Source organism: Staurois parvus, unplaced genomic scaffold, assembly GCF_062004578.1.
Source record: "Staurois parvus isolate SC_StPar_1 unplaced genomic scaffold, SC_StPar_1.0 ptg000403l, whole genome shotgun sequence".
Classification (NCBI taxonomy): Eukaryota; Metazoa; Chordata; class Amphibia; order Anura; family Ranidae; genus Staurois; species Staurois parvus.
The window spans coordinates 5,526,666-5,670,844 of NW_028318199.1; the positions used below are offsets into that span (position 1 = coordinate 5,526,666).

General features: G+C 42.1%; 1 protein-coding gene across 1 annotated transcript; it reads right to left on the minus strand.

Annotated features, from left to right (window-relative positions):
• Positions 1–9,918: 9,918 nt before the first annotated feature.
• On the minus strand, positions 9,919–121,461 carry VDAC1 (voltage dependent anion channel 1). Its single transcript, XM_089686645.1, has 9 exons — positions 121,322–121,461; positions 75,896–75,965; positions 74,505–74,554; positions 68,689–68,841; positions 68,533–68,585; positions 44,345–44,572; positions 30,988–31,138; positions 23,878–23,935; positions 9,919–11,037 (listed from the first exon to the last, which is right to left on the minus strand). The coding sequence occupies exons 2-9, from the start codon at positions 75,960–75,962 to the stop codon at positions 10,946–10,948; spliced, it is 852 nt and encodes a 283-aa protein (XP_089542771.1). The 5' UTR covers positions 75,963–75,965; positions 121,322–121,461; the 3' UTR covers positions 9,919–10,945.
• Positions 121,462–144,179: the final 22,718 nt, after the last annotated feature.

Consider the following 144,179-nt stretch of genomic DNA (forward strand, 5'->3'; position numbering starts at 1 on the left):
GAGTTTACTAAATATTTTTTTTTTTAGAGCCGAAAGTAAAAAATTTTTTTTTTCAAAATGTTTGGTCTTTTTTTATTTATAGCGTGAAAAATAAAAAGCACACAGGTGATCAAATACCACCAAAAGAAAGCTCTATTTGTGTGAAAAAAAGGACATATATTTTGTTTAGGTACAACATTGCATGACTGTGCAATTACCAGTTGAAATAGTGCAGAGCTGTATAGCAAAAAGAGGCCTGGTCAGGAAGGGGGGGGGGTAAATCCCAGGAGGGCAAGTGGTTAAAGTCATTACAAACCGACAGTATTTTTATTTTAACCATTTGCCGCCCGGCCAATGGCCGTTTGGCGGCGGCAAAAGTGCTTCTGCATTCCGGGTGCACGCCATTTGGCGTGCTCCCGCACATGCTCAGTTCACGCAACTGCAGAGCGGCGCAGCAGCGCGATCTGTCACCGGCCGTGTACCTCGGACACGGCCGATGACAGATCCGAGTACCGGCTCCCGTTGCTGGTACCATGTGACCTGCTGTGACCAATCACAGCAGGTCACATGACAGTTGTATACAATGGATGGCTTCATTCATGCCATCCATTGTATACTAGTGCCTAGCTGTGAATGGTCACAGCAGGTCACATGCACATGTCATGTGATTAGCTGTGACCCAATCACAGCTAAGCACAAAAAAAAAAAAAATGAATAAATCGATTTCATTCTGGTAAATGCTTGCTTATAGCAAAGTAATTCTTTGCTATAAGCAAATTGTGTAAAAAAAAAAATAAAAATACTGATCACTTCCCCAAAGTAGTACAATGTTACTATGGTAACATTGTACTACTTTGGTCATAGTAAAATATGAAAAAAAAATCTTAAAAAAAATAAAAAAAATGTAATAAAAAATTAAAAATAAAAAAAATTAAAAAAATATATATATATATTTTTTTCATACTGTCACCAGTCAGTGTCCCTGTTCACCGCCATGCCAGTTATATGATGATGCTGTACTGCACTGGTGACAGTATGTAAAAAAAAAAAATTGTGAAAATAATTTTTTAAATTTTTTTCATTTTCCGAAAAATTATGACAAAAAAAATACAACTTCAAAAAACTCGCCATTCCTCTTATGAAGTACGTCGGACTGTCTACTCTGCAAAAAGGGGTAATTTGGGGATATCTGTACTATTCTGACATTCTTGGACCTCAAGAAATTAGATTGGCCGTCAGTACTTCAGGATTGATCAATATTCAGATCTATACCATAGTTTGTGAACTCTATAACTTTCCTACAAACTAAAAAATACATCCTAATTTGGGTTATTTTCACCAAAGACATGTAGTAGAATACATCTCGGCCTAAATTTATGAAGAACAATTATTTATTTGTAAACTTTTATAACAGAAACAAAGAAAAACGTGTTTTTTTTCAAAATTTTTGGTCTTTTTTTGTTAATTTAGCAAAAAATAAAAACCCCAGCGGTGATTAAATACCACCAAAAGAAATCTCTAGTTGTGTGAAGAAAATGATAAAATTTTAGTTTGGGTACAATGTTGTATGACCGCGCAATTGTCATTCAAAGTGTGAGAGCGCTGAAACGTGAAAACTGGCCTGGGCAGGAAGGTGTAAAATTGCACGGTATTGAAATGGTTAAATTTGTTGCATCAAATACAAAGCAATTGATTTTCGAGCACTTGGTGCACAGGTCTTACTTAGAGCCAAAAGTGTTTGCATATGCTTCATGAATTTGGCACAATACCTTAAGAGGGATAAATGCCAGAAAAGTGTTGCAGCAGCTTTATTGTATTCCCCCATTGTCTCCCACAGGGCTGAATGAAGACCTGAGCTCCCTGTAGGTCCATTGTCAAATCATGATTAGAATCTTTATTTTTACTAGAAATCGATATATATCATCACAATTATGACAAATCACCGCTTGAACTATCTTGCTTTGCATGTAATGAGTCTATCTCATATAGTAGTTTCACCTTTTAATTTGCAGTACTGAAATAAATTAACTTTTGAACGATATTCTAATTTTTCGAGTTTCACCTGTATCTATATCTAGAAATCTATTTATAACTATTTTCACTTTATTAGATTATCATCTTTTTTATATTTAAATATTCATACATATATAGTTGTATTTTGTTACTTCAATCAGCATTTTAAATACATTTTTATTTGTTTTTATTATTATTACTATTAGTCTTTTGCATCTATTTACTATATATAGGTTTAGATAAAGTAATTCATTACAAATTCACACTAATAATTTTCTTTTCCTCACCCCCTCACCATCTATGTTAGGTTTACGTTCGTTTGTTTTCGGATATTCCTATATAAAGTTTAGTGTCTTTTTAATTTATTCAATTTTGTACTATAACTACTGCTGTGCCATGTAGTTCCACAGCCACTAATCCCTGATCCAGTGGCTGCTATGTATTAGTACCTGCTCTGCATGTAGGATTAGGCTTGAGAAAGGGGCGGTACTCCCTGAAACGCTTTGCCACACCCCAATACTCTTAAGCACGTGACATCATCTCCCTCTGTGCTGGATTGTCCGCCACTTTCCTGCATCGCTCTGCACAGCTGCTTTGTTTAGACTTACAGATAAATAACATTGCTTTTCTTTTGTCTGCTTCCCTTACAAAGCTCTGCAGCAGTAGACCAGCTTTCATTCAGAGACCGAGAAGAGACAGCACTTCTGAGCTGCTTGGCAGTGCTTTATTTCTCTAGCACTGTGAGCATGTTTTCTTTTTACCATTTTTAATAAATCTACACTTAATCCATGGCACCCTCTCTTTTTGTTTCCTTTTCATAAATGTTGGCCATGAGGATTTCCCCAAGATCCTGAAACTGAGGTGCTGCAGCCATGGACAGTGTTATTACTTGACATATGGACCTTTTAAGGACTTGTTGCATATTAGGAGTTCAATTGCCTCCATTTACGCCTTATTGATTGTCACCTGTCCAAAAGTTAACATTAAATCTGGAAATGGATCTTTCAACAAGATAACAATCTGAAGCCTGTCACGGATCCACAGTCACCGCCACCAACATGCGACAATCGCACGACCGCGACTAACAGTAATACGTCACGCCCACAGCGTCAGACCCCAGACCTTCTCACCAAACTCGTGACCAAAGGACCGGCCGATCTAAAACCATGGTGTGATGCGCGTAACAAGGCCCCACCCAGCTGCACCCTGCACAGCGATTGTCCAGCTAATGGGCTACAATCGGTGCCTGCAGCCTGAATGCGCTTGTAATTACGCCACTAACCCTTCACACTGCCACCACCGTCTTGAAATGTACAGAGAAGACGGACTCTGTCAGAAATACACTATAATGTATGAAAAGTCATCTGTCCAATATGGTCAATTGGGCAGGGAGTAAACAAACACAGTAGCGTCTCTTCAAAAGGCAGGAATTCGTGAATTGCAGGTAAGCGCTTAAAAACAGTTTAACACTTTCAGAAAGAAAGATTTATTACTAAAAGAGTCAAACAGGTGCAATAAAATATTTACAAAGAGATGTCACAAAAATATATATATATGTATATAAAGACACAGCAAAGAGATAATTAGGAAGGAAATTACAGGGTTAAAGTTACTTGCCCTTAGCCTGGGTTTGCAGATCCAAGTTGCAGAGCAGGACAATTCTTTATCTCCTCCTTAGATGTTAGCTGGGAGATCTGTGTAAAACTCTAACTTGTCTCTTCTTAAAAGTCCCTCTCAAAGGGAGGGGGTCTCTGACTAGACGTTTTGGGAGTGGTCAGTGGGAAACTCTGAATTAAACTACAGCTTCATACCCCATGATATGAAACATACAGTTGACCTGAGGAATGTTGAATTCTCTTTCAAGTCCGGGAAAGAAGCTATCTTATCTTGGTTACGATGGGGGAGAAAGTTACACTTCAGCAAACTGCTGCACCAAATAGGGCTGACCCACCCCATCTGTCAGGAGATAACGTTTGCCTCCAGGACTGGAGGGGGGTAGGGAATGTGGGCTGAGGAATTTCCACTAAAAGCAAAGGAAAAGGGGAGCTCTGCTTCCAACTCTGATAAGCAAGTTTGCTACACCTCCCCCTTATGTGGTTGCCAGGGAGGGAGCTACAAGTTCCCTCCTGACGCAACCGACCTCTGTCCAGAGGTTCCTCTTGGGAAGTCCTGGTACCGCTGTACTGCGGGAGAACCGAATATCGTTTGAATAGGAAGCTGTCCTCCCCAGCAACACTGCTGGGCCGATCAAGTGAATGGTCACGGGTGGGTACCAGTCGGCTGTGGCTATCCGAATCCCGAGCCAACTGCCGGGGTGCCCACCTGTTCACAAAACACTTCGGCTCAGGGGTGTCATTTGCTAACATATTAATATGTAGCTTCTTGTCGAGGTAGAGAAGAAGATTTCCCTCTCCTACCTTCTTCCTCAGGCTTAGGACTACATCTGGCCTGAAGGTAGTAGCGCCTGTGGGCACCGGAACCGGATAGGCGAATTCTGGACCTCGCCTCCCAGTGGTGTCCACAGGTACCTTCATCCGAGATGGACAGTCCTTGTTACCTGCTAGCATTCAGGACACCAGTTCCCCTAGTTTCTTGTCTGCTAGGTCAGCCACAGGTCCAGCTGAGCCATGATCATCGCATCCAGGCGTCTTACCGTAGCCAGCTGTACCCGCGACTGACGTAACCTGCTTTTTGGCCTGGGGAGCAGACCAGGCCTCAACTGCCTCAGTCTCCCCACGCCCAGACCTCTGGGGGTCTCTTCTTACTGATGGGTTCCTAAACTGAACCACGGACATGCCCCTCTGACAGTTACCCTTCTCCACTGTCAGACTGGGCACGGGCGGTTGGTTCCAGACTAGTGACAGGGGCCCAAGTTGCTCTTCCCAGACAGGGCCAAACACCGCAAGGCCCCTAAGGTGGACAACTGCACCCAGTTCCACTCCGCATTGCAGGCCATTCCTGACCGCTGGAGAGGCGGTCGGTGCATTCTCAACCCCAACTAGCTTTCCCGTGAATTCAGGCAAGACACATGGGGTAGTGAAGGCTGGCTCGTCTTAAGCTGGCTGAGTTAGAGATGGTGGCCCATGCTCCTTGCTCAGGTCCATGATGGCAAAACAGTGGGAACTGTCTGGATGCTCCTCGTCCTCATGGCTCCTGGGCATGGGGTGGGCCACAACCACAGGACTGGCATTCAGTTTTCCAAGGTTCTCAGAAAGCCTGGTCATCGTATCCTGCTTGAGGGCCGCGACCACCAGAAATGCCCAGGCTCTAGCTGACCCCTGGATTCCTGACAGTGCCATTCCCTTTGTCTCTATGGCCCAGTCCTCCGGCACCTTCTGAATCTAGACACCATCTATCAGAGGCCTGGCCAGCAGCTCCAGAACCCGAGTGCCAAGAAAGGGTGATTGGCCCTGGGCCCTGCAGCCCTTCCTCTGTAACCCAAGCATCAACCCCCCTTCCACTCGTAATCCAGGCATGCTGCCTCTGCCTATGACATCTGTCTGTCTGCCTGTGGATACACCTTGACCAGTGAGAAAAACTGACAGGTTTTCAGACTTCCACCCCCTGGGGGGAGGCCATTCTTCCTGTCAGTCTTTTGTTTACCCGTCCCAGCATGGGGGCTCAGCCCTGGACACAAGCTAAAATCTCCATATGAAGGACTTTCCAGAGCTGCCATCCCTGCGGGACTACAAATCTCAGTTAGCTTACCTCTGAAGGTCCTTTGGGACTCACTTTTCAGGGCTGCCTGAAGTGTGGAACTACAAGTCCCAGCCAGCTGTGGTGTGCCTTTCTTAGCAGGACAACTCACAGCTAGCGAACTTCTGAAGTTCCTTTGGGAATCACTTTTCAGTGCGGCCTGAGGCGTGGAACTACAAGTCCCAGCCGGCTGCCTAGTCCGATGCAAGGCCAGCGGCTGGGCACTTATCAAGGCACAATCTTTTGAGCCTGGGCATGGGACAGGCCTATCCAGACTATCCCTTTGCTCAGCCCCCAGATATTGTACCTCTGCCCCCGTCACAGCACTGTGGGTGACCCCCAACAGTGAATCATTTGTCTCATCATGAATATCACAATCATTGTTAGCATTACCCACATTGCCGTCAACAATACAAACATTATCAATGACATTACTATCAATGTTACTGACATTATTAATGACATTACTGACTTTACTTTCAATGTTACTGACATTAGTAATATCACCCTCAGTGTCACCACAACGATCATCGACAGTCACTTTCATAATATCAATGACACATGAGTTCAATACCTCCCCAGGCAAGGGGATTTCTTCTTGTTCTCCAGCTAATGGAGAATCCTGTAGCCCCACACCATTCCCAGCCCCCTCCCTCTGTCCATCCACCGGTGGCCCAGACATTACCCCAATATCTGTCCCCAGTACCTTAGCTTGTCCAGAGAGTTCCAGGGGGCCCTTCCGGGTATTCTCGGCAGGGGCATAATACGGAACAAGAGTGCCTAGGTCAGCACCCAACAAAACAGGTGTGGGCAGTTCATTCGAGACCCCCACCTCTCTCATCCCCCTCCCCGCACCCCAATCTAGGAATACCTTCGCACAGGGTATGCGTGAACGGGTCCCCCCAACTCCTGTGAGGGTAAGGAACTTTCGTGGGATGAGGTTCTGTGGCTCAATCAGCTCTGGCTGGATCAGGTGACTTCTGCCCCGGTGTCCCGGAAACCAGTTTAAGACCGGTTGCCCACGGTAATGGGCTGCAAGTTGGCGGGTGTTACCCGCATCTTCCTGCGAACGAACAGCACAGAAAGAGAGTTGCTGGCCGGCTGGCCAGATGATGTCATCTGCTTCTGCTCAGGACACTGCGTCCTGAGATGTCCGGCTTTCCCACAGGTGAAACATCTGCGGGTGTCAGGCAGGAATGGCTTGGCTCCAAGCGCTGCAAGGGTAGGCGGAGGTGGAGCTTGACTCACCAAAGTAGGAGAGGTTGCTAGGGACGATTTCCCCCCTTTCCAGCTGTTTGGAGGAGCCTTGCGAGGGTCAGGCACTCGCGTGTGGATGAAGGTATCTGCCAGGTCTGCTGCCGCTTTAGTAGATGCTGGCTCCCTCTCCAAGACGAACTGTCTTACGTCTGCTGGGCAGATGTGCAAGAGTTGATCTCGTATCATGAGATCCTCCAAAGCTTCATAGGAATTAGCTTTCAGTCCCTTAGTCCACTGTCGGAATGTGGTGCGTAAGTGACTTGCCACATCCGTGTAAGAGTCCCCAGGTCCCTTCTGCATGGACCTGAACCAGTACACTTCCGGGGTCATCTGGTACTTCCGGATAATGGCATCTTTTAAAAGTTCATCATCATCTTGCCCCTCTGGCAATTCGACAAATGCGTCCAGGGCCTTGCCTCGTAGCCCTGGTGTCAGGTACTGAACCCATTGAGCTTGGGGCACATGCTACTGACGGCACGTTTTTTCAAAGGACAGTAAGTACGTGTCAATGTCACTGTCCTTTTCCATCACTGGAAACTTGGCTGCGCCCACGGAAAGAGTGGCGTCCCTGTAATCTAGGGACCCGAGGTTCTGACCTGGTCACTGCTGGAGCCTTGCCATCTCCATCTCGTGCCGACGATCAGCTTCCCTCTGCACCGCCTCCCTCTCAGCTTGGCGCTCCGCAGTTTCTCTGTCAGCCGCTGCTCGGCGTTCCTCTCTCTCCGCCTGGCGGTCAAGGAACTGCAAGTATGCCATAGGATCCGTCTCCATAACGTGTTTCAGGGCTTCCTGCATCTGAGGAGGGTATCTGCTGGTTACCGGCACCACGGTGCTAGCGCATTCAAGCGGTGGTGTGACGTTAACCTTTGGTGATCCTACAGTGTCAGTCTCTGTATGCCCATCCTGTGAGGCCGTCTCTGAGCCACTGGCAATGTGGGTAACGGGAACCCCTCCATGTTCAAGTTCCCCCGAGTTCTGATTTGCTCGGATATCATACTCCACTAGATCACTAATCAAATCTTCACGAGTTTTGCGAACGACGTCCAATCCTCGTGAGGCACATTCAACTTTCCAATCACCTTTGCTCATTTTCTCGTAATCTGCTTCACCAGGCATAATTGCAAGCAAAGATGGCAGAGAAAAGTAGGAAAAGAAGGAGCTGTTGCTATGTGTCTCTCTATACACATATATATATATATAAAATAAAATATGCACCTCTGGTTTCTAAGGACTGTTTCCACAAAGGTTACAATCCCTCAGTGCAGAGCCAATTTTTAACACTGCACTGAAGCTCTTAATGCAATTATATATACGCTGCCAACAATATGTCACGGATACACATTCGCCGCAACCAACACGCGACAATCACACGACCGCGACTAACAGTAATACGTCACGCCCACAGCGTCAGACCCAAGACCTTCTCACCAAACTCATGACCGAAGGACCGGCTGATCTAAAACCATGGTGTGACGCACGTAACAAGGCCCCACCCAGCTGCACCCTGCACAGCGATTGTCCAGCTAATTGACTACAATCGGTGCCTGCAGCCTGAATGCGCTTGTTACTGGGTCAGGTTAATTACGCCACTAACCCTTCACACTGCCACCACCGTCTTGAAATGTACAGAGAAGACGGACTCTGTCAGAAATACACTATAATGATTGAAAAGTCACCTGTCCAATATGGTCAATTGGGCAGGGAGTAAACAAACACAGTAGCGTCTCTTCAAAAGGCAGGAATTCGTGAATTGCAGGTAAGCGCTTAAAAACAGTTTAACACTTTCAGAAAGAAAGATTTATTACTAAAAGAGTCAAACAGGTGCAATAAAATATTTACAAAGAGATGTCACAAAAAAATATATATATATGTATATAAAGACACAGCAAAGAGATAATTAGGAAGGAAATTACAGGGTTAAGTTACTTGCCCTTAGCCTGGGTTTGCAGATCCAAGTTGCAGAGCAGGACGATTCTTTATCTCCTCCTTAGATGTTAGCTGGGAGATCTGTGTAAAACTCTAACTTGTCTCTTCTTAAAAGTCCCTCTCAAAGGGAGGGGGTCTCTGACTAGACGTTTTGGGAGTGGGCAGTGGGAAACTCTGAATTAAACTACAGCTTCATACCCCATGATATGAAACACACAGTTGACCTGAGGAATGTTGATTTCTCTTTCAAGTCCAGGAGAGAAGCTATCTTATCTTGATTACGATGGGGGAGAAAGTTACACTTTGGCAAACTGCTGCACCAACTAGGGATGCTTAACCTGGGCTGACCCACCCCATCTGTCAGGAGATAACGTTTGCCTCTCAGGACTGGAGGGGGGTAGGGAATGAGAGCTGAGGAATTTCCACTAAAAGCAAAGGAAAAGGGGAGCTCTGCTTCCAACTCTGATGAGCAAGTTTGCTACAAAGCCTACTAGCCAGTTCATCATAGAATGGCTCAACAAGTGGTGGGTTGTGGACTGGCCTAGTCAAAACCATAAATTTAATCCCACTGAAATGGTTGGTGTGTGTGTGCGTTTGTTTTGAAATGGCCAAGTAAAAGCGTCTTGCAATTAAATACAATTTACAGGAGGAGGAGGTAGCTTTCAGAGACTGGTGAGCAGTTATGCAATATTCTGATAAAGGTAATTCTGCCATAAGGGTATAGTTAACTTTTCCACAGTACACCATTACCTCTATTGACCGTAATGCATATTTCCCTTTCTCTATAGGCACTGATTGAATCAAAATCTAACTTTGCCTTTCAAATATGTTTTAAAATTCAACAATTCCCATGGAGAGTATATACTTTTTCACGATTGTGACAGCATAAATGTAAAAAAAATTAACTTTTACAGTTTACACATTTTCCGTATGCACAATAACTGCTACATTTTCATTGCTGTAACACAAATATTTTCATGAAACATATTTTGCTCACTCAGATATATTATTCCTTTAATTGTGAAATAAAATATACAACATTTAGCATTATATTTTTTCTTAGTTTTTATTTCAGTGGATGTTGCATACAGCATATCGGGGAGTCTAGTTTCACAAAATGGAAGACACCACATGGACCGCTCAAACTGCTAAAAATAAAAAAAATTAACACATGTATAATTGTGCAGAAAATAAAACACAGTTTTGGTGAAAATGTTTACAGGTAACATTAATATGAGGACTTAAGAAACATCTCTTCCCTTTCATAAGGCTCTGTCAAGCATTCCTGTAGTGTGTCAGGGAAGAAAAAAACAATGTGTAAAGTAAAAAAACAACACAATCTGCCTCGCGCTTAAGTGTCTGGCGAAAGAACTGGTCTTGACAAGCATAGCAACCAATAACATTATCTATTTCTTATGCTACAAGTAAATCATTAACGGGAGAATGTTAAAAGGTAGCTACGTGCAATTAGAACACTTCTTCCTTCAGACACCTGTTAATTGCGAGATGTCAACTGCCTCAACATGTTTGATCTATAGACAACATTTGTAATGTCAAACAGGTGTCAGATAAGACTATAACAAATACAAAAATACTGGATTTTTGTGTCTGTGTGCATTCAACAGTTATGAATGTTTATGGTAAGAAGTACTTCAAAACAATTAAATCCCTTTTGTATATTTAGGATGCTTGACAAAGCTATGGTGAGCAATAATGCCCATATCTGGAAAGAATCTAACAATCTAAAAATATCCATATACTTGTGTTTCTCAATATAATATTAGATAGAACTACTCTGTTAAAAAAAGTTGATACCTTTCTGTCTAGTAAGCACTGTATAAATGAGCAGCTATTAAATATTCCAAACTTATCCTGGAATAGACATGTCTCTTTTTTTTCAATATTCCAACAGTTTAACTTTAAAGCTTGGTTCTTTGTTTCTATAGAAACACTTGTCATTGATACAGAAGGTTGTTTGCATCCTGGACACAAAACATAACAAAGGGATACTAGATTCTTAGGATATCTATGCTGCAGAACATCTGGACAATGAGCTTGTGTGGAGTGAGATGGTTTATGCTTCAAATTCCAGTCCAAGGCCCAGTTTGTGACCTCCTGCATTGATGTTCTTGCCATCCAGCAAAGTAGATAAAGTTAATTTGATACCTGAAAAACAAATAACCCATTTATCAATAATGTCATATACAGTATTCATCTGCGTTGTCTCAATAATATACATGTTTTATATTTATTTCAATTATGTTACTCATTCTTAATATTCACATTATTCAAGGCTTGTTAAGCTTTACAAATGGTATAGTTTTATTTTTTTAGTTTAGCTATCAATTTTTTTTTATATAATTTGACAGAGTAGGGCTTAGAGCCTTTGTCAGACTTTTACTTTTATTTAGGAGTTGTTGTGCATTTATAATTTCCAAGAATTCTATATCAAAATATAACAAAATTATAACTTTTTTGCTTTATTCAAAGTACTATACCTTCTAAAAACATTTAAAAGGATCAAGCAGGGCCCTGCTTATTAATTTAGATCCGTGTGTTGTTTTTAGTCTATAACTGTTCACACATCCTACACATGCAACTGATAAATATTCCACAATATTGAACACAACATTACCAGCCCTGAAAGTTCACCATAATTGGCAACACATTTTTTTAAAGTCTTAAAAGTTCTTAGAAAGCGACATGCTTACTCTGTCCACAACAATGGTCCAGCACTGCAAGAGTTCCTTCAATTGTGCAAGATATTTTAAATTGTTAAAGTAGAACTGTCAGTCATCGGCTCTCTGCTCTGCACCTCCAGCAATCACTAAACCACGGGGCTGGGAAGGGGGCGGGATCAGCTGATTCAGGCTCTCAGTGGCGCACTGGGAGGCTGAACCAGCTGTCGGTAACAAATGTGGGTGGATCCGGACAATAAACTCGGGATCTCTCCAGACCTTGGACTGCCTGAGTGATGCCAGCCAACAGTGTGATTGACTTGATTGACTTCAGCACTGACCCTTTGACCCAGACAATGCAATCAGAGGGTCAGTGTCAAGATAAATCACAGTAGGGAAAGCCACATACTATTTTTCCCAATGGATGAAGTGCACATGAATTGGGTTATGTGAAATCTGTTATTCTAGTTTTGACTATTCTAAAAGGATGTTTCTGCAGTGAATACACAATCTGACCATGTTTTTTTTTTTTTTTACAAAGGCTGTGTGTACTGGAGAGTAGAGCAAACATCATCTTTGTCTTCAGTTGTTCCAGGCAGCGTAAAGGGTATCTACACTAATAAAAAAATATATATATTGCAGCTTACCAGTTCTTAGATTAGGTGCTTGCATTATTTTTCTTTTTGATGCCTTTGCTTATCCCCATTACATGGGAGATAAGTAGTTTACAGAAAAAAATGTTTCTTTCTTTCAGTTCAGCTGACAGGAAGTGCAAGGACACTGCATTTCTGACAAAATCAACAGGCATTTTTTGTACTTGCTGAAAATGAATGCAGCTTCCACCTCTGAGGACTGGTAATCTGGAATATATTACATTTTTGTTCTTGGGTTTAGTTATTCTTTAACTCATTGCCGCCACCCTTACACATATATGCAGAGTCACTGAGGTGTGCCTTCTTCCATGGTGCCACAATTATGTGCTGGAAACTGGAATGTGCTGTGTGTTTGTGCTGGAAACATGCTCCATAGTGCCAGTGGCACAGAGACCAAGATATCACTGTCAGTTCATGGTCTGCTAAGGATCAGGAGCAGGGCACTGCTAATAACACATCTTACATCGTGTGGATTAGATCTCTCAATATCACTACAATCAGCACTCTCTCTCTCCCTCAGTGGAATCTCAAGGTTAATAGTTTCAGATCTCAAACTATACAAACCCTCGATTGACCAGTAACCAGACAATATTTCAATCAGCATACATATACTAAAAAACATAAAATAAAATCCTCTGTATAAAACTTATGATACACTTAGAATATATAGCACCATGGGATGACTGATCTCCAAATCAGTTCAATAATGCTGAAAGCTCTTGTGAGGAGCAAACTTGTATTGATGGGTATCTTTTTGTGTAAACAGCAGTATTGCACTGTCACTCATAGGTTATTCTTTGGGGGAATACAGCAAACAATGTCTCTGTCAGTTCACATACCCAGGGAAGTATAGTCCACTGCTGCTTTGCTTTACTCACAGAGTTCAGACTCTTTCCATTCCTTCCTTCCTCCATGTCAGCAATAGATCTCTACACACTCCACACTTCCACTGCTCTGCTGTGATTAGCAGTGTTAACCCCTTCTTCTCCACAAATTGTTGTAATGAAGCAGATTTGCACTATAGGCTTATCAGAACAGGTAGGAAAGCACTAGGAGTTTTGAAGGAAGAAATGGAAAGATTCTGAACTCTGCTTGCCTCTGCTTTCAGAATATATATATATGTAATTTTCTACCACAAAATGCTGATTTAACATGTGAAAAATTTCAAAATTGCCTCAGACAGCTAGTGGTTAAAGAAGTTTGGGCATAGTAAAAAAACAAACATTCATACTTACGTCCCTGCTGCAGCTTCATCTCTACCCCCCCTTTCCCAGTTCTAAGCCTGAACTGAGAACTGAGCAATCACATGACCGTTGACCACTCAGTTCTTGGTCTTCACTGACCAAAGAGCAAGATATTTTAAATTGTTAAAGAAGAACTGTCGGTCATTGGTTCTCTGTTCTTCAGTGCTCACTGGAGCGCTGGGCTGTGGAGGGGCAAAAGAAACTGGCTGAGGCTCTCAGCGGCACGGTCAGGCATCTGGGCGGAGCCAGACATTATTGTCGGGGTGCTTTCAGAGCCTGGACTGACTCTGTGATGGCAGCCGATAGCAGGCTTTAACCCTTTGTTGCCTCATGCTGAATCACAAGAGTGCAAAGTAAGTGCACACCTGTGATCCAGGAGAGAAGTATAGTGAAAAAAGCTTTGCTCATACTTCTCTTTTAAGCATGTTATTCATATAGCCCCTTGTCCAAAACTATTAATTTGCAAATGGCAGATTATGTTCAGTGTTGTACCAAGCTATAACCTTTCAGTTCCAAGTTATTTGTAATAAAAGTAAAATGTTCTTTTCCGACTACCTATCTACATACTCATTGACACTAGCCATACACAATCCAATTTTTGGTCTGAAAATTATAAGGCAATGTATGATACTGTTGAAAAAAAGGCTAATATAAAAAGGGTTTGCAAATAAATTAAATGCTCCTGCATTTGTTACATATTTTCCAGCAAGCAAATAAATAAATGTGCAAGTTTACATAAGCAACATTTTGTTTTTCCCCACAAAAAAAAAATAATCCTGTCAGCACTTGTGCCATAATAGAAGATCATTAAAGTGTATCCCTAGACAGGACTTTATTTTTCAGTTTTGGATAGAGTCGGGAAGGATTAGACCATCTGTCAAGTTTTTATTGCTGTGTGTCCTTGCTGGGAAGATTTGATCATTTGTACTGTTGACCATTGTCACTGTAAAGGTGAGGTGAAATCCAAAAAATTAGAGTAAGAAGTCAGGGGAAATCTTCTAATAGGGAAATTCTGAGGAATTACCCTCATTTTGGGAGATTTCCTTCTAACTTCCTATTGTATTTTTGGGACAGGAAGTAAGGGGAAATGTCCCCAATGATACACACACTGCAAAAAATAAACAAACTGGGGTTTTAACTCTATGGCTACCCTATTCTATGGCTATACATATGCTTTAAGGTTGTCCTCAGCAGGTACTGTTTATTGGGTAGTTTTAAAACCGGCCCCAATTGCTAATCTTCCCCAGTGAAATAAGTGGAATAGACAGTGTCCAATTCCTCTAAAGGCAGCAGTATAACCTACTTCTTTCTGATTTACATCTGATTCTGTGTTATTCAATGAACCTTAACCACTTGCCGCCCAGCCACCGCATTAAAACGGTTGCAGGGCGGCGCAGCTGGGCAAAACCACGTTTTAAAACGTAGTTTTGCAAAACAGGTAGGGGGCGCGCGCGAGGCGCCCGCCCGCCCTACCTGTCCCGCGGGTGTCAGCAGCGGGTGTCAGCCGCCGGGTCATGGCCGGTGATTACCGGCCGTTTCCCCAGGATTAGCGGTGATCGCTGACAGAGAGCAGGGCTGCATTGTTTACACACAGCCCTGCTCTGTGTCAGTTCTCTGACAGCTCGTGACAAGCTTAAGAGGGAGAGAAGAGTTTCTCTCCCTCGATCAGCCTGCCCCCGCCCAGCACACACCCCCGCCCCCTAATAAAACACTCCCCTCACACAGTAAACCCTAAAAATGTTAACCCCTTCCTCCCCAGTGCCATTAGTACAGTGTCAGTGTTTTGTTTTTTTTACTAATCACTGTATTGGTGTCACTGGGGATGTCAGTGACCCCAAGTCAGTTCCCCCCAGTGTCAAAATGTCTGCCGCAGTCCCGCCATAAGTCGCTGATCGCCGTCATATGTCGCTGATCGCCACCATTATTAGTATAAATAAAAATTAAAAATCCTAGTACCTTTCCCGCCATTTGGAAATGCTATAACTTTCATGTAAACCATTTAATTTACACGTATTGGAATTTTTTTTAGCAAAGACGTCGCAGAATGCATTTTGGATGAAATTTGTGACAAAATTTGATTTTTTAATTTTTTTTACTGGACATGTTTTATAGCAAAAAGTCCAAAATATTGTTTTTTTTTCTCAAAATTGTCAGCCTTTTTTTTATAGCGCAAAAAATTAAAAATGCACAAGCGATCAAATACCACCAAAAGAAAGCTCAATTTGTGGGGAAAAAAAGGATGTAAATTTAATTTGGGTGCAGTGTTGCATGACCGCGCAATTGTCAGTTAAAGTAACGCAGCGCTGTAACACAAACCTCTTCTGTAACAGTTTCCTGACCACCCTACAGCAGAAATACTGCTACAGGGTGGCATGGGTACGCAAAATCACCTATATATACATATATATATATATATATACATATATATATATATATATATACGTGATTCACGCTCCCGTGGTTTTCACACCCCTCCCAGATAGCGTCAGATTGCCCGTCAGTACACCAGTCATCACATTTAACCCCTTGATTGCCAGGAGCACGCTTATGTACAATAAACCTCCATTGCTAGTATAGTGTCTGAACGGGTCAATATCTTTGATCAGGTCAGCACTATACCAGCGTTCACATTAGTATAGCGTCCCCAAAAACGCAGCGTTAGCGGGATCAGCCCCGGCACCTGCCAACACCTGCGTTTAGCCCCTACGCTTACCCCCCCTTCTCCCCCAGCAAGTGCAGTGTCAGTTAGGTCACTGTCACTTGATACATTGCACACAAAACTGCAGTGTTCGCAGAATCAAGCCTGATCTCTGTTAGCACTTGCCGGTAAATTTTGATGACTCATATGCAGCAGAGTGCCAGTACTAGTGCCGCTCTACCTTTTGGTGAACTGTCGAGTACCAGCGGTCTAGTACATCCTGGTCTTTCACATACCTCCTTGATTTTTGGAGCTGTTTTTCACGGAATATCTGTATGCGTTGATTGTGGATCAAAGCAGTTTATATGCAGAACAATTTATTGCCGCCAACCCACATTCAAACCTTGCCAGACCATTCGCATGGAAACTCATTATGGTTTTCAAATTTACATTTTTTTTGGGCCTAACCCACAACATGGGCATTACTAAAAGAAATGAATTGCGGTTGTATTGGTCCGCAGACCCCACTCATCATATGCCGTGTTCTCTGCTGCCATGGCCAGGTATAGATATGAGAGTATAATGTGTTTTATGCATTTCAGCGACAATACACTCTGTCATCCTCGGGGTAACCCTGAATTTGACCGGCTCCACAAAATTCAGCCCCTCGCAAATCACTTTAACCTAAAATTTGCAGATGTCTATACTCCCCAGCAAAACATCTACGTTGATGAGTCCCTTAATAATTTTTCTGGCCACCTTGCATTCAAACAATTTCTCCCCTGCAAGCGTGCCAGATATGGGGTCAAGATGTAGAAGACCTGTGAGAGGACAACAGGCTATACTTATAAGTTTCGGATTTACGAGGGAAAAGATAGTCACGTGGAGCCCGCCCGGATGCCCAGACTACATGGGGAGCAGTGGCAAGATAGTTTGGGACTTTGTGTCATCATTTCTCCATATGGGGTACCACTTATACGTGGACAATTTTTATTCAAGGGTGCCACTATTTAGACATTTATTCAATCCTGGAACTGGCACTTGTGGCAAAGTGTGACCTAATGTGTGCCCACTATTAGAAGTGGGTGGATGCAGGACGGTATATTCTAATGGTGGGCATACCACACACTTTTTCTGGCAGAGATTTCTTCTCATTTTTTCATTCAGTCCACTGGCTGCATACAAAAAAAAAAAAAAGAACATAGCAAATATAACCAACAAGGACCAGCGATGTACTGGTACATCACTGGATTTGAATGGTTATACCAGGATGATGCCTACAGCTGCAGGCATCATCCTGGTGTAGTTTTTTTCAGCCGGTGATTGGCTTTCATATAAAAGCAATCCTAGTGGCTAATTAGCTGCAAGATTGCTTTTACAAGCAGTGGGAGATGATGTCCCCCCTCCCCCGCTGCCTTCCACGGCCTTCTCGGGCAGTCCTGTGCCATCAGGGGAACCTGAGAATGCAGCCGGTGTTTCTGCCAGCAGACCATAGAGCTGATTGGAGACCAGAATGGTGCCAATCATCTCTATAGTCTAAGAATTCGGAAGCTACAAGCATTTCGCAGGATATAAACAGCGCCATTTGTAAATTGGGAAAGCATCTGATCACACCGATTTTTGGTTTGATTAGATAATGTAAGGGCAGAGGAGATATCTAGAGTCTGATAGACCCCAGATTTCTCAAAAAAGAATATATGACAATGCCCATTGAAGTTATAGGGGTTATTTGCATTCCCTGTTATAGCATTAAAAGTGATAAAAAAAAAAATGAAAGGTACAATGTAAAAATAACTAAAAAAAAATCAAAATAACTAAAAAAAAATAAAAAATAAAAAATTGCCCCTCCCATGCGTGCACAAGCCTTGACCCTGTGCCGTTATGTAAACAGTGGTTGCACCATGCATGTGAGGTATCGCCGTGAACGTCAGATCAAGGGCAGTAATTCGAACACTAGACCTCCTCTGTAAATCTAAAATGGTGGCTTTTAAAGTGCTGGCTATGGATATTAAAAATGTTTGCAGTTTGTCGCCATTGAACAGGGCATGCGAAGTTTTAAAGCATGTCATGTTTGGTATCTATTTACTCGGCATAGCATTATGTTTTATATTTTACCAAACAATTGGCCAATATATTGTGTTTTTGTGCATTAAAAGTAAAAAAAGTGTATTTTTTTTTTTAAATTGCTTTTGAAAAATCGCTGCGTGAGTACTATGTGCCATAAAAAATTGTAGTACCCACCATTTTATTCACTAGGGTGTCTGCTTTAAAAAAATATATGTTTGGGGGTTTAAATTAATTTCCTAGCAAAAAATACTGATTTTTTTCATGTGAACAAAAAGGCTTGGTCTTCAGGTGGTTAGAAGAGTGAATGATGTGTGGCATAAACTTCTAATGCTGGGCATAAAACACCCCCACCCTCCAAAATGACCCCTTTTTGGAAAGTAGTCACCCCAAACTATTTGCTGAGAGGAATGTTGAATCAATAGAAGAATTTATTTTTTTACCACAAGTTTTTGAAAAATGACAAAAATAAATATATTTTTTTTTTTTACACAAAATTGTCACTTAAATGATTTACTGCTCACACATGCCATGGTTATATGTGGAATTACTCCCCAAAATACATTTTGCTACTTCTCCCGAGTATGGGGGTACCACATGTGAGAGACTTTTTGGCGGTCTAGCCAAGTACAGGACCCCAAAATCCAATAAGCACCTTCAGGCTTTTAAAGGGCTTTATTTCCTCATTACACTTCCAGACTACCTATCACCGTTTCGGAGGCCATGAAATGCCAGGATAGCATCTAACCCCCCAAAATTACCCCTTTTTGGAAAGTAGACACCCCAATTTGATAAAAAGCACGGTAAGTATTTTGCAGATCTCATTTGTTGCCACAAGTTTTTGGCAAATGAAGAAAAAAAACAAAAACATATTTTTTCTATTTTTTTTATATTTCAAAACCTTGTGAGAAAAAATGAGATCTGCAAAATACTCACCATGCCTCTTTTAAATTCCTTGGGGAGTCTACTTTCCAGAAAGGGGTCATTTGGGGGGGGGGGGGTTTGGGGCTATCCTGGCATGTCAGGGCCTTCGAAACTGTGATACGTGAGAGGAAGTGTAATGAGGAAGTTATGCACTTTCAGGCTTTCAAAGTGGTCATTGGATTTCAGGCTCCTGTATGTGGCTAGGCTCCCAAAAAGTCTCACACATGTGGTATCCTCATACTCAGTAGAAGTAGCAGAATGTATTTTGGGGTGTAATTCCACATATACCCATGGCTTGTGCGAGAAATAAATCATTTAAATAACAATTTTGTGTAAAAAAAACAAAAAACGTTTTTGTCATTTTCCAGAAACTTGTGGAAAAAAAATAAGTCTTCCATGGACTCAATATGCCTCTCAGCAGATAGCTTAGGGTGTCTAATTTCCGAAAAGGGGTCATTTGAGGGTGTTTGTACTATTCTGGTATTTTAGCACCTCAAGAAATGTGATGGGCAGTCAGAAAGAAAAAGCTATGTAAATTCCATTATCTATACCATAGTTTGTAGACACTATAACTTTCACAAAAAGCAATCAATATACACTTATTGGGATTTTTTTAACCAAAAACATGTAGCAGAATACATTTTGGCCTAAATTTATGACGAAATTTTAGTTTTTTTAGATATTTTTTATGACCAAAATGAGAAAATATTGTTTTTTTCAAAAAAAAATGTTTTTCTTCAAAACTTTTTCTGGTTATAGAGCCAAAAATAAAAAGTGCACAGGTGATCAAATACCACCAAAAGAATGCTCTATTTGTGTTAAAAAAAGGACATAAATTTCATTTATGTACCGTATTGCATGACCTCGCAATTGTCCGTTAAACTAGCGCAGCGCTGTATAGCAAAAAAATGTCATAAATTGCAGTATCTATACCGTAGTTTGTAGACGCTATAACTTTCACACAAAGCAATCAATATACACTTATTGGGATTTTTTTTTACCAAAAACATGTAGCAGAATACATTTTGGCCTAAATTTATAACTAACTTTGAGTTTACTATATATTTTTTATAGCTGAAAGTAAAAAATATTGTTTTTCTTCAAATATTTGGTATTTTTTTGTTTATAGCGTGAAAAATAAAAAGCGCACAGGTGATTAAATACCACTGAAAGAAAGCTCTATTTGTGTGAAAAAAAGGACGTAAATTTCGTTTAGGTGCAGCATTGCATGACCGCACAATTATCAGTTGAATTAGTGCAGCGCCGAGTAGCAAAAAGAGGCCTGGTCATTAAGGGGGGTAAATCCTCAGGAGCTCAAGTGGTTAAAGAAAGTTATTTTCCTATACTTGCAGGAAATGTGCTTATATGCTGTGGCTGCATTAATTTTCTTTTTTCAGGTTAAATACTGGGAAGCTGCAATATATTCAGATTTTGTTTGATGTTTAGATATGCCTTATCGTAAACAATCAAAGAAGGCTAATGCCCCGTACACACGATGAGAATATCGGACGATCAGCCGTTTTTTTCGTCTGACTTCGAAAGTGAAGAGGTTACTAAAGATACAAAAATTCTCCTATGAAAGAAAAGAATTTCGAAAGTGATGTCATGTATTGCGCTGTATTTGTATTGTATTTTCAGACAACTACTATACTGATTAAACGAAAATCATACGATCTGGTATTGTATGAGAAAAATGTTTGCGCCTGTCCCTTCGGATATTGTCGTACGAATTGTCGTGATCGGCTCTCAAAAGCTGTGTACTAACGATTGGTCCTCGTACGAACATTTTCGTACGATTTTCTTATAGTGTGTACGAGGCATTATATTGCTCTTCCTTCCAATCCTTTTGTCTGAGAGTAGTTGGATTGCACATGCATATTAGATCAGCCTCTGAGGTGTATAGGCAGTTTAAAGATGAATTCCAGGTATGGATGAAAGTGGAGATCACTGGAGTAGCAGTGTCTGCTTCAGTGATTTCCAGCTTCCAGGGGCATTTGTAAGGTATGTAATATACATAGTTACATAGTCTAAGCTGGAACAATTTAACAATGTATAAAATATCCAAGTGTGGAATTCTAATTTAGCCACAATTCTGCTCTAGTCAGGAATGGCTACCTGCCTGATATGTACATTGGCCAAGCATATACAGTGCTTAGCATAAATAAGTACACCCCAACAGACTTGTCAGAAAACCTTTACTTTCCTTTCAGAATCAACATTTTCTATGGGACACTATACTTCAACATACTTCCACAAATGCAGGCCATTGATTGCAAACAAGATTTGTTAATTTGCACACACAAAAAGGATTTTTCCTAACAAATTCATTCAAGACCATGTTGCAAAAATGAATACACCCCAATGACAGTCTTAGGAGCTGTCAGGGCTCCTGGTAAGACCAGAGATGCATGAACTGACACAGGGAAACGCAGGCTCAAGTATGGTGTAACAATATAATTTATTAAGGGTTATACACAAATATAATGCACAATATAACAAAACCAAACCTCCAACTGATAACGGAATGTACACAGATAAGAGCAGTCAGGGCTGGCGAGGTGGAGTGGTCAGGCGGGCCGGGTCAGGAATCATCGGGCAGAAAAGACACAAAGAAGTAGGCAGAGCGTAGTCAGACTGGCCGGGTCAGGAACAATCAGGCAGACAAGGTACCAAAGGAGCAGGCTGGAGAGTGGTCAGGAATAGCCGAGGTCAGGACAGGCGGAGTTCATTCAGGGTCAGGATCAAGCAGAATCAGGTACAGGGGCTCATGGGAAACATACACCAAGGCACTGACTGCAGGTCTGGCCATTCCTTAAATACACTTCCTGCAATCAGCCGCAGGTGATGGCTGACTGCAGGAGTGAGCTTCTGGTTGCTGAGAGCACCCGCTGGCCAGCCCTGGTACTGCAGCCCACAAGGCAGGTGAGTCCCACCACCATTGGCAAGTCCATTCCTGACAGGAGCAAAGCTAAATTTTAGACAATAAACAAGAATTCAATTACAGGTGAGTCTAATTATTCATTAAACAGGTGTCCAGCAGAGAGTTGATTATAAAAGGGCATTACTTAACAAAGAAAACCCCTCCCATTTCATGTTGTCAGCAATGGCACCACATGGAAGAGAAATGTCACAAGGCCTGAGAAAGAAAATAATTTCTTTACACAAAAAAGGTGAAGGCTACAAGAAGACCAGCAAAGCTTTACTTATCAGTCAGAATACTATAGCAAAAATTATACAAAAATCTAACAAAGATGGAACTACAACCATCTCACAGAGACGTCCAGGCCGTCCACGGAAGTTAACAGCTTGACAGGAGTGTATTCTGATGAGAAGGGTTGAAAAAAAATCGCCGTGCAAGTTCACTGCAATTAGCTAAATAAGTAAATAGCCAAACTGGGGTGATTGTTTCCCCTGATACAATACGGCATATACTGCAGAAGAATGGCATGCATGGATGTCGTCCACGAAGGAAGTGTCTCTTAAAGCACATGCACAAAAAAATCCGCCTAGAATTTGCCAGGGCCCATGGTGAAAAAGAAGACGACTACTGGGATTCTATACTCTGGATTGATGTGACCAAGATAAATGTTTTTGGAACTGATTATTTCAAAACTGTATGGCGTCACACAGATGAGTACAAAGAAAAAATGCATGGTGCCTACAGTGAAACATGGTGGTAGCATTGTCCTTCTGTGGGACTGCATGAGTGCTGCTGGTGTCAGGAAGCAGCATTTCATGATAGTATCATGAATTCACAGATGTATTGCCCTATATTAAAAGAGAAGATACTACCATCACTCCGTACCCTTGGTTGTCATGCACTTTTCCAACATGATAATGATCCAAAACACACATCTAAGGCCACTGTTGCATTTCTAAAGAAGAACAGGGTGAAAGTGATTCAGTGGCCAAGTATGTCTCCTGATCTGAACCCAATAGAACATCTATGGGGAATTCTGAGGAGACAAGTTGAGCATCACTCTCCATCCAGCATTCAGGCTCTAAAAGAGGTCATTCTTGAAGAATGGAAAAAGATTGATGTTTCAATATGTCACCAACTTGTTCATTCCATGCCTAGAAGACTTGGAGTGCTGTCCTTACAAGTCATGGAGGTCTTACAAAATACAAGATGGAATAGTTTTTGCTATGGGGTGTATTCATTTTTGCATCAACTAATTTGAGTAAAACTGAAGATTTTGTAATCTAAGTTATATTATTAAACTTACTTTCATGTAATGAACTAAACAAATGTTCTATAGAACTAAGTTTTGTCAAAATGTTGGAAATTGTTCTTGTGTTCATTGAGCTATTGATTAAAATCTTACTTTTCAAAAGGGGTGTACTCATTTATGCTAAGCACTGAACTTACGCTCAAAAGGGACTCAGGTCTTGTTAGCAGTTACAAATACTGTATCTGGTTTAATAAAAAGTATTACACATACATAAATAATGTAAGTATGTGCATAAGGTAAACAATATAGACTCCACTGTAAAATAAAAGGGTATACGCCGTCATTGTTCAGTTCTAAAAACACATGTCAAATCTGCTTTTTTTTTTTTTTAAGAATGCACAGAATTGCTAATGCTCCTTTCCTTATGGCACAAGGATACACAATTTCTCTTATTAAATACTGTATGTCAGAAGCCAAACCGCCATTTGCCAAGTATGGGCAATTATCATTGCTCATATGGTTGACATGAGGATAGATGATACGTTCTAAAGTATAGTTTGCATAGTTTCATTTGACATGAAAAATAAACCAGAATATGAAAGCACAGATTTAGCCAATTAAAAAACTCCTTACCTGGCTTTAGTGTTTGAGTATAACCTAATCCAATCAGACTTGAATTATTAACTTTAGCCTGCAAAAATAAAGTTATGCTCATGAAAAATACCATAACACAGTAAACTGAAAGATCAACAGGCATACAGAGACAGAAAATACAACAAAAAAATTGTGAATAATGGATACCAATATCAGTACACAAAAGCCCAGTTGTCCAAAGCCTTCTGTTCCCACAGGATTTATCAAAAAGGCTATCAATGCAATCCATATATTACAACTGGCAACATTAGAAGAGCTTAATTGGCAGAACTGCTAAACTGAACATATTCAGTTCACAGCCTATCCTTGTCTTTCCGTTAAAGGAGTAAAAAAAATGTCTACAACACACACATAAACATACACATTTGTTTAAGACACCTGTGTTTAGAAGCATGTCGATGGAGGTGGAGGAGGGAGGAGCCTGGGCATGGCGCTGACCGTGGGATCGAGGTGAGATCTCACGGAACCCAGCTCCTCCAGTGTCCCGCCAGCAGCACGGCGATCAAGGTCGGCAGAGAGGACTCACCTGCCGTGGCTCCGGATCTGCTTGGTCCGTCTCCCGCTGACCTCGGTGAAGGGGGGATGCAGTCGAGTGAGCAGATCCAGGGGAGTGAGAGAAGGCGGTGAGGTGTGTCAGAGAGAAAGAGAGAGAAGCCACACTGCCGCGGTCCTCTCTATCTCCCTCACCCCCCTAAAGTGAAAGTTATCCCCTGGGCGATCCCCAAAATTACAAGGAATGTGAGGACTATATACATATGCATCCTCCTTGTGGACAAAGATCTAGATGCCACACCCCCCCCCCCCCCCCCCTTTGAAGTGAAGGAAGAACAACGTAGGTGAGTGAAAGTGGCTGAAGATCACTTTTGAAATATCTGAAATGATTTTATTAGTGACTATGTGATGGAAGCAAATGTTTGATGGACTGGATCATGGGGGTTGCATTTAGGGGGTCATCTGGGAGACTAATGAGGGACTTGGACTCAAGTGTTTAAAGGTGATACAAGGGAGAGAAGTTTTTGAAAAGGTCCTGAGTTCCTGTGGGGAGAAAGAGGGAGAAGGAGGAGAGGAGGATATGGAGGTGGAGAGGAGGTGAAAGAGAGGAGAAGAAGGAAAAATATACAGTTGGAGAAGTGGATATCTGGATATTGAAGTATCTAAAATATCAGATATATATTAAAAATGAAAAACAAACAACAAAAGGAGGTGGGTCAAAGGCCCTGCAATCAAGTTCAATTAAAAAATACATTCCCGGGCAGGAAAAACGGACTCCTGAGAGGCAAAATGGAACAAATGAAAAGTGTTTGCTGGAAAACAGTATTGGAGAAAGTTCCAGATTGTCCTTGGGACTACCTAATATTAGCCAAAATTTGGAGGAAGCAGATACTCAGAAACAGGTCCGCAGGAGAACTTGGAAGAGCAGGACGCACATTTGCCAACTAAATCAGAAATTGCAGGAATGTTTAAAGGTTTGGAAAAATCTATAAAACAGGAAATGGCGAAGTTACAAAAAGAACTGGGGCAAGTATTATCTAGAGTAGAGGAGACGGAGGAAAAAATAGATAAACACGCCCAAGTGATTCAGTCCATAGGCAAACAAATGGTGGAAATGAAAAAAGAACACAGAAACCTGCTTTATAAATTTAAAGATCAGGAAAATAAGCGCAGAAGAAATAACCCAAGGATAAGAGGTCTCCTAGAGATCTCTCAAGGAGAAGACTTGAGGGAAATAACAGAGAAAATGTTAGATAGAATAATGCAAAGAACTGTAGCGGAACTGTATAAGATAGATGGGGTGTATAGAATTGGGAGATTTCAACAAGACGGTAGAAAAGGTAACACGAGAGATGTGATAGTCCAACTTCATCATTACTGTGATAAAGAAGAGATCTGGAAGAGGATGAAAAGAAGAACAATTATAAAATATTGTGAATTAAATATACAGTAGTTTGCGGACCTTGCTGCAGAGACATTGTTAAGGAAAAGAACTTTGAAACCATTAGTAGAACAAATGAGGAAGCAGAACGTTCGATACAGCTGGGGGTCCCCAGCATGTTTAATCGGTTGGAGAAATGGGCGTTCTGCCAAATTAAGGTTTCCTGATGAACTGAGGGACTTTTGTGAGAGGCTAGAGTTGCAATATATAGATATTCCTGGATGGGGTGAGGAGGAGGAAGAAATTGGGAATATAGAAAGTGAGAGGTGGCAGGGGGTCTGGAAGAGAACTTGAAATCAGAGGGGGGTGTGGGGAGGAGAGGGTGCCAGGAGAGGTTTTTTTCTCCCTTGGGTGTTTTTTTTTTCTTTCCCCTCCCCGTGGCCCTCCTCTTCTCTACTCTTTTTCCCTAGGAAGAGGTTGTCTGCTTTTCTTTTCTTCTTTTCTTCTCTTTATGTTTGGAGAGAGGGTTTTTGTTTTCCCTCTCTCCCCTCTTCTTTTAAATATTCCTCCTTTTGGTTAAACTGACGAGACGCTGGGGGGAGAGCAAATGGGTTGAGGTGGGCATGTTCAAGAGCTTCACCCTAAAGTGGAATCAAGGGTGGGACTTAGACCACAAATGATTCATAGACTAATTATTTGCCTAAAAAGGGAGGGGGGTTGGGAGGGAGTGTGGGAGGAGGGAGGGTGGATGGGCAGAGGATATGGGGGAAGGGAAGGTAGTTTTAGACCCCTCAAAATGGTAAGAAATATATCCATCTGGAAAAAACCTAGAAAAAGAAAGAGAAGATACGGGGAAGAGGGAGATGGGAGGAGAAGAAAGGAAGAATGGAAGAGATTAATTTTATGACCTATAATGCTAAAGGTTTAAATAGCTTCGGGAAGAAATTTAGGATTTTTAAGGAAATTCAGCACAGATTCTCTTCAGTGATTTTTTTTTTTTTTACAGGAGATACATCTAGAACAAGAAGCAAACATGAAACTAAATTCCAGATATTATCCAATATAGTACTATGCAGATTCCCCAATTAAATGAGCCAAAGGAGTGGCAATAGGTTTTGCGAAAAATATCAGGTTTATTTTGGAAGACAGTGTGGTAGACTTGGAAGGGAGATACTTGTTCCTGAAGGGGAAATTGCAGGATTGGGAGTGTACTCTAGCAAATATCTATTGCCCAAATAAAAAACCGGAGGAGTTCCTAAAGAATACACTGAGGAAACTAATGGATTTCAAGAAAGGTAGTTTAATTTTGGCGGGAGATTTTAATCTTTGTATGGTTCCTCATATAGATACGTCTCGTGTGCAGAGGGATGAGAATAGGTCTCTTAGATTGTTAAAGAAAATGTTATATCAATGTCAATTCGTGGATATATGGAGAATTAAGCATATGAAGGACAGAGACTATACATTTTATTCTCATGCACATGAGACATACTCAAGATTGGATTATATATTGTTGGACCATCGACTTGAGTCTCTGGTTCAAGTAAAAATTGAGGAGATATCAATATCGGATCATGCTCCGGTCACAATGAAATTACTATAGAAATGAGTTGAATAGGAGGAAATTGTGGAGGTTAAACGAGACACTCCTACAGGATTAAGAGACGGACCAAAAGATTAAAAAAGAGATAGAGCAATTTTTTAAGGAAAATTATTCTGAGGAGGTTTCTGTGGCAACGGTTTGGGAGACTCATAAAGCCTATATCAGAGGTATCCTGATAGTGATTGGAGAAAAAAAGAAGAGAGAAAGGAGAGAAAAAAAAAAAATAAGCTTCTGAAGGAGCTCTGGGAGTTAGAGCAGAAACATAACAATAGAGTAACAAAAGATTTTATGCAGAGGGTTATGAATAAAAGACAGGAATTAAATAATTTTCTGGAAGAAGATAAAAGAAGAGTGTTTAATAAAATGGTATGTGAGAGATATAGATGGGGAGATAGACCAGGAAAGTATTTAATGAGGGCTCAGAGGGAAAGAGAAATCCAGAAACTATATAGAGAAAATAAGGGACAACAAAAGGTGAATTAGTGTATTCAACTAAAGATATAGCTAAAGTGTTTAAAGAATATTATAATAAGCTATATAACATTATTCCCCATAGTAAAGAAGATGCAGGAAAAATAGAAAAAAGACGGATATATTTAATAGAAGCGGGATTACTGAAATTAGAAGAGGAAGAATTAAAATCTTTGGAATTAACAATAACGCAGGAAGAAATACACTTAAAAAGTGCTTTATCAGGGAAAAGTCTTGGACCTGATGGGTACACTGTAAGATATTATAAAAAATATAAGGAATTATTAGCACCCAAACTGAGGATATACATGAATGCATTGGGAGGTGAGATGGAAATGAGGAGGGAATCTTTACAAGCCTATGTAGTTCTTATACATAAGGAAGGTAAGGATGACACTCAATGTGCAAGCTATAGACTGATCTCCTTGTCGAACACAGATACCAAAACTATATGCAAAAGTTCTGGCAAATAGGTTAAAAGACTTGATGCCGGAATGGATACATATGGATCAGGTAGGATTCGTCCCAGGAAGAGAGGGTAGAGACAATGGATTAAGATCTTTGTTTCTCATACAAAAAAGTAGGAGAGAGAAAATCCCGGCAGTGGTCCTCTCGATAGATGCAGAAAAGGCATTTGATAGAGTGGACTGGGGTTATATTTTAGATACGCTGGAAATATTGGGGATGGGACCCAGAATAAGAGAATGGATAAGGAAATTATATAGTAAACCCTCTGCAGCAGTTATGGTTAATGGGGAATTGTCGGAGGACTTTGGAATGCGGAATAGAACTAGACAGCGTTGTCCTTTGTCTCCATTGTTGTACGTTCTATCTTTGGAATCTTTGTTGGCTACAATAAGGAATAACATAGAACAACATATCATCTGCATAAGTTTCCACCTGTCCTATCCTGATCCCTTTTATATCTATGTGGGAAACCCAAGGATAACATTACCAAACTTAATGAAATCATTGAAGGAATATGGAGAGATGTCAAACTTAAAAATTAATCCAACTAAAACGGAGATCTTAAATATAAATCTTTCAAAACAGAGAGAAAAATATATTACAGGAGGAATTTCCCTTTGTATGGAGAGAAAAAGAATCACAATATTTATGTATAAAATTAACTGTATCTTTAAAGAATTTATATAGATCAAATTATATCCCATTATTAAATGAGATTAAGGATGAACTACGAAAACTAGGTGGGGGAACTCAGTCATGGATAGGTCGTATAAATCTGATAAAAATGGTAATTGTTCCAAAAATTCTATATAGATTTCAAATGATACCAATTAAAATACCAGAAGCATATTTTAGAATAATTAAAAAAATGTTAAGATTTATTTGGAGGAAAAAAAAACCTAGAATAAGCTACAAAATCTTAATTAGGAATAAAGAGAAAGGAGGACTGGGAGTTCCAGACTTAAAAAGGTACTATAACTCGGTAATACTGATAAGAATTTTTGCTTGGACACATAATTCACACGGGAAAAGTTGGGTAAAAATAGAAAACACACTAAGTAACACAAACCTTAGTAGAATTGTATGGTTACCCTCCAATTCCAAGGATTAGCAGAGAGCACAAGTTTTTTCAGACGGAATGTGTTAAGAGTATGGGATGTTTTACATAAACAAAAAGGGTGGGAATATAATTCACTTTTAATGCCTTTATGGTCAACAGATTATTTTCCTCCGGGTAAAGAAAGTGTTGCTGGGAAGTGGATAAAGATGGAAGATGTACAGTTGAGAGATGTAATGGTGGGGGAGGAAGTAGGTTCACTTAAGGATTTGGAAAAAAAGATGGAAATATTTACGAGAATTGATAAGTGGCGTTATTTTCAGTTGAAACACTTTATAGGGAAGCTTCCAAGGCCATTGAGAACAAGAGAGGATTGGAACCCTTTTGAACACTTGTTAGACACAAGGGGAGATGGAAAACACGGTACAAAAGAAATATATAAGATTCTCACTAGAATAATCACAGATACAAGTCCACCATTTATAGAGAAGTGGGAAAAGGATATAGGATTAACGATAGATTTAGAAAAGCAAAAGAAAATATATAGTTTAATACACGAAAATGTAAATATGAAGGAGGTAGAGATGAATTATACATTTTTGGCAAGATGGTATATCACACAGAGTGTAGCACACAGATTGAATGGAGATAACTCACCTTTATGTTGGAGGGGATGTGGGAATAGAGGTACAATGTATCACATTTGGTGGGAGTGTCCAAAAATTCAAGAGTATTGGGGGAAAATAGTAGATATGATTCAGAAAATAACGGAGGTTGATATTTTAAAAGACCCAGAGACTTGCCTATTCCATGGTACTAAGCTATCGGTTAAGAAATATAAAAAATATGGTTTATTGTATTATTTTAATGCAGTGAAGGGATTGATTCCCAAGTTTTGGAAGAAACAGGAAGTACCAAAAATAAAGGATTGGATAAATAGGATGGACCAGATATATGGATTAGAAGAACTTTACCATTTGAGTGAAGATAAGATGGAGAGTGTTTTCGTGCCAAGTGGAAAAGGTTGGAGAATTTTAAGGAGTCAGAATTAATCCTAGAGTATATGGGAAGGTAATAGAGAAATAATGTGGATATGTTTCTGAAGTGGGATCTCCAGAGGGAGTGGGAAAGAGGCAGAGTGGAGGTCTTGGGGGGATAGAGGGAGGGAGGGGGGGGGGTAAGTGGGTGGGTTGGTTGGTGCTGGGTGGGGGGAGGGAAAATGTTTAGGATTTTTTTGGTTAAATAATCATATATTATGACAATCAAATCTATGGTAGTTTCATGTGTTTAGTTGTGTATGGTTTGTTTGTATAAATTTGAAAATTTTATAAAATATTTAAATAAAAAAAAAAAGAAGCATGTCGATGGAAAAAAAGAGGCAGCAATAAGTGTATGACTTCCAATGTCTAAGGTTATTTTCCGTAGGCTGTGCTGTCTTTCTTATTAAATTCCTGATAAAAAGGAAAGCAAATAAAATAATGGATATGTCTTTTATGTGGGGACATTTTACATAGACCTACAGCAATATAGTTTTACATTCACTCAAAGCATCAGGCTGTTGACAGTGTTTTGTGCATTATACTAACTGCAAGAGAATATACAACTATGCATACTTACAGAAAAAGAAGCATCTGAATCAATCTGATATTTGGCCGCAATTCCAAAGCGGGTGTTGCTGTTTCCTGCTGTCCAAGCTAGGTTTATTGCAGTCTCCAGCTTATCGTTCACTTTCTGGTATACTGAGCCACCAAATTCTGTCCCGTCATTTCTGTTGGTGGCATGTCATACATCAGTAAAGCATAAAAACAGCAATACACTCTGTTTTACAGGCAGAAAAACTGGATTTTTGCATTCACCATAAAATCTTTTTATTAGAGTTTATTGGGAGACACATGATTCAAAGACAAATGGGTTGTAATGCTGCCTACAGGAGGATTTGGACACTGGTGAACAAAAAAAGGTGAGCAGCCTGGTAACACCCCTCCCATTCCAAGCATGCCTCAATTTTGTAACAAAGCAGTACTGAGAGCAAGACCATAAACATAGAAAAGTATGGGGATTCAATAAATTCCAAGTAAAGGATATTATGGCAAGTACAAAAATCCAGTTTTCTTCTTCCTTCATTGAGGGGCACAGAATTCAAAAAACAATTGGGATGTCCAAAAGCAGTCCAACTGAGGGGTGGGCTATACAGCAAACAAAACACTAAACAGACTAAGTAACAAGAAATTGGGAACTGCCTGCAGCTCAAAATGCTGCCGGAAGCACCTTAAGACAGAAGCCAGCTTCAGATGAGGCCTGAATATGAACCTACGTAAACTTAAAGAATGTGATAAGAGGACCAGGTGGTGGCCTTCTAAATATGGGAAACATTTACTTGATGCCCAAGAAAAACTCTCTAGTTAGTAGTGTGTGCTTTGACCGGTAAGGATTTAACCAGTGCCGTGGCAAGGCTATCTAGCGCCCAGGGCGAAGATACCAAACTTTACCCCCCCCCCATGAAATATGAGCATTATGTGTCAGTAAAATCCCCCCCCCCCAAAAAAAAACCAAGCACTACTCTGCACACTGAATCCCTAAACATATATTCCCTTTGAAAGCCAAAATTCTCCCTAAATTAAAACTCTCCCACCTGCCTCCCACACATATCCCCCCCCCCAAAAAAAATTGCCCTTCCTAACACAAAGCCCCTCCTTCCCGAGGTCATTGATGGAATTCCTAGAAATAGAGGTTGAGGTAACAGGGAAGCCTTTTAAACTTGTTGCCCATGGGAATATATTTTGCAGTGTGTTCACATACAGTCTTTTTGAAGAATTCCCATTTCTGTGTTGTGTTTATTAATGCCAATATTCCCTCCCAGTCTAAGTCTTGGAGAGCAGCTCTCAGATTCAGCTCTCTTGAAATTGAGCGTTTTTATTTTTCCCGTATGTGCTTGCTGTTTACAGCTAACAATAAATGAAATCATGTTAAGGTCACTGCTACCCAGATGTTCTTTTATATGGACATTAGTAATAAGCTCTGCATGGTTTGAGATTACCAAGTCCAGCAGAGCATCATTCCTAGTAGGGGCCTCTATGAACTGTACCATAAAACTGTCCTGTAGTAGGTTTAAAAAATGTTGCCCTTTAACTGTTCCTGCAGTACAATTACTCCAGTCAATTTCCAGGTAGTTAAAATCCCCATTATTATCACTGTCCCAGCCCTTTCGATCTATGCAAGTAGCTGAGTTTCCACCTCCTCATTAACACTGGGAGGCTGATAAACTCCAATGATTACCTTTGTAGTATGCACCCCCATGTGCAGTTCCACCCATAATACTTCAGCCTCATCACGCTCTCCATCAACTAGGTCCTCTTTCACACTCGCTCTGAGATCACTTCTCACATAGAGACAATTAAATTACATCTTCCATGAGTGATGGTAGACCTTGTGAAAAGTGGACATCCTACCTTTTAACACTGTAGGAATCACTGATGCAGATTGGCCCCATCCCTTAAGACCTGGTTTCAACAGTCCTGCTGTTAAACCCAGCACCGATGGAGCAAAATAGTATACTTGTCCTTGGAATCGAAGATCCTGTCAATATGGAAGAGCCTATGGAGTACAGTCAGGTCCATAAATATTGGAACATCGACACAATTCTAACATTTTTGGCTCTATACACCACCACAATGGATTTGCAATAAAACGAACAAGATGTGCTTTAACTGCAGACTGTCAGCTTTAATTTGAGGGTATTTACATCCAAATCAGGTGAACGGTGTAGGAATTACAACAGTTTGCATATGTGCCTCCCACTTGTTAAGGGACCAAAAGTAATGGGACAGAATAATCATCATAAATCAAACTTTCACTTTTTAATACTTGGTTGCAAATCCTTTGCAGTCAATTACAGCCTGAAGTCTGGAACGCATAGACATCACCAGACGCTGGGTCTCATCCCTGGTGATGCTCTGCCAGGCCTCTACTGCAACTGTCTTCAGTTCCTGCTTGTTCTTGGGGCATTTTCCCTTCAGTTTTGTCTTCAGCAAGTGAAATGCATGTTCAATCAGATTCAGGTCAGGTGATTGACTTGGCCATTGCATAACATTCCACTTCTTTCCCTTAAAAAACTCTTTGGTTGCTTTTGCAGTATGCTTTGGGTCATTGTCCATCTGCACTGTGAAGCGGCGTCCAATGAATTCTGAAGCATTTGGCTGAATATGAGCAGATAATATTGCCCGAAACACTTCAGAATTCATTCTGCTACTTTTGTCAGCAGTCACATCATCAATGAAATACAAGAGAACCAGTTCCATTGGCAGCCATACATGAACACACCATGACACTACCACCACCATGCTTCACTGATGAGGTGGTATGCTTAGGATCATGAGTGGTTCCTTTTCTTTTCCATACTCTTCTCTTCCCATCACTCTGGTACAAGTTGATCTTGGTCTCATCTGTCCATAGGATGTTGTTCCAGAACTGTGAAGGCTTTTTTAGATGTCGTTTGGCAAACTCTAATCTGGCCTTCCTGGTTTTGAGGCTCACCAATGGTTTACATCTTGTGGTGAACCCTCTGTATTCACTCTGGTGAAGTCTTCTCTTGATTGTTGACTTTGACACACATACACCTACCTCCTGGAGAGTGTTCTTGATCTGGCCAACTGTTGTGAAGGGTGTTTTCTTCACCAGGGAAAGAATTCTTTGGTCATCCACCACAGTTGTTTTCCGTGGTCTTCTGGGTCTTTTGGTGTTGCTGAGCTCACCGATGCGTTCCTTCTTTTTAAGAATGTTCCAATCAGTTGTTTTGGCCACGCCTAATGTTTTTGCTATCTTTCTGATGGGTTTGTTTTGTTTTTTCAGCCTAATGATGGCTTACTTCACTGATAGTGACAGCTCTTTGGATCTCATCTTGAGAGCTGACAGCAACAGATTCCAAATGCAAATAGCACACTGAAATGAACCTTTTATCTGCTCATTGTATTTGGGTTAATGAGGGAATAACACACACCTGGCCATGGAACAGCTGAGAAGCCAATTGTCCCATTACTTTTGGTCCCTTAACAAGTGGGAGGCACATATGCAAACTGTTGTAATTCCTACACCGTTCACCTGATTTGGATGTAAATACCCTCAAATTAAAGCTGACGGTCTGCAGTTAAAGCACATCTTGTTCGTTTTATTTCAAATCCATTGTGGTGGTTTATAGAGCCAAAAATGTTAGAATTGTGTCGATGTCCCAATATTTATGGACCTGACTGTATCTGCTAGGAATCGGATTAGGTTGGAGCACCACATCTGCCTGCACCAGTCCAGAGCTATGAGTAGCACCGGAATGCCCTCCATCTTGTTCATGTGGAGAAGAAAAGAAAAGACCTTTGGGGGAGGAAGAGAGTTGATCAGGATGTACTGATACCAGGGAGTCACTAGAGAGTCCACTGCTTTCATTATAGGATTTCTGCTCCTGGAGATAAGCCTATTAAACTTGTTATTGAACTGGTAGTAGAGAAGGTTCACATCCAGCATCCCTCATCGATGACACAGATCCTGGAACAAGCTTCCCATGACAGAATTATTTCTCCTTCTTTAGCCCTGAACCATAAATGTTAATCAGGGGATGGCATCCCTCTGGTGTCCATGTCCCCTGTATTTTCCAAGTCCTCCAGAACTCCACCACAGCCTGTCAGGCTGACCTTCATTGTGAAGATCTACCCAGAGGTTGGAAAAAAGGATTTCCCTTACTCCAGAGTTGGACTGCTTAGCTACCAACTGTGTAAATGGAACTGCCTTTAAAAAGGCCATTATCGGCACAATGTCCCTCATGCAGAAATGAAGAGTTGGTCAACTCTTGGATTGTCTGAGTCTGAGAGAGGAGAGTTCAAAGCTTTTCCTACAAAAGAAAATCAATGACTTGAGCAGTGCCTACGAACAGACCTAGATACGCTAAGCAATGAATCAGCCTAAATGTAAACTTCTGAGGGTTTAGGATCCAACTGAACCTTTTCAATGTCTGAACTGTCCTTGCCACATTGCCAGTCAGGGCTTGTGTACACCATTCTCTCAACAAAAGATCAAATCTACCAAAAGTCTCCCTGATTGAGGGAGGCTATGACAGACCTGCTGGATTCCATGTAGAATTTTGGTTGGCATGATGACAATCGGGGCCTTAAGATGCAAGCTGGGACTGATGCCCCTTTTAGTATGGGAACTCTCTCCTAAAAGGTAAGAAATAAACTCCCTAAGACCTTTCTGGCCATAGGATCTTGAGAAATAACCCGTTGATCCAGATGACCTGCAAAGGCAGCATGGAGGTCTGCTAATCTGTGTGACACAAGAAGGTCAAAGGACAATGGCCAGGGGAAGGAGCAGAGGCCCAAACTCTAGCTTATAGCCTGGAAACCACCTCCTATATGCAGACATCCAGGATGTTGTGTAGCCAAGTGTTTGCAAAGGCTTAAACCCCCCACTATGGAATGTGGGGACATCCCTTCATGTCAAAGAGGAAGTCTGCTGGTTTGTGGGATTTAAAGGCTTGGGGTTTGCAGCTGAACTGGGTTTCTGGCTTGGGTCTAGCTTTAGAGGTTGAAGGCTGGAGTAATAAATGGGGGAGGGTAGAGGGGTTTAGTCTTTTTAAGCTTGAAGTCTAGACATAAGAACTTCCTAGGTGAGAACTCTCCTTCTCAGTAACATTCTTGATAAAGATGTCTAAGGTTGCTCTAAATAACTGCTGGCACTCAAGGGGCATGTGCAGCAAATCTGCTCTGCAGCCCAGCCCAACACTTAAACCAAAGAGTTCACCTCATGTTCACAGATATGAAATTCATATGGGAAATAAGCTGGGAGATATACACTTACCCATCTTTGCAGTAGTTCAGGGATGCCAACATGAGCTCTAAGCAGGAAAGCTGGATCCCTTCTCATGAGTTTTGTTCATTCCACTAATATATGATATACCAGCAACATAGCCATGGCAGATTGTATTGCAAAGCCTGGCAGGTTCTGTAAAGTATCTTCAAACATTTATCTACAGGAGATTGTTAGTGCTTTATTAAGATGGGACAATGGTGGGAATGGTGAATGTATGTGAAAAGTTTTATAAGTGCTACGGCCTCCAAGCGATCCTAGACAGGTAGCTGCACTAGAGGAAGCTAGGGGCTGCCTTTCAATTTTTAAATTGGGATGCACCACATCAATAAGAGACAAAATGTCTGGGAATCCTTAGGGATATCATCATACAGCAAGAATTTGAGACTCTTCACCAGGTACAGGTTCTGCAGAGGAAGGTGCTGATGTATGCTTATAGCCTCTGCAGACAGAGTCAGCAATAAAAGCTGCAGCTTGACCCATGAAATCCTACATAACTGTAGTGAAATCTTCCCAGATTGAAACAAATAATGGACAAAACCTGAAGGAGCAAAAGGAAGACTCAGACCTGGTTCACACCAATGCAGTTTGCGTTTGTGCAGTGCGTTTTGCATTTCTGCAGACGTGTTTTTGACACTTTTTTTTCTTGGCCAACTTGTTGCTCGACAGATGCAAAAAAAAATTCAAAATGCATAAAAACCGCACTAAAATCGGTTTTCTGCATAGTCTCCATTGAAGGCTCCATTGAACCGAAAAGGCAACGTTTTGCGGTTAAAAAAGACCCTGACCCTTCATAAAAAATGCAGCAGATCAAAAACGCATAGATGTAAACATGTCCCAAAGGAAACCATGTTAAATGGACTATAGTACATTTCTGAAAAAAGTACTAAGAAACGCACTGGTGTGAACTAGGCCTCAGAGCACTCTAGGCCATCCTGGAAATTTTGGTGGATCCTGAGCCAGAGGGACCTGCTACACTGGGACTGCAACCCGTAAGCTTAGGATCCAACATGTGGCACTACAAAGCAGGGATGTCTTAGCTCAGAATACATAGTAAAACCTTGGGTACTCACAAACTGACTGCCGGAAGCAGGAGATGTTAAAAAGGCTGCACAGGACAGAGTCAATGCAGGTGACAACAAAGACAAATCTAAGTGAAACCAACTGTCTCTTGTGATTAGGAGCAGAGGTGGGAAGGCAGGGGTTATACCAAGATGATCACTGTTTCTTTGCTGGTGAGTGTCATAAACCTCTTTGGTTCAGAGCACTTAGGCTGGCCATATATTATACAATTTGTTTGTACAATCTTCCTTTAGATTTACCAAAACCATATAATATGACCTAAGTACTTTCTACTTGTATGAAATCAGGCAGACCTTTGTGATCAGTTGTGTCCACAGACGTCCTCCGTGTGTCCATAGCTGAAAGTAAATCTAAAGGATATTGAATAAAAAAATTGTTTAGCCTCTTCCCGACTAAGCTATAGCCGAAACATGGCTACAGCGCAGCTTCTCCAGTTCTAGGACAACGTCTTTGGACACAGCTGATCACAGCTCACGGTAAAGGGCCAATTACAACGGTTCTTTACCATGTGATCAGCGGTGTCCAATCACAGCTTGTCACATGTAAACACACTTGCCGGTTATTGGTATTCCTATCCTCACATGCTGTCTCTGTGTGAGGAGAGGAGAGCAGATAACTGGCCAGTCTGACAGGGCATAATGAGTACATTGTTTACACTGATAATCTGGGCACTGATCATCAGTGCCCTGATTATCAGTGCAGCCTCATCAGCGCCCATGAGTGCAGCCTCATCAGCGCCCATGAGTGCAGCCTCATCAGCGCCCATGACTGCAGCCTCATCAGCGCACACGAGTTCAGCCTCATCAGCGCACACGAGTTCAGCCTCATTAGCGCACATCAGTGAAGAATGAAAACTACTTACAATACTGAAGGTGACTGGTGTAGCTCACCACCTTTACATTGTAAATGTGCACAATCTTTCTAGAATATGTGCACCCCAATGAGTAAAACAGGATGGCAACAGGGGGATAGAAGGAGGTTTACAGGAGAAGACTAACATTGTTAAGGAGAGTGTGCACAAGAAACACACACTGGGGAGGCATTGAGACAGAGAGGTGATGCATAAGATATGAGAATGCATAGTTGAGTGTTGACAGGAGGATTGCTGGAAGGGGGGGAATGAGAAAAACAGAAAGTAACATGGTACTATGCTTACTATGGGTGTAAAGCTGAATGGGTTCAAGAACTCTTCAGTGATCTTTTCATTTTATACAATACATGATATTAAAAGGATAGCTCCGTGTACTAAAGAGGCATTCTCACTGCTGGCATGGATACTGGGAAGGTGTGTGCTAGGGGCACGATATACAGGAAAGACTAACAAATGTGCTTGGGGTGGGATGTTATTGGGCTGGAGGTACAGTTGCAAGAAAAAGTATGTGAACCCCTTGGGATTACGTGGAGTTTTGCATGAATTGGGCATAAAATGTGCTCTGAATGTCATCTAAGTCACAACAATAGAAGAACACAGTCTGCTGAACATAATACTACACAAACATTAGATGTTGCCATGGTTTAATTGCACATAACATGTACACATTCACCGTGCAGGGAGGAAAAAGTATGTGAATCTTTGGACTTACAGTGGGGATCGAAAGTTTGGGCACCCCAGCTAAAAATTTGTATTAATGTGCATAAAGAAGCCAAGGAAAGATGGAAAAATCTCCAAAAGGCATCAAATTACAGATTAGACATTCTTATAATATGTCAACAAAAGTTAGATTTTATTTCCATCATTTACACTTTCAAAATAACAGAAAACAACAAAAATGGCATCTGCAAAAGTTTGGGCACCCTGCAGAATTTATAGCATGCACTGCCCCCTTTGCAAAGCTGAGACCTGCCAGTGTCATGGATTGTTCTCAATCATCGTCTGGGAAGACCAGGTGATGTCAATCTCAAAGGTTTTAAATGCCCAGACTCATCTGACCTTGCCCCAACAATCAGCACCATGGGTTCTTCTAAGCAGTTGTCTAGAAAACTGAAACTGAAAATAGTTGACGCTCACAAAGCTGGAGAAGGCTATAAGAAGATAGCAAAGCGTTTTCAGATGTCAATATCCTCTGTTCGGAATGTAATTAAGAAATGGCAGTCATCAGGAACAGTGGAAGTTAAAGCAAGATCTGGAAGACCAAGAAAAATATCAGACAGAACAGCTCGCAGGCTTGTGAGAAAAACAATTTAAAACACACGTTTGACTGCACGATCCCTCCAGAAAGATCTGGCAGACACTGGAGTTGTGGTACACTATTCCACTATAAAGAGATACTTGTACAAATATGGTCTTCATGGAAGAGTCATCAGAAGAAAACCTCTTCTACGTCCTCACCACAAAAATCATCGTTTGAACTTTGCAAATGAACATATAGACAAGCCTGATGCATTTTGGAAACAAGTTCTGTGGACCGATGAGGTTAAAATTGAACTTTTTGGCCGGAATGAGCAAAGGTACATTTGGAGAAGAAGGGGCACAGAATTGAATGAAAAGAACCTCTGTCCAACTGTTAAGCATGGGGTTGGATCAATCATGCTTTGGGGTTGTGTTGCAGCCAGTGGCACAGGGAACATCTCACAAGTAGAAGGAAAAATGGATTCAATAAAATTTCAGCAAATTTTGGATGGTAACTTGATGCCATCTGTGAAAAAGGTGGAGTTAAAGAGAGGGTGGCTTCTACAAATGGATAATGATCCTAAACACACCTCAAAATCCATGGGGGATTACATCAAGAGGCGTAAACTGAAGGTTTTGCCATGGCCTTCACAATCTCCTGACCTCAACATAATTGAAAATCTATGGATAGACCTTAAAAGAGCAGTGCGTGACAGACAGCCCAGAAATCTCAAAGAACTGGAAGACTTTTGTAAGGAAGAATGGGCAAAGATATCTCAAACAAGAATTGAAAGACTCTTGGCTGGCTACAAAAAGCGTTTACAAGCTGTGATACTTGCCAAAGGGGGCAGTACAAGATATTAACTCTGCAGGGTGCCCAAACTTTTGCAGACGCCATTTTTTTGTTTTCTGTTATTTTGAAAGTGTAAATGATGGAAATAAAATCTAACGTTTGTTGACATATTATAAGAATGTCTAATCTGTAATTTGATGCCTTTTGGAGATTTTTCCATCTTTCCTTGGCTTCTTTATGCACATTAATACAAATTTTTAGCTGGGGTGCCCAAACTTTCGATCCCCACTGTAACTGGTTGACCCTCCTTTGGCAGCAATAACCTCAACCAAACGTTTCCTGCAGTTGCAGATCAGACCTGCACAACGATCTGGAGTAATTTTGGACCACTCCTCTTCACAAAACTGTTTCAGTGTAGCAATATTCTTGGGATGTCTGGTGTGAACCGCTCTCTTAAAGTCATGCCACAGCATTTCAATCGTGTTGAGGTCAGGACTCTGACTGGGCCACTCCAGAAGGTGTATTCTGTGCTGTTGCAGCCACTGTTTTGTTGAATTACTTGTATGCTTTGGGTCATTGTCCTGTTGCATCACTCATCCTCTGCGGAGCTTCAGTTGGCGGACAGATGGTCGTACGGTTTCCTGCAAAATGTCTTGATAAACTCTGGAATTCATTTTCCCATCAATGACAACAATCCGTCCAGGCCCTGAGGCAGCAAAGCAGCCCCAAACAATGATGCTCCCTCCGCCATGTTTTACAGTGGGGATGAGGTTTTGATGTTGGTGTGCTGTGCCTTTTTTTCTCCACACATAGTGTTGTGTGTTCTTCCCAAACAACTCAATCTTGGTTTCATCTGTCCACAGTATATTTTGCCAGTAGTGCTGTGGAACATCCAGGCTCTCTTTTGTAAACTTCAAACATGCTGCAATATTCTTTTTGGACAGCAATGGCTTCCTCCGTGGTGTCCTCCCATGTACGCCATTCTTGTTTAATGTTTTCCTTATTGTAGATGTGTTAACAAAAATGTTAGCATGTGTCAGAGATTTCTGTAGGTCTTTAGCTGACACTCTGGGATTCTTCTTTACCTCATGCAGCATTCTGCGCTGTGCTCTTGCAGTCATTTTTACAGGACGACCACGCCTAGGGAGAGTAGCAACAGTGCTAAACTTTCTCCATTTGTAGACAGTCTGTCTTACCGTGGACACATGAACATCAAGGCTTTTGGAGATACTTTTGTAACCCTTTCCAGCTTCATGCAAGTCAACAATTCTTGATCGTAGGTCTTCTGAGAGCTCTTTTCTGTGAGGCATGGTTCACATCAGGCAGTGCTTCTTGAAACCAGTAAACCCAAAACAGGTGTGTGTTTTTTAAGGGCAGGACAGCTGTCAGCAACACATCCAATATCATCACACTGATTGGAGTCAAGGTTGGCTCACTCCTGGCTCCAATTAGCTCTGGGAGAAGTCATTAAGCTAGGGCCTCACATACTTTTTCCTCCCTGCACTGTGAATGTTTACATGTTATGTGCAATTAAACCATGGCAACATCTAATGTTTGTGTAGTATTATGTTCAGCAGACTGTGTTCTTCTATTGTTGTGACTTAGATGACGTTCAGAGCACATTTTATGCCCAATTCATGCAAAACTCCACGTAATCCCAAGGGGTTCACATACTTTTTCTTGCAACTGTAGGTTCTCCATGTGAAAGAAAAAGCGGCACTTACATTAATACTAAAAAGGATAGAAAAGCATTCAAAAAACACTTTCTTCCTGAAGCTTAGCCTTAATGGACAGATGCTCATAGAGGATGGTCAAAGACCTTACATATTCTGGTCAATTTCAGCAACCTAACTCAGACTTACAGTGAGAGAATGCTCTCTCCTGAAGCTGTTACAGGGAAATGATGATGAATTAAAAATGTATTTGAATTTAATTTCAGATTGTGGATAGTAGCAGCATGGCTCCATTCAGATAAATTTTTTATTTTTTTTTTTTTAAGTCCGCAAACGTGCAACTATATCGAAAAAACCCGTAAGTGTCCGCAAAAAAGTGCAAGTGCAAAACACCACACGAAAAACGTGCACTTAGGGGTGTGCTGTGTCCTACCCCTAAAGGGGCTTGGACCGCTGTCCCTGATCCCCCGGGGCACGAAGCTCCTGACGGGGACTAGGTTCCCACTTGGTCCTCCTGACCAAAAGGCCGGGTGGACCACCGTTCCCTATGCCAAGCCGAAGCCGGACATTCAGTACTAGGCAAGGGGACTCTCCCGAAGAAGAGTCCTCTAGGGATCAGGGGAGGAAGGAACCGTATGGCCACACATCCTCCCCCTAGACTTCAGGGTAGGCCCGAGGACCCACACCCTCCATCCGTGAAAACACACACATAAGGCAAAGAAAAAGTGACAAACGTGGGAGTGCATAATAAATAAAGTAAAAGATAAAGTAAAAAAAAATAATAAAAATGGTACCGTGCCGAAATGTGCACAGACCAGGCCCTGAGGCCTGTAGCAAAAATTGCCCTGGACTTAGCCAAAAGGCCTGGTCCTAAGGGCGCTGTGCAAAAAGAGGTGTAAAAACAGTGGCCATGTGTCATCTTCACACCGTGGGGTCCCACACCCAAGTGTTACTAGCGACACCCCTGAGCGCGTCTCCTCAGGGGGCACTGAGTTTGCGGACTTTTTGCCTCCCCAGCCTCCGGCCAGACCAAGGTAGCATGTTCAGATCAGGAGGTACTGGGTCTTTCCGGTCTCCCCAGAGGAATTACTCCCAAGGCCCCAGAACGAATCATGGCGCTCCCTGGTTTCTGTCCCTCCGGTACTAGCCTTCCGGACCCCCATCATACCAGTGAGGGTACTATACAACAACCATCCCCGTAAACTAGAATGGTCGGGAGCACCCCCACTGGACACTGATAAGAACAGATACTACACTTGATCTTAGCCAAAAGGCCGCGGCTCCATTCAGATAAATAGGTCACATGAAGTGGGTGGTATTTCCTGCTGAGCGTGACAACTAATACAGTTTTTGCATTTGAACACCCAGATTCACTGCCTTGGCAGCTTATGGTTGAGCAGCTAGAGGCCAGTAAAAACACAGGAAACCTACACTTCTGGAACTGCTGATCCCCTGGCTCTAAATGGTTCCACCCTATGACCTCACACCATCCCTTTCTCCTCGAGTGACCCAAGAGATTGATAGTTCCAAATGTGTTGGTTTTACAGTGGGCTTTGGAGGACCAGTTCAAGAAATTGGAGTGGTGTTTGGCTTCTCAGACAATGGGAAAGGAATTTACGTGTTTTTTTACAGGTAACATCACTTAAAAAAATGAAAGAGGCTAATGCTTTTATCTACTTCCCACAAGCTAATCTTGGGCATCATTTGTTAAAGTATCCAAGAACAAAAACTGTATCAAACAATCTGTACTGCCCACAGCAATTAACTCGATTTTCCCATTGATTCCCCCATGCTGCATAGGCAAAGTCAGTTTAATGTGGTATCATGGCCTGTGTGTCATTTTTTGTTAAAGACAGTTTCACAGATAAGGCTGCTAAAAAGGTCAAAATAGAACTCTTCTTAAAGTAGAAAACATCCCACTTTTAGCCCTTTTATGGATCACAGGTCATTGAAACGTAGATGACCAAGCCAAATGCAATAGTCAACTTGACAATATCTTTAGGAATAAATTTGTCTACCTGCATAATGTTTGCATTATTTTTGAGGACACATAAGGGTTTGTTTTAGTATACTGTTTTATTAAATTCCATTCCTATATATTTTTTCATTATAACTTGCAAATGGAAACTTTTTTTTTAAATACATTTTATATTTTTTCTTAAAACTTTTTAAATTAGTTATTTTTTTACTGACTGTATTTTGAATTTTGACTGTATTATTATTTTTTTAACTGTATTTTGTTTTTTGAAATCTGCAACTTGCCAAATGGTCATCATGACCAGGAATCAACCAGCATGGTTCCTAATCACTGAAGTGGGCCAGTGAAGACCAGTTTTGTCAACAGAAGCACAGAACCTAAAGCCCACACAGTTTTAACAGAATAGAACACTGAATAATCAAAAATTGCGGTACTGAAGCAAAAATGTAGCAAACATTAACAATGTCCATTTTTTTTTCTTTACTTACACATTAGTGTGCAATTGGAATTCATCAGTTTTGTATCCGACAGCAAAGTTGCTCTGGGAAACTCTTGACTTGGTTGATTCGAAAGTCATCTGGTAGCCCGCTAACCAACCTTCATAGCCAAATACTACTGCGCCTCGTACTGATGGACCAGCGATGTCAAAATCCATATCACAGCCTACATTAATGTGTTCTCGTTTGTATGCACCCTTAATCTTCGCATTCTTCTTTCTAAATGTTCCAAAGAAGATATTACAAATAATGTCAATTAATGTATAGTACATAGAACAAATTTAAGAATATCATATATATATTTTTTTTCTCAAGCCATCTAGGAAGTACAACACATTAAAGAAAATTGTTTAACTTACATAACTTCATGTGACCTGCATGCTGAAAAACAATGTGCATAGTATTTTTAAAGTACTGTCTATAATTCTAAATAAAAGGTGGCCTAGTTTGAAGCTTGTTAGTGGGAATACTATGAAAAACCTTAATTTTTCACTGACCCACATTTCTAAATTTCACTTTTGTATTGAGCCCTAATAGTGGTCATATCAGGATTTAAAAAAAAAATCTATCTTCTGTTTACAGAGATGTCCTACTTCAGGTGACCATGGATGGATAGTGCCTATTGACTTTCCAGCGCTAGGGTCCTCTCAGGATTCAGAAGAGAGTCTGCATGCAATTACATCAGTGCAAGAGGACTGGTTGACTATTCCCAGGCACCCAAAAACAGTGCCGGCAAGGGACAGGGAGGAGGGAGGCACGTATAAAATGCTCCACAGGAAACATGATCTTGAGATGAACACATTGAAGGTAATTAAAGTGGAGTTCTGGCAACCAGCCCCAACCCCCCTCCCCCCGCCAAAAAAAAATAAAAGTCAGCAGCTACAAATACTGTGGCTGCTGACTGTTATTATTAGGGCACCTGCCTGTCCAGGGATCCAGCGTGGTCCTCACCCCGAGACGATTCTTCAATCGGCTGTTGGGTGCTGGCGGCGACATCTTGACTAAGGGAAACCAGCAGTGAAGCCTTACGGCTTCACAGCAAGTTTCCTACTGCACATGCGCATAGCGCGCTGTGGTTTGTGAAAAGGCTGTAGTCCTCTGGTACCTGTGAAGTGTCAACTGTCAAAACCAGCTACCCGCTCCCACCTCCCTAACCCGAAAGGTGCCAAATGTGGCAGCGGGGGGGGGGGGAGAAGGCAGATATGTGAAGCTTCCATTTTTGGTTGGAACTCTACTTTAATGCTGGTAAATTCAGTCTGTAGAAGAATGTTTTCATTTCCTAAGCCTAGGTTTACACATACGTTTAAAAAATTGGTCAGTTTTGCAGTGCAATTCAGGAATGCGGTTCTGTTTGAATAGCATAGCATTTTCAATGTGAATTTACAGCTGAAATTTGAATCTGCCTTTTGCAATGGTTTTTGAATAGCTCTCTCTCGTCCTATGCATTAGAATTGCAATGCTACGGGAAGACTCATCTCCAATTATCACTATACTCTAGGGGATGCAAATTCCCAACGCACCACACCAAATTCACATATGACCCTCTTTAACAACTGTGTCAAAATGCCATGCGGATGGATCACATATATGAGAACCACCTCCTAAGGAACACGTCATCTCTCCTGTCATGCGAATCACTGACTTTGAAAAAGCATCACAAATTAGATATGTGTGAACCAGGGCTAAACGCTTAACAGGAAAAAAGGCAAGCTGGTTTAAAATGGATTACTCTGGTTTGGGTAGATTCTGGTCAGTTTGCTCTCAAGCCCCTGGGATAATGCTGATGAATTCTCGCTATCCTAACACTCCAGCTGATCGCTCCTTATCACCACTACTATGTCATCTACCCTCTACTGGGGAAGCATAGACTAAGGTTCACACCTATGCATTTTTTAGTGCTTTTTGCGTTTTGAAGAAACTCACTACAGTCCATTTAACATGGTTTCCTATGGAACACATTCATATCTATACATTTTTAGCTGCTGCATTTTTGGAAAGGGTCATGGACTCCCCCCCCAGCAGATTGCAACAGGCAATGGAGGATCAGTTTTTTTTTCGATCAGCTAGCAGGCTGATTGGAAAAAGCGGAATGGATTCCCACATCCACAAAAGCCAGGTTGATGGAGGAATTCTCCCCACTGTATTATTGTATTCTGACAGCAGGTTTAAGAGTCATTACATCTGGAACATGAACGACCATAGATGGAATGAAATTGGTCTGGTCCCTGTTGAACAGGCCAAATTTCAGTCTATGGCCAGCTTAATTGACTGACTGAGATAAAAAAATCAATTAAGGTCTGTCACAAAAAGGTAGGGAGTACTCCAGGGGAAGAGGACTACAGAACTTGCTTAAAGCATAATGTCACCCTAAAAGGGAGGTTCCACTTTATGCCCTTCTTTGTCTCCTCTTCTGCTTTTGACACTTTGGAAGGGTACCTGGTTTTGAAAGGTACCCACCCCCACTTACAGTCAGACCGCCGCAGTGATTCCCCCAGAAGTTCTCCCCACCCCCTATTGTCGCTGTCCGCAACCTTCTGAGACACGTTATAGGTCCCAGAAGACTGCGGGACCATTCACAAAGTTTATCGCGGCTCACGCATGGGCAGTAAACCCAGTTGTGGAGTCAGAAGAATCACAGCGGCTTCCCACAGTAAACAACCCAGGTAGGGTGTGAGTGCTAAATGCTGGTGTGGCAGTGGAAGCGGGTCTATAAGCCAATCACAGTCAATCATAGTCCAGCCCCCACTCTCCATGCCATCCTTTAGTATCTGCGTCCTCCCCGACATTATACAAACATTGTTTCCTCTGTAGCTGCCTGTGACAAGCGCAGCTGTAGGGAGACAAAGGAGTCACTTCTGTTCTTCTCCCTGGACTTTTCACATTACTCAGGATACTGCAACTACAGCCCCCCCCCCCCTCCTATTCCCAGGTCCAGTAGGCAGGGCTATGTGTAGCTGTAATTTAGCTCTGCCTACAGGACCAGGGAATAAAAGAAGGGGGAGAAGAGCCGGAACTGGAGCACCCAGAGTAATATGAAGAGTCCAGAGAGAAGGAGGTCACAGGTAAGCAGTGCAGAGGTGAGACAGAGGGTCACTTACTACTGCACTCTGTGTTACTATTGACTCTGTATTAAGTGACTCAGAGCTCAGAAGGGGCTCATAGGTCAATAGTAAGTGAGGCAGAGTTCAGATGTCAGTAGTAAATGAATCAGAGTTCAGGAGTCAGTAGTAATTAACAGAGTTCAGATGTGAGTAGTGTGGCAGAGTTCAGGGGTCAGTAGTACGTGAGGCAGCTCAGATGTCAATAGTAAGTGAGGAAGAGTTCAAGAGTCTGTAGTAAGTGAGGAAGAGCTCAGGGGTCTGTAGTAAGTGAGGAAGAGCTCAGGGGTCTGTAGTAAGTCAGGCAGAGCTCAGGGGTCTGTAGTAAGTCAGGCAGAGCTCAGGGGTCTGTAGTAAGTCAGGCAGAGCTCAGGGGTCTGTAGTAAGTCAGGCAGAGCTCAGGGGTCTGTAGTAAGTCAGGCAGAGCTCAGGGGTCTGTAGTAAGTCAGGCAGAGCTCAGGGGTCTGTAGTAAGTCAGGCCAAATTCAGGGGTCTGTAGTAAGTGAGGCAGAGCTCAGGGGTCTGTAGTAAGTGAGGCAGAGCTCAGGGGTCTGTAGTAAGTGAGGCAGAGCTCAGGGGTCTGTAGTAAGTGAGGCAGAGCTCAGGGGTCTGTAGTAAGTGAGGCAGAGCTCAGGGGTCTGTAGTAAGTGAGGCAGAGTTCAGAGGTCAGTAGTAAATGAGGCAAAAATCAGGGGTCTGTAGGAAGTGAACGAGAGTTCAGGAGCCAGTAGTAAGTGAACCAGAGTTCAGGAGTCAGTAGTAAGTGAGGCAGACTTCAGGAATCAGTAGTAAGTGAGGTAGAGTTCAGGGGTCAGTAGTAAGTGAGGTAGAGTTCAGGGGTCTATAGTAAGTGAGGCAGAGTTCAGGGGTCAGTAGTAAGTGAACCAGATTTCAGCGGTCAGTAGTAAGTGAGGCAGAGTTCAGAGGTCAGTATTAGGTGAGGCAGAGTTCAAGGGTCAGTAGAAAGTGAACCAGAATTCAGGAGTCAGTAGTGAGGCAGAGTTCAGATTTCAATAGTGAGGCAGAGTTCAGGAGTCAGTAGTGAGGCAGAGTTCAGGGGTCAGTAGTGAGGCAGAGTTCAGGGGTCAGTAGTGAGGCAGAGTTCAGGGGTCAGTAGTGAGGCAGAGTTCAGGGGTCAGTAGTGAGGCAGAGTTCAGGGGTCAGTAGTGAGGCAGAGTTCAGGGGTCAGTAGTGAGGCAGAGTTCAGGGGTCAGTAATGAGGCAAAGTTCAGGGGTCAGTAGTGAGGAAGAGTTCAGGGGTCAGTAGTGAGGCAGAGTTCATGGGACAGTATTAAGTGAGGCAGAGTTCAGGGGACACTATTAAGTGAGGCAGAGTTCAGGGGACACTATTAAGTGAGGCAGAGTTCAGGGGTCAGTAGTACGTGAGGCAGAGTTCAGGGGTCAGTAGTGAGGCAGAGTTCAGGGGTCAGTAGTGAGGCAGAGTTCAGGGGTCAGTAGTGAGGCAGAGTTCAGGGGTCAGTAGTGAGGCAGAGTTCAGGGGTCAGTAGTGAGGCAGAGTTCAGGGGTCAGTAATGAGGCAGAGTTCAGGGGTCAGTAGTGAGGCAGAGTTCAGGGGTCAGTAGTGAGGCAGAGTTCAGGGGTCAGTAGTGAGGCAGAGTTCAGGGGTCAGTAGTGAGGCAGAGTTCATGGGACACTATTAAGTGAGGCAGAGTTCAGGGGACACTATTAAGTGAGTCAGAGTTCAGGGGACACTATTAAGTGAGGCAGAGTTCAGGGGTCAGTAGTACGTGAGGCAGAGTTCAGGGGTCAGTAGTAAGTGAGGCAGAGTTCAGGGGTCTATAGTAAGTGAGGCAGAATTCAGGGGTCTATAGTAAGTGAGGTAAAGTTCAGAGGTCAGTGGTAAATGAGACAGAATTCAGGGGTTTGTAGTAAGTGAGGTAAGAGTTCAGGGGTCTATAGTAAGTGAGGCAGAATTCAGGGGTCTATAGTAAGTGAGACAGAGTTCAGGGGTCAGTAGAAAGTGAACCAGAATTCAGGAGTCAGTAGTGAGGCAGAGTTCAGATGTCAATAGTGAGGCAGAGTTCAGGAGTCAGTAGTGAGGCAGAGTTCAGATGTCAGTAGTGAGACAGAGTTCAGGGGTCAGTAGTGAGGCAGAGTTCAGGGAAAGTAGTAAGTGAGGCAGAGTTTAGGGGTCAGTAGTGAGGCAGAGTTCAGGGGTCAGTAATGAGGCAGAGTTCAGGGGTCAGTAGTGAGGCAGAGTTCAGGGGTCAGTAGTGAGGCAGAGTTCAGGGGTCAGTAGTGAGGCAGAGTTCAGGGAAAGTAGTAAGTGAGGCAGAGTTCAGGGAAAGTAGTAAGTGAGGCAGAGTTTAGGGGTCAGTAGTAAGTGAGGCAGAGTTTAGGGGTCAGTAGTAAGTGAGGCAGAGTTCGTGGGTCTGTAGTAAGTGAGGCAGAGTTCACGGGTCAGTATTAAATGAAGCGGAGTTCAACAGTCAGTAGTAATTAACAGAGAGTTCAGAGGTCAATAATAATAAATGGTTAGCTTGGCTTTCAGACTAATTCAGTGCAGTTTTCCCACACCATGGGTGCAGCGCAGTGTACCTGTGGTTTTCATGTGGCTTGGATGCACCGATTATATTTTAGTGCAAATGCACCCTACTGGGGGGAGAGAAGACCAAAAGCATATTTTCTGGGTTCAGGAAGGCTTTTGTTTTAATTAACCGCACCCCTTTAAGCCCCTCCCACTGTAAACACAGTCTATTGCATGAGGGTGTGTACCCCAAAGCCCACCGTTCACTAGGGCTTTGGGGTGCACACCCTCATGCAATAGACGGCGCCATGAATCCTGTGTCTGTTAGGCCAAAAAGATTTGCCTGTTCCTACAAACACTGCACAGCGTTTGTAGAAAAAGGCAAATCTTTTTGGCCTAACACACACAGGATGTTTGCTTTGCTCCTCTGAATGCTAAAACTCCTGGTGGGAGAAGAGTTTCTTAAAAAACATGCTTAAAGCAGTGCATTTCAGAAGGTTAGTTGCGTCAAGCGTTTGAGTGGTAATGGATTCCTTTGGTCAGCATAATAATTTATTCTGGCAATTGGAATGCATTAATGCTCAAATACACCTAAATGCATCTAGTGTTTAAGCACGTGTAGACGTCTTTACATACGTTTAATCTCATTCAGCGTTTTTTTCTGTTCTTCACCTCCTCTCCTAAAAATGATTTTGATGGAGTTTTTTTCAGCCTGTGAATGTTTCTCTTCTAATAGGCCTGAAAACACCTATGTGTGTAAGAACACATAGCCTTACATAGAGGTGCTTTTGCAGACTGAAAAAAAACCCCAAAACAAAAAAACACCAAATGTCTGTAAAAGTGGCATTTTTTTAACCACTTGGCATCCCTAGCAGTAAATTCACTGCCAGTTGGGGGCATCTGCAGGCTCGGCGATGTACTCGTACATCGGTGAGCACATGTGCACTGGCGCTTGATACTCAATCCAATCACAGCGAACACATGGTAACTTGTAAGCAAACTGTAATAAATGGCTTTCATTTATGATATTTTGCTTACTGTTGTGATGCTGTGATTGGTCACAAGTGAGCATATGGTACCTGAGCCAATCACAGCACCCTGTACCATGTGATCATTTGTGATCAATCACAGCAACACAATTGTAAACACTAAGTCACAAATGAAATCCATTCATGACAGTTCAAAGGATTGCTTATAGCAGTGATCATCACTGTCATAAGCAGTAATAGCATAAGAAAGAAAACAAAATCCCTGATCCTCCTAGGGTGACACTTACAGTTGTGTCCAAAATTATTCAACCCCCACTGAAATTGAGTGTTTTGGCCAGTTTGACATTGCTTTTGATCATTCAGTCATCTTGCTTACATTTACATTAAAGAGGCACTTGTAGGTCAGACAAATATAACATAACAGTTATAATGAAATAACCACAAATGTCTTTTCTGTGCTCACAGCATTATCAGTTTTATTCAACCCCCAAGTGACATTCAATCTTAGTACTTAGTACAGCATCCTTTTACAGTTATAACAGCTTTTAAACGTGAAGCATAGCTTGACACAAGTGTCTTGCAGCGATCTACGGGTATCTTCGCCCATTCTTCATGGGCAAAGGCCTCCAGTTCAGTCACATTCTTAGGCTTGCGCACTGCAACTGCTTTCTTTAAGTCCCACCAGAGGTTCTCAATCGGATTTAAGTCTGGTGACTGCGATGGCCACTCCAAAATGTTCCAGCCTTTCCTCTGCAACCATGCTCTAGTGGACTTGGAGGTATGCTTGGGATCATTGTCCTGTTGAAAGGTCCAACGTCTCCCAAGCCTCAGGTGTGTGACGGACTGCATCACGTTTCCATCCAATATCTCCTGGTACTGAAGAGAATTCATGGTACCTTGCACACGCTGAAGCTTCCCTGTACCTGCAGAAGCAAAACAGCCCCAAAGCATGATTGACCCTCCACCATGCTTCACAGTAGGCAAGGTGTTCTTTTCATCATAGGCCTTGTTCTTCCTCCTCCAAACATAGCGTTGATCCATGGGCCCAAACAGTTCTAATTTTGTTTCATCAGTCCACAGAACACTATCCCACAACTTTTGTGGTTTGTCCACATGGCTTTTGGCATACTGCAGTCGACTCTTCTTATTCTTTGGAGACAGCAAGGGGGTACGCCTGGGAGTTCTGGCACGGAGGCCTTCATTACGCAGTGTGCGTCTTATTGTCTGGGCTGAAACTTCTGTACCCACATCTGACAAATCTTTTCTCAGTTCCTCAGCAGTCACACGGGGACTTCTCTCCACTCTACGCTTCAGGTAGCGCACAGCAGTCGAAGTCAGCATCTTCTTTCTGCCACGACCAGGTAGCGTTTCAACAGTGCCCTTTGCCTTGAATTTGCGAATGATGCTTCCTAAGGTGTCTCTTGGTATGTTTAACATCTTTGCAATCTTCTTATAGCCATTGCCCTTCCTGTGAAGAGAAATCACCTCTTCTCTTGTCTTCCTGGACCATTCTCTTGCCTTCACCATGTTTGTAACCACACCAGTAAATGTCTAGAAGGAGCTGAGTATCACAGTCATTTTAAAGCTGCCTAATTGGTGCTTATTATGCTTGATTGCTGCTCGGTGACATCCACAGGTGTTTTCAATACCTGATGGAAAGCACCTGTATGAACCTCTGTTCTTCAGAGTGGTAGTCTTTAAGGGGTTGAATAATTGTGGCAATGAAGAAACCACATAAGAACCATTTACTACTGTATTACATAAACAATTGATGTCATTTTAGTTGCATTTGGGTAGTTACAACGTCCTTGTAGGATTTGATTCTGAATACAATTCCAAATGTACACTATAGTCCCTAAACCCCTTTACAGCATTGGGGGTTGAATAATTTTGGACACAACTGTAACTACTCTGATGAAAGTATGTAAAAAATTACTAAAAAAAAAGAAAACAAAACGTTCAAAAGAAAAAAAAATGTTTAAATAATTGAATAAAAAATTATTATTATTATTATTTTTAACATACCGTTACCAGTCAGTATCCCTGATCACTGCCACACCAGTTACTGTATATGATGACACTGTTATGCACTGGTGACAGTATGTAAATAAAATTAAAATTGTGAAAAAAAGTCTATTTAATTTCTTCATTTAACAAAAAATTGTGACAAAAAAAATTACAAATTCAATTAATGCCATGCCAATTAATAGATACCTTGGACTGTCTACTTTCCAAAAAGGAAGTCATTTGGGGGGTATTTGTACTGTCCTGACATTTTAGGGCCTCAAGAAATGAGCTGTCTTTACATCAGGACTGAACAATTTTCAAATATATACAGGTACATCTCAATAAATTAGAATATCATCAATAAGTTAATTTACTTCAGCAATTCAAAAAGTGAAACTCATATATTATGCCAATTCATTACAAACAGAGTGATATATTTCAAGCATTTTTTTCTTTTACTTTTGATGATCGTGGCTTACAGCTAGATATAAAATTAATTAAAAAAAAAAAAAAAAAAAAACAGAAATGTTGGCTTACTGAAAATTATGTCCAGGTCAAGTATGGTATGTACTCAGTACTTGGTCAGGGCTCGCTTTGCATGAACTACTGCATCAATATGACGTGGCATGAAGACGATCAGCCTGTGGCACTGCTGAGGTGTTAAGGAAGCCCAGGTTGCTTTGATAGTGGCCTTCAGCTTGTCTGCATTGTTGAGTCTGGTGTCTCATCTTCCTCTTGACAATACCCCACAGATTCTCTATGGGGTTTAGATCAGGTGAGTTTGCATGCCAATCAAGCACAGTGATACTACGATCATTAAACCAGGTATTGGTACAGTGTGGACAGGTGCCAATTACTGCTTGAAAATGAAATCAGCATCTCCATAAAGCTGGTCAGTAGAGGGAAGCATGAAATGCTCTAGAAATTCCTGGTAGAGGGCTGCACTGACCTTGGACTCAATGAAACACAGTGGACCAACACCATCAGATGACATGGCTCCCCAAATCATCACTGACTGTAGAAACTTCACACTGGACCTAATGCAACTTGGATTATGTGCCTCTCCACTCTTCCTCCAGACTGGTACCTTGATTTCCAAATGAAATGCAACATTTACTTTCATCCGAAAAGAGGACTTTGGGGCACTGAGCAACAGTCCAGTCCTTTTTCTCCTTAGCCCAGGTAAGACGCTTCTGATGTTGTCTCTGGTTCAGGAGTAGCTTGGCACAAGGAATGAAAAAGATGTAGCCCATGTCATGGATACGTCTGTGTGTGGTGGCTCCTGGAATCACTGACACCAGCCATTGTCCACTCCTTGTGAACCTCCCCCAAATTCTTGAATGGCCTTTGCTTCACAATCCTCTCAAGGCTTTGGTTATCCCTGTTGCTTGTGCACCTTTTTCTACCACATTTTTTCCTTCCACTCAACTTTCCATTAATATGCTTGGATACAGCACTCTGAGAACAGTCAGCTTCTTTAGCAATACCCTTCTGTGACCTACCCTCCTTGTGGAAGGTGTCAATGAGTATCTTCTGGACAACGGTCAAGTCAGCAGTCTTCCCCATGACTGTGTAACCTACTGAACCTGAGAGACCATTTAAATGCTCAGAAAACCTTTGCAGGTGTTTTGCGTTAGTTAGATGATTGGCGTGTGACACCGTGAGTCTTCAATATTGAACTTTTTCACAATATTCTAATTTTCTGAGATACTGAATTTTGGGTTTTCACTAGCTGTAAGCCATAATCAAAATCAAATTCAAAAACCAAAATCAAAAGAAAAATGCTTGAAATATATCATTATGTGTGTAATTAATCTATATAATAAATGAATATCACTTTTTGAATTGAATTACTGAAATAAATTAACTTTTTGATGATACTCCAATTTACTGAGATGCACCTGTATATACCATAGTTTGTAGACTCTATAACTTCCCAATATCACACAGACTATATAATATACAATGATTTGGGTTGTTACCAAATAAATAAAATAAAATAAAATACATTTTGGCCTAAATTTACGAAGAAAGGTTATTTGCAAAATATTAAAACAAACTATGAAAAATGTGGGTTTTTTTTCAAACTTATGGTTTTTTTTTTTTGTTTATATAGCATAAAAATTAAAACCACAGTGGTGATTTACCACCTCATTACTGTGCTATAGCCGAAAGATGGCTACAGCATGGCTCTCTCATTCTGCGGTGGTGTCTATAGATGTACTTTCAGAACATGCCTTGTTCGCACCCCCTGAGGCGTGCTTTGGGCACAATCTGTGACCACTATGTCCTCTGGACACAGCAATCACAGATTGTGGTAAAGGGCCAATCACAGCAGCCCTTGAACATGTGATCAGCTGTGTCCAATCACAGCTGATCACAAGTAAACAGATTTTCAGTTATTGGTATTTCCTTGTCTAAGCACTGTCACAGCAGGAGGAAAGGAAAGCAAATAACCAGCAATCCTAACAGTGCTTTGTTTACACTGATAATCAGGGCACTGATCATCAGTGCCCCCTCACCAGTGCGGCCCCATCAGTGCACAACCGTGAAAAAGAAAAATTATATAATTATTTTATAACAGAAACTAAGAAAAAGGTTCTTTTTTTTCAAAATTTTCAGTCTTTTTTCATGGGGGTGAAAGTACCCAGTATTGAAGTGGTTAAATACCACCATAAGAAAGCTCCATTTGTGTAAAAAAGTTATTGAAAAAATGCTAAGTAATCTCTTAATGCCACCTTTTCAGAGTGGCCAAACTCCTGCATTCAGAATGCAGCAAGGCATCCGCTGAGGCTCTCTATGCCATCCTTCTGGCACGGGAAGGAACCTTCAGACAGTTTCCCATCACTCAAAGTGGAGTGAAGAATCACCCCAAGTTAATGCCCTGTGGGCAATGCAGGTTAAGAAGGGGGACACATTGTGCAATCCCTAAGACCTGACTGGTCTAATACGTTAGGAAACTGATAGACAAAACCTGCCATAATGAGAAGCAACATCTGCAAAGCAGAAAGGCCAGCTGCAAGCGCACTTGATGGTTCCAGGCATAGCCAAGAAGTCGGCACAAAAACAGGAAGCTTAGATATCGACCTCAAAGCATCAATTACGTTGAATATAAGTTTGCAACAGCACAAGCAGAAACAACATCTGCTTAGAGAAATTGCTAGTGGTGCATGGCAAATGGTCCCCTTTTTAGTGTCAGGGAAGGGAAAAGACAAGCACAAAATTAACAAGCGCAGTTCCTTTAGGGGTAAAACGCCACTGCTTAGTGCCAACAAAGAACTACATAGGGGCACAGCAAGTATCAGGATATACACACATAAGGACAGGCGTTTAACCTTTGGGGATAAAATACTTTCAGACTATTGCAACCCACTGAGGCTGTCACCACTGACCAGAAATCTCGAATAAAGCTGTCTCAACTGCAGAATAAGCTTGTGGTAGCAAGCAGGCAAGAAATTGTGCTTGCAGAGAACCACATGGCGAGGCACAGGACTACTGTGCCGTTTGGTATATAAACCCTCACCCACTTCCAGTAGCTTCTAGCAGAAAGAACACAAGTATAAGCCAGACATGGGTTCCTGAAGCAAGCACAGGAAGGGCCTGTGGTGATAGGCTTTTGTTCAGGTCAATAGGGGATTCAACTGCAGATCAAAGGCATCTTTATTTTAAATCAAGTATTTTTTTTTCCCAGGTAGTCTTTTCAGATTTTACACTCAAATGCATCTTTTGATGACTTCAGAAGCTTATTCAGCTGAGGTCAAATCCAAGCCCAGAGCTTGATCGAGATTGGGCTCAGGTAATTATAAGGGGGTGCTGGGGGGAGCTGCATACAGAAAGTTTTTTTTACCTTTAAGGTACAAAACCTTTTTTCTCTAAAACCACTTTAAACTAGCAGCCCATCAAACAGGTATTGTAGTTTTTTTTTATCAAAGACATTCCTTGCATTGGTTTTGGCTCAACATCTCAAACCCAAATAATTCAAAATGTCAAGGTGAAATGTTACAATTTATTTTCCAATAGTTTTTATTGAAATATTTGAAGTTACAAATAGTAGAAAAGGCAAATGTCATATTATAAAAGGAGGTGTCGAACATCACCAAAGAACACCTCTTTGAACAAACAGCCGCCATACCTTAGGAGACCAGAAAATCTGTGCAATAATAACTGGGTAGATCAAATGGAAAGTTCCCAGCATTAAATCCACCATGTACAGGGGAAGTACACAGAACAAGCATTGTAGAAAACATGACAAATATTGTAGAATGATTAAAAAGTAAACTCAACTAGCACCAGAAAAAACGGACAAAAGAGACAGTAAAAGGTGAGAAAAAGAGAGGAACAAGAACAAGAGAAGAAGAAGAGGGTCAAATCGGGAAGTATCAAGGCATGGAAATGTATTGAATCCACGGGTCCCACGTTTTATCATATTTGTTAGTATTCTTGTGTAGAACACAGATCAGTTTGTCATTAATCATTATCTAATTTAATTTGTGCTTAACATAGTCAATAATTGATCTCCTCCAATATTTAGCAATGGTGGTTTTCGCTGCTAACAGCATATAAGTAAGCAATTTAAGAGCTTTTTTTGGTACTGCAAGTGAAAAACATTTATGGAAGAGGCCTGTCTCCGGGGCCCTACGAACAGTCACCCCCATCACCATATAGATACGGTTAAACATGCGAATCCAAAATCTAGTTGCTATCGGACATTGCCACCAAATGTGGAACATAGAACCCATCAGGCTGCAACGTCAAAAGCACATTGGAGAGGCAGAAGGATGCATCCTCGCCGTCCGGGTTGGGACCAGATACCATTGTAATAGTGTTTTATAGTTTGCTTCAATTAAGGCGGTATTGATGGAAACTTTAGATAATGCCAGGGCTATGTCTTGCCAATCAGATAGATCATAACTAACATTCAGGTCTCGCTCCCATTGATCCATATAGGGAAGTTTAAAGCTCGGATCAGTAAGGAGGGTGTACACCATAGAAATACAGCCTCTAGAGAGATTTGTATTCTGACAGGAATGTTCGAATTGGTAAGAATGGGTGGTTCATCTAGTAAAATAATTTTCCAGCGGATAAAAGAAGCGATTTGATTATATCTAAAGATTTTGGTGGGGGCATCTGCAGTTACTTTTTAAAGTGCTCAGGAGGGAAAACTCGGGCACCCCAGAGGTAGTGTCCTATCCGCAGTAACCCCTTGTTGTTCCACCACTAGAATGGGGCCAGAACCAGACCAGGTACAAATTCAGGGTTCCAAAAAACCGGGGCTAAAGGAATATGCGAGGAGGCAAATGATTTGCAATGGCATGCTCTATCCCAGACTGTCAATGAGAGGGACAGAGTAGGACATAATATAGGGGGTGAGATCTATTAGGGAGCCAAAGTAAGGAAATGACCACTAAAGGATAGCAGGAGAGAGCTTCAATAGAAACCCAGAGGTGAGTAGATCCTTTAGCGGTAGTATAGGCCAATTGTGCAATTTGGGCGGCTTGGAAATATGTATGGAGATTAGAAAGGCCAATACCACTTTGTGACTTTAAAAGTATATAAAGACTTCTGGTTCATCTAAGGCCTTCCATTGTTCCAAACAAAACGAAGCAACTCTGCCTGTAGGTGTTGCAGCTCGCGTCTTGGAATTGGTATTGGTAATGTTCTAAAGAAGTACAACAATCGAGGCAAAAAAGTAATTGTAATAGTGTTGTTCCTGCCAAACAAAGATATAGAGTAAGTATCCCAACGACGAAGATCCTCCCTAAGTTGTTTGAAAAGAGAGGGATAGTTCGCTTGGTATAGGGTCTCAATTGAAGCTGTCAAGTTAACCCCTAAATAGGGGAAAGAGCCACGGGCCCATTGAAAGTCATATATAGTTTGAAGCCATTGCTCCAATGAAGAGGGTAACGAAAAATTAAGGGCTGTCGTTTTATGAGAGTTTAAAGTCAGCCCAGAAAGTTCAGTGAAATGACTCAAAAGAGATAATAGATTAGGCAAAGTGGTCAGAGGGGGTGTAACATACAGGTGAAACTCAAAAAAATAGTGTCCCAACATTGGTGTCAGTGGGAGTAATAGTGCCCCATCATTGGTGTCAGTGGGAGTAATAGTGCCCCATCATTGGTGTCAGTGGGAGGAATAGTGTCCCAACATTGGTGTCAGTGGGAGGAATAGTACTCCGTCAGTGGGGAGAGGAATAGTGCCCCATTGTTGGTGTCAGTGGGGGGAGGAATAGTGCCCCATCGTTGGTGTCAGTGGGAGGAATAGTGCCCCATCTTTAGTATCAGTGACACCAATGATGGGGCACTATTCCTCCCACTGACACCAATGACACTTGCTGACTCCTGTTCTAGTATGGTACTGCTGCAGCCAGCATATGTGGTTGCAGCAGCACCTCTGCACTGCACACTTACCCTCACTCGATTTTCGCGGGTCTGCTCGGCTCCGCCTCCTCGCCCGTGATTGGCCGCCTGTGTGCCTTTCCTGAGCTACAGTTCTGGCGGCCAATCACGGGTGAGGAGGTGGAGTCGAGCAGCAGGAGTGAGGGAGTGGCCGGAGTGACTGAAGGAGCAGCGCTTCCTGGATGGATCGCGTGGGAGCCAGGTAAGAGACTGCAGTCCTCTGCCCACCCCTGTACTTGGTGTCCCTTCCGTCGGAAGCGGGGGGACGGCGGCAGCACCGCGCCGCCCGCCTAAAAAGTGCCCCCTGACGTGTACCGGCGTATAAGACGACCCCCAACTTTTGAGAAGATGTTCAAGGGTCAAAAAGTCGTCTTATACGCCGGAAAATACGGTAGTTCAAGCCGTGATTTGTTATAATTGTGATGATTATGGTTTACAGCTCATGAAATCCCAAATCCACAATCTCAGAAAATTTGAATATTACATGCAATCAATAAAACAAGGATTGTACATAGAACAATATCGGACCTCTGAAAAGTATAAGCATGCATATGTACTCAGTACTTGGTTTGGGTCCCTTTTGCAGCAATTACTGCCTCAATGCGGCGTGGCATGGAAGCTATCAGCCTGTGGCACTGCTGAGGTGTTATGGAAGACCAGGATGCTTCAATAGCGGCCTTCAACTCTTCTGCATTGTTCGGTCTCATGTCTCTCATCTTTCTCTTGGCAATGCCCCATAGATTCTCTATGGGGTTCAGGTCAGGCGAGTTTGCTGGCCAATCAAGCACAGTAATCCTACGGTCATTGAACCAGGTTTTGGTGCTTTTGGCAGTGTGGGCAGGTGCCAAGTCCTGCTGGAAAATGAAATCAGCATCCCCATAAAGCTCATCTGTGGAAGGAAGCATGAAGTGCTCCAAAATCTCCTGGTGGACGGCTGCGTTGACCCTGGACTTAATGAAGCACAGTGGACCAACACCAGCAGATGACATGGCTCCCCAAATCAAAAGATTGTGGAAACTTCACACTGGACTTCAAGCATCTTGCAGTGTGTGCCTCTCCATTCTTCCTCCATACTCTGGGTCCTTGGTTTCCAAATGAGATGCAAAAGTTGCTCTAATCAGAAAAGAGGACTTTGGACCACTGAACAACAGACCAGGCCTGTTTTTCTTTAGCCCAGGTAACACGCTTCTGACATTGTTTGTTGTTCAGGAGCAGCTTGACAACAGGAATATGACATTTGAAGCCCAAGTCCAGAATCCGTCTGTGTGTGGTGGCTCTTAATGCACTGACTCCAGCCTCAGTCCACTCCTTGTGAAAGTCCCCAACACTTTTGAATGGCCTTTTCCTGACAATCCTCTCCAGGCTGCGGTCATCCCTGCTGCTTGTGCACCTTATTCTTCCACACTTTTCCCTTCCACATAACTTTCTATTAATCTGCTTTGATACAGCACTTTGGGAACATCCAACTTCTTTTGCAATTACCTTTTGAGGCCTTCCTTCCTTATGGAGGGTGTCATGATGGTTTTCTGCACAACTGTCAGGTCAGCAGTCTTTCTCATGATTGTGATTCCTACTGATCCAAACTGAGAGACCATTTAAAGGCTCAGGAACCCTTTGCATGTGTTATGGCTTAATTAGCTGATTAGAGTGGGACACTTTGAGCCTAGAATATTGCACCTTTTCACAATATTCTAATTTTCTGAGATTGTGGATTTGGGGTTTTCATGAGCTGTAAGCCATAATCATCACAATTATGACAAATCATGGCTTGAACTATCTTGCTTTGCATGTAATGAGTCTCATATATTAGTTTCACCTTTTAAGTTGCATTACTGAAATAAATGAACTTTTGCATGATATTCTAATTTTTCGAGTTTCACCTGTACATGACAACATTGTCAGCAAATAAAGCGCATTTATGTTCCAGATGACCACAGTGGACCCCGTGGATTCTGGAATGAAAGCGGATCGCCATAGTTAAGGGTTCTATTGCCAATGCAAAGAGCAATGGGGAGAATTGGTAACCTTGTCTAGTGCCACGTCAAATTGGGAACACAGGGGATCTGTAACCTCTAATGGACACTTGAGCTGAGGGAGTGTTGTATAATGACTGCAGTACTGTGAGAAATGGAGGACCAAATCCAAAAGCAAGACAGTAAACAAATATTCCCAGGTTAAGCTATCAAAGACCTTATGGAGGTCCAAAGAAAGAAGCAGCAACTCCAGGGAAAGAGGGGCATCCCAATTAGAGCGAACAGCCAAAATCAAAGCTATGGACCTGTGAATCTGGTCCAATGTTTGGTGACCAGATATGAAACCAGATTGGTATTTGTGAACATACTGCGCCAAAAAGGAATTAAGACGCAGGGCCAAACGTTTTGTCAGGTCACAATTTATTAGCGAAATAGACCAATAATTAAGTATATCAGTAGCATCCTTATTAGGTTTAGGGAGAACGCTAATATATGGTTTATTTTCATCTAAAGGAATCACACAGTTTTCTCTCAAGGAATTGAAGTAAAGAGCCATATGAGGTAGAAGTTGTTCAGAGAAGGTTTTATAGTAAACATTTGGTAAACCGTCGGGGCCGGAGACTTATGTGACCTTAGCATTTTAATAACTTTACCAAGCTCCTTGCTAGTTATAGGTCATTCCATAAGTTCCCTGTGGGCTCCAGCAAGAGATGGAAGCTGCAGGGGTCCCAAAAAATCTTGAAGCATAGAAGGCTCAACAGACTGGAATTGACTGTATAAGGTAGCATAGAAATTATTAAATTCCTGAAGGATCTTCCGAGGATCCTGTGAGACATGACCTCCCAAGAGCCTAAGCTTAGGAAGCACCGAGTAAGTATGCTTGGGGGAAAGTTTACGCACTAATAGAGAACCTGGTTTGTCTTGCCATGTGAAGAATTTATGGTTCATCCATCGTAGCCTTTTTTCTGTTTTTTTGGTGAGACAAAGATTAAGTTCTAAATGTGCCTGCTCTACCATAAGTAACACGTCTGGGGGTTGCAGCAATTTTGTGTTGGGCCAATAAAGCCTCAAATTCCTTGGTTTTGTGAGAGATAAACTCTTCAAGAGATCATTTAAGTCTAGAGGATAGTTGGATAAAAAAACCTCTGATAGAGGCTTTATGAGCTGCCCAGTTAATAGCAGGGGTCGTGTCTTCCGCTTTATTTATGGTAAAGTAAGCGTTCAAATGCTCCACTACTTCGAGGCAGATTGACTCATTGCCAAGAAGGGACTCGTTCAATCACCAATGTGACTTGGCCAGATTGGCAGTCATACTAGAGAGTGTTAGCATCACGGGGTCAGGATCTGACCAGGGTGTCGATACAATTTTAACCGAACAAAATTTGGGCAGCAGCTCCTTAGGGAGAAAGATGTGATCTATATGCGAATAATGGTTGTGAGCTCTAGAGAAATGAGAATAGTAAGACTGGCCTCTCTCCACGCATTTACCAAATTATAGCGATATAAAAGTTGAGTAAATTTGCGACTTTGTTTCGGAGGGGATTTAAGTTTGCTCGTATGCGACTTATCAAGCGTTTGGTCTAAAGCCAAATTCAAGTCCCCCGCTAAAATGACATCGCCTTACAATTCCAGAGATAGAGTTGGAAACAGGGATCGAAAAAAGGCTAATTGATTCACGTTAGCGTTAGGGGTGTAATAAGTCAGAAAAGTCACAAAATTTCCCCCTAAGTGGTCTTTAAATAATAGATTTCGCTCTTCCTTGTCTCATATTACTTTAGAGTCAGTAAAGGATAACCGCCGTGCTAGACAGAGCGCTACCCCTCGTTTTTTTTCAGAAAAAAGAGGAAACAAAATGGGTTTCCTGTAGCACAACTATATCAGCTCCTAGGGACTTGTAACGAGAAAAAAAACTTGAGGCGCTTAGAGGGGGATCCCAAACCTTGCACAACATGGGAGAGTAAGTGGGGAGACCCACACATCCACCCGTATGGGATATCAGGGATCCAGGACTGAAGAAATATTAGCGAGGTGACCTTCAAATAAAAACAATTTTAAAAAGTGAGGAAAACAAGGAAAAGAAAATGAAAGAGACAAAAGATGCTGAGCCCAGAAAATGGCTAGCATCAGTTCAAGTGGCAAAACAGCAATATGCAGCATAAAACAGTAGAATACCAAATATCCCAGACATAAGGTCAAGGAATGGAAGAGTCTCCACCAAAGCAAAGCAGTGGGGAGAGCACATAGACTCTTCCCGACGCCATGGGATCTGTAAGAGACTTGTATAATAAAGGTTCCAAACACCAGAGAGTTAGAGTGCCTGACATATAACCAATCTAGCCAATAAATACATATATATATATAACTAAAGAACACAAAATACACAATAACAATTCAAAAAACAACAAAGGCGGAGGCTAATGTCCCATAACAGGACCACAGATAGGTCCCCGCCAAATAGAAATCAACTAGTAGTCAGCAGGGTCCTCAAGGGACCTGACGTGGAGTAGCACGTTTCTTCTTCCTGGGATAGGGGGACCACAGAGGCAAAAGTGGGGGAGGAGGGCTGTCAGCTTTGGATTGGTTCCGTGGGGAGGGGGCTAAGGGAAATAAAGCCCAAGTTCACCAAAAGTTTCTCTCCTTCAGAGAATGTAGAAAAGGCGTAGCATTTGCCATTGTAAATAATTTGCAGGCGAAATGGATAGTTCCATCGATAACGAATGTCCCTTTGAATTAAAGGTGAAAGCAACGGTTTGAATGCCCTCCATTTCTGTATAGTAGCTTGAGAAATAACTTCAAAGACTTGAATCTTGTACCCATCGATTTCCAACTCTGGATGTTCCCTGGTGTATCGCATCACCGCCTCCTTAATTCTGAAAGAAATTAGATTTAACTATTACGTCCCGAGGGGGCCCATCTGGTTTTAAGGGGACCAGAGCTCTATGGATATGATCTATTTCCATGTGGATTTTGTTGGCATCCGGCACTGCTGTTAGTATAAGGGAATGGGCAACTGAGGCAATATCTTTGACCGTTTCCGGTAGGCCTCTAATCCGTACATTATCCTGGCAAGCGCGGTTCTCAAGATTATCCATTTTTGAATAAGCTTCGTCCAGGCGGTCTTGTAGGTCAGCAATCCTGTTAGAATTCTGAGCCACTCTGTGAACTGTATCATCAACTTTAGATTCAATGTTCTCCAGGCGATTTCTGATCTCCCTGAAATCCTGCTTTAGATCAGAGGCCAGTTTAGTGGTAGCTTTTTCCAATTCTCTCTGATGTAAATCAGCAAAACGAGCAATAAGAACGGAGTCCCCCGAGTAGGGCGGGTGCACAAATGGATAAGCAGGAGAGTCCGCAGGACCGTCAGGAGCTGAATAATGACCGCTAATTTGGCTGGTGAATATGTCAGCCATTTTCCTGTCTAGCAGGGAAGAGCCATGGAGTCGTGGCCTAGTGACAGGGCCGCAGCCTGAGGAGTAGACCTGGTAGGGCTAGAGGGGGCAGAATGGACACTCACGTGAGCCAGGGGAGCTGTCACTGTATGTCCCAGGACTGGAGGAGAGGAGTTGGGCCACCTGTGGAGGAGGCTGCATCCCCTCTGCTGCTGAAGAGCTCCAGGAGCTGGTGCTGGCCGCCATCTTGCCGCCCCCTCCCTTCCTCATCGTGGCAGTGCGGGAGCTGCCCACAGATTTCACCGCCAGTTTTTCCAGTGGATTTACCAGTCGGTTGTTCTCCAATGTCCAATATACAAGCACCCATTTTGGTTTGTACCACAGTACCATACATTGAGTCCTAATGATTGACTCAGCATATTTTGGATATAATCTGAACAATGGACTGAGGGGGGGGAAACATCTATTTAGCAGCTGCATATTTTTATTGGGTGGCCACTTTTAAAAATTATTCTTACTCTTTATGCCTGTCCTTTTCATTCTGAGAGCTCTCAGTCTTATTGATATAACATGAATATTCAGTAATGAAACAGTCATATAGATGTTACGTGGTCCAATAGATTTATGGACATGACCTTTGACCCATAAATTCTTTTAAATGGGTTTATGTATGTGTGTAACTTGTCTTGTTTCTTATTTTTAACAGAGCAGGTGAGTATAACAGGTTTGTTATTTTAATTACATTTTTTTTTTACTTTAGTAAACACTTTAAGGCAGTAACTTTAAAGCTAAACTCCAACATTTCAGTCACTTTGGAAAATGTTCTGAATTACTAGGGGTTAAGGCCAATGTGCACGCCACCTCGTGATATTTTTACAGAGCGCCAGGAGCATATCGCTATATAGTCGCGTGCAACAACTGTGCCCTCCCCTCTTCCTGCCGAATCACAAACTACTACAAAGGCTCCTGTGAATGGGCAGCAGGGGAAAGGCAGGCATAGATGCTGTGTGCGAGAAGGCAGCTTCTCTCCCCTCTCCTGTTAAAACTCTGGAAGCATAGTGAAAACTGTCAGATGTAACTTAAAGAGACACGTCCACAAAGTGGCATGTACCTCATTGGACGTAACTCAGTATACCAGCACCGTTTACAGATTGGCAGAATTTCTGGAGTTCAGGTTTAAAAGAGAACGTATAAGGACAGAAATATAGGAGCTGCTACTACCAATTGGAATCTCTGAAAATATTTGCACTCTAGGGTTTTTATACATATCCTATGTATCAATATTTGGTAAATTAAAGCCTAACTCCTAAATTTCCCTTGTAGTTGGACTGCCCCTGCACTCCAAGGAATAAATACTCATTTAGGTCTAGGGGACAGAAAAGCAGTTTTATGTACTTTATCCCTGCTCTTCTGGCAGGCAGCACTCCCCTTCCTACTGACAGTGCAGTTCTCCTCGGCGTCAAAAAGTGCAACTCTTACTGGCGTGAAAAGAACTATGGTACAGCTGGGCAGGTTAGCCACATAAGGTTCGGCTGTTGCTTGAGTTAAGAGGCAAGGTAATGCATATGTCGTGCCTCTGTCTGTTGGGGAAGCTACAACAGCAATAGATATCACTTCCACAAAAGACAATTATGTGTGAATAATGGATGTGAAGATAACTGTCCATCTATAGGCAGGCGAAACAAAAGGTGTTGGGCTACCTAAGAATAGCTAGGTAAAAATGAGAGATGCTTTTGTGAATCGGTTGCAGTTATGGGGTTAATTCTCTTCAATGACAAGAACACCAGAGGTGCTCACTTATATATTGCAACATGCCCTATTCTGGATGTTTTCTGTTAAACTGGGAGATGAACCAATGTGTCTGAGGTCATGACAGACACTGCTGGTTGAGGTTGTCATGGAGGAAGTAATCTGACAGTTTCCTCTTATTTCTCCTGTAATCCAGGAATGTCTGCAGTACACTTCTCTAATCTCTCACATGCTAAAATCACATAGACACATGATGTGTCTAGGCGTGTCTACAGAAGCATGCCCGACTGCCCTCTGATGCTTAGGGTAGCAGTAGCAATTCTGTATATTTTTGAACTTATAGCATGGTCAAAAGTTTGGCAACAGTGAAAAAAACAAATAAGCAAAGTTGGGTTCCCATTTTTCTTTTGTACTCACCCACAGACAAACGTGAATACAGCTATTATATAAAAGCTCTCCCCCCCCCCCCCCTTTCATTAAATCTGGTTAGGTATTTATCTATGAAAAAAAAAAAAACAGTACCACACTACCCTTCACATTTGAATACTGTCTCGAAGGTGATTGGGACAGTACTGTCAGCAAATCAGGCTTTGCTGCATTACATAGTGTTGTGAATTTAGCAAACTGTTCTTGCTGATTGAAGGAGAGATCACAGAGATGTGTATTCAAATATAGCCTTGACCACGCTGTACCTCTTTGACTACAGTTAAAAACAGAGTGACATCTGTGTACAGTATCTGGCTGCAGTGTCTAAATATAAAAAAAAAAAAAGGCTGAACAGAATTATACATTTTTTGGCAGATAAGATACACACATTCATTTTACCTGTGCATTTAACAGTTTGGTTGCACTTATACTTTAACTACTTCACTTAGAACCCCAAACATTATATATTTTTGAAGTAGAGGCCCTAGAGAATAAAATGGTGGGTTTTGCAATTTTTATATGTCACATGGTTTTGTGCTATTTTTATGCAATTTTTTGGGAATTACACTAATGAATTTTAGTGCAAACACAGTATAATACACATTTTTTGGTAAAATATAAAAGATGATGTAACGCCGAGTAAATAGATACCCAACATGTGATTGTTTAAAACTGCGTACATCCGAGAAACAGTGCCAAATTATGGGACCCAAAAATCTCCATAGACAACGATTTAAAATTCCTTACAAATGACCAGGTTAGAGTTACACAAGAAATCTTGTTCTAAAATTATTGCTCTCACTCTGACGTTCGCTATGATACCTCACATGTGATGTGTTCGCCTATGCGCATGAGCACAAGGAGGCAGAGGTGCTTTAAAAAAATTTATGCTATTTTATTTAAAACATTTTTTACACTCTCTTTTTTTTTAATCACTTTTATTGCTATCACAAGGGATTGACAAGGATTGAGCAAGGGCAGTGAAAAGTCCTCTTCACTGAGATATCTGGGGTCTATTAGACCCCATATCTCTCCTCTGCCCTTAAAAACATCTGGTCAAACTGAGATCGGTTTGATCAGATGCTTTCAAATGAGTAATGGCTTGTTTACATCCAAGTGACAAAACACTTATTGCTACCGTTTTCTTAGACCATCGAGATTGATTGGGGATGTTCCGGTCCTCAGTCAGCTCTATGGTAAGCTGGCAGAACTGCTGGCTTCAGTCCTGGGTTCCCTGGTGGTAAAGGCAGCCGGAAGGTGGGGACCCCCTCCCGACATATGTAAAAGCAATCCAGCGGCTATTTAGCAGCTAGGATTGCTTTTACATTAAAGAGCATCGCCAGCAGAAAAAAGAAAAAGGATACCGGGATGATGCCTGCAGGCATCACCACTGAAAGTCCAGGACATCATATGACATCCAACGGGCGGGAAGTGGTTAAGGAAAATGGTTCAAGAACTTTGGACTTTTCACAACCTCTTCTGGCTATATACAAGAGTCTATTGTACAAGGTACGCTACAGAATAAACATGCAACGTGGTAGATAAAATGTGAAACTAACATTCACATTGCATTGTATCAGAGTATGTTATGAGATAACAACAAAGCCAACCAAACCTTTGTCAGCAGAGTTATTGCACAGACAAAAAAATACAGTCACGCCTTACCCAGTGTTAGGAGAAAATGAAGAGTCAAAGGTCAACTTCAGTCCTTTTGCAAGCTGAACAGAAAAGAAATAGGCCAGTTGCATTTACATCAGTCACAGAAAGATTGGCAATGTGAATGTAATTTAGACATCTGGCAAAATCTATACTCAAGCTTACTTGGTCTTCTACTGTGATCTCTGTGCCGAGCGTGTTATCTGTGTTCCACTTCTCTGTGAATGTCAGACCATATTCTGACCATTTGTACTTTGTTTCCAAGCTTCCAGTGACTTTACTGGTCTCGGCATTTGCTGATCCGGAACTTGTGAATTCCTGAAAATCCATAAAGAAAATGCTGTTACAGTGAGATAAAGAACATGTCAAGGTACTCAGACACATTACAACTGGATCATCCACATGTAGACCTTAAGTAAAAAAACACTCCACCACTAAATGCAACATCCTACCCACCACACTGCCTTACTTAGGCAAATGTTGCCCCAGGATCAGATAATGTTTGGTGACGTGAGCAAATGTCAAAGTGTTTGGTATATGATCTCTAAAGAAAGAATAAGGATCAGCCAAAAGAAATTCTGATTTATTTCTTCATCACTGATCATGTGACTTAGTGCCTAGGCATTTTGTGACATAGCTGACTACTGTAGGGCTCCAGAGCAGGAATTTCTACATGACACCTGAATTTAAAGTGGAACTAAACCCCATGCAGTTACTTTTAAAGAAAATGTAAACCCAACGACTCACATTCCTGCTAGGTGTTGTGCTTGTATAAAAAAGTATCATGTTCTTTTTGTGTTGCTTCTTTTGTATGAAATCCCCAGTGTTCCTGCCAGTCCCTCTGCTTTCCTATTAAAAACTGACCACCCTAGGCATGACAGCACAGCAGGGTCAGTTCTCTAGTTGTGCTGGTTACTCAATGTGCTCTCCTCTATTGATCAGACTTTCAATGTTATGTTGTTTCTCCTCCCCTAGCAGTTATGCAGCTGAAAGCAGAAATATATATTTTTTTATATCTATACACAAATGTTTTATCTTTTGTTTCTACTGTAAACTGAATGGGTAATTTTACAAGATTAGGGTTTACGATCACTTTAAGACATGCTGAAAATGATAACTGTCACAGCTGCTTGTTCTCTTAACTGAACTGTCAAGCCATCAAAAAGCTGGGTGTCATAACTGATTACAAGCGCAGCACCAACTATCAACTGCAGCTCAAACAGAAGCTGAGGTGGCAGCTTCTTTGGCTGTAAAGTAAAGGAGAATTTAGTTCCGCTTTTTGGCAGAAAAGAGGAATGAAGTTGGAAGCGTGCAACTAAAAATGATTCTAAAGGCTTGTTTTGTTAAAAGAAAAAATAACAAACATGTCTATACTTACCTGAGATGTGCAATGGTTTTGCACAGAGCAGCCCGGAACTTCCTATTCTTGTGTCCCCTGCCGGCATTCCTGGCCCCTCCCTCCTGTCGGGTGCCCCCATAGCAAGCAGCTTGCTATGGGGTCACCCGCTGCTCTGTGTCCATTCATACACAGAACCGTAGCTCGGCCCCACCCCGTCTCTCTTCTTATTGGCTCACTGGCAGTGATTGACAATAAGAAGAGGGAGTCCTGGGATAGCCAAGACTCCAGTGCACATCGTTGGATCGAGAGGGGCTTAGGTGAGTATAAGAGGGGACTGGGGGGAAATGCCGCACAGATAAGGTCAAAATACCTTGAGCCTTTACAACCACTTTAAAGCTTGTTCTACAATTGCCATAGTGCTGCACAAGTGATCATTTATATAAAATGGGTAAAACGAGTGCTGGATAGAATAGTTATAAATGATAAAAAGCCGCTGGCATAAAAGGCAAAACCTCAAAGTCCTCCTTATAGAATGCTTAAACGTAAAATATGCAACGCTAAGAGTCAGACAATAAATTCTAAAATACAGTAAACATGATATACATATGCAGATGAGCAATAAGAGGCTTGGTGCGGAGACCAATGATGTGAAAATATGCTAGATATCCTGAAGACAAAGCAAAGTGTATATGGTGACAATGGTGCCAAAGTCAATCTATCCTTAGGTGTTCCAAAATGATAAGGGAAATCCGTGACAGCTGTGGTATAGAGAATGAATGTTAATTGCACTAATCAGATAGCGCAATGGAATGCGTGTTGGAGTAAATAAGACCTACTCCTGGTCATAGGATCCGAGACACTGCAGCATGAATGGTCATCAGGTCAGCAACCTCCAGGTACTCTGTGTCATCTCCAGGTATTCCGTTATTAGCCACCAGAGGGATGTTACACGCTCTCTTAAATCAGGAACCACCTCCGGTCATCAGCCACCAGGGGGATGTTGCACACTCTCATGTGTCAGGAATCACCTTGGGGGGCTCGTAGAATAAACAAGCCCAGGAGAGAGGTATCCGATAGTGTAGTATTTTTATTTCAAAAGGTGTAATAAAAACAAGGCCTTTGAAAAAAAACGCGTTAACGGAGGTGCCCCCCCACACAGTGACCTTAGCCCACATGGTCCCTATGTCTGACCGGCGGCCATCTTTGGAATTCTATGCAAGTTGAATACTTGTTTTTATTACACCTTTTGAAATAAAAATACTACACTATCAGATACCTCTCTCCTGGGCTTGTTTATTCTACGAGCCCCCAAGGTGATTGTTGCATGAGAGTGTGCAACATCCCCCTGGTGGCTGATGACGGGAGGTGGTTCCTGATTTAAAAGAGCGTGTAACATCCCTCTGGTGGCTAATAACGGAATACCTGGAGATGACACAGAGTACCTGGAGGTTGCTGACCTGATGACCATTCATGCTACAGTGTCTCGGATCCTATGACCAGGAGTAGGTCTTATTTACTCCAACGCACATTCCATTGCTCTATCTGGTTAGTGCAATCAACATTCACTCTCTATACCACAGCTGTCACGGATTTCCCTTATCATTTTGGAACACCTAAGGATAGATTGACTTTGGCACCATTGTCACCATATACACTTTGCTTTGTCTTCAGGATATCTAGCATATTTTCACATCATTGGTCTCCGCACCAAGCCTCTTATTGCTCATCTGCATATGTATATCATGTTTACTGTATTTTAGAATTTATTGTCTGACTCTTAGGGCTGCATATTTTATGTTTAAGCAAGTGATCATTTATGACACCAGTCATTTGATGGTTTGACAGGTTGGTTGAGTGCACAAGCAAATGTGACAGTTAGCATTCCTGGCCTGCTGGGAATGTAACTCTTTTTTGAAAGTGGTAAATTAATGGGTTTCTTTTCCCTAAACTGTTACATTCAGTCCTGGTTCACACCAATGCGGTGTGGGAAACGCTGCGAATCCTGTGCATTTCCTGCACCGCATTGGAATCACATCACGTTCATGTGATCTGGTGCGGGTGTCAATGATAAATTAATGGCACCCCGAAACAGATAGCAAGATGTGATGCAATTGCCAGAGATTGCATGCGATTCAGGTGCAGAAAATGTATGGCTCAAATAGCACCGCACAGACATTTGCATGTAATTTGCACAGGAATGCGGTGCAATTCTTGTGCGAATTACATGTGGTGTCTCACACCGTATAGTGTGAACCCATGTTGTGAATGATAACTGTCATATTTGCTTGTGATCTTAAACCATTAATTGGCACCTGCAGATCAAACAGAGTTTAGTTCCCCTATAAGGTATACTTTAAATATACACAAAAAAAAAGACAAAATATTCAGTAAATCTCTGCATTGCATGCATATTTGTCCTTTCTTGTCCCTTTATAAATGCTGAAAGTAAAGAGAGTGCATTTTAATCTACCTGACTGTGCTGCTACCTTTCTGTTTTTGCTGACAAAACAGTATTTTTGCTGCATTCATCCCAGCCACCATTGTTAGCCATGCTTGATGAACTACAGAACTCTACCTACCCTGACTTCTCTGTCCTACTCCACATTCATACATTGATTTCTTTCCAAGCAAAACAGTGCTGATCACTGCACTTCCAGTTGCCCGCCAACACATTCTGTATTGGAAAAGGGTTGTTAAGGGACCTGTGTGGAGGCATGTTGGCCTATGTACATCAATAGGAATAGAGCTCCCATCAGCTGCTTTGCAAGAATTTCATAAGTCTGGTGATATCACAAAGTGTAGTAAAAGTTGTTTTTCACTAAAGAAATAAAGTAAAAAAATAATGCTTTGCCATGTCTACAGGGAGAGAGGAAGCTTTGGGATTAACTTTTGGTAATGCCTGGAATACTCTTTAAGGCTTGTGCACATGAAAACTGCAAGCTGATGCTGGCAAGAGCTTCACTCTAAACTAAACCAGTTTTAAGAAATATAAGTAATCTAAGGCTGCTTTGACACTGCCACGCTGTGGTTTTAGTGTGGGTTACCTGTGGTTTCCTATAGACTCTCTCTTATGTCCTGCATTTTTGTCTTGTTTTCTGGAAGCTCACGAAAAGTCGCGCGTGCTGCATCTTTGGTGCTTTTTCAGAAAATGCACCAAAAAAGCGTTATATAATACAAAGTCTATGGGAAACCACGGTTACACTGTGCTGCACCCACACTGCAGGCAAACCAGATCGTGGCAACAAGTAAACAGTCTAACAAACAAAATGTATTAGCCAAGGTCAAATAACTTAACACTGCAGGTCACAATGATCAATATAATAACAGATACAGGCATCTGAAATTATATGCAAAGCTCAACATATATTAAATGGCCCCATAGGCATGGATGTTTACATAAGGTGGTGTCAGGTATAGCTGCTGATAACGGTGAAAGGCTGTATGCGGCAGGACACTTGTAAACGATAATGGCTTCTGCATTAGCCCCCTTTCACACGGGCGTTCCCTTCGCCCATGTTTCATCTATCCATTGATGGGTGAAAAAACGGACATTCCATTTTTTGGAATGGATCAAAGCCCTTTTTTGTTCCGTTAAAATAAAACAGAATAAACGAAAAACTGATGTAAATGGACAAATGATCCATTTTTGCATTTGTTATTGCATTGGTAGTGGATGTAAAAAACTGATGTTAAAACTGACGTAAGCTGATCAAAAAACAGGTGAAAATGGATGAAAACTGATCCATTTTTTCTTTGCAAAAACGTGACTGAACTGATGAAAAAAAACAGAACGTCCATGTGAAAGGACCCTTAGAGCCCATGCACACCACAAAAAAACCCTCCAAATGCATTTTTGCTTACAGCTCAAACCGCACCCCATTCCGCAGCATATTCTACTATTTTTCTGCACAAGAACATAATGAAACTGACTGCACTGATGTGAACTAGGACCACTGGAATACATGGAAAACACTGTGCATGCAATTATGATGCAGAAAAAAAAAAAAAGCACTGGACTGCATCTGGTGTGAACCAGCCCTAAGGCTGCATTCACATTTGAGCGATTTGTAGCTTGAAACTCTAAGCTCCACAAACGCTCAAACTTAAGAAAATCATTGTTCTCTATGGTGCCTGTTCACACCTGATCATGCGAACAGGCACCAAAAAGAACAATCGTTTTTTGAAGTTTGAGCGTTTTTGGAGCTTTGAGCTTCAAGCTACAAATCGCTCAATCGTAAATGCAGCCTTAATATCAAGCTTGATTCTGCCCTTCTCGGGCCTCCCTACTGATCCTTAATTATGATGACTGGTCTTGAAGACCACTAGGGAAACTCAAGCATATGAAGCAATTGGGCCACGATAACCAAGTACAGGGAAAAAAAAATTAAGGTACAAGTAGCTGCCTAGATCTCGGGATCAGCTGATTGTTTCGATATGTAATTTTCATTGAAGGCAACATCTGCTTACGCAGTTTCCTACTATATTCTGTTTTAATTTGTGACAGGTTTAGGCTTACATTTTTCAAGAGACTATGCTAGCAAATAACTAACAGGAATGAAATCACATGTGAACCAAGCCTGATAAGTCTATAGCACAAATAAGTTCAAGGAGAAAACATGCTACCATTTACTTTGAAACTTACCAGTCCATTTTCAGATTTTGTTTTCAAATCAAGCTTTATGAATCCAAAACCTACAAACAGGAAAACACACAGTACTTTCAGGGAAGTGATGACCAAATTTATCTAAATTAGAATAATGTCTAAAACGACTTGAAGAAGAAGAATTTAGTGCAGGATTTTTGAGGAGAACCTGAAAGATCTCTGTAACTATAGCTAAGCACAGAAGTGAGTTTTGCTCCTCAGCCTCCTGCTTATCCTTCTGCATTGCTATTCAACCTGAAGCTCCCAGAAAAACTTCCATCTACACTGGATTTTTCTACCAGGAGCTGGCAGAAAAATCTAGTGTAAAAAATTTTTTTTTTCAACCTGCTGCCTCAGTCACTTCTTAACTTTATCTATGGAGGGAGTCACGGTTGTCACCAAGCTGGACTTCAGACATGTCCGCCATTGCTGATCTGTATTAAGCCTGGTACACACTAAGTTTTTGTTTGTTCAACCCAGGGGGCTGAAAAAAAAAAAAAAAAAAAACACTAACAGAAGCAATGTTAGTGCAGCGATCTCCCCGCTGTGCTATTGTGTTCTGACAGGGGAAAATCCCTGTGATAAGAGGAGGGGGGGCTTACAACCTACGGACCACTGAACACTGCCTCACAGAGTACATTTTAGGGCTTGTTCAGAGGTGCAGTGTGATAAAAGGTGTGAAATCACATTTTTCCCTACTGCACAAAAATGTGCTGCCTTTTACAGATGCACCTGGTTGCCATTATTTCTTAATGACACCTCCACACATCTAGCAAATGCATGTATGTTTGCACCTGCTAAAATGCATGGTAACATGGTACCATGTGTTTTGATGTCCCGCAATTTTTAAAAATCATGCCAGCACCCTTTTGCATGTTTCACATATATAGAGCAGCTCATTAAAAAATGCAACCTGTGGGAAAGCACAAAAAAGCATGTGTGCTTGGATGCACCTCCTGGTGTGAACAAGCTCTCAGACTGGTTTCCCCCGGGATTGTGCGTGATTCTTAACCCCTTCACGCCGGCACCTCCCAGCCCTTTAAGGGTTTCAGAAGGCAGGGCGGGGTTTAGGGTCATGTGACCGCCGTGATTCCATGGGTACCGGACATATGTGCTGGGAGCACGCAGGGCGCGCGCTCTCAGCACATATGTTCTTTTTTGATAGAAAGCAAATGTGCGGCCGCTCGGCGTCTAGGCCCAGACGCTGGGAGGCCGCACATTTGCGTTCGGCCGGCATGAAGAGGTTAATGGTGCCTTGACTGAAAAAAGGCTGAAAAACACCACTTTAGAGATCTAGTTCTGATCAATTTCACTTACAGTGAGGCTCTACTCTTTGGTGGCCATTTTATAACCTAAAATCATTCACCCCTAGATGTACAAATAGCACTTACCGTATCCTTTGGTGAATACATCCCTGGCAGATTTTCCTAAATCAGCGTAAGAGGGAGGTATGGCCATTTTCTACAAAGAGAAAAATAGGAAAAATGTATTTTTGATTATAAGAATTCAAGGCCAGGTTATGAAGAGTAATGTACTAGAACAGGGATCTACAAACTACGGCCCGGGGGCCAGATGCAGCCCTTTGCTTCCCCTTATCTGGCCCTTGGGGCACTTTTTCTCCCACTGATACAAGACACTATTCCTCTCACTGACACCAACAAGGGGCATAATTCCTGCTACTGACATCAACAACAGGCGCTATTCCTCCCATTGACACCTACGATGGGGCACTATTCCTCCCATTTACACCTACAATTGGGCACTATTCCTCTCACTGAAACAAACCATGAGGCACTATTCCCACTGACACTAACAATGGGGCACTATTTCTTCAACTTACACCAAGAATAGGGCACTATTCCTCCCCCTAATGCCAAAGATGTATTGTTTACTCCCAAAGACGCAGGACAATTTCTACTCCCAATGGTCACAGTTTGGCCCCCCTAAAGTATGAAAGCCAGTAAACTGGTCCTTTGTTTAGAAAGTTTGGAGACCCCTGTACTGGAATATAAGTCCAAAATAACACTACCGTAGACTGAGGGTTTTACACTCCTAGAAATCCTTTACAATATAATATATACTCAAACAGGATAGGTGAGACATCCTTATAACCCCTAGATGGGGGTTAGGTACTCAGAACAGTACTCAGGTAGTGAGGTGTGAGCAGTATTGTGACCTTGGGCCAGGATAATGTACCACAGCGGGTGTGTCCATAACACTCTGGGATGTACAGCTAAAAGTTTTTCAGCTTTACATAGAAGAGGGTACAGATTAAAACCCCTGGCTTCTTTTTGTTATCTGTATTTTCACTGGGATAAAGCAGATCTTCACCCTTTAGGGCATGTTGGGCTTCCCTGCCTCCTCCCACAAATGGAACACACACACCTCAGCATAAATGAGTACACCCCTTTTAAAAAGTAAGATTTTAATTAATATCTCAATGAACACAAGAACAATTCCCAGAATTTTGACAAACCTGAGTTTTATAGAACATTTATTTAGCTCATTACATGAAAGTAAGGTTAATAATATAACTTAGATTACAAAATCTTCAGTTTTACTCATATTAGTTGATGCAAAAATTAATACACCCCACAACAAAAACTAAATACATCTAGTATTTTGTATGACCTCTATGATTTGTAAGGACAGCACGAAGTCTTCTAGGCATGGAAGGAACAAGTTGGCGACATATTGCAACCTCTTTTTCCATTCTTCAAGAACAACCTCTTTTAGAGCCTGGATGCTGCATGGAGAGTGATGCTCAACTTGTTGCTTCAGAATTCCCCATAGGTGTTCAGTTGGGTTCAGATCAGGAGACATACAGTGGGGATCAAAAGTTTGGGCACCCCAGCTAAAAATTTGTATTAATGTGCATAAAGAAGCCAAGGAAAGATGGAAAAATCTCCAAAAGGCATCAAATTACAGATTAGACATTCTTATATGTCAACAAAAGTTAGATTTTATTTCCATCATTTACACTTTCAAAATAACAGAAAACAAAAAAATGGCATCTGCAAAAGTTTGGGCACCCTGCAGAGTTAATATCTTGTATTGCCCCCTTTGGCAAGTATCACAGCTTGTAAACGCTTTTTGTAGCCAGCCAAGAGTCTTTCAATTCTTGTCTGAGGTATCTTTGCCCATTCTTCCTTACAAAAGTCTTCCAGTTCTTTGAGATTTCTGGGCTGTCTGTCACGCTGCTCTTTTAAGGTCTATCCATAGATTTTCAATTATGTTGAGGTCAGGAGATTGTGAAGGCCATGGCAAAACCTTCAGTTTACGCCTCTTGATGTAATCCCCCGTGGATTTTGAGGTGTGTTTAGGATCATTATCCATTTGTAGAAGCCATCCTCTCTTTAACTTCAGCTTTTTCACAGATGGCATCAAGTTACCATTCAAAATTTGCTGAAATTTTATTGAATCCATTTTTCCTTCTACTCGTGAGATGTTCCCTGTGCCACTGGCTGCAACACAACCCCAAAGCATGATTGATCCAACCCCATGCTTAACAGTTGGACAGAGGTTCTTTTCATTAAATTCTGTGCCCCTTCTTCTCCAAACGTACTTTTGCTCATTCCGGCCAAAAAGTTCAATTTTAACCTTATCGGTCCACAGAACTTGTTTCCAAAATGCATCAGGCTTGTCTATATGTTCATTTGCAAAGTTCAAACGATGATTTTTGTGGTGAGGACGTAGAAGAGGTTTTCTTCTGATGACTCTTCCATGAAGACCATATTTGTACAAGTATCTCTTTATAGTGGAATAGTGTACCACAACTCCAGTGTCTGCCAGATCTTTCTGGAGGGATCGTGCAGTCAAACGTGGGTTTTGAATTGTTTTTCTCACAATCCTGCGAGCTGTTCTGTCTGATATTTTTCTTGGTCTTCCAGATCTTGCTTTAACTTCCACTGTTCCTGATGACTGCCATTTCTTAATTACATTCCGAACAGAGGATATTGACATCTGAAAACGCTTTGCTATCTTCTTATAGCCTTCTCCAGCTTTGTGAGCGTCAACTATTTTCGGTTTCAGTTTTCTAGACAACTGCTTAGAAGAACCCATGGTGCTGATTGTTGGGGCAAGGTCAGATGAGTCTGGGCATTTAAAACCTTTGAGATTGACATCACCTGGTCTTCCCAGACGATGATTGAGAACAATCCATGACACTGGCAGGTCTCAGCTTTGCAAAGGGGGCAGTGCATGCTATAAATTCTGCAGGGTGCCCAAACTTTTGCAGACACCATTTTTTTGTTTTCTGTTATTTTGAAAGTGTAAATGATGGAAATAAAATCTAACTTTTGTTGACATATTATAAGAATATCTAATCTGTAATTTGATGCCTTTTGGAGATTTTTCCATCTTTCCTTGGCTTCTTTATGCACATTAATACAAATTTTTAGCTGGGGTGCCAAACTTTCGATCCCCACTGTACTTGGCCACTGAATTAATTTCACCCTGTTCTTCTTCAAAAATGCAACAGTGGTCTTAGATGTGGTTTTGGATCATTGTCATGTTGAAAAGGTGCACAATGACCAAGGGCACAGAGTGATGGTAGCATCTTATCTTTCAATATAGAGCAGTACATCTGTGAATTCAAAATATCATCAATGAAATGCAGCTCCCCGACACCAGCAGCACTCATGCAGCCTTACAGAAGGACATTGCCACCACCATGTTTCACTGTAGGCACCATGCATTTTTCTTTGTACTCCTCACCTTTGCGACATCATAGAGTTTTGAAGCCATCAGTTTCAAAAACATTTAATTTTGGTCTCACCACTCCAGAGAACAGGGTCCCAGTAGTCTTCTTTTTCTGCATGGGCTTTAGGAGAGGCTTCCTTCATGGATGACACCCATGTATGCCATTCCGCTGCAGGGTATGCCGTATTGTGTCATGGGAGACAATCACCCCAGTTTGGCTATTTCTTTATCTAACTGCAGTGAACTTGTATGGCCGTAGACAGCCTGGACATCTCTGTGAGATGGTTGCAGTTTTATCATTGTTACATTTTTTATCACTTTTGCTACAGTATTCTGACTGATGAGTAAAGCTTTGCTGATCTTATTGTAGCTTTCACCTTTCTTGTGTAAAGAAATTATTTTCTTTCTCAGGCCTGGTGACATTTCTCTTCCATGTGGTGACATTGATGACAGCATGAAATGGGAAGGGATTTTCTTTGTTAAGTAACACCCTTTTATAATTAACTGTCTGCTGGACACATGTTTATTGAGAATTCAACTACAGGTGAGTCTAATTATTCATTAATTAGGATTTTGTTGTCTAAAATTTAGCTTGGTTCCTAAGACTTTCACTGAGGTGTATTCATTTTTGCAACATGGTCTTGAATGAATTTGTTAGAAAAAATACCTTTTTTGTGTGTGCAAATTAACAAATCTTGTTTGCAATCAATGGTCCCCATTAGTGGGAGTATTTTGTAGTATAGTGTCCCATAGAAAATGTTGATTCTGAAAGGAAAGTAAAGGTTTTCTAACAAATATGTTGTGTTGTACTCATTTATGTTGATTTATTTTTTTAAGCTTTATTTGCACTGTTAAGCAAAGGGTAAAAAGATACCGAGAGCGCTTTTCCCACATGCGCACAACGAGTGCAACCAGGGAAGTCTAAAAACATACAGATGTGCCAATGGGCTCTGCCTGGACCTGAAGGCTGGGCCATGCCCATGGGTACACCTCCACTAAACGCCATATTGGTGGTGCCTGAGGGGTTGGAGCTACCTTGGAGGCAGACTTCGCTTCTGGCAAAGTTCTGCTTTAACTCATCCCCTCTATTTGTCCTAGTGACCACTATTAACTAGACAGAATTTATAGAATATGCAAAATGTTTCAGTCAGTGAAATAGGAGGTGAGGGTAAAACTTACACAGGAGTTTCTAAAAGTGTATCTAAAGCCAGTTTTGGATAAAGAGTTAAAACCTCTGTTAGGCTTCAGTTGTTGCCTTTGACTCTGCTGGCAAGATAACCTTTTGTTGGCCCTGATGACCATTGTCACCAGTAAAGAAAGTGCTAGGAAATTTACAATTTTACAGTTGTCACTAGAATAGGAATATGTGAGAAGTCTTCCAATGGGGACAACAGTTCTGGCGACTACTGTCTGAAATGATAGTACTCCTCCCTGTGAACAGTTTTGTTTTCGGGCCAATGCTAGGGCCTGGAAGAAACCAACTATTCAGATTGCGGAGATGAGGAATATTATGACCACCCTCATGATTCATGAAAAAAATGTCGAGTATCCTTAATGATTCTCATCCTCGGTTCCTGAAAATTTGGAGCCCTTGGTGGTCTTACGCTCACCCTTCACTTCCTGAATACCGTTTGGGTTCGGACCAATTTTAAGTGGGGTCCTTGCACTCGGGTTCTCTTAATACAGTTTCTTTCTTTTTGATCTTCTCTTTCTTTCTTTTCCTAACTGTGCTTATTTCCTCCTCGCTCCTCTGAGATGTTATCCCCCCTCTCTTTTCCCCTTCCCCACAGCTCACTACCGCAATTTACCTCGGCTGAGTATTTTACACGTGTTCTTGTTGAAGGCTAATCTGTTTATATGTCGTTGATTGGACTATATACTTGACAGTTGGTCCCCTGCGAGGATCCTTCTTTTCTCAGTGATAGTGATTGTACTTTGTTATTTCTTCAAAACGCGAAAAACCAATAACAATTATTGTACAAAGAACAGATTTGTTTTCACTTCCTGTTATGTCTTCAGGACATAAAGTGAATATAAATCCCCTCAAGAGGGCACCAATACAATATAAAAACAAATATACTGAAAGAAGCTTTTATCATCAGAGTTGTAGAACAGAAAAAAAAGCAGAAAATAAACAAATTTCAGTAAAGTGAATCTTCAATTCTCAGCTTAGTACCCCACAACAGAAATGTATATGTATACAGAAACAAGTACTAGGATAAGTCACATTTCCCACACTACAGCACAGTCCTGATGACTCCTAGTAAAGAGATTATTTTTTCTCATTCCAAGCTACTGCACTTGCTGTGGTATGCTGTGCAAAGCATACACTGTGCATATTTCCATGCATAGCACATTTAGGTAGTCACGTATAGTGCAACAGCAATTAACCACGATGGCTGGAAAAAAGAAAGGAAATAATGATGAATCAGAGTCAAACCTATTCTATCCAAGCAGCATGTCAGCAGTGATTCATCACGCAAGCATGGCTTGCCACTCCTAAAGCCTTCTGGGTAGCCGGCCATTTAACATTCTCCTAGTGAAAGACGATTAGTGCTTCCTACCTCTGATGTAGACATGAACTTTGAATTTACAAGGAATATACTACTTATTGCATACTTGTCCTTTGTTAAAGAAAGATTTTTTAATATGTTATATATTAGAACACACAGTATAATCCATTATATTATCTAAAATCATTATGACAGTCTATAGATCAAACCTGGAGAGCAGAGAGGAGCAACCATAAAGATCATTGCGTTTATTTTATTTTTTTTGAAAGATTAAAAAGTAAAGCCAGAAATACATGGATCAAAATTTGGCCGGTCCAACACAGACCACCAGAATTTCGATCCATTTATGGGTACCCTGGTTGTATAGAAATCGATCTATGGACCAAATTCTGTACATCCACCCTGTCGGGTTTTTCCCGAACAATCAATGCCATTGGCTATAGCCTGCAACACCAATCATTGTGTTCTTATGGCGCGGAAGGTTCCCTGCTGTGAGAACACAATAACACAGCAGGTGTGATTCCCCAATCCACCTCAAATGTGTGGACTGGGAAATCAGCACGAATTGTTCATTTAACCAACTGGTTAAATAAAAAATAAATGTATAATGTATGCCCTGCTTATGTAAACATTATGACAAATATCTTATATAACTTTGAACATGTTAAAGTAATTTTCAAATATTCAGTATCCTAAAGGCTACTTGCACACTAGACTTTTAACCTGTGCACCAGGAGGCACAAGTACAGCATTCAGCCCCACTGCCAGAAGCCTGTCAAAGTTTATGGCAGGCTGAAATATGCTGGAGCTTGATGCTGCACAGGGTGGTACTTGTGTTTAGTGTCCCATGTATAGGAAGTATGCCCTGAATATGGGTGTTCAATACAGTGCCCAACCGCAGCATATTTCAGCCTGCCGTAGACTTTCATGGGCTTTATTTACAGGGGCTGTATGCAGCACTTGTGCTTCCCAGGTGCACTGGGATTGGATGCACACGGGCTAAACGCCCAGTGTGGAAGAAGCCTAAATCTACTTTTACACACATTCCGCACAGATTTTGTGCATTCTGTCCCAGAAAGAGAAGAAAGCACACACCCGTGAGTAAAACAGCACACTTACACAGTTATAACACTTTTAGCACACATTTGACCCCCTGATCGCCCCCCACCCAGTTACCCATTCACTACCCTGTCACCAGTGTCATTAGTACAGTGTACAGATTTTTTTACTGATCACTGTATTAGTGTCACCAGCGACTTCAGCTAGCATTAGCATCAGTTAGCGTCCCTCCCAGATAGCGTCAGATTGCCCGTCACTACATCAGTCATCACATTTAACCCCTTGATTGCCAGAAACATGTTCACATACACAATGAACCTCCATTGCTAGTATACTATCTGAACGAATCAATATCTTTGATCAGATCAGCACTATGCCAGCATTTACATTAGTATAGCGTCCCCAAAAACGCAGCGTTAGCAGGATCAGCCCCAGCACCCTACACTTTCCCTACCAAAAAAGTGCAGTGTCAGTAGATCACACAATCAGGCCTGATCTGTGTTAGCACTTGCAGGAAAAGTTTTTTGTAGCGGTTCAAGCAGTCCTTGACAGCCAGGTGCTCTTTTTTCCGTGAGTCGCACTAGGTACCTATAAATTTAGTGGCCAAAATGTCCAAAGAAAGGTACTCTAGTGAACAGGCCTACAGGATTCTGAGCATGTCAGATGAGAGCAAAGGGGAAGGCTCACTAACAGAATCTACCTCAGAATATGAACCTGTAAACAGCAGCAGCACCCTGACAGATAGCTCAGATGATAGAGTCCCTGATAAGGTCAGGCATACCCGACCCCATTCCCAGGTTGCTGAGATGTTACAACCGCATATTGATTCTCATATGCAGCAGAGTGCCAATAATAGTGCCACTCTATCTTTTGGTGAACTGGCAAGCACCAGTGGCCTAGTACATCTTGGTCTTATACTGTACATACCAGCACTTCAGTATCACTTGGTGACGTGGTGAGTCCCATAAGTGCAGTACAAGCTGGTGCAGAGGCGAGCACAAGTAGTGTCCCGCAGCCAACAAGAATTCGCACACTGGCCCATAGAGCCCCTAGTGTCCTTCTGAATGTGCTTGCAAATCCTGATTGGCAGCCCACAAATTCTGCAGCACCCATACTTCCCCCATTCACTGCCCAACCCAGAATTCAGGTGGAAACAGCTCATTTAACTACATCCCTTGATTTTTTGGAGCTGTTTTTCACAGAAGATCTGTATGCATTGATTGTGGATCAAAGCAATTTATATGCACAACAGTTTATCGCCACCAACCCAAATTCAAACCTTGCCAGACAATTTGTATGGAAACCCATTACGGTTTCCGAATGTAAATTTTTTTTTGGGTCTAACCCTCAACATGGGCATTACTAAAAAAAAATTAATTGCGGTTGTGTTGGTCCACAGACCCAATTCATCATATGCCCGTGTTCTCCGATGCCATGGCCAGGCATAGATATGATAATATAATGCAGTTTATGCATTTCAATGACAATTCACTCTGTCAGACCCTGAATTTGACTGGCTCTACAAAATGCGGCCCCTCGTAAATCACCTTAACCAAAAACTTGCAGATGTCTATACTCCCCAACAAAACATCTGTGTTGATGAGTCCCTCATTCATTTTTCTGACCGCCGTGCATTCAAACAATTTCTTCCCAGGAAGTGTGCCAGATATAGGGTCAAGATGTATAAGACCATTGAGATGGCAACAGGCTATACATATAAGTTTTGAATTTATGAAGGAAAAGATAGTCATGTGGAGCCCCATGGATGCCCAGACTACATGAGGAGCAGAGGCAAGATAGTTTGGGACTTGGTGACATCCTTTTTCCATATGGGGTACCACTTATACGTGGACAATTTTTATTCAAGCGTGCCACTATTTAGACATTTGTACAATCTTTGAATTGACGCATGTGGCACCGTGCGACCTAATCGCCAGGGCTTCCCCCAATGGCTTGTATATACTCATCTTAGAAAGGGGAAAAAGCCTGTTTGAGAAATGAGGAATTGCTCACAGTGAAGTGGAAGGACAAACGGGATGTTTTCGTCCTGTCTTCCATTCATGCAGACACGACCATCTAAATTGCCACGGCAACTGGTGTTGTTGAGAAGCCCCTGTGTCCATGACTATAACCTTAATATGGGAGGGGTGGACTTCCAACAACCAGATGATGAAGCCGTACTTAGTTTACCGAAAAGCCAGACGCTGGTACAAAAAAGTGTATTTATTTCCCCTATAGAACGCTTTTGTGCTTTACAAATCAACTGGACTTAGTGGATCCTTCCTAAAATTCCAGGAAGAGATCATCACAGCCCTTTTGTATCAACAAGGTGTATGGCCCAAACCCCCAACCGAGATGCAGTTAGCCGGCTATATGAGAGGCATTTTCCCAATGCCAAAAAAGATGTCATGTCTGTAGCAGACACGGAATTAGGCATGACACCCGCTTTTTTTTGTCCCTCAGTGGAGGGGATTTTGGGATTTTTTCTTTACCAAAAGGCATGTAGCAAAATAAAATGTTATTGATTTTATTGAGTTTATTGGATATTTTTTATGACAGTTTTTTTCCTAAATCTACTGCCTTTTTTTTTTACAGCACAAAAAAACCCAAAAAACCAAGAGGTGATCAAATACCACCAAAAGAAACCTCTATTTGTGTGGAAAAAGGGCATAAATCTAATTTATGTACAGTATTGCATGACCACGCAATAGTCAGTTAAACTAGCACAGTGCCGTATAGCAAAAAATGTTGTAAATTCCAATATCTATACCATTTGCAGACGCTATAACTTTAACACAAACCAATTAATATGCAGTTATTGGGATTTTTTTTATCAAGAACATGTAGCAAAATACATTTTGGCCTAAATTTATGGCGAAATTTGAGTTTATAGGATATTTTTAAATAACAGAAATAAGAAAATATGTTTGTTTTTCAAAATGTTCGGTCTTTTTTTTTGTTTATAGCGCAAACAAAAAAAAACCCAGAGGTGATGAAATACCACCAAAAGAAAGCTCTATTTGTGTGAAAAAAGGACATAAATGTTATTTATGTACAGTATTTCATGACCGCAAAAAGGTCAGGTAAACTGTATAGCAACTGCTGTATAGCAAGAAATGGTGTAAATTGCAGTATCTATACCATAATTTGTAGATGCTATAACTTTCACACAAAGTAATCAATATACACTTATTGGGATTTTTTTTACCAAAGACATGTAGCAGAATACATTTTGGGCTGAATTTATGGCTAACAGAGTTTACTATATATTTTTATAGCCAAAAGTAAAAAATATTGTTGAAAAAAAGGACATACATTTCGTTTGGGTACAAGATTGCATGACAGAGCAATTACCAGTTGAAATAGAGCAGTGCCGAATAGCAAAAAAAGGCCTGGTCAGGAAGGGGATAAATCATCTGGAGGGAGTGGTTAAACTACTCAAAACTGTGGTCAAGCAAAGTAATGCAGGCCATAAACGGTTCGTTTATCAGCCAATTTTCCATCCAAAAAACGAAACATCGTTAGTTCTGTAAACCGATGTTTTCACCAATGATTGCAAAAATCGGCCATTTTTCACGAATTTCCCAGCATGACAGATAAACAAAATGAGGAGCAACAGCGAAAATTGGCCAATGCCATTGCCCCACTAACAGTGTGGAAATTGGCCGATTATTCTTTTGGACGAAAAGTCGGCCGATAAACGAACCGTCTATGGCCTGCATAAGAGGTGTGCAATGGGTGGGAGGGAGGCACTGTGGTTTCCGAAGGAGGAAGACTGAGGTGGTAGAAACATAGTAGGTGCTGTGAGTGGGGTTGAGGGTAGTGTTGTGGCCTAGGTGGTGAGGTCAGTAGAAAGGAGGGTTAGGTGGGTAGGAGGTAGGTGCTATGAGGGGTAGGTGGGAGGGAAGACACTAATACAGACACCTCAAGCAGGGGGTTTAGGAAGGCACTGTGACCAATGTTTGAGGTGGGTAGGAGAGTGGTGGTGATCTGGACCACCACTCCTGGAGGCTATGGTAACAAAAAATATTGTTTTGTTTTATGCAAAAGCCCTAGAACTGTGCACAGGGCAAAGCTGTGTTTTGCACTGATAGTAAACACTTATTCACACATTAATAAGATCCATACCCTTGGTAGTAACCTTCAAGTGTGCTACAGTAGCTGATGCAAACTGGATTAAATTTAACCTCTTTGCTGTTGCTGTCAATCAGAAAAGAAAAGGAAGGTTAGAGACTGGACTTCAACAGCTGAGGCCAGTAATGATTCTAATAGACACACTAAAAATTAATTACAGAAACATTTATGAAGTCTGAAAATAAATATAGTTTTATGAACTTAAGGCCTCTTGCACACAGAATTAAAAAAAATGCCATAATTTTACAAATCTGAACACAGTTGCATTGTTGTCTATGAAACAATGCACACAGCTGTATAAAGATCAGTAATACAGCGATGAGTACAGAGCTCTAAAATAAAAATGTAAAATTTTATGTTTGAGTGCAGTAATTTATTTGCATACTGTGTATACATACGTACACTGTAACACTGGCAAGTAGAAGAGATGGAAGAAGCGTTTATACACCTTTATCTTTACAAAACATCTTAGTCAGGATCTTTTGACAAGATCCTGATTATAAACTTTGGTAAATTAACATGGCGTGTGCAAGAGAAGCCTTAGGCATTTCCAAGTGTTATTTATGGATCTGAACACATTGTTTTTAATGGTGACATAATGTGCATTGCATTCAGATCAGTAATGCAAAATCCAAAAATCTGTATCTGAGGGAATATGAATACACATATACCAGATGCAGGAATTGGAAAAAAAAATAAAATTTGAAGTATTAAAAGTATTTACTGATCATTATACAGTAACTTTTGTTCTAGAAAAAAAAAAAACAGATAATGGGATTAGTTACATTTTTACATCCATGTGAATGTAGCCTTAAATAGACACTGTCACTTCGCCCATTCTAGGCAGTGTCTGTGTAATGCTGCCCCAGTCCCATTTATATTCACCTCTCTACCAATCCCCTGAAGATTTTAAAAAGGAGAAGTATGGCCAAAGGGGCACATGTAGTAGAAAGGTCTGAGCCCTTCCTTACCCTGTCCAAAGCAACAATAAAAGATTTAAAAAAAAATCCCCGTGCATAAAACCTGTGTGTAAAATAGGATATGCAATTTCTGGATACCAAGCACATACAAGATCATGGGGCAGTCAAGCCTTCACAAAGTCCATCTCATAAAACATAACATATACAATGTAAAGTAGGCTAAGGGTAATAGTTAAACCCTTTTGTATTTACAATACTGTTGAAAAAAAAAAACGTACTAAAAGTACTAAATACACAGCATTTTTTTACCTAAATGCCTTCAAAGCGTTATGGTAAACACCCCAGTACGTTCACTACCTCCTCTATTCCAAACATTTACCTACAGCCTCCTGTCACTACTGCTTGGTCCCCTGTCGGTCAGAGGCAGTCCCTTAAACATTCAGCTTGAAGAGGAGAGTTGAGGGTGGGGCAGGGGTTGGTTTCTGCAGTTGTCTGGCAGGAGCAGGGAATAGGGGCATGGCTTGGTGGGCACTATGTGTTTAAATGGATGCACATAGCCCCGGCTGGAAGCACATGCACAGGTTTTTCCTTAGTAGCCAACAAGCTAAGGTAGACACCTGTAAGCGGGTGCTCTGGCTCTACAATCTTCAGTCACGTGACCTGCATATATATATCCCAGGTACTTCTAGGCATCAGTCTGCTCTACCCTGCCCTTCCGAGCTCTGGAGATACCAGAGTACTAGTAATGCTTTTATACAAGATGAGTGCAATTTGTTTGTTTAAACAAAATTTGTGCATCAAAACAACTGTTTACCAGAACAAAGCTTCTTGTCCTTAACCAGAAAAGAAGGACTGGTGCACTTTGTGTCCCATGTGAGTCAGACCTGGAACTGGTCAACCAGCAAGGAGTGTGACCTTTTCTAATTGCACAGCTTTAGCTTTGAATCACAGGGAGCATGTCTGGTCACTGCAGAGAGACTACCGCTTTCACAAAGTGCATAGCAGTTCTTCTCTGTAGAATTGCCAAGATGTTTTCTTAACCATTTCCATACCAAGCACTTTTACCCCTTCCTGCCCAGGCCATTTTTCAGGTTTCACCGCTCTCACATTTTGAATGACAATTGCACGGTCATACAACACTGTACCCAAACTAAAATTTTATAATTTTCTTCACACAAATAGAGCTTCCTTTTGGTGGTATTTAATCACCACCGGGGTTTTTATTTTTTGCTAAATTAACAAAAAAAGACCGAAAATTTTGAAAAAAAAAACAAAACACGTTTTCTTTGTTTCTGTTATAAACGTTTGCAAATAAATAATTGTTCTTCGTAAATTTAGGCCAAGATGTATTCTACTACATGTTTTTGGTGAAAATAACCCAAATTAGGATGTATTTTTTAGTTTGTAGGAAAGTTATAGAGTTCACAAACTATGGTATAGATCTGAATATTGATCAATCCTGAAGTACTGACAGCCAATCTAATTTCTTGAGGTCTAAGAATGTCAGAACAGTGCAGATATCCCCCAAATTACCCCTTCTTGCAAAGTAGACAGTCCGACGTACTTCATAAGAGGCATGGCAAGTTTTTTTAAGATGTATTTTTTTGTCATAATTTTTCGGAAAATGAAAAAATTAAAAAAATTATTTTCACTATTTTTTTTTTACATACTGTCACCAGTGCAGTACAGCATCATCATATAACTGGCATGGCAGTGATCAGGGACACTGACTGGTGACAGTATGAAAAAAATATATATTTTTTAATTTTTTAAAAAAAAAATTATTATTTTTAATTTTTTATTACTTTTTTTCATATTTCACTACAGTAACATTGTACTAGTTTGGGGAAGTGATCAGTATTTTTATTTTTTTTTTTACACAATTTGCTTATAGCAAAGAATTACTTTGCTATAAGCAAGCATTTACCTGAATGACATCGATTCATTCAGGGTTTTTTTTTTTTTTTTGTGCTTAGCTGTGATTTGGCCACAGCTAATCACATGACATGTGCATGTGATCGCTGTGACCATTCACAGCTAGACACTAGGCATGAATGAAGCCATCCATTGTATACAACTGTCATGTGACCCGCTGTGATTAGTCACAGCAGGTCACATTGTACCGGCAACGGGGGGGTACTCAGATCTGTCATCGGCCATGCCTGAGGTACACAGCCGGTGACAGAACGCGCCGCTGCGCGGCTCTGCAAGCGCGAAAACTGCGCATGTGTGGGAGGACGCCATATGGCGTCCACCCGCAAATCTACAGCCTTTTCCCGGCTGCCAACCGGCTATTGGTTAAAAAAATAAAAAAAACACAGGCTGTAAACTTTTTTTTCAGTTTACTTAGCTCATTTAAAACACAAGTTCAGTGGGCTTTAAAGCTGAAGTTTAGTTAAAAGATTTTTCAGCCGGACTAACTATGTAACTATGTCTGGACCAGTCCAAGCAAACTATTTCACCATTAGGTTAAACTATTTACCCATATGTTGCTTTTGTTACCCATATGCTGTTGTTTGGTTTCAGGCATGTCTGCCCTGAGCTTCGTGCCCCCTGCTGACCTGTGCTCTGATTGGACACAACATGAGTTTGTCAGCAGGTTTCGTCCAATGATTTTGGCAGAAACCTGCTGATTGGCTCTGTCCACTCACAGCACACACAAAACTGCATAAACAGAAGACCAATCTGGCCATTTCTTCTCCCTGAAAAGCAGGGATAAAAAACAACCAGATCTGTGAGTAAAAGCAGCAAACATTACACTTGGTAGGTACACAGTTAACTCCTTCATTGTCCCTAGATGTTAAACCCTTTCCAGCCAGTGTCATTAGTACAGTGTACAGTATTATATCTGATCACTGTATTAGTTTCACTTGTAATGTCAGTCAGTTAGTGTCCCTCCCAGCCATTGTGTGTTAGTGCTAGATTGCCCGACACACTATCTCAGTCCAACTGTAAGTCGCCATTACAAGTTTAGGATCTATAGCTGCATAAATTTCAGTATATATATATATATATATACACACACACACACACACACACACACACAAATAGTTGTTAGACGATAAAACTTTCATACGAACCAATTAATAAACACTTATTGGGATTTTTGTTTACCAAAGACATGTACAGAATACATTTTGGCCTAAATTGATGAAGAAATTAGTTTTTTTATTAGTTTGGCTAAGATTTATAACAGAAAGTAGAAAATATAGTTTTTTTTTTATATAATAAAAAACCCTGTGGTGATTAAAGACCACCAAAAGAAAGCTTTATTTGTGTGAAAAAAATTATAGAAATCTTATTTGGGTACAGTGTTGCATGACTGAGCAATTGCCTATTAAACTAGCACAGTGCTCAATAGCAAAAAAGATGCTCTGATCATGAAGGGGGTAAAACCTTCCAGAAGTCAAGTGGTTAAAGTTGACCTTGAGATCAGCTTCAAGCTGTATTCCAAAAAAAAAAAAATAATATATATATATATTATACACACACACATATATATACACAAGCATTCAAAGTGGTGCACAGAGCGGGGGGAACTTCAGGATAACGTAGATGCCCTTTCCCACGTCCACTGCTTGGTTGGGACAGTTGCTCAGCCGCAGTGGCTTGAGAGGGGGAGGCATATGTGACATTATGAAAGGTGAGGTGATCGATGAACACTATGTGTCACCTCGCATGCGGTCATATCTAGGACATTAAGGTGGAGTCCAGTTCGGGTTTTCCAGGCCACTATGGCAGAGGGGGTTCCGGACCGGGTTTTGTGGTCCACTGATGACCACCAGCAGGTGGTATAAATAAGGCAGGACTGGAGCAAGAAGTTGCTCTTGGCATAGGACTCAGAGAGCCATATCTGAGAGAGCTATGGATCAAAGTTTGCATTGTACAAGAAAGGAAAAGGTTTACATATGGTTTTCTTTTTGTTGGTGACAGTGAGAAGCCCTTCACCGTTGAGAGAGGAATCTCCTATGTTTAGTTAGTGCCTGGATGGCGACGGTTTATTTTCCTTTTTGTGTATGATGCTTGCAACCTTTTAAATAAAACTGACAACAGTCAGATTTTAAGAAAGCCCTGCTGTCTGGACTACCTTTTTCCATATACACACATACATACACACTGTTTCCCTGAAAATAAGACATAAAACTATTTTTGGGAATTCCTAAAATATAAAACCTACCCCAAACACAAGACTTAGTTGTGATCATTCCCAGGGCTGGTGGTGGCATAAAGGGCAACTTAAAGAGCCATGGGAGAGACAGGAGAGAATCAGCGATGCTGGCGCTAGAGGAAGCGAGGTGGCAGCAGAGGGAGCAAAGCCGAATAAACCACTGTTTCCTCTAGCGCCGGCTCCTGTCAAAGGCAGAGTGATAACAGATGTACACCGCCTGTGAGGAATTGATAGTGAAAGCGCGCTGGCCAGCACTTGGTTACCAAATTGCTCTTGAAAAGGTAATTGACCCCTAATTGACCTGATCACCCTATTCTTAACTTTTCCACTCACTCCTGTCTTGTACATCTTCTACTGGTATTATAGTACTGGTATGCTATTAGGTACGGAATTATTGATATGGTATGATAGTATGGTATTCTGGTACCGTATTATAGTATGGTACCATATTTATTGGTAGATTTAAACAGAATAATATTTGACCCTAGACAAGATGAGTGCAAAAAGAAAGCTATTCCGTTGAGTACAAGAAAAAAATTGTAGAGGACTTGTGCAGCAAGAATCTTATGGCTTACTTCAAAGAGAAGATGTTGGATCTCTGATTGGTCCGAAAACGACGAGCAGATTACAACAACCTTAGTCCACAGGTGGACGTGGGAAATGCTAAGAAGCGCAAGTGTGGATCAGGTCGGCAAACATTATTTCCAGATTTGGAAGACATTACCTGTGAATGGATTGCTGACAGGAGAGCAAAGGCTTTGGTTGTGCGCAGGGCTGATATTCAAGTATTTGCCCTTGCAATGGCACCAAAGTTAGATATCCCCAGAAGAATTCAAAGCATCACAACATTGGCTGGATAACTTCCTTCAGTGACATGAACTGTCTCTAAGAAGAGTGACAACACTGTTCAAGCTGGAAGATGCTGAAGTTGTTAAACATGCACTTGCATTCAAGTCCTTTGTTGATGGCATCGACTTTTCTAAATACCAACTCTCCAACATGATTGCTATGGATGAAACTGCAGTGTTTATGGGCCAAGGATCTCAAACGACAATAAATCAGATGGATGCCTCGTCAATCTGCATACCCTCCACTGGTTACAAAAGTGCACGCGTTACCTGTATTTTGGCAATACGTCTGGATGGAAAGAAAGTCACATCTCTAATCATCACTAAGGGCAAGAAAGATGGGATTGAACGTGTTTCAGGCATTTATGTTCTTGAAACGGAAAAAGTCTGGTGCACACAAGCAGTTACAAGGAAGTGGATCGATTTAATGCTGCCACTTTTTTTGCAAGGTGTTCAAAGAGGTCTGCTAGTCTGGGATTCAGCCAGCACTCACCGCGCTAAAGACATGAAGAACTTCCTTGCAGAGAGAAGAATAGATCAAATAATGATTCCTGCAGGAATGACTGCCTATCTCCAGACTCTTGATATTGCAATAAACAAGCCATTCAAGGATGATTTAATTGAAAAAAGAATGGAGAGAAATCAGCTTTGAAACTTTGTGAAGCCTGGCCTGCAAGAGGTCGTGACTTGGATGAAGAATTTGTGGGATAAAATCACTGACACCTGTGTTGCCAAGGAACTACAAGCAGGCTACCTGGACAAGAAGTGTTCCTTTAAGGAGAACTCTATTGCTAGACATGAAAGATTGGTCATTGGTTCTAAAAGAAATGGAGTTACAAGAAAATAAGGCCAGAATTCAGGATTTGGAGAGTTATGAAGATGTTCCAGAAGAAGATGACATGGCTGTATTTGAATAAATGTACGGTATATGTTTGTACATGAATAACCGTAGATTGTTGTACATTAAAAAAAAAGACATACCCCGAAAATAAGACCTAGTTTTTTAGCCAAAAAAAAAAAATATATAAGACAGTGTCACACAGTAAACATGAATAAACATATATATATTTAAAAAGGAACTTTTCTGCAAATAAGCCTGCAAAGAATTTTAACTGTGATCAGTGGATTGTAAGTGCTCCTGCAGATTCTTCTAGCTCCTTGTCTGTACCAAGGCATGGATTTCCAGTTTGAGAGCTGGAGGAAGTGTGAATGAGTGAGTGTGGCAATCTTATATTCCACTAATAACTACAAATCCATCTGTGGCAGTGACAGATGGGATATGTAGTGTATTCATTCACAACTGTGCACAAAATTCAAATTTAGCAACTGCCACCAGGGAAAGGGACCCCACATGCTCCTAGGGGCTTGGTTTGGGGTGGGGGCAGCTTGGCACCATGTTACACCAAAAATATAGCTGTAACATGCCCTAAAAAGGCGGACGTAGCCTTTAACTAAACTTCAGCTTTATTTGTGTAATTCTAGAACACATTGTTTAATAGCATTCCTATCCAATGCACATAAATTTCACATAATGTAAAACCCACACATTGTTGAAATGAGGGAGAAGCCTTGTAGCAGGAGTAAATGTTAAGATTTTAGATGCACGCTCTAATAAGTGCATTCGCCAAAGCCTGGGATTTTATAACCTTGTGGGATATGTTTATGCAGCAATTCAAAATAACTTCAATTTCGGCACCTCAGAACAATGGTGCTAAGATATCCGATATAAACAAGTTCTGCTGCCGCATTGGAGAGTGCCAGCCTCCTTCTGCCCAGGTGTCAGTGCAGCACTTAAATTCCAATCCAAGATATCACTACCACACCATGTTTAAACAAAGAGATCAGACACTATCACAAAAAAGCCAACATTTCAAGGCCATTTCGCCACAGAATCTTTTTCTCCGAAAGACATTATAGGCTGATAGGTTATTTAGCTTCTGTGTAAATTGGCCCTAGTATGTGTGTGGTGTCCTTGTGACACAGGGATCAGATTGTAAGCTTCTAGAGGGCAGGGAATGATATAAACGTTCAGTATGTAAAGTGCTACAAAAAAATGTCAGAGGTATATACATGTGTAGTAGTAGTAGTAGTAATAATAATAATAACAACATTGAAATATCCACATGAAGTGACAAACTCCCAAAGTATAAACAATGTGGCTGCACAACACCAGTGTGACCCTCATGCTACGGGAATGAAAATCACCAGAGGAAGTGATATCCAAGTTACATTTTCCATATATGAAAATCCCAATGTATCCTCAAACAGATTCCTGAGCCAGTTAATGGATGGCTTTCCCTTTATGAATTTGTGTCTCCATAAAACCTTGCCCTGTACACACAAGCCGAATATCAACAGAAACCAGCTGGTACAGTAGATACAACCCGACATTTGGCCCGTGTGTACGGGTCCTTGTTTAACAGAAGCCGATCTCTTGGCCAGCTTCTGTCGAACAAGCTTTCTAAAAAACAAGCAGCCGATCAGCATCCTATCCGTGCTCTAAGCCAATGGCTGCGAGCACTGACCAGTGTGTTCTGGTGGGGGGTGGTCCCCCTGTCAGAACACAATAGATCAGCGGGGAGATTGCTGTACTAAAAGCATTGCTAGTACAGTAACCTCCTGGCAAGTTCTACATCATTAAACTCTTTCCTGCCCGGCCTATTGTAGGATGACAGTCGAGCGGGATCCCTATTATCCTGGGAGGATGTCATATGATGTCCTCCCAGGATTGGGAAGCGCTCCAATGAGATCTGTCATTGGCTTTGTCCACTGGACATGGTCTATGAGAAATCACTACACGACCCACCGCCAGTGTCATGTGATGGCTGTGACCAATCATAGCAGATCATATGACAGTTGTAAACAATGATTGGCTTCCTTTCATGCCATTCCTTGCTTACAACTGTGCTGCTAGCTGTGATTGGGCACAGTGGTCACATGTACAGACTGGGCCAATCACAGCTGATCACAACAAAAACTACTGAATGAATCAGTTTCATTCAGTAAAAATGTTTGCTTACACTACCAATGAAATTCGTTGTTATAGGCAAACATAACGTGTAAAAAAAAAAAAAAAAATCCTGATCACTTGCCTAGAGTAATACAATTTTACTATGATAACAGTGTATTGCTCTGGTCATAGGAGTCGAAAACAAAAAATAATAAAAAAAAAAAAGTAATCCAAAATAAAAGAAAAAGTCTATTTTATTTAAATTTTTTTTTACATACTGTCGCCAGTAAGTGTCCCTGGTCACTGTTGCATCAGTTATATGATGACGCTGTATTGCATTGGTGACAGTATGTACAAAAAAAAAATTGTGAGAATTTTTTTTTACATTTCTTAATTTTGCACGAAATTATGACAAAATTAACTTTAAAAAACTCACCATATCTCAGACTGTCTACTTTCCAAATGCGGTCATTTGGGGGTATTTGTACTGTCCTGGCGTTTTTGGGCTTTAAGAAATTAAACAGGCCATCAGTAAATAGATTTTTAGATATATACCATAGTTTATGGTCTCTATAAGTTTCCTAACAACTAAATAATAAACACAGATTTGGGTTATTTTCACCAAACAAGAGTAGCAGAATACATTTTGGCCTAAATCTGTGAAGAAAGATTATTTATTTGAAAAATGTTATAACAGAAACAAAGAAAAAAACGCATTCTTTTCAAGATTTTCGGTATTTATTCATTTATAGCACAAAAAATAAAAAAACCCAATGGTGATTAAATACCACCAAATGAAATCTCTATTTAAGTGAAAAAAATTATAATTTTTATATGGGTATAGTGTTGCATGACTGCTCAATTTTCAAATTTCAACAGTGCTGAAAGGTGAAAATTGGCCTGGGCAGGAAGGGGGTAAAACTGCCCAGTAGGCAAATGGTTAAAGCAATACATCATGAGTAAATTTACATTTTAAGCAGTGCATGTGCTGCACTAAACAATAACCAGCATAGTATGACAACCAGTTCACATGAATTACGGTAGCAGTTATCTCTACCATGGGTCAAGCAAAGTGCCAACGGGTTTCTCGTAGTGTACATTATGACCTCCATTTTTTTTATAGGGATACAAGTCCATTAACTAACTCTGGCTTCTATATCTGAGGATTCATTCGGAAGTTCATATACATTAAGGAGCACGTTTTGACCTAACTATAACTTGAAGGTGATGTCCTCTTGTCAGTTTCACACCCATGAGTGGAGGGTCGCTCTGGTGTTGTGCAGACTCACCAGCTATGTTTATACAAACATTTCTGTCACCTCATGTGGATATTTTCAATATACTCTAATACAGTGGTTCTTAACCACTTGAGCTCCTGAGGATTTACCCCCCTTAATGACCAGGCCTCTTTTTGCTACTTGGCGCTGCACTAATTCAACTGATAATTGCGCGGTCATGCAATGCTGCACCTAAACGAAATTTACGGCCTTTTTTTCACACAAATAGAGCTTTCTTTTGGTGGTATTTGATCACCTGTGCGCTTTTTATTTTTCACGCTATAAACAAAAAAATTCCAAATATTTTGAAGAAAAACTATATTTTTTACTTTCAGCTATAAAAAAATATATAGTAAACTCAAAGTTAGTTATAAATTTAGGCCAAAATGTATTCTGCTACATGTTTTTGGTAAAAAAAAATCCCAATAAGTGTATATTGATTGCTTTGTGTGAAAGTTATAGCGTCTACAAACTATGGTATAGATACTGCAATTTACGAAATTTTTTTGCTATACAGCGCTGCGCTACTTTAACGGACAATTGTGCAGTCATGCAATGCGGTACATAAATGGAATTTATGTCCTTTAACACAAATAGAGCATTCTTTTGGAGGTATTTGATCACCTGTTCACTTTTTATTTTTGGCTCTATAACCAGAAAAAGTTTTGAAGAAAAAAATTGTTTTTTGAAAAAAAACAATATTTTCTCATTTTGGTCATAAAAAATATCTAAAAAAACTAAAATTTCATCATAAATTTAGGCCAAAATGTATTCTGCTACATGTTTTTGGTTAAAAAAAATCCCAATAAGTGTATATTGATTGCTTTTTGTGAAAGTTATAGCGTCTACAAACTATGGTATAGATAATGGAATTTACATAGCTTTTACTTTCTGACTGCCCATCACATTTCTTGAGGTGCTAAAATACCAGAATAGTACAAACACCCTCAAATGACACCTTTTCGGAAATTAGACACCCTAAGCTATCTGCTGAGAGGCATATTGAGTCCATGGAAGATTTATTTTTTTTCCACAAGTTTCTGGAAAATGACAAAAACTTTTTTTTTTTTTTTTACACGAAGTTGTTATTTAAATGATTTATTTCTCGCACAAGCCATGGGTATATGTGGAATTACACCCCAAAACACATTCTGCTACTTCTACTGAGTATGGGGATACCACATGTGAGACTTTTTGGGAGCCTAGCCACATACAGGAGCCTGAAATCCAATGACCACTTTGAAAGCCTGAAGGTGCGTAACTTCCTCACTACCTATCACAGTTTCGAAGGCCCTGACATGCCAGGATAGCCCCAAACCCCCACCAAATGACCCCTTTCTGGAAAGTAGACTCCCCAAGGAATTTAAAAAGAGGCATGGTGAGTATTTTTCAGATCTCATTTTTTCTCACAAGGTTTTGAAATTTAAAAAAAATAGAAAAAATATGTTTTTGTTTTTTTTCTTCATTTTCCAAAAACTTGTGGCAACAAATGAGATCTGCAAAATACTTACCGTGCTTTTTATCAAATTCCTTGGGGCGTCTACTTTCCAAAAAGGGGTAATTTGGGGGGGTTAGGTGCTATCCTGGCATTTCATGGCTTCCAAAACGGTGATAGGTAGTCTGGAAGTGTAATGAGGAAATAAAGCCCTTTAAAAGCCTGAAGGTGCTTATTGGATTTTGGTGTCCTGTACTTGGCTAGACTGCCAAAAAGTCTCTCACATGTGGTACCCCCATACTCGGGAGAAGTAGCAAAATGTATTTTGGGGAGTAATTCTACATATAACCATGGCATGTGTGAGCAGTAAATCATTTAAAGTGACAATTTTGTGTACAAAAAAAATATATATTTATTTTTGTCATTTTCCAAGTGGTAAAAAAATAAATTCTTCTATTGATTCAACATTCCTCTCCGCAAATAGTTTGGGGTGACTACTTTCCAAAAAGGGGTCATTTTGGGGGGTGCCCAGCATTTTGCCCAGCATTAGAAGTTTATGCCACACATCATTCACTCTTCTAACCACCTGAAGACCAAGCCTTTTTGTTCACATGAAAAAAATCTGTATTTTTTGCTAGGAAATTAATTTAAACCCCCAAACATTATATATTTTTTTAAAGCAGACACCCTAGTGAATAAAATGGTGGGTACTACAATTTTTTATGGCACATAGTACTCGCGCAGCGATTTTTCAAAAGCAATTTAAAAAAAAAATACACTTTTTTTACTTTTAATGCACAAAAACACAATATATTGGCCAATTGTTTGGTAAAATATAAAAGATAATGGTATGCCGAGTAAATAGATACCAAACATGACATGCTTTAAAACTGCACATGCCCCGTTCAATGGCGACAAACTGCAAACATTTTTAATATCCATAGGCAGCGCTTTAAAAGCCACCATTTTAGATTTACAGAGGAGGTCTAGTGTTAGAATTACTGCCCTTGATCTGACGTTCACGGCAATACCTCACATGCATGGTGCAACCGCTGTTTACATAACGGCACAGGGTCAAGGCTTGTGCACACAGGTGTGCGCGCATGGGAGGGGCAATTTTTTTTTTTTTATTATTATTTTGATTTTTTTTTTAAGTATTTTTACATTGTACCTTTAATTTTTAATTTTTTTTTTTTATCACTTTTAATGCTATAACAGGGAATGCAAATAACCCCTATAACATCAATGGGCATGGTCATATAATCTTTTTTGAGAAATCTGGGGTCTATCAGACACTAGATATCTCCTCTGCCCTTACATTATCTAATCAAACCAAAATCGGTGTGATCAGATGCTTTCCCAATTTACAAATGGCGCTGTTTATATCCTGTGAAACTGAAGTGATGAAATGCTTGTAGCTTCCGAATTCTTAGACTATAGAGATGATTGCCACCATTCTGGTCTCCAATCAGCTCTATGGTCAGCTGGCAGAAACACCGGCTGCATTCTCAGGTTCCCCTGATGGCACGGGACTGCCCGAGAAGGACGTGGAAGGCAGCGGGGGAGGGGGGACATCATCTCCCACTGCTTGTAAAAGCAATCTTGCAGCTAATTAGCTACTAGGATTTCTTTTACATGAAAGCCAATCACCAGCTGAAAAAAACGACACCAGGATGATGCCTGCAGCTGTAGGCATCATCCTGGTATAAGCATTCAAATCCGGTGATGTACCAGTACATCGCTGGTCCTTGTTGGTTATATATGCTATGTTCTTTTTTTTTTTGTATGCAGCCAGTGGACTGAATGAAAAAATAAGAAATCTCTGCAAGAAAAAGTGTGTGGTATGCCCACCATTAGGATATACCGCCCTGCATCCACCCACTTCTAATTGTGGGCACACATTAGGTCACACTTTGCCACAAGTGCCAGTTCCAAGATTGAATAAATGTCTTAAAATAAAAATTGTCCACGTATAAGTGGTACCCCATATGGAGAAATGATGACACCAAGTCCCAAACGATCTTGCCACTGCTCTGTAGTCTGGGCATCTGGGCGGGCTCCTCGTGACTATCTTTTCCCTCGTAAATCCGAAACTTATAAGTATAGCCTGTTGTCCTCTCACAGGTCTTCTACATCTTGACCCCATATTTGGCACGCTTGCAGGGGAGAAATTGTTTGAATGCAAGGCGGCCAGAAAAATTAATAAGGGACTCATCAACGCAGATGTTTTGCTGGGGAGTATAGACATCTGCAAATTTTAGGTTAAGGTGATTTGCGAGGGGCTGAATTTTGTGGAGCCGGTCAAATTCAGGGTTACCCCGAGGATGACAGAGTGTATTGTTGCTGAAATGCATAAAACACATTATACTCTCATATCTATGCCTGGCCATGGCAGCAGAGAACACGGCATATGACGAATCGGGTCTGCGGACCAATACAACCGCAATTCATTTCTTTTAGTAATGCCCATGTTGAGGGTTAGGCCCAAAAAAAATGTAAATTCGAAAACCGTAATGAGTTTCCATGCGAATGGTCTGGCAAGGTTTGAATTTGGGTTGGCAGCAATAAATTGTTGTGCATATAAACTGCTTTGATCCACAATCAACACATACAGATATTCTGTGAAAAACAGCTCCAAAAATCAAGGAGGTATGTGAAAGACCAGGATGTACTAGACCGCTGGTACTTGACAGTTCACCAAAAGGTAGAACGACACTAGTACTGGCACTCTGCTGCATATGAGAGTCATCAAAATTTACCGGCAAGTGCTAACAGAGATCAGGCCTGATTCTGCGAACACTGCGGTTTTGTGTGCAATGTATCAAGTGACAGTGACCTACTGACACTGCACTTGCTGGGGGAGAGGGGGGGGTAAGCGTAGGGGCTAAACGCAGGTGTTGGCAGGTGCCGGGGCTGATCCCACTAACGCTGCATTTTTGGGGACGCTATACTAATGTGAACACTGGTATAGTGCTGACCTGATCAAAGATATTGACCCGTTCAGACACTATACTAGCAATGGAGGTTTATTGTACATGAGCGTGTTCCTGGCTATCAAGGGGTTAAATGTGATGACTGGTGTACTGACGCGCAATCTGACGCTATCTGGGAGGGGTGTGATTTTGCGTACCCATGCCACCCTGTAGCAGTATTTCTGCTGTAGGGTGGTCAGGAAGCGGTTACAGAAGAAATTTGTGTTACGGTGCTGCGTTACTTTAACAATTGCGCGGTCATGCGACACCGCACCCAAATTAAATTTACATCCTTTTTTTCCCACAAATTGAGCTTTCTTTCGGTGGTATTTGATCGCCTGTGCGTTTTAAATTTTTTGCGCTATAAAAAAAAAAGGCTGACAATTTTGAGAAAAAAAAAACAATATTTTGGACTTTTTGCCATAAAACATGTCCAGTAAAAAAACTAAAAAAATCAAATTTTGTCACAAATTTCATCCAAAATGCATTCTGCGACGTGTCTCTGCTAAAAAAAATCCCAATACGTGTAAATTAATTGGTTTACATGAAAGTTATAGCGTTTACAAATGGCGGGAAAGATACTGGGATTTTTAATTTTTTTTATTCTAATAATGGCGGCAATAAGCGACATATGGCAGCGATCAGCAACTTATGGCAGGACTGCGGCGGACATTTTGACACTGGAGGGGAACTGACTTGACACCAATACAGTGATCAGTGAAAAAAAAAACCCACTGACACTGTACTAATGGCACTGGGGAGGAAGGGGTTAACATTTTTAGGGTTTACTGTGTGAGGGGAGTGTTTTACTAGGGGGCGGGGGGGTATGCTGGACGGGGACAGGCTGATCGAGAGAGAGAAACTATTCTCTCCCTCTTCAGCTTGTCAGGAGCTGACAGGCAAGTGACAGATAGCAGGGCTGTGTATAAACAATGCAGCCCTGCTCTCTGTCAGCGATCACCACGAATCGCGGGGAAACGGCCGGTAATGACCGGCCGTGACCCAGCGGCGGAGACCCGCTGCTGACACCCGCGGGACAGGTAGGGTGGGTGCGCGCCTCGTGCGTGCCCCTACCTGTTTTGCAAAACCACGTTTTAAAGCGTGGTTTTGCGCAGCCGTGCTGCCCTGCAAATGTACATATGCAGTGGCTGGGGCTGAAGAGGTTAACCTGTGGAAGCTAAGGACCCACTTTTGTCCTTGGTCATTAAGTCACAACTCAAAAATAGTTTAATTTCCGAAACATTACAATTTATTCTACAAAACAACTTGTGCAGTAATTCTACAATGTATATGCACTTTATAAACAGTAAACAAACAGCTTCCTTCCAAAATGGATAGTGCAGCTGTCAGAGCCTGGACTTGAACCTGGGACCTCTACTATGTCAGGCAGTAACTCTTCTCACTGAGCTACCTGGGATGCTGGACAACTCTCTGCCTGATCTATTGGACAATCCTGCCTTGTGCCTTTTTTTCTGACAAACCTTGAACTCCTTGCTCCTCCCATGAATTTCCTGATTTAAGCCATGTCTCTGCACTTCCTGGTTGCCAGATTATTGTGCCTTCTCCAGCCAGTATCTCGCTTTGTATCTCCTGCTGCCGTCCATACCTTCGCTGCCAACCTTTGGCTTGTTCCTTGACTATGATTCTGCCTCATCCCAACCTGCTACTGTTTGTTACTGACCCTTGGCTTGTTTACTGACTACGCTTCTGCTAGATCCCTACCTGCCATATCTGTTACTGGATTCTGGCTTGCTCACTTCCTGGTGGGGTGATCCTGAGAACTGCGACCTGGTACTAACACACAGCAAAATCCATCTCCACCATCAGGAGCTCTGGTGAATACTGGTTAGTGCTTAGACCCCGCACCTCAGGTGAGCCTGCGTCATATACCCAGGGTGACCTGCTTGTTTACCTATCCTGTTGGTTGGTCTGCTGCTATAGCTACTGGTCTCTGAACCTGACCTCACACCGTGACAGTAGCACTAGTGAAAATGAAAGTGCTGTCGAGGTAAAAACCCAATAAAATAAACGGTAATTGAAACATATGAAATTAATTAGAAATAATGGGAAAACTGATGATGCTTCTTGCTCTTGATGTCTGTCTCAAAGTCTGGGGTGATGGTAGGGGCATTACAGAGGCCTGGGGGGGGGGCACTTGCCCCACGGATCAGTCCACTTCTGGTTGTGACGCACTTTTGGCATGCGACCCATTACTTGAGAAACACTGCTCTAATATGTTTTGTATTATGGACACTGATATTTTGAGGACATTTTATTTCTGAAATAGTGTATATGTTTTATCATTATTACTATTATTGTTTATTTTTGGCCTGGCTGCTATTAGGGTATAGGGTTTATTTAGTGGTGTGTTAGCAGTTTGAGGTTATTTATTACGTTGCTAGTCAGGGCAGTATAAACTATATGACCAGTATTCTGTGTACAACTTTTTGCAATAGTAGGCAAGTAGAAAAAGTATTTATGTCATCAACTATTTTTAAATGTATACAGTTTAATAATGGTACAACAAAACTGAAATTATGCAATGCAGAAACACTTATATTTTCTTTGTTGATATGATGAAATCAGCTTCATACAATATTAAATAGCATTGACTTTGTATGATTTTAATACCCATGCCAGTGATCTACTTTAGCTGTGACAAACTGTTAATAATCCTCCATAGAGTGACATGTATCCCATGGTCCCCATTTACTTTAACTGCATGCATTTTACAAAGCTTTAATTTTTACTAGCATTGGTAAAAATCTTTCCTGGGTTTCTAAGCTAACTGGGATACAATTCAAGGCTAAATAAAAAAGTACAAATGCAATCAATCACATTGTAGCTTCAGAAAAACTAAAGCAAAGAATGTGAAAATTAGAACTGGACCATCTGCAACACCTCCCTTTCCACTGCACTAGTTTTTATAAAGCAGAATGGTTCTAATAAAAGCACCAGTTGTCTAATCATGAAAGACAACCATGCTAAGGACAGAATCCAAATATTGGGTGTAATATGAGGGCAGAACAATGGCTAAATGGTTAGCACTTCCACCTGGCAACACTAAGGTCTATTGGTTCGATTTCCAACTGTGGCACCACCTGCCTGGTTTTCCAAGTTCTCCCTGGTTTCCTTCCACACTCCAAAGCCATGCTGGTAGGTTAATTGGCTCCTGTCTAATTTGGCCCTAGTATGTGCATGTATAAATGTGAGTTGGGAACCTTAGATTGTATGTTGAGGGTTAGGGACTGATATGAATATATAGACATGTGACAGAAGACTACAGGACCATTCATGAAGCGCAGCGCTACTCGCACATGCGCAGTGGGTACCTGGCTGTGAAGCCACAAGCTGCACAGCTGGGTGCCTAAACTGAAGATACCAGCCTCCTGGAATACAGGACGGCCAGTGAAACGGGCTGCGGGGGACACACCGAGGGGTTGTTTTTTAAAAGTCAGCAGCTACAGTTTTTGTAGCTGCTCACTTGTATTTTTTGACAGGGTGAGTGGATCTCCAATTTAAGTTGTACTTTTATTTTTTTATTTCAGGTACTTGTATAGCTCCGTCAATTTACGCAGTGCTTTACACACACACACACACACACACACACACACACACACACACACACAGTCTGCCCATTCTCCTGTGACCTCAACAAGGCGTTCTTGCTCACTGGATATTTTCTCTTTTTCGGACCATTTTCTGTAAAACTTAGAGATGGTTGTGTGTGAAAATCCCAGTAGATCAGCGTTTTTTGAAATTTTCAGACCACCCTGTCTGGCACCAACAATCATGCCACATTCAAAGTCACTCTGACCAAGAGTCAGCAGGTCGTCTTCACCATGTCTAGATGCCTAAATGCACTGAGTTGCTGCCATGTGATTGGCTGATTAGCAATTTGTGTTATCAAGCAGATGAACCTAATAAAGTGGCCAGGGAGTGTATGTATGTATGTATGTATGTATATATATATATATATTATATATACCGCCTTTAAATATGGAAAACAATACATCACTGATCTATGCATCAGTTATAATATATGTTCTGGTATTCTTACATTTTATTATTATACAGGATTTATATAGCGCCAACAGTTTGCGCAGCGCTTTACAAAATGAGGGTAGACATAGCAGTTACAATACAATTTGGTACAAGAGGAAACAGAGGGCCCTGCTTGTTAGAGCTTACAATCTAGTATTTATGAGTAATAATAAGTTGATCTTTTACAGACAAACTTAAATTACCACTAGTAAAATCTTATTGTAAGTTTGTGGGCTTCTTTATTGTAAAGGGTTTATAAGCTGCATAGAAAATACAAAATGTGCAATGTGCTTTGGCCATTAGGGTGCCATTTAAAGGAATACCATTGCAATACACATATTGTGAATTATCATGTGTTGTGGTAAGGTGTGCAATACTGCAGTGCACTGATGTGAACAGGCCCTTTGTGGTGCTTTAGAGTGGACTACAGGCAAAACTTTTTTTTTTTTTTTTCATTTTGGGTAGAACATGGGAGGTTTATAACCCATCAGATTTTATTTTACCATCTGTGTTCAATTGTGCAGATTTACCTTCTCTCCCTGTTGTAGCAATCATGCACACAGAGATGGACGCGGTCATCCTTTTTGCTTCAAACCCTCCATTTTGTATCTCTCTCTCCCTCCTCCAAATCCCCCCTCCCTCTCTGTTGAGTGACACGTGGTACCTGGATGCTGAGTTCAAAAGGCGTCAGGCCACAGCTGGAGAGCAGCATGGTTATAAACCCCAATTAGCCTGGCCCCAGTAGGTCTGTGAGACTCTTGCTTGGAAAAGGATCATAAAACCATAAACCAGTCCTTCACTGAGCTTCAAAGACATTCCAGCTAGTTGTAAAACAGACTCACATTTAAAAATCCCCTTTTCCATATAATTTTATATCTGGAGATATGGAAGACTTACAAGGGAACCAGGCATATATTCAGATCGGTCACTTTAATACAAGTCGGCTGATATATTACACCCCCTAGGAATCTACAGGAGAGCCGAAAACGTTATCTCCTTAACAGTCCCAAACAGGTATGTCATATTTAATATCTAGACGTTCAGCAGGTGCTTCTGCATATTAATCCACTAGTGGCTAGGCTGCTACATGCACTGAGGGTAAGTTATTGATCATGATATCATCTGCGTGGGATTTTGGTTCTAGCTTGGGTCTCCGCCTGCAACGCCCTCCCCAAGTGAGGTGACTGGTTCTCTGCTTCAGGGAGACACCCTGCTGAGTTCCTAGAAAAAGCTGTTATGCTAGGAGCAGAGGGTTAAGTTGAGTAGGTCGTGTTGAAGTTGAAGAAATCTCCCTTTTAACATCGTAACCAACTTGGGAGATAAAGGCCCTTTTGCTCAGGAAACTTGATCTGCTTAACCCAGGACTTTTGGCAAGTACTCTACCTCTCTAAAACTTCTGTTCTCTTTGCTGTGTTATTGGTCTCTGTATATTTATACATTTATATTGGTTACATCTTTTTCTGTAAATATTTTTATTGCACCCTTGTGACCTTAGTAATAAATCTTACTTTCTGAAAGTGTTGAACTGTTTCTAAAGCTCTTTAATGCAAAGAATCCCTCTGAAGAGCGCTACTGTGTGTTTTAAACGTCTGCATACATCTGTCCACGGTGACATTGTGTATACAAACGATTATTCAAACATCATAGTGTTATTGCTGATATTGCCGAGTTTCCTCTTTCTCTGTACAAAAAGGAAGTGATGGCAGTGTGAAGGGTTAATTGTGTAATTAACCTGACCCAGTAACAATCGCTCCCAGGCTGCAGGTACACAGATTGTGGTCCATTAGCTGGAAAATCTTTGTGCAGGGTGCAGCTGAGAGTGGCATTGTTACGCACGTGACAGCGCGGTTTTACATTGGCTAGTCCTTCGGTCACGAGTTTGGTGAGAAGGGCTGGGGTCTGATGCCGTGATCGTCATACCTGTCTCATAGCCAAAACAGAAAGTGAGCAAAAATCCCTGCATGTTAAGGGAATTTCTAGGGGACTCCCAGGTCACAAGAACTAGTGTCCTCATTGGAAGATTTCCCCTCTATCATTTTTTTGGGGACAACTCAAAATTTGTGATTTTCTTTTACTTTCACTTTCAATAATGATAAAACATGACAAACAGAGAGGGTCAATCTCCTCAATGGGTACACAGACAGCAATAAAACCAAACAAGCATTCTAATATCTCTAACCACTCTATCCAAAACTAAAATAAAAAAAATTTTGTTTATACTTTAAACTCAGCTACATTTAAAAATACTTTTTTTTTTATTGATTACATAATGATAATAATCCAGGGCTGGTGAAATTCCAGTTGCCAGGTCACCACAGTTACAAAAAAACTCTGGTGATCAGGTATTTGAGCATTTTATATTAAGTTTGAAGACTATAGTTCCACCAGTCACCACTAGATGCCTGGTAGAAACAGGAAATTGGTAGAAACAGGATTTACTTTGCAATAGGTTTGATCAAGTCAGAGTGCGACACCTGCCTGAGCCAGTTCAGAGCTATGAGAATCACTGGAAAGTCCTCCATCTTGATCCTGCAGAGTAGATGAGTAAAACGTTTCAGAGCATAAAAGGCATACTGTAGATCAGACTGTACTAATTCCATAGAACCACCAGAGAATCCACCGCTTACGCCAGAAAATCTCTGTATCTGTTTGTCACCTGTCCAGTTTGTTGTTGAACCTGGAGGTCAGAAGGTTCATATCTGGTGCTCCCCACCTGTGAATAGGTCCTGAAAACTTGTAGGTGTAATACCCAATAGGTTAGGATCTTTTCTACCTCTTGCAGCTCTAGTTGCTCCTTGGTGGTTAATGAACACCACTGCAGAGGCATTGTCTGACCACATCCTAATCAGATGACCCCGCAGTCAGGGTGTCCAACATTGCAGGACAACCAAATCACTCAGAGCTCAAGAATGATGATCAAGAGCTGAGATTCTTCGGTTGACCAAGTCCCCTGCACTGATGAGACCCAGATATTTCAAGTGATTAGTCGATTCCAGCACTGATTTCTAATTGTTCAGCATCCACCCCAACCTTTTTAAAGTATGTACTGCCTGCATCACATTGCCGTTCAATATTTATGACTATTTCTCAACAGGAGGTTGTCCAGGTATCCTTCAATAGGAATACCCAGGAAGAGTAGCACGGGTTCCCATATGTTAATGAACACAGTGGTTGTAAAAGGCCTGTCAAATGGGAGGGCTACAAACTGGTAATACTGCATGTCCACAGCAAAGCAGAGGCAGTGTTGTGCTAGAATGATGGGGATATGCAAGTAAGCATTCTTAGTGTGCACAGAGTAAGCACCTGTAATAAATAAAAAATAAGCCCCACAAAGCTGGGGAAACCACACTTTGTCATCATTTTCACCAGAGCTTGGATTTAGATCTGTTTCTTCACTGTCCACAGTTAAATCCTATTCCGTATTATGGAGCCTGTTGTTGGGGAGAAAATCTTGCTTTGTACAGTATAGTTCTTTTTTTTACAAAATAAAGCATGTTTCATGCAAAAAATATGTTAAGGAGAAAGGAGTAATGTGCCCTGCTGGAAAAACAGTATTGTTGGTATAAAACCAATATGCTCCCTTACATAACAGTACAGAGGTACAATCACTATTTTCTTTATCAATTGACATATTCCTAGCTTTTACTTTTTTCCTCTAGAACGCCTTATGAATCCACACTGTTACTTCAACTTTCTATAAGGAAGTGTGCACTGTAGTGACCATATGACCACTGTTGTCAACATTACTGGAGTCTCCCATCCAAAGTATAGCACTATGCATGCCCAGGCTGGCCATTTCTGCTGAACATATTAAAATCAGGCATGTCCAGATGCTAGTTGAAGTGCATGCACATTATGGTCACATGACTGCCCACATCCAGAGCACCAGAATAACAAGGTGCATGAGTACGTCACAGGCTGATGAGTGCACATAGGGTTTCTCCATGAGACCCTGAAGGGTACGAGATACACCCAAGAACAGGTAGTGAGAGCAGTGATCATGGGACCCACAGAGATAGCTATAAAGACAACCTTGAAAAAAGAAGAGACCGCATACAAGATATTCACCATTGAAAAATTAAACCCTAAATTCAAGTTTATGTACTTGATGTCCTGCCTTTTCAAAACTGTTTGCAACTGGTTTCTTGGCATCTATATCTTTGCCATTTTGTAATGCCTCAATTGTAAATTTTATGCCAGAGAGGTGCTTTTAAAAGCACCTTTTAAATGGTCATATGATCTGTACTACATAATGCAGACAGGAGGGACATTTTAACCCAATACCACCTTTCAAAAAAAATGTAAAGAAGTGAGGCCTAGCAGAAACAAAAACAAAGGAGCTGTGGCTTAATATTTCAAATAAGAAGCCCATAGTATTTCTTTGAAACTAGATGCCACCAATCTTCCAGATTCAGAGACACCCAGTATTATTCGACTCGTTTCCTTTGATCCCAGGCCATCAGGGACAAGCATCCCCTTGTGGCACATCATGCTAGGACACCATGAGTAAGGACAAACCACACAACCACCACCATGGAAACACCCATTATGTCAGGACTGACCAGAAGACTGCAAGTAAAAAAGACCAAAAAAAGGTATAATAGGAATAGTTTATTTTCTAAAGCACTGGGGGAGGTACATGCGCTTTAACAAATAAACTCGAACGATTTTATAAGGTTATCCAGTATGTGAATGTTAGAAGATACTGTCTGTTACCACTGAATTACAGTGCCTTGAAAGAGTATTCAAACCCCTTCAAATTTTCCACATTTTGTCATGTTACAACCAAAAACGTAAATTTATTTTATTGGGATTTTATTTGATGGACCAACACACAGTGGAACATAATTGTGAGGTGGAAGGAAAATGATAAATGGTTTTCAACATTTTTGTTTACAAATTAATATCTGAAAAGTGTGGCGTGCATTTGTATTCAGCCCCTCAATACTTTGTAGAACCACCTTTGGCTGCAATTACAGCTGCAAGTGTTTTTGGGTATGTCTCTACTAGCTTTGCACATCGAGAGCAGTGTTTCTCAACCTTTTTTTCAGTCAAGGCACCTTTTAAAATTATGGACAGTCCCGAGGCACCCTTTAAAATTATGAACAGTCTGGAGGCACCCCATTCCAAAATGGGGTGCCTCCAGACTGTCCATAATTTTAAAAAGGCACCACATTCTAAAATGTAAAAAACTATTCGAATAGTTTTATATAACGCGACAACATCCACACATGTAGGACACCCAACAGAGGTGAGTTATTCTTCCAAAGCAAATGTACTTTTGCACAGTAGTATTCCAGTGTTTCTCTTCTCTCTGTTTTTCTCCATCACTGAGCTAATGTGACCCCAGCACTGATGGAGAAGGGCAGGGGAGGGAAAAACTAGGATGCTGTGCAGGCAACTGACATCCTCCTTATCAACTGATGATGTCATTGATTGTCAGGACGCAGGTGGCTAGAAGGTTGTAATGGTGCACAATGTAAACCTGTGGCTTTGTGTAACTTAAAGTCATGCTTGTTGTGCCTGCTGGCTTGTATACAAGTTTTGATGCAACTTTTACACATTTTGCCAAGGCACCCCTGAAGAAACTTCAAAAGCACCCTGGTTGAGAGAGCCTGATCTAGAGAGTGAAATTTTTGCAAAATAGCTCAAGCTCTGTCAGATTGGATGGAGAGTGTCTGTGAAAAGCAATTTTCAAGTCTTGCCACAGATTCTCAATTGGATTTAGGTCTGGACTTTGACTGGACCATTCTAACACATGAATATGCTTTGATCTAAACCAGTGTTTCTCAACCTTTTTCCAGTCAGGGCGCCCTTGAAAAGTATTTTCAGTCTCGAGTCCTAGTGTAACGCTTGGTTCACATTACTGCGTGTCAGGGAACGCTTGCAAAATCATGCGTGTTCCCGACACACAAACATGCTGCTCTTTAGCAGATCTTCAGGGGTGCCATTAATTCTTAATGGTACCCCCATGCACTGGCAAAGCTGGTGATTTTCTTTCAGTGCAGCGTAATTTTTATTAAAGGGTTGGTGACTTCTTCCCCTGCGTTTCTGTGGGTAGGGAAGCCCATTGAAATTAATAGGCTGCCTATTATGCACTCGTACCGATGTGAATAAAGGGCTTGTTCACACATGATATTAGGGGGCAGTAAAACCCCAGGGTTGAGCTACATTTTTACTACCCCAATCGGCTCCCCCTTAGCAGCCATGTTTTGTATACATGCTGTGGCCATGGCAAGAAGAATACCGCCAGGTGAAGGGGACTACACTGCAACTTCCCTGTAACCATGTGCACTGTCAAATTCCTCTGAAAAGCGAGCCATCAAGGATCGCTTTTTAGAGAAGCATCAGTTCTTGCCGCCATTTTGAATGTGCGCCAGAAAGCAATTCTGATTGTACATGATTAGGGGTCAAAATTAAATGTAAGGTACCTATAGGCATATAAACATACTGTACATTCACATAAATACATTCTGTATACTGCTGAGCAGGGAATTATAAGAGTGATACAAGACAGTTGTCTTAGGAAGGGGGGCAAAAGTATAAATCTGTCCCTGTCAGTAAGCAAATACATGGCTTCTCTGCAACTTTCACCTTTGTGAGCCTCACCTGTTGCAGACCACTGATGCAATCATCTGCGTTGGTACTGGTGCTATCATTGATCACCTTTTCGGCGTCACTCTCTGCATCTACCCTACCTTCAGCAGATCTTCCGCAGTACAGGCAGCCAGAATTCCATCCCCACACTCAAATTGTGTCCAGCATCCCCATCTACCCAGACATCTCTATGCCAGATGTCTCCTAGACTTCCTGCGCCAGTGGAGTTCAGCCTTTTCCTGTTTGGTGCAGGACTCATCCCACCGGCAGAGCTGCCCCTTCTGCCTGCCCTGATCGAGAGCTCCTTGTGCCGATCTACACTTCGGCAGATCTGTGGGAGCTGAGTCAGATCTGAATGCCATTCTCAAGCAAGATGCCGCGGCACCCCTGACGACCTCTGACGGCACCCCAGTTGAGAAACGATGATCTAAACCATTCCATTATAGTTCTGGCTGTATGTTTAGGGTCATTGTCCTGATGGAAGGTGAACCTCCGCCCCAATTTCAAGTCTTTACAGACTAACAGGTTTTCTTCTAAGATTGCCCTGTATTTGGCACCATCCATCTTCCAATCAACTCTGACCAGCTTCCCTGTCCCTGCTGAAAAAAAAAAGCACCCGCACAACATGATGCTGCCACCATGTTTCACGGTTGGGATGGTGTGTTCAAGGTGATGTGCAGTGTTAGTTTTCTGCCACACAAAGCGTTTTGCTTTTAGACCAAAAATTTCAGTTTTGGTCTCATCTGACCAGAGCACCGTCTTCCACGTTTGCTGTGTCCCCCACATGGCTTCTCACTAACTGCAAATGGGACTTCTTATGGCTTTCTTTCAACAATGGCTTCCTTCTTGCCACTCTTCCATAAAGGAGGAGGGCACGACTAATAGTTGTCCTGTGGACAGATTCTCCCACCTGAGCTATGGATCTCTGCAACTCCTCCACAGTTACGGGCCTCTTGGCTGCTTCTCTGATTAATGCTCTCCTTGCCCGGCCTGTCAGTTTAGGTGGATGGCCATGTCTTGGTAGGTTTCAGTTATGCCATACTCTTTCCATTTTCAGATAATGGATTGAACAGTGCTCCGTGAGATGTTCAAAGCTTAGGACATTTTTTTATAACCTAACCTTGCTTTAAACTTATCCATAACTTTATCCCTGACCTCGCTGGTGTTTTCCTTGGCCTTCTTGATGCTGTTTTTCACAAATGGTCTCTAACAAACCTCTGAGGGCATCCCAGAACAGCTGTATTTATACTGAGATTAAATTACACAGAGGTGGACTCCATTTACTAATAAGGTGTCTTCTGTAGACAACTGGTTCCACTAGATTTTAGTTAGGGGTATTAGAGTATAGGGGGCTGAATACAAATGCAAACCACCACTTTTCAGATATTTATTTGTAAAAAAATTTAAAAACCATTTATCATTTTCCTGCCACTTCACAATTATGTGCCATTTTGTGTTGGTCTATCACATAAAATCCTAATAAAATACATTAATGTTTTTGGTTGTAACATGACAAAAATGTGGAACATTTCAAGGGGTATGAACACTTTTTCAAGGCACTGTACACCGGTTGTGTGCTGGCATATTTCTGCACTGGTCTTAAATGTGTCTGAACAAAGGCCCCCGTTTGACAGCTATATGTAAACAGTATCCAGTACACATTGTGGGGAATTAACAAACGTAAAGCCATCAGTTTTGTTGTGTAAATGATGGCGCATTTTTGTGTGTTAACTTGCCAATGTTAAATTCAATATGGTGTTGCACTAGCAGTGCCAAATCATGTTAAAAGTGCTATGAATAGGGTAACGTAAATATGGTAGTGAACAAAAAACTTGGCTTTGCATTGAAATTTTAAATGTTCTTAAATCTGGCACGACACCACAAACATGTGAAAAACCAATAAACTGGTGTGAGGCTGCTGTCACTCAGCTAGTCCAAGCCGGGGAAAGACCCCGACTTTAAAGTCAGGATCCACCCCAGAATCAGGAGCGGAGCCTGAGCCACCAGCTCTCTCCCTCTCCACAGCCCAGCGCTCCCGTGTGCGTGGGGGGCGGCTGGGGGTTGGTTGGTTTCAAAGCAGACAGTGGTGACTGACAGTCACCGCTCTCTGCTCAGAATGGCTGTGAGAACTCAGTGATCAGCGGTCACGTGATTGCTGACTTCTCACACTTAAAGCTGGCGGTGGACACATGCAGCATCAGACCAAAGCTACATCCACCTAGGCAAGTATGATTTACAAAAAAAACCATCCCATACTTCTATTTTGAGCTATCGGGAAAATAAAGCACTTTTTCGGACACCACTTAGATTTGGTCTGCTCTTGTATACCTCTGTATATCTATCTCAAGAACTAGGAAGTGGTTAGCAGCCTCAGAATATTCCAAAACTGAAGATAATACCTGGAAAGATGGAGTTCAGGAAACAACTATGTAGCTCTCCTTCTGAACCCAAAAAGACATCAATATCTTTTCCACCAAGAAACTTATGTAATAAAAATGTCACAGAGATACTTACAAACAAATAAAATTAGTGAATATGAGACTAATAGACTATGCCCATGGCCATAGTTTTGAATGAGCAGTAATTATTGGACCATGTGAAATTTTTTCATAGCGCTTTTAGAACAAATAGCATAGGAAGTGTCCCAATACAGTTTTCCGAAAGGTCCAACACCACAATTGCTATGCCTATATCTGCTGGTTTTATTATACTATTGTCAATCCATAATGTATGGAGAGCTTGAATGTCAAATTTGAACAATGTCCTGTGTTTTTAAGAGAGGCACATGTAATGTTGTACTGTTTGCATGTAACTCTTCTATACCCTTCTACTGACCTGGAGGGATGAAGTTCTTTTTACTTTAAATTGATTCATTGTATCTTTGGCTAATAGAACATAAAAACATAGGAACATAAGTGACAGCAGACAAAAGACCAAGTGGTCCATCAAGTCTGCCCGTTTTGTGTTTTTGTTTTTTTTCCAATACGTTTTGTATCATAAAACATGGGACCAATTTGCTTCCACAGGAGAAAAATAAAGTTCTTCCTGACCCCCCAGATGGCAGATATTTCCTGGATCAAAAATCTCTTCTTACCCTTTAAATGCTAATATCCAGTTATATTATGAGCATTTAAGAATGCATCCAGTTATATATATATATATATATATATATATATATATATATATGCTGAGCTGACCAGAACTAGTTATTGAAGGAACCTATTCCACATTTTCACAGCTCTTACTGTAAAGCCTTTTTATATTTGGAGGCAACATCTCTTTTCCTCCAGGGGTAAACAGTGCCCCTTTGTCCTCTAATGCCCTGAAAGTGAATAAGTACACCAAGCTCACTATATAGACCACTTATGTATTTATGCATAGTGATCATATTCTCCCTTAAAGGAGAAGTATAGCCAAAGCTCTTTTGGCTAGAACTCTCCTGGGGAACACAGGAGTGCATATCGTTCTGAACTCCAGTGACCCATTTTCAGTCAACTGTAGGCTATAGCACACTGTTGGCTGACATCACTCAGCCGGTCCAGGCTCAGAAAAGATCCCAAATTTAAAGTCCGGATCCACCCAGATGCCTGGACCAACAGCTGTCTCAGCCTCTCCGATAGTCACTGAGAGCCTGAGCCAGCTGCTCCCACCCCCTCCCCAGCCTCCTGACAGTCACTGCTCTGAGCTCAGAGTGGAGGGGAGAACTGAGTGATCAGTGGTGTATGATTGCTCACTTTTCCGTGCAGAGCCAGCAGCGTATCGATGCTGCATCCACATAGGGGAGTATAGATGTTTATTTTGTTTAAAATAAATACTTCTCTTTTAATCTCTCAAGACACAATAAATTCAGTTCCTCTAATCTTTCCTCATAGCTGAGCTCCTCCGTGGCTCTTATCAGTTTGGTGGCCCTTTTCTGCACTTTCTCCAGTTCTCCAACATCCTTTTTTGTGACTTGGCGCCCAAAATTGAACTGCATATTCCAGATGAGGTAAAACTAATGATTTGTACACTGCACAATTATGTGTCTCTCTCTGGAGTTTAAACCTCTTAATACAAGAAAGTATTTTGGTGGCTTTAGAAAGTGTAGCTTGGCATCACATGCTATTATTGGGTCTATGATCCACCAGAACGCCCAGATCCTTCTTCACCATTGACTCCTCCTAGAATGTATGGCACATGCATGTTTTTAGACCCATTTTTCGAGCCATTGGCTCCTGCTGCTGTTAATTAAATGCAGTGAGGAGGAAGCGGCAGGCAGGGCTCAGCCTGTGTATGAAGTGTGGTTCGGGAGCTAGCATGCACTGTGTGCCCCCATAGTAAGCAACTTGCTATGGGGGCACACGAAGAAAAGGCCAAGAGCACCTGCGGGGAACCCTGAGAAGAGGAGAATTGGGGATGCTCTGTGCAAAACCATTGCACAGAGCAGGTGAGTGTAACTTATTTTTTTATTTTATTATTAAAAAAAAAATTACCTTTTTAGTGTCACTTTAATTTGTATATGTATTTAGTTGACTAAAATTCTGCTTTGAGAAGTATTTATGTTGGACAAAAGGTTTAAATATATAGCAGCAACATTGATTTTTCTGGAACATTATGGAGTCTGTCATACATACAGTGGGGATCGAAAGTTTGGGCACCCCAGCTAAAAATTTGTATTAATGTGCATAAAGAAGCCAAGGAAAGATGGAAAAATCTCCAAAAGGCATCAAATTACAGATTAGACATTCTTATAATATGTCAACAAAAGTTAGATTTTATTTCCATCATTTACACTTTCAAAATAACAGAAAACAAAAAATGGCTTCTGCAAATGTTTGGGCACCCTGAAGAATTTATAGCATGCACTGCCCCCTTTGCAAAGCTGAGACCTGCCAGTGTCATGGATTGTTCTCAGTCATCGTCTGGGAAGACCAGGTGATGTCAATCTCAAAGGTTTTAAATGCCCAGACTCATCTGACCTTGCCACAACAATCAGCACCATGGGTTCTTCTAAGCAGTTGTCTAGAAAACTGAAAATAGTTGACACTCACAAAGCTGGAGAAGGCTATAAGAAGATAGCAAAGCGTTTTCAGATGTCAATATCCTCTGTTCAGAATGTAATTAAGAAATGGAAGTCATCAGGAACAGTGGAAGTTAAAGCAAGATCTGGAAGACCAAGAAAAATATCAGACAGAACAGCTCGCAGGATTGTGAGAAAAACAATTCAAAACCCACGTTTGACTGCACGATCCTTCCAGAAAGATCTGGCAGACACTGGAGTTGTGGTACACTATTCCACTATAAAGAGATACTTGTACAAATATGGTCTTCATGGAAGAGTCATCAGAAGAAAACCTCTTCTACATCCTCACCACAAAAATCATCGTTTGAACTTTGCAAATGAACATATAGACAAGCCTGATGCATTTTGGAAACAAGTTCTGTGGACCGATGAGGTTAAAATTGAACTTTTTGGCCGGAATGAGCAAAGGTACGTTTGGAGAAGAAGGGGCACAGAATTGAATGAAAAGAACCTCTGTCCAACTGTTAAGCATGGGGTTGGATCAATCATGCTTTGGGGTTGTGTTGCAGCCAGTGGCACAGGGAACATCTCACGAGTAGAAGGAAAAATGGATTCAATAAAATTTCAGCAAATTTTGGATGGTAACTTGATGCCATCTGTGAAAAAGCTGAAGTTAAAGAGAGGATGGCTTCTACAAATGGATAATGATCCTAAACACACCTCGAAATCCACGGGGGATTACATCAAGAGGCGTAAACTGAAGGTTTTGCCATGGCCTTCACAATCTCCTGACCTCAACATAATTGAAAATCTATGGATAGACCTTAAAAGAGCAGTGCGTGACAGACAGCCCAGAAATCTCAAAGAACTGGAAGACTTTTGTAAGGAAGAATGGGCAAAGATACCTCAAACAAGAATTGAAAGACTCTTGGCTGGCTACAAAAAGCGTTTACAAGCTGTGATACTTGCCAAAGGGGGCAGTACAAGATATTAACTCTGCAGGGTGCCCAAACTTTTGCAGATGCCATTTTTTTGTTTTCTGTTATTTTGAAAGTGTAAATGATGGAAATAAAATCTAACTTTTGATGACATATTATAAGAATGTCTAATATGTAATTTGATGCCTTTTGGAGATTTTTCCATCTTTCCTTGGCTTCTTTATGCACATTAATACAAATTTTTAGCTGGGGTGCCCAAACTTTCGATCCCCACTGTACTTAGGCCTGAGATACAGTATTACTCACCAATGCATTGATGATTTAAGTAATACATGATTCTTAATGTAGAGCAGTGGTCTCCAAACTGCGGCCCTTTGCTTGTTTTTAATTGGCCCTTGGGTCACTATTTCCTTCACTGATACCAACAATGGGGCATAATTCCCCCCACTGACACCAACAATGGAACCCACTGACACCGAGCAGACACAGCTCCTCCCACTGACACTGAGGGGGGCACAGCTCCTCCTACTGACACCGAGAGGGCACAGCTCCTCCCATTGACACCAATGAGGGGGCACAGCTCCTCCCACTGACACCGAGGGGACATTTTTTTTTTCTCCACTGATGTCAGAAGCTTTTCTACACCCAGTGGCCACAGTCCGGCCCCTAAAGTCTGAAGGACAGCAAGCTGGCTGTTTGTTTAGAAAGTTTGGAGACCCCTGATGCTTTGTAGAAAAAAAATGTAGATGTTTGTATCACCATTGTAAATTATTTTTAAGACCGTGTCTTATGTGTTTATTAAAGCTGAATTCCAGATATAGATTTTATAGAATATTTACATTGGTCCAGCTTGGACCAATGTAGGAATGCATATGCCATATCTGTTGGATCCCTAAAAAAGCTGGAAATCACTGTAGCAGCCTTTGTTACTACAGTGATGGCCACAGTCTTCCAGATCCCGTGCTGTATGGCTGCCCTGCTTCCCAGTGACTCGAACACTGGGCATAGGTGCCATTCAAAGAATACCTTCCAAGGCGTTCTCTGACTGTACTGAGTGGAGATGATCCCGACATACCCTGCCTCTAAACCTTGTCCAATCAGAGAATGCCTTTCCATTCTGTGAATAGTGCCTAGTCCAAGTGAACAAATCTGTGTAGTTACTATGCAGCAGTACAGCTGCTCGGCATGAGACCTGGAAGACCGCGAACACTGCGGTAGCAGCGACAACTATAATGATTTGCAGCTTAGACAGGGATCCCACAGGTATGGCATATGCATACTTACATTGGTCCAAGCTGGAACAATGTATCTAGGCTATGAAATCCATACGTGGAATTCTTAGGTTCACACCATTGTGGGTGATTGCCACTGCAGATCCGCAATGTTCATGCAGCTGCAACCACCTGCACAGAAAACCGCAGGAGATGCGTGAGGGTGCCATTAATCCTAATAGCACCCGCCTATACATTGGAAATTGCAGCAGCCACTTCCCACACTGAGACCCGCACTGCACTTGCAGTTTCCATGTGGGCTGTGATATGCCAATGTTCCTGCAGCTGCAACCACCCGCACAGAAAACCACAGGAGATACGCGAGAGTGCCATTAATCCTAATGGCACCCGCATGCACTGGAAATCGCAGCAGCCACTTCCCACACTGGGAACCGCACTGCACTTGCGGTTTCCATGTGGGCTGTGATTTTAAAAAATGATGCAGGGACCTTTTCCCTGCATTTTCAGGAGCACGAAAGCCCATTCAAATGAATGGGCTGCCATTCCCATTCAAAACGGGGCTCACAGAGCTGCATTAGCGTGAATCAGGCCTAGGGTGCACAGCACCGAGTGGCCATAACTTCACCAAGTATAAATAAAAAGGGAAAAAGACTGAAGGGAGTAATGTCCAGTGACTTCTAACAACCAGCTATCAGTTCTGAGAGGTTGCATCAGAGAAAGAGCAATGATGAGTATGCTAGGAATTACAACATTTTGATTTATTAAACCCCCAAGACAAACATGGCTGTTACAGGCAGAGTAATGTATCAAAAATTACTTTTCAGAAGAATTCCCTGCTGGAAAAGTGTTAAAATCCTATCTTGGTGAACGTGCACACATGTGAAAATGTAAGGAACGTGCAGGTATATATTGGCTCTCAAAGAACTCAGTTTGATTGAAATACAATCATAACAGCATGAAGCTATCCTATAATGATCTGCTAGTGTGGGCATGCTCTGGCAGCCTGATGTCATGTCTTTGCCTTGAGGGACAGATGCCAAATGAGGAGTGTCCTTCCTACTCAGGGTCAAATGACACCTTATTTCAGGAGCACAGCAAATGGCTATCTTGCCCTTGGTTCATATGTGACACATGTGACACAAATGCTCTCCAATCCTCTCATTCATGAAGGAGATCGCAGATCCGATGAATGAAAGTACAATTATTTCCTTGCACATAGTAGGTTTTTTTTTTTTCTGTCTCACTCCTGCAGTTGATCAGATTAACAGCTGCAATGCTGGATTCAGAAAGGTAGTTTATAGATGCTGGAGATGGCCCATGATGACCTTGAGCAAGACATCACATTGGGCTATGTCTACTGAGCATTATGCACAAAATTATGAGGGCGCGGTAACACATTAGGATTGTTAATACTATAAGCTAGTTTCAAGGTGAACTTTCTAATGCAGCTATGCACACATTGTCACACAGGGTTGTGCAATAATGGATGGAGACACCATAGGCTTGCCTTTCATGAAGGAGGTGGGGAGACAGTTAAAGATGCAGAACATTTCCAACACACAGGATCTCCATATGCTTACCAGCCCTTCCATTGTGGAGACCTGTAAACAATTCAATCTAGATTCTAGTCTAGGTGAATGATGCAAAGTGTATCCATGCTGACAATAGAGGTCCCTCTCACACTGCACACAGTGGAATCAGGCCATAGGCTGGCAGATCTGCTCACTTGTCATTATGCAATCTAATATAAAGCACACATACAGCTGCTCTGCAGCTGTCACATAGGATTTAATCCTTCGCCTTACTCCCAACAGAAACCCAACGCCATGCACATTAAATATACAAAGGTCGTCCTGCATATCTGGCCTCCTCCATCCCCAGCTCCTTCAGGGTGATTAGAGATCAGGACAACATGTCCATCAGAGACAGACCACACCAGCTACTGCCTGAACACTAATATTATTCCCTACAGGCTGTGCAGAAAACGGCCTCTCCATTGCCTTAGGGAGCGGAATGCGGATCCTTACCTTTCTATTCCAGAGCCGGAGGACCCCGCAGCTTTAGATGTGACTGTCAGTGCAGGAGGAGGCGGAGAGCGGGAGGGCGGAGCGATAAGGGAAAGCCTAGGAGAGCGCCAGCGTGACGTCACTAGCACTCCCCCTGGAACGTGATACCGCCGGCGGAATCAGAGATGTGAATGGCCGGCTCCAGATTACAGGATGTGCCGCAAGAGGATTGCAATACCGGAACGCTGCACCACACCGGAACCTCTGTTTTATGGATGGAGCTGTGCTAGGGGGACAGAGGAGAAATAACTGCAACGCTTCCAGGTTAAACTAGTGGGGAAAATTCATCAAAACTGCATGGCAGCCCTTCACATTCTAGCCTTCATTTTGAAAGAGGAAAGTGATTGTAGAGCTTATTTTTTAATTAAAATAGTAAACATGTTATACTGATGTGCTCTGGTATTGCACAGAGCTGCCCTGAACCTCCTGTCCTGCCTCCGCCATCTTGGCTCCTCCTGCTCTGTGTCTACCCCCATAGCAAACTTCTTGGTATGGTGGCAGACGTGTGGGTTCCCTCTCAAGGTGGGCTGGGCCATAAGCACACACGTAGGGGCTTGGCCCCACTCCCTTGCCATCTACTCACGGGTAATTCTTCTCAATGATCACAAGTGTAAGGAACGTTCTTCCCACTGACCATCACACCAGTGTATCATGATCTGTAGATAGTCATTTTTAGCAGGGGTTCCCCGAGACCAAAAAGTAATTTCAAGGGTTCCTCTGTGTTGAAAAGGTTGAGAAAGGCTGCCTTAACCACTTGCCCTCCAGAGGATTTACCCCCCCCCCCCCCCCTTTCCTGACCAAGCCATTTTTTTGCAATACAGCGCTGCATTACTTTAACTGACAAGTGCACGGTCATGTAACGCACACAAGTGAAATTTTATGGCCTTTTTGTTTCCCCCTCAAATGGAGATTTCTTTTGGTGGAAATTGATTGCCTTTGTGTTATTTTTTGCACTATAAAAAGACTGCCAATTTTGAAAAAAAAAAACGATTTTAGAGATTTTGCTGTTTTACTGTGTGTGTTTTTACTGTGTAAGCATGCAGAGCAAAACAAAGCAGCATGCTGGTGCTGACAGGAGAGATTTGTGTTGTTTACATACAGACTTCTCCCCTGTCAGTGCTCCTCGGTGATGGACAGCTGTAGCTGCCAATGGTGGCGTGGGTAAGGGAGCCACTACCACCTTTTGGCAGGGGACTAACACAGGAGGAGACCCCAAATGGGTTGACTCCGAAGTTAGTCTGTACTTCCAGTACCCCAAGCAAATTGTCCCACACAAAGCATTACTCACCCAGCCAACCTCTGCCTCTCTTGTAGAACATACCTGCCACTGGGGAGAAGTACAGACTGGTCCTTCTCCCTGAAGTCCTCTCCTTTCTCTGCTGCTGGAGAAAAGACGGTGGCTGGACTGACTCCCATCATGCTGTTGGGGATCTGGGCTGACTGCCCAGAATCCCTGGGGTATCCAGATGGTGACTGTAGTTTCATCCACTTTGACTTGATGGACACCCCCCCAGTGTTAGCAAAGTAAGGCTGACATTCTCCTGTCCCAATGCCAGACCATTTTCTGGGGTTGTGTCAGTGGAGACCGAAGTCCCATACAGGGACATCAGCTCAAGCTGCAGTTGTGAGGGGCCGATTGCATCCTCTTCCTGTAGCTCCTGCGGTGTTGATTTGTTGTGGGCAGAGGTCAACAACACCATGCCCTGATGCCAGCTCTTCTACTGGAGGAGCACTTTTTATCAGCAGAAAAGTCAATCAAATCCCCAGTCTCTGGAACTGGTGTCTGGGGATAGGGGTTCACCATCTCCTGCCCGTGGAACCCAGAAGATATTACGAGTGCTGGGCAGAGGCTAGCAGACCTCTGCCCTTTTGTCAGCACTTCGGGTTTGGGGACGGCAATCTCTGGAATTTCCACTTCAGCTTCTTGGGCATACTGCTGAACATGTTTACGCAGTTACCTGTATGCCCTTTCCAGTTGCTGTTCTTTCATCAGTAGGTATTCCAGATCTGGTTCAAGCTCTGAGACCACTGTGAGACTGAACATAGCCTCTCTGTCTTCTCGCAGGTCCTCAAGGGTAGGTTCTCCTTCATCGCCAAACACAAAGTAATCTGTAAGGCTCTCACAGCAATCCAGGGCCACCAAAGTCATATCCCTCTGGAGAGCATTCTGTTGTCACCCCTAAATATTTTTGCTCTGCATGCCATTGCAGAGCCCGATATCGGTTGTCCAGCTCTATCTCCTGCTGGACCAACCTGTCCAACTCAGTCAACTCAGCTGGGGTCGCTCTCCCAGGAATGGCATCCAAAACTCCCGTTGGTCCCTTTCCTGTTCGCCTGGGGTTGGATAGCACTTGCCCTTGTACATACCAGCAACCTGGAGGGCTCCACTCCAAAGCGCCACCCGAATCCGCTGCCTGAGCTCCAAGTACTCATCTGTAGAATCCAAAGAACAAAGGTACACCGCTCAGGCAAACAATTCAGATCAATCCACAACAGGTGCAGGCTCTGGTTTACCACCACACACGATGCAATAGGAAGAAGGGTCAGCCACACTCCGGAGGATAGATGAATATATAGAACAAAAAAGGGGAGGAAATAGCCACCTAACATGACACGTGAATATGTGTCATATAGATATCTCCGTCTCACTAATAATTAGTGTGGATTTATAAACCCAATATACTTAACATAAAAAATAGCAGTATGACAAGTGCAATACTGCTCACACACAGTGGTTACTTGAAAATCCAAGCGGAGTAATAATATTAGTAATTACAAAAAAGCTTTATTCGATCACATGGATCATAAAGAGGTTAGACAGAGACATGGTAAACAGGTCATTATAAAATCACTAAGTTAAAAACATTCGGCGTCTCCATATCTAATAGTTATTTGGCAATCGGGAATCCACATAAGGCAATGAAGTTCCTAACTACTTGATCAAATAATTTTAATATTTCCCATACGATATCTGCATAGGGAGATCATTCTTCAAAAAAATGTTTTTGGTAACCACCACAATAGATAGAATGACTTCCTAAAATGGAAAAACCAGAAAAGAAGGGATCATAGTAGAGGGAACAAAAATAGGATATATGCACTAGCTATATGCAGTAACAAAGTAACCCCATGTCAGGTATATATGTTATTTCATTACCTTCTCATAAGCTTGACCATCATTAAAGGATGGATATATGGCCTTCCTGGGTAACCACCCCAGATGGAAATGTATCCACAGTAGTAAGTGATTCTAAACGTCTATAAATATGAGACATAAATATCAAACAACAAACCTGAATGGAACTAAAATAAGGGTAAAAATCTTGGATTTTCAAGTAACCACTGTGTGTGAGCAGTATTGCACTTGTCATACTGCTATTTTTTATATGTTAGATGAATATATACCCTGTTCCAAATTATATTTTTCTCATTTACCTAAATAATTGATGTAAATAACAGTCAGCATAATTCTCATGTTATCAACTATTAAGAGTACAATTCAAATTTTATTGAACAAACCTAATGATAACAGTATTTTTTTTAAACATAAACGTACAATGCACTGTTCCAAATTATTACGCACAGTAAGTTTCAAAACACTTTATAGGTTGTAAAGAACTGAAAATTGTCATTTGTTGTGTTTGCAGCATATTTACTGAAATCAAAAGCTATTTCCATCAAACTTTTAACAACATTTTAACAGGTCACGTTACATTTTAACATAGGACCCCTTATTTGATAGCAGCTTTACAAGTCTTGCATCCATTGAACTTGTGAGTTTTTGGACAGTTTCTGCTTGAATGTATTTGCAAGATGTCAGAATAGCCTCCCAGAGCTGCTGTTTGGATGTAAACTGCCTCCCACCCTCATAGATCTTTTGCTTGAGGATGCTCCAAACGTTCTCAATAGGATTGAGGTCAGGGGAGGATGGAGGCCACACCATGACTTTCTCTCCTTTTATCCCTGTCACGGTATGGGAGCCTGCCAATTATTAATCCCCTTATTAATGCCTTGTATCACATGCCCTCAGAGTCCTGCTCTGTATTGTTCCAATGGTCCCCTGTGTCACTAGGCCAGATGGCCTAATTAAATTACTCTGTGCCCCCTCCCTCCCGGCCAGCTGGCTGGGAGCTCTCTGCACATCTCCCAACTTGCTTTTCATCTATGCAGACATCATCCCTGCTCCCCAGGATGTCCCTGTAACCAGCCTGATTCTCCCTGGGGTCTAGTATTACCTCCCCCTTCCTGGTTGCCAAGGCAACCGTGGAGCGTCCTGCAGCAGTTTAAGAGGCTGATGCTAGAAGCTCCGTTATTCATTCTGGTGTGGCGTCCGCAAGGGATCTCAAGCTTCGGCGAGACCCTTGTGAATAGACTCTGCAAGCCAACTCCCCAGCCTCACCGAGACCCCACAGGAGGGAAGAGACAACCAGAGAAAGCCTACCTGCGATTGCGAGAGACCCCACAGAAGGGGGAGAGACTATCCCAGCCTGCCTGTTTTTTGCCAGAGACCCCACAGAAGGGAGAGAGACTACCGCAGCCCGCCTGCCAGAGCCAGAGGCCACCCGCCTGATCCGGACTCCACAGGTACCTGCGTTCTGCTTCTACCTCTGGGAGACCAGGCACCTTGTTGGATCCGTGAGTACCTGCTTCCCCACTGTGTTACCTGAACTGTTGCGGTGGTGACTCCTCGCACCCCTCTCCTGTGTCGGACTACCCCTATTACAGGGACACCCCCTTGGCTCTCCTAGTGGACTATAAGTGGGTGGGGCCCCCTCGTTACCATTTAGTGGCAAATCCTCCCTCTCTGCCACCCCCTGTATTGAAGGACTGCCGTCTGTTTGTCTCAATAAAGCTTTGTGCGTCTGCCATCCACTCTGTGTGTTCTGTCCTGCCTTTCCTCCGTCACATATCCCCATAGCAGCCATTGATGCAGAGGTATTCTTTGCAGCATGAGATAGTGCATTGTCATGCATGAAGATGATTTTATTACGGAAAGCATAATTCTTCCTTCTGTACCAGGGAAGAAAGTGGTCAGTCAAACTCCACATACTTTGCAGAGGTCATCTTTACACCTTCATGGGCCCTAAAGGGGCCGACCAGCTCTGTTCCCATGATTCCGACCCAAAACATGACTCCACCACCACCTTGCTGTTGTTGGAACAGGGTGGACGTCCACTACTCCATCCATCTGGACCATCCAGGGTTGCACGGCACTCATCAGTGAACATAACTGTTTGAAAATTAGGCTTCATGTATTTTTCTGCCCATTGCAGCCATTTCTGCTTGTGAGCATTGGTTAGTGGTTGCCGAATAGAAGGTTTATGCACAGTTGCAAGACTCTGGAGGACTCTACACCTTGATGTCCGTGGGACTCCAGAGGCACCAGCAGCTTCAAATATCTGTTTGCTGCTATGTAATGGTATTTTAGCAGCTGCTCTCTTGATCCGATGCATGGATCTGGCAGAAATTTTCCTCAGTGTGCCTTTATCTGCACAAACCCATCTGTGCTCTGAATCAGCCACAAATCTCTTAATAGTGTGATGATCACGCTTAAGTTTTCATGAAATATCGAATGTTTTCTACCTCGTCCAAGACATTGAGCTATTTCACTCTTTTCGGCAGCAGAGAGATCCTTTTTCTTTCCCATATTGCTTGAAAATGGTGCTCTGCTTAATAATGTGGAATACCCTCCTTTAGTAGTTTTTCCTTAAATTGGGCTCACCTGCCAATCTAATTATCACAGATGTCCAAGATTGTGTTCAGTGACCAAACGAGCCCTGAGACACAATGCCATCCATGAGTTAAACTGAAAAACAAAATATTTAATCTTTGTGCCACTTAAATAGAATTTTCATAATAATTTGGAACAGGGTATAGTGTGTATTTATTGATCCATAGGACATACAAAAAACACCAGTACAGGAATACGGGACCTGTTAACGTGTTTCACACGATCTCATGCTTAATCATAAGAAAACCACAAAAGTGCTGTCTTATATAGGTATTAGTTAATAAAGAACACCTGTCCTAATCAGCACTCCTGAATCCTGAGGGTACGCCTACTAATACATTGTAACAAGACATATTTATTATTATTATACAGGATTTATATAGTGCCAACAGTTTTCTCAGTGCTTTACAATATAAAGGGAGACAATACAGCAACAATACAGTTCAATGCAAGAGGGTTAGGAGGGCCCTGCTCCTCAGAGCTTACAATCTAGGAGGGAGGGACTAGTGGTACAAAAGGTAGTAACTGTAGGGGATGGACTGGTAGGAAGAGTATAAGATTCCATTATTAGCTGAGGGCAGGATAGGCTTCTCTGAAGAGAGAGGTTTTCAGAGATCGCCTAAAAGTGAGCAGAGTAGGCGATAGTCGGATAAATTGGGGTAGAGAGTTCCAGAGGATGGGGGAAGCTCTGGAGAAGTCTTGGAGATGAGCATGGGAGGAGGAAACAAGGGAACTAGAGAGCAGGAGGTCGTGCGAGGAGCGGAGAGTACAGTTTGGGTGATATTTGGAGACAAGATTGGTGATCTAATTTGGGGCAGAGTTATAAATTGCTTTATGTGTTGTTAATGTTTTGAATTTTGTATGTTGGGCAATGGGAAGCCATTGGAGGGATTGGCAGAGAGAGGTGGCAGATACAGAACAGTTAGTAAGGTGGATGAGTCTGGCAGCAGCATTCATGATAGACTGAAGAGGTGATAGCCTGCAATGAGGTAGGCCAATGAGGAGGGAGTTACAATAATCAAGGTGAGAGATAACCTCGGAAACTACTAAGCAACTTATTCACTCCCTTGTTAAGAACGGGTGTATCTTGGAGATTTTGCCTAGGTGAAGTCTACAAGATTTGGACAGCGATTAGATTTGGGGCTGAAAGGACAGATGGGTGTCTAGGATTACACCTAGCACCCTGGCATGAAGGGAGGAACTAATGGTTGTGTTATTGATCTTAATGGAGAAGTCAGGGGAGGGGGCATGGGTTGTTGGGAATACTAAGAGCTCAGTTTTGGAAAGATTGAGTTTGAGAAAGTGGAGTGACATCCATGCTGATATGTCACTTAGTAGGTTAGTAATGCGAGAGGAGATGAGATTGAAGGGGTGAAGAGTAGAAAGATAGATTTGTGTGTCATCAGCATAGAGATGGTACTTAAAGCCATGGGAGTTTATTAAGTGACCAAGGGAGGAAGTGTAAATGGAGAAGAGTAGGGGTCCAAGGACGGAACCTTGAGGGACCCCTACAGAAAGAGGGAGTGAAGAGGAGGAGCCAGAGTTATAGGTAACGCTGAAGGAGCGCTGCGATAAGTAGGAAGAGAACCAGGAAAGAGCAGAGTCTCGGAGGCCAAGAGAGTGGAGTTTTTTTTTTGAGGAGGGGATGGTCAACAGTATCAAAAGCCGCAGAGAGGTCAAGTAGTAAGAGTACGGAGTAGTGGCCATTGGTTTTAGCAGTTACTAGATCATTCATGAGTTTTAGTAGGGCAGTTTCAGTGGAGTGGAGTGAGCGAAAGCCAGACTGTAAATGGTCAAGAAGGTTGTTGTCGATGAGGTAGGAGCTCAGGCGATTGTAGACTAGGCGTTCTAAGAGTTTAGAGGTAAACGGGAGCAGGGAGATGGGTCTTAAGTTGTTCAGGTTGGTGGGGTCCAGGGAGGGCTTTTTAATTATGGGAGTGATGTGTGCATGCTTTAGAAGGGAGGGGAAGGCACCGTTAGAGAGGGAGAGATTGAAGATGTGAGTGAGAAAGCAAAGGATGGAAGAAGAAGGTTACCGTAGTAATTGTGAGGGGACAGGATCCAGGGGGCAGGTAGTGAGACGGGCTTCTGAGAAAACCTTAGTGACCTCTTCAGTACTAGCAAGGTCAAAAGAGGAAAGTGTTGAGGGAGGTTTAGTATGAGGTATGCTAAGTGGGATGGATGTCTGTGCAGTAGAGATGCCCCTACGAATTGCATCAATTTTGTTTTTGAAATGATTTGCAATCTCGTGAGCAGTGAGTGAGGTGCTGGGTAGAGGTGAAGGTGGTGAAAGTAGAGAGTTAGAAGTAGAGAAGAGACGATGAGGACAGGATGATAAGCTATTGGTGAGAGTGACAAAGTAGGCTTGTTTGGCAGCATGGAGGGAGGAATTCTATGTTAAGAAAGCAGATTTATATAGGGTGAATGCTTGGTGAGATTTGGTTTTATGCCACAATCGCTCCAGCGCACGACTATGTCACTTAAGATTTCTGGTGTTGTCAGTCTGCCAAGGTTGTAATGGTGGGGCCTGATGCTTTGTGTTGTTAGAGGAGCAAGTGAGTCTAGTGTGAATGAAAGCCAACTGTTGTAGACAGAAGTGGTCAGGGCAGGACCAGGGAAAGATTCTGTCATAGAGTTGGTCAGTAGCAGAGTGGAAAGGAGCAGGGTTCAAGTTGTGAAGGTTTCTGCAGGTAATTGTTTGCTGCTTGGAGGGATGTGTTTGAAGATGAGGACACTGTGAAGGTGATGAGATTATGATCAGAGAGAGGAAAGGGGGTGTTTGTGAGGTTGTAGGGAGTGCAAATATGGGAGAAAACAGGGTCTTATGTATTCCCATCAGAGTGAGTGGAGGACTGTGTCCATTGTGCTAATGCAAAAGATGAGGTTAGGTTGAAGAGTTGGGATGTAGCCGGGTTCTTGACATTAATGGGGATGTTAAAATCTCCGAGAATGATAGTGGGTAGTTCAGAGGAGAGAAAGTAGGGTAGCCAGGCAAAGAAATCATCTAGAAAGCGGTCACCGGTCCAGGAGGCCGATAGATCACTGCAATCCTCAGAGAAATGGGAGAAAACAGCCGAATGCAGTGAGTCTCAAAAGAAGAGAAGCATAGAGAGGGAGGGTTAGGGAGGACTTGAAAGGTGCTCAGTGGGGATAGAAGCAAACCAACCCCACCTCCTTTCCGACCACTGGGTCGGGGTGAGTGGGTCCAGAGGAGGTCTGCATAGGAAAGTGCTGCGGGAGAAGCAGAATCTGCTGCTTGAAGCCAGGTCTCTGTAATTGCTAGTAGGTTAAGGGAGCGGGAGACAAAAAGGTCATGGACAGAGCTGAGCTTATTACAGACAGAGCTGGCATTCCAGAGTGCACATGAAAAAGGGAGGGTGGTTTTTGGGAGCATGGGGACTGATATTAAATTGGGGGGATTGCTGCTAATCCTAGAGGAAAGAGGGTGCCTGGAGGACCAGGGTTTGGGGAGATATCCCCAGAGGTTAGGAGAAGAAGGGTGAGGAAAGTAACATGGGAGCGGGATGTACACGAATGTACATGCCTTCCTGTCCTGGTGTTTGGGTCAGCAGGAGAGTAAAGTATCAGCAGGGGAGATGAGAGCAGTAGTAGGGAGATGGTAGCAGTGAGGGTGATATGTATAAGTTTTGGGGTGGAGCAGAGGGGTAAAGAAATGAGATTTTGGGAACGCAGGATAGTAATATGAAAAGGCTGAGTAGAGGTGGCATATTAAAATGTAGATGGAGTGGGCCTCAGACTTGTAGGAGATGTTTCCCAGGGTGTTTGCTTGCAGTCCGTCCAGCATGCAGTAGAGTTCTTTGTTGTATCTTCCTGCTGCTTGAGTTATCCTGTTTTAGTTAAACTGCTGTGTTAGACTGCAGCTTTCCACTCCAGCAAAAACCGCACTCACGCAGAAAACTGCACTCCATCTGTGACTGTGCCCCCCCCCGTCTATGACTACCCCCATGAGCTGATCTGCATTTATAGGGAGATGGTCAAATGAGCATAAAACCATTGTATCAAAAGTAGTGATCTCAGAGAACAAGAAAGGAAGGAAAGTGAAGTGGAATAAAAGGAAAAACAAAGAAAGAGAAAAAGAATGGATAAAAATAATTGTGAAAAAATTATAAATGAAAAATAGAATTACGAACACAGATAGAAGTGAGTAAATGTCCCAAGAAGATATGGGCTCAGAAGCCACATTTGTAAATAATCAAAATTTATATATAAATATATGCAAAAAATGCATTTAAAAAAAAGCAATAAAAAAAACCCACGTCTACTTGGGATAAAATACAAAAAAATACATATTCAGACCAGAATATATCAAAACAGCAAAAAAACAAATTAATAAATATATATCAAAAGTAACGCATCGAAAAACAAAAAAAAAAAAGAAAGAAAAATCCCAAAGGGAAAAAAGAGAGATGGTATTAAAGATGTGTGTCCACATGTAAGGTGCATGATGTGCCCAAATGAACTTGCATCCAAATAAAATGAGTAATGAAATATATGAAAGGATACATATAAACAACTCGATAAGCATAATAAAATACATATATACACATACAGGTGAAACTCGAAAAATTAGAATATCGTGCAAAAGTTCATTTATTTCAGTAATGCAACTTAAAAGGTGAAACTAATATATGAGATAGACTAATTACATGCAAAGCATGATAGTTCAAGCCGTGATTTGTCATAATTGTGATGATTATGGCTTACAGCTCATGAAAACCCCAAATTCACAATCTCAGAAAATTAGAATATTACATGCAATCAATAAAACAAAGATTGTACATAGAACAATATCGGACCTCTGAAAAGTATAAGCATGCATATGTACTCAGTACTTGATTTGGGCCCCTTTTGCAGCAATTACTGCCTCAATGCGGCGTGGCATGGAAGCTATCAGCCTGTGGCACTGCTGAGGTGTTATGGAAGACCAGGATGCTTCAATAGTGGCCTTCAACTCTTCTGCATTGTTCGGTCTCATGACTCTCATCATCTTTCTCTTGGCAATGCCCCATAGATTCTTTATGGGGTTCAGGTCAGGCGAGTTTGCTAGCCAATCAAGCACAGTAATCCCACGGTCATTGAACCAGGTTTTGGTGCTTTTGGCAGCGTGGGCAGTTGCCAAGTCCTGCTGGAAAATGAAGTCAGCATCTCCATAAAGCTCGTCTGTGGAAGGAAGCATGAAGTGCTCCAAAATCTCCTGGTAGACAGATGCGTTGACCCTAGACTTAATGAAGCACAGTGGACCAACACCAGCAGATGACATATCTCCCCAAATCAACACAGACTGTGGAAACTTCACACTGGACTTCAAGCATCTTGCAGTGTGTGCCTCTCCATTTTCCTCCATACTCTGGGTCCTTGATTTCCAAATGAGATGCAAAAGTTGCTCTCATCAGAAAAGAGGACTTTGGACCACTGAGCAACAGACTAGGTCTGTTTTTCTTTAGCCCAGGTAAGACGCTTCTGGCGTTTGTTGTTCAGGAGCGGCTTGACAAGAGGAATACGACATTTGAAGCCCATGTCCAGGATCCGTTTGTGTGTGGTGGCTCTTGATGCACTGACTCCAGCCTCAGTCCACTCCTTGTGAAAGTCCCCAAAACTTTTGAATGGCCTTTTCCTGACAATCCTCTCCAGGCTGTGGTCATCCCTGCTTCTTGTGCACCTTTTTTCTTCCACACTTTTCCCTTCCACATAACTTTCTATTAATGTGCTTTGATACAGCACTTTGGGAACATCCAACTTCTTTTGCAATTACCTTTTGAGGCTTTCCCTCCTTATGGGGGGTGTCAATGATGGTTTTCTGCACAACTGTCAGGTTAGCAGTCTTTCCCATGATTGTGATTCCTACTGAACCAGACTGAGAGACCATTTAAAGTCTCAGCAACCCTTTGCAGGTGTTATGGCTTAATTAGCTGATTAGAGTGGGACACTTTGAGCCCAGAATATTGCACCTTTTCACAATATTCTACTTGAGATTGTGGATTTTGGGTTTTCATGAGCTGTACGCCATAATCATCACAATTATGAGAAATCATAGCTTGAACTATCTTGCTTTGCATGTAATGAGTCTCATAGAGTAGTTTCACCTTTTAAGTTGCATTACTGAAATAAATGAACTTTTACATGATATTCTAATTTTTCGAGTTTCACTTGTACATATGTACAGATACACACACATGCATCTATATGCAGGGGTGAAGGGAACTCTAGAGACATGCTCTTTATCAATCATAAAAATATGTGATGTCCCATTCATGGTTCAAACCCTGTGGGACACATGTATTTAGATGAAATAAACAGAATACCTCCCTTTTGCACAACCGCAAAAACATATCACCACCTCTTTTGAAAAGACAAATTTTTTCAATGACCTGTACCTGCACTGCCGTAATATCTCCTGCATGACAATTATTGAAATGGGCAACACTAGTAGAGAGATGTCTTTCTATACTATATAGATGTTCATAAAAACGATCCCTTAAACGTCTGGTCGTGCGTCCCACATACTGAATATTAAAAAGTTTACAGGTGATCAGATAAATCACATAGGTGGTATTACAGTTATAGAAGGAAGCAATACTATATTCTTTATTATGAGCAGTAGACTGAAATGTGTTGCCCTTCATAATATGTATACAGCATGGACAAGAGAGCGCACCACAACGGTAGTTGCCTTTGAAATGCAACCACGTAGTGGATTGTGCTTGTATGGGACTATAGAAGCTGGGAGACAAAGAGTTACCTAAGGTGGGGGCTCTTTTTGAAACTACATTAATACCGTTCTTGAGTATATTTGCACATGTCTGGTCCTGACATAGGATAGGAAGATAATGGGTGACAATGCATTTAATTTCATTAAACTCCAAACTGAATGGAGTAGAAAAAGTAAGATTCCTTTTACTGGATTGATTGACATTATCATTTATCTATCACTCCCACTGCATGTTTTTTTCTTTAATGGAAGATCTTCCCTCCATTTAGAACTGGTTATACAGTATGCTCTATCCAGCATCCATTTAGGATATCCTCTATGTAAAAAGAGCTGGTATAGAGCAAGAGCCTCTTTATCGAAATCCTGTTGGGCACTACAGATGTGACGAATGTCCAAAAATTGTCCAACAGGAATACTTTTGATAGTATGTCTAGGATGGCCCGTTTGGGCTAATGAACGAGTATTACCAGATAGAGGTTTGCTGTACAGACTAGTGGTAACTCTACAATTATCACCGGTCAGATGGACATCAAGGAAGAAAATCTCTCTCTCCTCCGATTGTCCTGTGAATGACAGATTCTTATCATCTTGTTGTTTAACTAAGATAAAAGGACTGACAAGTCTCCGAGACCTTTGTCTACAACGAATATAAGGTCATCAATATAGCCAAAGAACATTCTAATATGGTGCCTGAAGGGATTACCAGTGCCATAAATGTGTAACCTCTCCCACCAACCCATATAAAGGTTGGCTAATGACGGCGAAAATTTGGCACCTATCGCGGCTCCACACTTTTGAAGAAAAAAACCCACCATTAAAGATAAAGAAATTGTGGGTGAGCAGATATGCTAACACATCTAAAATAAATATACGGTGCTCGATGCTAACCCCAGTGATGGATTCTAGATAAAACGATATCGCCTTTATGGCAAGATGATGAGTTATGTGTGTCCTATGGATCAATAAATACACACTATATTCATCTATCCTCCGGCGTGCAGTTGACCCTTCTTCCTACTCCTCAGACACAGTCCTGGGGTATGTTGCAAGAATGATCCACGGCAGCCCTGGGAACTCTGATGCCAGGTACATATCCACTGGGGTGACCGACGTCTACTTTCCTGATCTTGAATTCCAGTGGTGGTTTGGACATGTTCACAGCCAGGATGCACAATCCCACCGCTTGCCACCAATGTAACGGAACCGACCCAGACTGCACTTGAGTACTTCCGTTAGAATAGCGCTTCCCCGTTCAAACACTGACAACAGACACCACAGCCGACTATACAAGACCAGACAACACCATTCTTGAAGTAAACCAGGAGGTTGACTACTTTATTTTAACACAGATACAAGATATATACACTCATGGGACAATCCCCCCTCCCTGCATAATGACAGGGCAGGACAATCTACATTTAGTAACAAGGGACACAGATATCCAAACTGCACACCAGCAGACAGTCCCATCAGGAGGGAGGGCTGCTGGAGACACCTCCTTCCCCCCCCCCCACTAAGCTAATACACATAAACACATACATCGCATAATAGTATGCTCCCAAGCCAGAAAAACAATGGGATGAAGCCACATAACATTAAACAATCAACAACCCCCCCCTTTTTCCTAAACATGTCTACACAGTCTGAGACCAAGCCCGCCCGCACAATATTAGGCCAGATCACCCTGTACCCCTAACAGGCAAAGGGTGATTTACACATAAGAGGAATATGGGGAGCTGAGACGGGGGTCTCCCCATCTCTCCAAAGTGAGCTGGGTTCCATGGGCCCCCCACCCAAAGTGACTCCCGTCACACAAACATTTATTATATTGCAGCTTACCAATTCTTAGATATGATGGGTGCATTAGTTTTCTTTTTTAGGCTTTTTTCTATGGTGATCTGGTTAGTAAGGCTCCATGAACACTAGCGTTTTTTTTTGTTTTGTTTTTTTTTTTTTTTAAGCTCAAAAAATGCTGGTAATAGCGATTTTTAGAACCGTTTAGAAGCATCTGGGTTTTATTAGCATTTTTACAGTACATGTAGGGGAAATGTACATGTAGCTAGAAAAAGGCTATATGGAACGTTTTAAGTAGTGTTGAGGCAATTTTTATCATTTTTTTCTGCTGAAAGAAAGTTCCAAAAAACTCTACAAAAAGAATCGTTTTTCTGCTCCTGAAACTCAAAAAATGGTAATAGGCTAAAGTAGTGTACATGGACAGATAAGATAACACTATTTAGCTTCTAGGAGCAGAAAAAATGCAAACAGCTTCTAGGAGCTGGAGCCTAAGGCCTCATGCACACAGGGCTTTGTAAAGCCTCTTTTAGGGGCGTCGGCTTTTTTTTTTTTTTACTGCTTCCAAACGGCCCTCTATATTATCCTATGTGTCTATGCACACAGACATTTAGAAGCTTTTAGTAGCAGCAGGAAAAAAAAACCAGGGCCAGTGAGTCCAGGAGCAGCAGTGTTTTTTTTTTTTCTTTATTCACTGGTTAAGGAGAAGACCAGGAAGCGAGCTGCCGCGTCCTGAAGGGCTTGATCACACTTGACTAAATTTTTAAATCTTCCAAAACACCCCTATAGCGTTAGTATGGGCATTAGATAGGCGTTAATGAGCTTTAGTGTGGGCATTTTCCAAGCATTAAAAACGGTCCCCAAACGCCCTATGTGCGGTTTTGAGACGTTTTACAAGCATTAAAACTATCACAAACTCCTAAATGAACTCTAATGGTTTTAAGCGCACCACAGCTGCACTGCAAACGCCTGCCAAGGCATTTGAGGAGCGTCACCATAGACTTGAATGGGAGGCATTGAAAGGCTTCAATTTTGACACAATGCTAACACTTCATGTTTTGATAATGCAAACACTGTGTGTTGCCCATAATATCCTTTCCATAGGCGATTGAGAAGTGTTAAAAGTGCCCCTCAAATGCCTGCTTTCAAAGCCAGTGTGAACTAGGCCTAACATCGGATGAGTCATCAGCTGTCAGAGGGGTTCCCTACTGACAGCTGAATGTAAAAAAAAAAGCATTGCCGGCAATAAAAAGAAAGTGTAGGGATCCCTCACGGCGATACCTGATCCCCTTGTGACGTCACTGACACGGGACATGCTGGGACGGTGATGTCACAAGGAGGCAGAGCCTCACCGGATGGCCCCGCCTCCTTAGTTATTTAAGAGCTGTAAGATGGCAGGAGCCTTCATCGGGTTTGGAGGTTTTTTTGGGGGGGGGGTTGGTGGTGGAATCGTGATTGATGATGGATCTACACTGGGGGACACTTTTTATTTTTTAATAAAGTATTTGTCAAAAACTTGTATTTTTATTTACATTTTACACTTTTTTGGTGAATGAGTAGGGATCCTATGTACCCCATACTTATTCACATGGGGGCAGGATCTGGGGGCCCCCTTGTTAAAGGGGGCTTCCAGATTCCGATAAGCTACCTGCCCGCAGACCCCCACAACCAGTGGCCAGGGTTGTGGGGAAGAGGCCCTTGCCCTCATCAACATGGGGACAAGGTGCGTTGCGGTGGGACCCCTCTGCCTCAAAGCACCCCTCCATGTTGACAGAATGTGGCCTGGTATGGTTCAGGAGGGGGCGCTTGCTTATCCCCCCTCTCTCCTGATCTGCCAGGCTGCATGCTCGGATGGGGTCTGGTATGGATTTTGAGGGGGACCCCACGCCATTTTTTTTTTTATTGCCAGCAATGGTTTTTTCTTTGTTTACATACAGCGGGGAACCCCGCTGACAGCTAATAACTAATCTGTTGTTAAGGACATGGCAGACGGCTTCCCAGCCCTCTCCTTAACAATGCCCCAGCTTCTTAACACTGAAGCTACTAGACGTAGCTTACACGCGAAGCTAAACACCGGCAAAAGACGCTAAAACGTTCTTTTTTTTGTCTAACCTTTCTAAAGCTTTTCTAGTGTGAATGAGACCTAAGTCTGTTGTTTTTCAGAAGCACAAGCTCTCCAGCAGAATAGGCTATATTTCTCCTATGGATCACAGGAGTGCATATGGTCAGGATCCACCCAGAAGCCTGGACTGGCAGCTGGTTCAGCCTCTCAGCAATGCACTGAGAGGCTGAACCAGCCGCTCCCACCCCCTCCACAGCTGAGCACTCCAATGAGTGCTGGAGAAGCAGAGCTGAGCGCAGGTGACTGATAGTCACTAGCTCTCTGAAGACAGAGAAATGAGCGATTAGTGGTGTTGATCACTCAGTTCTTCAGTGCAGAGTCAGTGGGGGAGAGATGCAGCATTGGATTACTGCTGCATCACCTAGTTGAGTACAGGTTGCTTTGTTTTTTTTTTTTGTAACGTCCGTAGTTTTCTTTTAATCAGTTCCTGACTGCGCTTTAGCCAAAAGATGGCTACAGCGCGGTCGGCTAGTTCTGAGAGGGCGTCAATGGACTAGTGTCCTGGTGATCAGTGTATCCCCATCGGTGTGGCCAATAGTGCCCATCTGTGCTGGCAATCAGTGCCTATCAATTGTATCAGTGCCACCTAACAGGTGGCACTGAAGCGCAGCACTAATGGGCACTATCGGTGCAGAAACAAAGAAAAACTTTTTTTTTCAAAATTTTTTTTTTTTTAGTTTAGCAAAAAATAAAAACCCCAGTGGTGATTAAATATCACCAAAAGAAAGCTCTATTTGTCTAAAAAAAAATGATAAAAATTTAGTTTGGGTACAGTGTTGCATGACCGCACAATTGTCATTCAAAGTATGAGAGTGCTGAAAGCTAAAAAATGGTCTGGGAAGGAAGGGGATAAATTGCCCAGTAGGCAAGTGGTTAAACTGTTCAGCTTTCATTTCTGTAAAACCTTTATTCGCCCCCCCCCCCCCCCCCAAAAAAGACTGTTCATTGTAACTGATTATAAAGTGTGAGCTGGAGTTTGGCTTCAATTTTTTATTCTGGTACATTTAAAACTACCCTCCTCCCAGACTGACAATGCAGCTGTCTGCTGTGCCTCCAGTGCTCATTCCTCCAGAGTAGTGTCTCACGAATACAGGAGATATGTTACTGGCCAGATGACCAGGTGAAAACAGAGGGGAAAAGCTAATGAAAAGAAAACTGATGCGGCCACTAAATCTAATGATTGGTGAGCTGTAATATATTACATTTTTGGTTTTGGGTTTATACCACTTTAAGGTTAAAAAAAACTTTAGAGACTTTAAAACCACTTTGACTTAAAAAGCTGAAAACAAAAGCTGATTGGTTGCAATGCTTTAGATTCTGTATTTCTAAATTTTAATAAATTCCCCATACTGAAACTAAGACCTCGTGCACATGACCACAAGAAAAGAGTGGAGCAGCTGCGCATGGCAACCACTCAGTTTTTTTTAGCTTTGATTTTTCAAAGCTTAACTAGTTCCAGACATTGGGCGTGCTACACACGCCCCCAAAAAAGTCATCATTACACACAGGATATTCGGTTTTGATTAATCAAAGCTGGGATTATTGTGGCCACAGAGAAGATCTGAGAAGCTGCAGCTGTCAAAAAAAGCAGTCAAATGTTTATCAACAAGCTGCCCAGCCACAATACAAAGTAATACAGTGTTACTTTTGTATCTATTCTGTTAATTCATCTGCAGATGATGTCAGTTTGTTACTAAAAGGCAGATTTGTTTTAAAGTGGTTGCAAAGGCTCAAGGTTTTTTACCTTCATGCATTCTATGTAAAACCTTCTGTGTGCAGCAGCGCCCTCAGCCCCCTCAATACTTACCTGAGCCTCATCGCCATCCAGCGATGTGAATGAAAGCCTCACCTGTCCCAGGTCTCTGCCTCCTCATTGGCTGAGACACCAAGTGAAAGCCATTGGCTCCCGCTGCTGTCAATCACAGCCAGTCAGCCAATGAGGAGAGAGGGGCAGGGCCAAGCCACAGCTCCATTTGTGAATGGACACACAGAGCAGCGGGTGCCCCCATAGTAAGCTGCTTGCTATGGGGGCACCCAACAGGAAAAGGGGCCAGGAGAGCCTGTTGGGGGACCCAAGAAGATGGCAGATCCAGGCTGCTCTGTGCAAAACCACTGCAGACAGCAGATAAGTATAGGCATGTTTGTTATTTTCCCCAAAACAAATGAACCTTTAGAATTGCTTTCAATTAAAATAATAAACATCTTATACTCACGTGCTCTGTCCAGTGGTATTGCAGAGAGTGGCCCAGATCCTCCTCTTCTCTTGTCCCCCACACAATCCTGGTTCCTCCTCCTCTTTGTGTGTCTTCATAGCAAGCCCACTTCTTCACCGCACTTGATTGACAGCAGCAAGGGCCAATGGCTCCTGCTGCTGTTTGAGTCCCTGTGTGAAGAGGAAGCAAGAGGAGAACACATGCAGCTGTGCACAGTGCTGATCTCTTCTCCCATCTCTTCTCCTCCACACAGGGAAAGGGGAGTGCAGGGAAATTAAAAACATTTTTTTTTACCTTAATACAAGCAATGCATTAAGGTAAAAAAAACTTTTTTTTTTTTTTAAAAAATGATTCTCTGTTTAACCTCATATTAACCCTTAGTTTATGCTAATAAGCCCCAATTAATTCCTTATTCTTCTTATCCATTCAATTATTTTCCTGCTGATTTTTTTTTGTTCTTTTCTATTTTATTAACCATTAAATATTTAAACATTTTTGTTTTATTTGTGTTGTTCATTGATATTTTTACACATTTAAGTTGTATTTACATGTTTCACATTTAAAAAAGCACAAAACTGAAAACAAAACCCCACTTTATTTCATTTGTAAATAACTTTGTAATTACACATAAATTATGATTCTGGTATAAAGCATTACAAACAGGGTAAATTACAGAATAAAATCTATCTGCAATAACACCATTTATTTTTAAACGAACACTGGTTAAAAAAAGAAAGTGTGGGGGCGCTCGTGAGCAGCAGCCAGGATGGCTGCCTTCTAAATGTGTGCTTTGGCCGCCGGACACATCGGCCGATTTTCGCCCTCCAGGGGGGGTCCCCCTGTTTCTTCACTGGCCCCCTGTCTCCCTGGTGCCCTGATGGGAAAAAAAACGCCGGCCGCCCGTGCCTCCAGCTCCCGGGGGGCCGTTCAGAAGTTTGCGGCCTACCCGCCGGATATCGCGGCTGAAGCCGGGGCCTCGATTTTGGGCCGGCCGCCGAACACTTCCAGGACCCCGGCCGCGGATTCGCGGCTCCCGCCGGAGACCTTAAATGGAGCCCCAGCCGCAATTTTGGGTCCCATGCCATCACCATCTGCAGGTGGGTCGGATCATGGCAGTGTGGAGGACCCGTCCCAGCAGTCTCCCATGCCATTGGAGCCATCCCAGCAGTCTCCCATGCCATCTCTGCGGAATGCTGAGCTCCTGCGCTGCTTCCAGTTTATGTTACAATCAGAATTGTCCTCCGCTACCTCCAAGCTGGCCGACCGTCTCTCACGGGAAATTCGGGAGTTGGGCAGTCGGACGAACGACCTTGAAGATAAAATGGATGCTGCGGCTACGGTCCTTGAAAATCACGAGCAGGATTTATGCGACCTCAAGAAAGAATTGGCGGACGCGCTGCTACGGCTTGAGGATTTTGAAAATCGTTCCCGCCGTGGCAATTTGCGGTTAAGGGGTATCCCGGAAACGGTTACGGATCTTACCTCCACTGCTACTGCTCTGTTCCAGGAGCTGATGTCCGCCATTCCCATTGACCGTCTTGAATTTGATCGTATAAATCGTGCATTGGGCCCCAGAAGACCGGATGGGACCCCGAGAGACATTATCATCAAGTTCACTTATTACCGCACTAAGGAAACCATCCTCTTGGCGGCCAGAAATAAACCTGATCTCAGCTTCCAGGGGCATCGCTATCAGCTCTTCGCGGACCTCTCCCAGACCACTCTTCAAAAGCGCCGCCAGTTGAAGCCCTTCACTTCAGTCCTGGTGAAACATAGTATTAAATACGCCTGGGGCTTTCCGTTCCGCCTCACCTTCACCTACCAGGGCCGTAGTCACTCTGTGGCTACACCAGAGGAGGCTCACTCTCTCCTGGAATCCTTACACCTTCTTTCGCCGGAGGCTGCAGATCGGAGCCCAGTTCATTCATCTGGATCCCCGGCGAGGCCGCTTCCTCTGAGCCGCATCTGGGAGCGGTCGTCCAATAGGAAGAGGGCCCTGTCTCAGACCCCTTCGCGATCAAGTCCTTCCTGTTCTTCTCCGGGCTGAAGATGCGTCCTGGATTTTCCATGTATCATCTCACCGATGAACTCTCTGACGGGACCATGAGTTTGGCCCTTGGGGCTCCCCCCGTTTGTTTGCGTTGCGGGTTGATACTGCTCCTCAGGCTCCGGGGTGGGAGGTTGACCCGGTGGGTCTGGTTGGGTGGAAGGGGATTGGCCCCTATGGTTCTCCAGGTTTCTATGGGGAGGTTATCGCGGAGGTCCCTGCTCCTGGGACTTTTAGTTTTATTAAGTTTTACTACATTATATTATATGCACTGTTATGTATACTTTTTGTGTCTTTTTCCTTTTTTCTTTCTTTGTTCTTTTCTTTTTCTCTGTTTTTTTTTTTGTTTTTGTTTTCTGCAGGGTTCCGGGACGCCATGGTCCAATTGCCATTGGGAGTGGAGATTGCTGGCTGCTTTGGGCTTTTTTCTGCTGAGCGTGTTGCGTTGATACCGCCATGGCCTCGCCCCTTTTGAAAATACATTCACAAACTGTTCAAGGCTTCAATTCGCCTCAGAAACGGGCTAAAGTTTTTCATCACCTCAAATCGCAACAAATTGATGTGGTATGTCTACAGGAGACCAGGTTTTCTCAGTCCTCCGCTCCACGTTATCTTTCACATCACTATTCCATCTTTTACACGGCCTCGGCTCCTGAGAAGCGTTGGGGTGTTCTGATAGCTTTTAAACGCAATCTCCCCTTTGTCTGTTCTAGGCATATAGCGGACCCCACGGGCAGGTATTTGCTTCTGCAAGGCACCCTCTGGGACCAGGAGGTTACCTTTGTCTCTTACTACGCGCCTAACCGTTTTTCAGCATAAATTCTTTTCGCATCTTTGCACCATTGTTTCTCGACACTCTAAGGGTCTTCTTCTTGTTATGGGGGATTCGAATGTTACCTTGGATTCCACATTGGATAGGCGCTACGCACGGGGAGCGACCCCCTCTCATGACTTGGTGCTAGAGGAACGTATGCGCTCTCTTTTACGGACGGCGGGGTTAGCGGACGTCTGGAGGGAACTTCATCCAACTGAACGCGACTTTACGTTCTATTCCAATCCTCATGACAGTTTTTGTAGAATTGATCATATATTCATGCAGGTCCAGTAGCTCCCCTCGGTCCGGCGGATAACTATTCCCTCCTCACCCTGGTCAGATCATGATCCCTTGGTACTCCTCCTTGCCCTTTCTGGGTCAGAACGGCGCCCTTTTCATTGGCGCATCAATGACTCTTTGCTGACTACTCATGCTACCTGCCAACAAATAGAATTCTTTTTACGAACATACTTTGCGGAAAATTCGGGATCGGTCTCTTCAGCAGTGCCCCTTTGGGAAGCGCATAAGGCCACGATGCGGGGTCATGTTATACAGCTGGCTGCGGTCCGGAAGCGGGAGCGGGAACGCCGACTCTTGGAGCTTCATTCTCTCCTGGCCTCTGCGGATGCGCATTGGAAGTCATCTCCATCCGTGGCCCATAAACGCTCTCGGGACGCTCTGGCGACAGAATTGGACCTCCTCGCCTCTTCGGAGGCGGAACGGGCCCTGCGTTGGACCAGACATAAATTTTACTCCTGCGCTAATAAGCCCGGTCCCATGCTAGCCAGGAAACTCAATTCTGTGGGGAAACCCCATAAACCGATTCGACTTCGACTTTCCACAGGTGGCTGTACTTCTAATCCCCAGCAGATTGTTTCCCGATTTTCGGACTTCTTTTCGTGCCTCTATGCTGCCCCAGATCCTTTCCCTGTGGCCCAGGCAGAGGCATTCTTTCAAGACCTCCATCTTCCTGGATTAACCGAGGCAGCACAGGCGGCCCTCAACGCTGGTGTCACCGTACCGGAAGTGCTCCAAGCGATCAAATCTTTACGGTCCACCGCGGCCCCAGGTCCCGACGGCTTCTCCGGTCTCTATTATAAAAAATTCTCAGCCCTATTGGCGCCCTTTTTAGCGGCCTATTTCAATGAGTTACGACAGGGCTCTTTGCCCTCTCCGGACGCACTTAGGGCACATATCTCTATTCCTAAGACGACCGACGATGTCCAGGAACCGCAAGCCTTCCGGCCCATTTCTCTTCTTAATGAAGACCTGAAGATATTGGGCAAGATCCTTAGTTTTCGCATCAATAAATATTTGTGTAGCCTGGTCCACCGGGACCAAGTAGGGTTCGTCCCTGGGAGGCAGGCGGGT

What these genes read in the sequence shown, in the direction of transcription:
- VDAC1 (XM_089686645.1), bottom strand. Translation starts at nt 75,962, where the DNA reads ATGGCCATACCTCCCTCTTACGCTGATTTAGGAAAATCTGCCAGGGAT. An exon ending in TGTATTCACCAAAGGATACG is followed by an intron (nt 74,555 to 75,895) that starts GTAAGTGCTATT and finishes TCCTGTTTGTAG; the next exon opens with GTTTTGGATTCATAAAGCTT. An exon ending in TTCCAATTGCACACTAATGT is followed by an intron (nt 31,139 to 44,344) that starts GTAAGTAAAGAA and finishes TGCCACCAACAG; the next exon opens with AAATGACGGGACAGAATTTG.